The sequence below is a fragment of the Thermobia domestica genome, chromosome 16 (genome assembly GCF_964235325.1).
Source record: "Thermobia domestica chromosome 16, izTheDome1.hap1.1, whole genome shotgun sequence".
NCBI lineage: Eukaryota > Metazoa > Arthropoda > Insecta > Zygentoma > Lepismatidae > Thermobia > Thermobia domestica.
The window spans coordinates 5,804,605-5,939,742 of NC_137469.1; the positions used below are offsets into that span (position 1 = coordinate 5,804,605).

Below are 135,138 nucleotides of genomic sequence, written 5' to 3' on the forward strand. Positions count from 1 at the left end.
GTTCAGCCGATCGCTAGCAGATGGCGTTGGAGCAGGCTTAGGCTCACAAATGGGCTGCTATGCCAAGTGGCTTGGTTTTCTTATAATCTATTAGTAATCAAGAGGCTACTGTGGCCCAGTGGTAGAGCGCTTACCTCTGGTACATGAAGTCCCTGGTTCGATCTCCGACCAAGTAAGTTTATGGTGGAGAACATCCGTGTTCGTAGGTTTTCTACGGGAATTCCCGTTTCCTCTCCCTTTCTCATTCCATCAATTCCTTCATCATCATTCACTGGCCTTAATTATAGTCTCCCTTACCTCACAGGACATAATCGTGGGACGTTAAACTGAAAGATTTCATTTCTTTTTTCCATCGATTCTTCCATCATTATTCACTTGCCTTAAGAGGCCTTATCACAGCGAAATTAAAATATCGCTAATTTTATCATAATTATGTGATATCTTCAAATAGATAAACTATAATCGAAATGTGGAACAAGAGCGCCCTAGACACTATTATTTTACATGAGATACCGTTATCACGACTCACTTATCTTCTTTCGATTCTCAGCCATTTTGAAAATCGACATTCAAAATTTCGCGTTTCAAAATGGCTGCAAACAGAAAGCTACTAGGTGACTCGTGATAACGGTACCTCATGCAAAATAATATTGTCTAGGGCGTTCTTGTTTCACATTTTGATTATCTTTTATCTATTTGAAGGTATCACATAATTACTGTAAAATTAGCGGTATTTTAAATTCGCTGTGATAAGGCCTCTTAATCATCCGTTTCCCGTAGTCTAAAGAGCATCATCGGGAGACGCTAAACTAAAGGATTTTTGTATATACATTTTATTTTCCTCTACGAGGAAATGGTCCTTTCGTTTCTAGTATATACAATTTGTTGAATTCGGTAAAACTTCTGGAATCCTTTTGTTTTCCTTCTACTGACATAATCTGAAGAAACTCTCTCATTTCGTGTACGAAAATTCCGAAGATTTATGCGCTGTGTTGTACTCTACATAGTCCTATGAACTGGAACAAGAAGTCCCTTCTCGGTCGTGAAAGAAAACGCGCTACAGAACAAGTCATTCAAGAGACTCAAAGAAGACAATGGCCGTTTGCTTTTTTTATATTATACATATACATAAGCACCAATAAGAAGAGCAAACCGTAAAAGGAGGGGGGACATCCTCCATCTCCTTGTTTCCACCTTTTTGGCATTTTCCGGTCGTCTGATCTTCAAACGGCGGCTTCTTCTGAGCAGAGTGGGTCGTCCACCCAGCCGTCACTTGGAGTCTTCCAAGTCGCTGAAGACGCTAATGTGAAAATGTCATCTGCAAAGGGAGCTTTTGGATTTTGGAAGTCGTCGACGCATGGACCACTTAAGAGAACGTCTGCCAGAGACATCTTCCTACAACTTAGGACATAAAAGCTAAGGAGACTACGAAGAAGAAAAAATCTGTTGAACCTAAAAAAGAAATGGAGACACACAAGTGACAGATGTAACTGAAGAATGTCTTTTGTAAAGACTCAAGAGGCTACAAGAATTCCATTAACAGAAATTCCATTAGCTTTTGTTAACTATAATGTAATTATAGTATTGTAACTGAGATTTTCAAAAATTCCTAACATTCCTTAATTTCACAAAGTTTACCTAGAAAACTAGTTCTTGTTCAAAAAGTTGATGATATTTACACAAGTTCTTTTGGTCGTTTGTTACCTGGTATGCACAGCATTTCTTCTCGCGATGCTAATTTAAAACCAAACTTATATGGTTACGTGTAAGAAACGTTTGGCTCTGGTGGTCCAGAGTTCGAGTTGAGTTGAGTTGATTTTGAGTGTCCCTTTCAGCAGCGAGACTATGAGACGGGACCTACTGATTAACGTGGAATCCGAACCACATGAGCTCCTGCCGGGAATCGAACCCGGGGTCCAGAGCTCGAATGATGTATAGGAATTTCTATGCTTATTCAGCATCGTATAGCAGTTGAGAAGAGATATTTAAGTTTTACGTCCCACGATTATGCCCTTCTTAAGCTAAGGAAGATGGTGATTAAGGGTCTTCATTCCGGCGAAATTAAAATACCGCTAATTTTACAGTAATTATGTGATATCTTCAAATAGATAAAAGATAATTGAAATATGGAACAAGAGCGCCATAGACAATATTATTTTGCGTGAGGTACCGTTATCACAAGTCACCTAGTGGCTTTCCGTTTTCAACTATTTAGAAACGCGAAAATAAATGCCGAATTTCAAAATGGCTCGAAATCGAAAGCAGATAAATGAGTCGTGATAACTATATCTCATGTAAAATGATATTGTCTCGGGCGCTCTTGTTCCACATTTCGATTATCTTTTATCTATTTGAAGATATCACATAATTACTGTAAAATTAGCGGTATTTTAATTTCGCCTGATAAAGACTCTTAAGACAAGTGAATGATGAAGAAAAAAATTTGTGGAATGGGAAAGTGGAAAGGAAACGTGAGTACCTCAAGAAAACACGATGTTCTCCAGCAGGAGCTTACTTGATTGGGGATTGAACCGGGGACACCACGCGCCAGAGATAAGAACTCTACCACCGAGCCATCGTGCGCACAGCATATGAGAAGATGAGTCGATTAAAAATCAATAGTAGAACGATCACTTCTGATGCGAAGGGTTCCTGGTTTTATCCCAAAGCAAGCGAGTTTGTAGTGGGAAGCATTGTCCGTGGGTTTTCTCGAGATTCTTCCGTTTTCTCCCACTTCCCAATTATTTCAGAATCATTCATATTTATCATTTATCCGTCTTCTTTAGCTCACAGGGTATAATTAGTAAGAAAATTAACAAAGAACTGAAACTGAATATCAATTAAAAGATTCACGGGATATAACGACCAGCAGTTAAATTTAGTTTGGTATAAAGTATTTATTAGATGGGATGAAGCATTTATTAGATGGGATAAAGTATTTATTAGATGGGATAAAGTATTTATTAGATGGGATAAAGTATTTATTAGATGGCATAACGTTTTTTTGTCTGAATTTGATCCCAAATGAAACACCAAATTTTTCGGTATTGTTCCGGCATTTGGGAAGATGTTTGAAGTAAAAGATTCAGTGTATAAGAACAAAAATAATTGTTAAAAGCAGATCCAACGACTATGCATGGCCTACTTGGATATGCACCATCTTTCTAACTCATAGTACTTTGTATACTTACTGCAATGAAGTTTAGTGCGATGCGATTGTGCGACACATTAATATGGATAAGGTTATTTGAAACACCACCTTGAATATAATATAAAAGGGAAGAGCATCCAGGGTTTGCATACGAGACAAGAATTGAGGCAGTCTTTTCTTGAAAAGGTGCCCTGAAAGTAATGTCTCGTCTCGAAAAATATATTTGTTTCTATTGAACGAGTTCTGTCTCTATCTCATTACAAAAATTTTGTCTCGTCTCACTTCGTAGACAACTCCAATCCGAACTTAATAAGAGGGCTGTGTGTATTCAATCTCCGGGAAACAGTTAACCTCTTTCTGCATGATTTTTTTTCTTTTAGCGAAAAGGAATAATCAGTATTGCAAATCCTCTTATGGGTTTCTTGAAAAAAGAATTAAAACTTGAATATTAGGTTTTTCACTTAATTCCGACGAGAAATAAGTAAGTGCCATATATGACACACTTACAGCTCACAAAGAACATGCCAGATGACACCAAAATCTCTTATTCATACACGTCAATATCTCACACAGCAGACAAAACAGTCATTTGGTGCCTTTGATAAATCACCAAAAAGCTAAATAGAAAAAAAGGGTATGTGCCATATATGGCACGGCATGCGGTAAGTCACAGTCATATACACAAATGTTCTATGCACCGGTATATGGATTCAATGTATTTTGTTACATAGAATCCAAATTAAAAAAAAACAGGACAATTGACCGGGTCAATTCCTTTTTATGGGCGAAAAACTTGAGCGATTTTGGGTAGGGAGAATACACGTAACACAGCCATAGAAAAAATAAAATAAAAAACGAAAGTTCTGTTCAGCGGACCCTAAGATATGGATTCGATGTATTTTGTTACACAAAATCCAAATTTCGAAACCCCAGGATGATTGACTTCAGAATATGGACTCGATGTATTTTGTTACACAGAATCCAAATTTTGAAACCCCAGGATGATTGACCCCAGGATATGGATTCGATGTATTTGGTTACACAGAATCCAAATTTCGAAACCCCAGGATGATTGACTCCCGGATATGGGTTCGATGTATTTTGTTACAGAGAATCCAAATTTCGAAACCCCAGGATGATTGACCCCAGGATATGGATTCGATGTATTTGGTTACACAGAATCCAAATTTCGAAACCCCAGAATGATTGACCCCAGGATATGGATTCGATGTATTTTGTTACACAGAATCCAAATTTCGAAACTCCAGGATATGGATTCGATGTATTTTGTTACACAGAATCCAAATTTCGAAACCCCAGGATGATTGACCCCAGGATATGGATTCGATGTATTTTGTTACACAGAATCCAAATTTCGAAACTCCAGGATGATTGACCCCAGGATATGGATTCGATGTATTTGGTTACACAGAATCCAAATTTCGAAACCCCAGGATGATTGACCCAAGGATATGGATTCGATGTATTTTGTTACACAGAATCCAAATTTCGAAACTCCAGGATATGGATTCGATGTATTTTGTTACACAGAATCCAAATTTCGAAACCCCAGGATGATTGACCCCAGGATATGGATTCGATGTATTTGGTTACACAGAATCCAAATTTCGAAACCCCAGGATATGGATTCGATGTATTTTGTTACACAGAATCCAAATTTCGAAACCCCAGGATAATTGACTCCAGGATATGGATTCGATGTATTTTGTTACACAGAATCCAAATTTCGAAACTCCAGGATATGGATTCGATGTATTTTGTTACACAGAATCCAAATTTCGAAACCCCAGGATAATTGACTCCAGGATATGGATTCGATGTATTTTGTTACACAGAATCCAAATTTTGAAACCCCAGGATGATTGACCCCAGGATATGGATTCGATGTATTTGGTTACACAGAATCCAAATTTCGAAACCCCAGGATAATTGACTCCAGGATATGGATTCGATGTATTTTGTTACACAGAATCCAAATTTCGAAACTCCAGGATATGGATTCGATGTATTTTGTTACACAGAATCCAAATTTCGAAACCCCAGGATGATTGACCCCAGGATATGGATTCGATGTATTTGGTTACACAGAATCCAAATTTCGAAACCCCAGGATAATTGACTCCAGGATATGGATTCGATGTATTTTGTTACACAGAATCCAAATTTCGAAACTCCAGGATATGGATTCGATGTATTTTGTTACACAGAATCCAAATTTCGAAACCCCAGGATGATTGACCCCAGGATATGGATTCGATGTATTTTGTTACACAGATTCCAAATTTCGAAACCCCAGGATAATTGACTTCAGGATATGGATTCGATGTATTTTGTTACACAGAATCTAAATTTCGAAACCTCAGGATGATTGACTCCAGGATATCTATTCGATGTATTTTGTTACACAGAATCCAAATTTCGAAACCTCAGGATGATTGACCCCAGGATATGGATTCGATGTATTTGGTTACACAGAATCCAAAGTTGGAAACTCTAGGACGACAAACAATGTCAATTTTTTTTATGAGCAAAAAATTTGAGAGATTTTTGATAGGGGAGACACATGCTTTTCGCCCATAAAACAAAATTGAAACGGTCAATCTTCTTGTGGTGTCGAAATTTGGATTCTGTGTACTAAAATACATCGAGTCCATATCCTGGGGTCTGGTGGACGGAACTTTTATTTTTTGTGTGTATGTGGGTGTGTAATCTAACCAAAATGAGTTTCCATATCTACAATTTCCTGTTATTTTCTTTGATATCTCCATCATTTCCCATTTATTCTTTATTCTTAGTATTTTGATTATAAGTTATAACATAAAATTTTCTCTGTTAATAGGTGCACAGGTCGGGATGAGGATTAGATTTGGAAAAAAGGTTTGTAGCATTTTCGAATTTTCTTTAAAGGAATTAATTTTGAAAATAATAATAATAATAATAATAATAATAATAATAATAATAATAATAATAATAATAATAATAATAATAATAATAATAATAATAATAATAATAATAGCAATAGCAGAATAATTGAACCAATGTATAGTTTTCGTTTCAAAATACCTGGCCACATTTTGAAGGCCATGCTGTCCCAACCATGTAAGAAATATTAGTAATTTTCTAGAATCTGAAATCTTTGTTGGTTTAAGATTTAATTCCATGTACAGGTTACGGTTACAACAATTATCAAGGAGAAATGGTTGGCCTATTTTTTTTTAATAGGACTGTGCGTCTGATTCTGGGTTCAATTATCAGTTAAATAACAACTTTCAGTGTTGACAGCATATTGAGTCAACTGAAGAACTACAAAGATTGTTCTAAAACAACTTAGAAATAAGCGACAAATAGCTCAAAGTGTTTGATTTGCTTTTCTTTCATTCGCTACAAATCAAATTTTATAATAACTAAATAGCAACTAATACCACAAAGTACTTTGCTTTATTCACTTCCATCATTACTGATCAACTCTTCTTAATTGAATCCAAATAACAACAAATAGCGCAAAATGCTCAGTTTTATTTACTTCCATTTGCTACAACTCAAACCTTGATTGAAATCAAATAGTAGCAAATAGCACCAACTTTATTCATTTTCATTCACTAGTACTCAAACCTTGATTGAAATCAAATAGTAGCAAATAGCACCAACTTTATTCATTTTCATTCACTAGTACTCAAACCTTGATTGAAATCAAATAGTAGCAAATAGCACCAACTTTATTCATTTTCATGCACTAGTACTCAAACCTTGATTGAAATCAAATAGTAGCAAATAGCACCAACTTTATTCATTTTCATTCACTAGTACTCAAATCATGATTGAAATCAAATAGTAGCAAATAGCACCAACTTTATTCATTTTCATTCACTAGTACTCAAACCTTGATTGAAATCAAATAGTAGCAAATAGCACCAACTTTATTCATTTTCATGCACTAGTACTCAAACCTTGATTGAAATCAAATAGTACCAAATGGCACCAACTTTATTCATTTTCATTCACTAGTACTCAAACCTTGATTGAAATCAAATAGTAGCAAATAGCACCAACTTTATTCATTTTCATTCACTAGTACTCAAACCTTGATTGAAATCAAATAGTACCAAATGGCACCAACTTTATTCATTTTCATTCACTAGTACTCAAACCTTGATTGAAATCAAATAGTACCAAATGGCACCAACTTCATTCATTTTCATTCACTAGTACTCAAACCTTGATTGAAATCAAATAGTACGAAATGGCACCAACTTTATTCATTTTCATTCACTAGTACTCAAACCTTGATTGAAATCAAATAGTACCAAATGGCACCAACTTTATTCATTTTCATTCACTAGTACTCAAACCTTGATTGAAATCAAATAGTACCAAATTGCACCAACTTTATTCATTTTCGTTCACTAGTACTCAAACCTTGATTGAAATCAAATAGTACCAAATTGCACCAACTTTATTCATTTTCATTCCCTAGTACTCAAACCTTGATTGAAATCAAATAGTACCAAATGGCACCAACTTTATTCATTTTCATTCACTAGTACTCAAACCTTGATTGAAATCAAATAGTAGCAAATAGCACCAACTTTATTCATTTTCATGCACTAGTACTCAAACCTTGATTGAAATCAAATAGTACCAAATGGCACCAACTTTATTCATTTTCATTCACTAGTACTCAAACCTTGATTGAAATCAAATAGTACCAAATGGCACCAACTTTATTCATTTTCATTCACTAGTACTCAAACCTTGATTGAAATCAAATAGTACCAAATGGCACCAACTTTATTCATTTTCATTCACTAGTACTCAAACCTTGATTGAAATCAAATAGTACCAAATGGCACCAACTTTATTCATTTTCATTCACTAGTACTCAAACCTTGATTGAAATCAAATAGTACCAAATGGCACCAACTTTATTCATTTTCATTCCCTAGTACTCAAACCTTGATTGAAATCAAATAGTACCAAATGGCACCAACTTTATTCATTTTCATTCCCTAGTACTCAAACCTTGATTGAAATCAAATAGTACCAAATGGCACCAACTTTATTCATTTTCATTCCCTAGTACTCAAACCTTGATTGAAATCAAATAGTACCAAATGGCACCAACTTTATTCATTTTCATTCCCTAGTACTCAAACCTTGATTGAAATCAAATAGTACCAAATGGCACCAACTTTATTCATTTTCATTCACTAGTACTCAAACCTTGATTGAAATCAAATAGTAGCAAATAGCACCAACTTTATTCATTTTCATTCACTAGTACTCAAACCTTGATTGAAATCAAATAGTAGCAAATGGCACCAACTTTATTCATTTTCATTCACTAGTACTCAAACCTTGATTGAAATCAAATAGTAGCAAATGGCACCAACTTTATTCATTTTCATTCACTAGTACTCAAACCTTGATTGAAATCAAATAGTACCAAATGGCACCAACTTTATTCATTTTCATTCACTAGTACTCAAACCTTGATTGAAATCAAATAGTACCAAATGGCACCAACTTTATTCATTTTCATTCACTAGTACTCAAACCTTGATTGAAATCAAATAGTTGCAAATAGCACCAACTTTATTCATTTTCATTCACTAGTACTCAAACCTTGATTGAAATCAAATAGTACCAAATGGCACCAACTTTATTCATTTTCATTCACTAGTACTCAAACCTTGATTGAAATCAAATAGTAGCAAATAGCATCAACTTTATTCATTTTCATTCACTAGTACTCAAACCTTGATTGAAATCAAATAGTACCAAATATCACCAACTTTATTCATTTTCATTCACTAGTACTCAAACCTTGATTGAAATCAAACAGTAACGAATGGCACAAAGTGATCAGCTTTATTCACTTTCATTCACTACTACTTAAACCTTGATTAAATCAAATAGCAACAAATGGCACAAAGTTATGAGCTTTATTTACTTCCATCGCTACTGCTCAAACCGTAATTGAAGCCAAAAAGCTACTAATGACACAACGTGATCAGCTCTATTCATTTCCATTCACTATAGTATTGAAATCTTGAAAAAGAAATAATGTCAACAAATGGCACAAAGTGATCGGTTTTCTTCACTTATACTTGCTAATACTCAAATCTTTATTTAAACCAAATGGATCAAAGTGCTCGACTTTCTTCACTTCCATTCGCTAGTACTCAAACTTTGATTAAAATCTAATTGCAAGAAATAGCACTAAATGCTCGGCTTTATTCACTTCTATTCGCTACTGCTCAAACCTTAATTGAAAGCAAATAGCAACAAATGGCGTAAAGGGTTTGGCTTTGTTCACTACCATTCACTACTACGCAAACCTTGATTGAAGTTAAATATCAACAAATGGCACCAAGTAATCAGCTTCATTCGTTTCCATTCGTTACTGTTCAAACCTTGATTGAAATTAAATATCAACAAATGGCACCAAGTAATCAGCTTCATTCGTTTCCATTCGTTACTGTTCAAACCTTGATTGAAGGGAAATAGCGGCAAATAGCACAAAGTGCTTGGTTTTGTTTACTTGACATTCTGCCCGTGGCCTGTTAAAAATATATATAAGAATGAAAGTCAAGATCATGAAATGTTCATTCTAGATGGTTTTATAATCACGGCCTTTTTCAAGTGGTCCTGAAATAGGTTGTTGCGTTCATTGCAGTTAGCGCAAACAATTCATGAAAAATTTTGCAACAGATAAAGGTAGTAATTAAAACTTAATATACAATTAACACGCAAGACTCAGTCTACCCCGATGTTATTATACAAGTTTGTTGAGAACTGTACATTCTTTGAACTTTAAAATAGTTTGTTTCTGTCTCAGTGGATGCCACAACCATCAATATTATCACGTGGAAATATTTACATAAAGTCAATCAATAAAATATTGACAAATTACAGAATAATACAAAACTAACTAGCTATTGTGAATCTATACTTCACTCCACGCCGTACAACAATTGAACTTAGCTGAGAGCTTCCTTGAGCTAAGCGGTTAGCGTACGCGCCTTTGGCATGAGAGACCCGTGTTTGATTCCCGGCAGGAGCTCATGTGGTTCGGATCCCACGTTAAATTCTAGGTCCACGTCTCATATAACCTCGCTGCTGAACGGGACGCTAAACTCAAAATCAAATCGAATGAAATTGAAATTAACTGCTTGGTTGGTTTGGAATTTAACAACCCTTTCAACATAGGTTATCAAATATGTGAAGCTTTACCTTAATGTAGAATAGAAGCTACGTGAGGTTCCACACTGGGAATTGAACTGGGTATCCTGCGTCAAACGAAAGCACACTAACCATGCAGCCACTAAGGAGAGCAGTGCTGAAACTTTTCAATCGATTCAGAAGACATAAACAAAACAAGAAATATTGGGACATACATTTTCTGCTGTTGATAGTGCAATTAGCCTACTCAAAATTCATTTGTTGAAAAAAATTCCTCCCAAAAGAAAAAAAAGTAAAATTATTGTCCCCTGTACTAGTTACACCAGTAAATCATTTCCTCTCTTCAGAATTAATTAGTTGAAATAGTTGCTAAGCGCTTAATTGTAGCAACAGTCACTTGCTCTTTTTTTTTTTTTGTTCTTACCTCCATTTTTTAATCATCATCATCATTTATCAATATTGAAATATCCTATTTGGTTGCCTTTTTTTATTATTATTATTTCTCCCTTACCAGCTCACCTTTAGCGAGAGGCTCACAGAAACCGCATTCATTACACGTTCCCAAAACCTTTTGAGATGATGCTAATTTATGTTACGCTCCTTACTTATTGTTCAATATTAGTACCAACTGAACTACCGGACCCAACCTAATTTTTCATCTGCTGTGAAGGATGGAATTGTCTCACTCTCGTTGGGGCCTATTGAAAGCAAATCGCCAGTTCATTTAAAACAAGATGTATGGGCATACAAAAATATAATATATGTACCAACGCTGATTTACATATAGATGATCAGAAAGAAAAAGGGACCACGCGAGAAATACAGACATTGTTGTGTTGCAGTCTGATACATCTGTATATATATATGTATACTCTACTAATCGACTTTTGAAAGGAGTTTTTAAAATCGATCTTTATAACTTGTGATGGTTGCCATCTTTACGTACTGATAAGATGCTGTTTGATACGGGCGTTTAAATCTCCCATTGGCTTGTGTTGGAGAGCCTCAAACGTTTTTCACTGCTGGTAAAGTTTTCATTTTTTAGGAATATAATTAGTCTATTACGAGAAATATTTCAAAGATGAGAGACCTACCAATGTATAGATTCTATTCAGTGGCACAAAATTATACAGGGTGTCTCAAAAGTCCCCTGACACAAGGTAACTCTGTTATTAACAGAGTTACAACAAAATGTAAGAGGTGAAACCGTCTCTAAATATGATGTTTTCAATCTAAAGTGAAATAATGTTTTTAAATCGGACGAACCGTTTTGGCTGTACACTCTTTATGCGCCCAATGTTAAATCAAAATGAAACGTTGCCATTTACTAAGAGGTGAACAAATTTTGTAAGAGCATTGAGAATGGGGACATGTTTGAAATGGGGGCTGGCCATCGACGCGTTACCATAAAAGACAGTAACTTCATTAACTTATGTTGTGGGTCGAGGTAAATGGCAACGTTGCATTTTCATTTAACGTTTGGACACACAAAGAGCGTACAGCCCAAACGGTTCGTTCGATTTAAGAAATTCCTTCACTTTATATTGAAAACATCTTATTTGGAGACGATTTACCTTCTTACATTTTGTTGTAACTGATAATAACAGAGTTACCTTATATCAGAGGACTTCTGAGACACTTTGTATTGTATAATAGTTATATGAAAGGTTTTGTATAACGACGATTTGTAACAGAAGTCAATTAAATATTTTTATATTAGTCTATAGTGTTGCTTACAAGACGAGATATAAGATTCTAGATTCTCTTATGTCGTCTTGTATTTTTTTTAAAAAAAGAACTCTCGTCTAATTTCGATTCTCAAGCTTTTTCTTGTCTAATCTCCATTTTCGTGTATCTCGTTTTGAAAATTTAACTGTAAAATTTACGGTGTGATTTTTTTTAACAAAATAAAATCATCTAGAAGTTATCAGAATTCAACCACGCCACGACAGGACCACGAAGGGTATAATATAATAACATTTAAATCGTATTTATTATTAGAATATATTGTGTAATGAACTGTGTATCTTTAAATGTAGATAATGCTCTTCATTCTATTTCTACAATCACTTTATGACTTTTTAGTTTTTATACTACAGGGTGAGTCATAAGTCTCCATACAAATGATGATAGTACTACACTACAGTTATAAAATATGTTCCACATGTTTCCCTTGTATATTGAGACAAAATGACAGGCGCTCCAACCAATTCCGACGAACATTTATCAATGTTGCAGTTGTTACTTGTTTGCAAGCTGCACTGATTCTTTGTTTAAGATGATCCAAATCCCGAATTTTCTCCTAGTACACAATCGATTTCAGGTGCCCCCACAAATAAAAAAAAAATCCATGGGAGTGAGGTCTGGTGACCTTGGTGGCCACTCCACAAGACCAATCCACCAAAAATAAGCATTAGTCATCTTGTATGGAGACTTACTACCTGGAAAATATATATAAAAAAATAAATATTAGTCATCTTGTATGGAGACTTATGACTCACCCTGAATGATAATGCAATACTACAACTATGTTTTCAGATCTAAGACTTGGTTTAACTAATGTTCCTTATGAGACTCGTCTCGTCTCTCATTTGAAAATAAACTCGTATCGACTCTCGTATTGTTTTTCGAGAGACGAGAAATGTCTCGTCCCGTGGGCATCACTGATATTGTATTCATTATGCTAATCACAGAGGGGTATCAAACATACCTCTTATCGCTATTCTAATGGCTAGAGTACTTGAGCATGTGTCGTTTGTGAAAGTAAAAATATTTCAGTTTAACGTCCCACGATTACGCCGTTCAAGCTAAGGGAGACAATGCTAAAGTAAGGGAATGATGATGGAAAAATTGGTGGAATGAGAAAATGGGAGGAAACGGGAATACCTCGTGAAAATGTTCGCCACAAACTTACTTGAACCTTGGATCGAACCTGGGACCCCACGCACCAGAGGTAAGCGCTCTACCACTGAGCCACCGTGCCCTCCAATCGTTCATGTACGAGTTCCGAGTTCGATTCTCGGCAGAAGGTCTCCAAACGCACTAGAATAGTTAATATCTTATTTTTAACCATAGGTCTCGTTTTGCATAACTCTGTTGCTGACAATGCATATGGCGATTTTTTTTTTATTATTAATATTCTATTTTAGATGTCCAAATCATTCCTGTTCCTTGCGAGTTTAATTCCATGAAAAAAATAAAATGAAATATTTCAGTTTAACGCTCTATGCTTATACCATTTAGGCTAAGGGATTCGATAATCAAAGCAAGTGAACGATGATAAAAGACATGGTGGAATGACAAAGTGGGAAGAAACGGGAGAACCCCGAGAAAAATCCACGGACACGATGATCTCTACCACAAATTCACTTAGCCGGGTATCGAACCAGGGACCCTACGCACCAGAGGTAAGTGCTGTACCACTGACCCACCATACCCCCTACTAATTCAATGAAGAATCAGATAAATTTCATAAAACTTATGGAAATTGGAATTACTGTTATCTGCTTTATACAGGGTGTTTCAAAACAACACCGAGAAAGTTTGCGAGGTGATTCCTGACACCAAGATAAGACAAAAAATATAGACCAACCTGGGTGCACAAATGCTTCCTTTCGGAGCTATAGGCTTCCGAAATCATGGAAAAATGAACTTCAAAGGACCATACTGCCGTCCTAAGCGAAAAGACCTTAACTCCACATTTTTCGAAAATCGAGATATTGGTATGGGAATGTTCGTAGTACAATTCTGCATCTATCTAAAGTGAAATTAACGTGGTTTGACCAATAGGTAGGGGGTAATGACGTCATGAGTGTTAACTTTATATTCAAAACTGTAACTGAAATTAAGCAAAAAGACCTTAAGTGGCATTTCATAAGCAGAAATATTTAACTGTACTACCACACAAATTTTAGATCGTGAAAATATATTTAATAAAGTTTTACTGAAATACAACAAATTTGAACGTACAGTCTAAGCCAAAACGCGTTTTGTTTATTTTCTCGAAACTATGTGAAATGGAGATAAGGCCTTTCCACTTAGCACGACAGCATAGCTCCCAAACTATGGAATGTAGCGTAGTCGGGTCAAGACTTCACTTATTAACTAATATATGCGCTATCCAAAAATACATGTTTCAGAATCCTAAGGTACTCACTCAACAATTTTTATAGAGGGAGTTTGGCTACGGGCCTATAATTTGAAGTACTCACCAACTATGTCTATAAAAATTATTGCGGAAGTACCACATGGTTCTGAAACTTGAATATTTGGATACGGCACATAATAGTTTCTAAGTGAAGTCTGGATCCGACTACGGTAGATCCCATAGTTTTGGAGCTGTGGATCTTTAAAGTTCGTTTTTTCATGTTTCCGGCAGCCTTTAACTCCGAAAGGAAGCATTTGTGCACCAAGGTTGGCCTATATATATATATATAGAATATATATATATATATATATATATATATATATAGAGAGAGAGAGAGAGAGAGAGAGAGAGAGAGAGAGAAAGGCGGTAGTCCAGTCCTTAAGATGCCTACCTGCGTATTAAACTGCCTGGGTTCTATCCCCTGGAATGGGAAATTTTTCTCGTTGTACCCTGGTTGTAATGTGGTTCTGAGGTATACCCAGTCTCTTAAAAATGGGTACCTAGTGATCAGTAATGGTTTCAGGAGACTTACCTCAAGGGAATTTAGATGACCGTCAATACAAGGAGAGCAATTCACCCTTAGGTAACCCCTCAAATCATCACTCCCTGGAGAAATAGGGAGCTGAATCGTTGTAATGACTACAGAATATATATATATATATATATATATATATATATATATATATATATATATATATATACAGTATGGCGCTAAATTCGTTGTACAAAAGCAGAGGAGTGATTCTGAGAGTAAAACAAACAAAAAACTTCCTATAAACATAGGGCGAAAACTCCATCGTTTACGTGTTATAGGCTGCCGAAAACATGAAAATATGAATTCTAAAGGTCCATAGCTCCAAAACATGGGACCTACTGTAGTCGGGTCAAGACTTCACTTAGGAACTAGTATCTGCCCTATTCAAAAATACATGTTTTAGAATCCTAAGGTACTCATGCAACAATTTTTATGGAGGTAGTTGGAGAGTACTTTATATCATAGGCCCATAGTCAAAGTTTCTCTTTAAAAATTGTTGTGGAAGCACCTCAGGATTCTAAAACATGTATTTTTGGGTAAAGCACATACTAGTTCCTAAGTGAAGTCTTGATCTGACCAAGGTACGTCCCATAGTTTTGGAGTTATGAACTTTTAAAATTCATTTTTTCATGATTTCGGCAGCCTATAACACGCAAACGATGGAGTTTTCGCCCTATGTTTATAGGAATATCGAATGATCAACAAGTCAAGTTTGCGCAAAAGTTGCGCAAATACGTAATTATTTTTTTAACCTTTTGTTGCAGATGACAAGTCGTGACAATGAAATTAGGAATTTGTAGTACAGTAACACAGCATTGTGTATACACTGGAGGAGAGAAATTTTAGTTCTGGAGGATTGTATAAGGAGTTTGAAAGTTTGAGTTAATGAGCCCCCCGTAGTATGGTATGTAGAAGCACATCCCTGGAACGCAGATTTGAATAAATCAACCATTAAACGTCTGCATAATAAATTCAAGGAAACTGAGAGTGTGTCAGACACTCTACATTCCTTCTCGAAATAGCAGACCTGCAGTTCTATTTATTTAACAACAATCAGATACAACTCAGAGGCCATTTTATACTGGATATCTAACAACAATAACAATGGAAAACATATGGGAAATTAGTTATCGGCCAGGGCCTGTTTACTAGGTACCATTCTGGTATTTGCCTGGTAGGGCTAGGAGAATCCTGAAAAAACCAATTCAGGATGGTTAGCAGCGGTAATCGAACCCACGACATCCCGAATGCGAACCAATACTCTACCACTTGAGCTATATCCTTCTCACTGAGCACAAATTGACGGATATGAATGCAACATCTTCTGTTAGTACCTACATGGATTGCGTGATTCTTGTGATCAGCCTGTACACATTTCACCCACTTCTAGAGAACTTGTCAACACTAGTTACCTTTGCAATAACCTCTCTGTAATTCTATTAATTTTTCTCGATAGTTGGCTACTCTACATTTAACACTATTAGACAAAAATTTGGTTGGTGACATGAAGAAGGCCTTTTTGAGAGATTAACGATGTTGACGCTTCTTTTTTTATTTTTTTTTATTTTTAAAAATAATACATTTCTATTCTGCATATATTGGTTATGCATAAGCCCAGTGGCTTGTCGTCTCTTGTACAAGGTTCGAAAGAAATATTATTAAGGACAGAAGAAAGAGAAAACAAAAGAAATAAGCATTAATCACATGGTTTAACTAGTCGACAGTGTTGCTAACGGAGTAGGAAATTTTAGCACCAGATTATGACTATAAAACTACCAGTTTTAAAATAGCTGAAAATCAAAATGTTTATACCACAATCTTGTTAAGAGTCTTCATCCCGGCCAAATTAAAATACCGCTAATTTTACAGTAATTATGTGATATCTTCGAATAGATAAAAGATAATTGAAATGTGGAACAAGAGCGCCCTAAACAATATTATTTTGCGTGAGGTACCGTTATCATAAGTCATCTAGTGGCTTTCCGTTTTCAGCTGTTCAGAAACGCGAAAATAAATGCCGATTTTCAAAATGGCTCGAAATCGAAAGCAGATAAGTGAGTCGTGATAACGGTTTCTCATGTAAAATAATATTGTCTAGGGCGCTCTTGTTCCACATTTCGATTATCTTTTATCTATTTGAAGATATCATATAATTATTGTAAAATTAGCGGTATTTTAATTTCGCCGGGATGAAGACTCTTAACTAGAAGTATATTATTTTATTCACTGGCTCATCTGCTTTAATTAATTAATTTCAATTTAATTATTGATACTCAATTCTACAATATTATAGCGTCCGCGGTGGCTCAATGATAAAGCGCTCACCTCTGGTGCGTATGGTTCCTGGTTCGATCCCAGCCCGCGTAAAGTTAATTTTATGGTGGACAAACACCGTGTGCGTGGATTTTCTCGAGGTTCTCCCGTTTCCTCCTACTTTTTTCATTGAACCATTTCATTCATTTCTCATTATAACCGTCTCTTTTAGCCAAGCCGGTATAAACGTGGGACGTAAAACTCACAGATTTCATTTCATTTCATTTTCTACAGTATTAAAAGTTATTAAAAACAATCTTTCAAGTTAACGTCCCACGATTATGCCCTTTAGCCCCAGGGAGACGGGTAATAAAGGCACGTGAATGATGATGGATGAATTGGTGGAATGAGAATGCGGGAGGACACGGGTTTATCTTGAGATGATCCGCGGATACGATGTTATCTAGCACAAACTTTTCCACAAGGGGTTGAACAAGGGACCTCACCCGCCAGATGTAAGCGCTCTACCTCTGAGCCCTCGTGCCCCTCGCGTTTAAAAAAGGTCCAAAGCAGTGTTTCTTCCAGACATGTTTTTTTGGGGGCGGCAGTGCTCCCCAGAACTTTGAGAGTGCCCCCCGGAGGAGCCTAAAATGATACGTCTATAATATAATAATAAATAGAACCATCAATGCCCCCCGGAATACTAAGTGTGCCCCCCGGAACATTGAAAGAAGCGTCCAAAGATGATGCAACCACCAATCGATACATCATGTTAAACGGAAACAAAACGATATGGGTGAGTATAAACTCTCATGCGTAGTTTCCGAGAATATGAAGGAAAAAAACAGTTAAGTTTTAGATTTAAAAAAAAAAGGTGATGCTATAGGAGAACAATGCCACTTATAAGCTCTTCATTATGACACTAGTAATACAAGAGTAAACTGTATAGTTAATAAGATATAGGATAAAGTTATGAATAATTCTGAAACCTCAATTTTTATTTAAGTTAATATTGTTCACAGATGAGACTTATATCAATAGATATACAAAATTACAAAATGTTTGGAGAGAAATTCCGTTGAGTAATTTTCGAGAAAATCGAATTTTTATGGCGCTAAGAAGTACGTCCCCAGCATTAGTTAATACTTTTTTTTTTTAATTCTTACGGAACAGATTATATTTATTTATGCCCTGTATATTTAATAAATACACAGTATGTCGGAAAAATAACCTGACTTTTTTTAAACTAAAAAAAAGAATTACATATTTTACGAACTGTAGTTCTTTTTTATTCAAAATATATCCCTTTTGCATCAATTCACCGCTGGGTACGTTCAACAAATGGTAGCATAGAGTTTTGAATATCCTTTTTTTCGAAATCGCCTCAATGACCTTCGTCACAACAGACTGGACGTTTGTAACATTGTTATAAAATGTTCCTTTCATGATGAATTTTAATTTTGGGGCTGGGAAATAGTCAAACGACGATAAATAAGATGAATACGGAGGATGTGGAAGCACACAGATTTGTTTTTAGTTTTTTTAATCCAAAAAGCCACGAACTGCAAGGTTCTGGGACATTGTGCATTCTGTTTCTTTAAGTCCTTTGTCAAAATTTCGTGAATCATGTCTTTAGTCGTATTTAGTCCTTCCGCCATCCACCTCACAGTCGAATTCGCATCGTGGGCGATCATTTCACACACTTGTTCCACGAACTCATCGTCATCTTTATTTTTCGGCCTGCCTGGCTTTGGGTCGTCTTTCAAGGACTCTCAACCGTTCCGACATCGCGTATACCACTAGAACACACGTGCACGAAATAAGTACTCATCACCAGACACTTATTTCATCATTTTCATTGTTTGTGTAAATGTTTTACCTAGCTTGAATCAAAATTTAATATTAGCTCTTTGTTCCATTGTGTTTTTGTAACGAGGTGGCACTAGATACACTCACGTTTCTCGCTGTAACTTGACACTCTGGTAATCGGTTCTGATGATTGTGATCTCGTTTTGTTGAGCAGATATCCAGCTTTCCGAGTTGCTTCAATAGATGGCGCTAATGGTTATCTGTAAAGAAAAAAGTTCAGTTACTTTTCAGACATACTGTGTACATTGTTCAATAGAAGATTGTGTTTATTGTTGTTTTGATTTCTTCGAACGGTGACACATACTCGAAACAATTAAACTCAAGTAGACTGAACCAAATTAAATTGAAAGTGTCCGTGGTTTTTGCTGCTGGCAGGATATGTCAAAATAACAATGTTTTACTTGCAGACCTAGTGTTGGCCCCCTTTGTACCAAATGGAAAAAACCCTCGTTAGACAGCAAAAATAAATAAATAAACACCAGATTTAGTGACAAAAGCCACTGAACTGGCAACTCTGCTAGTCGACTGCCTTGAGGTTTCTTACATTCGTTGTCTCTTTTGCCATAACATGATGGAGACTTTTGGAAGTAGAAGCGGGAGAGGCTTTTCCATTCTGTTCGAGTACCCCCACCTACATATATATACATATATATATATATATATATATATATATATATATATATATATATATATATATATATATATATATATATATATATATATATATATATATATATATATATATATATATATATAAACACAGTATATCATAATTCTTATTGATTGGTTGTTCGATTCTTGCTTGAGTGGGAGGGGTTGGAACAAGAAAATGAAAACTGTTATAGGTAACGTAATTAGCTTTTGTCGTTCATCATTTCAGCTACTGGAATTCATTCACTCTCCTTTATATATGGGATTGCCTGACACGTCTTCTTATAAACAAGGCTTGTTCGATCCTAAACCTTCATATAAATTTCCATTTGTTCACTCTCTTAATTATTTTCCTCTTACTTTTATTTTTATGCATACCATATTCCTCACAACTATTTCTCGCCTTGTCTACACTAGAAGAATTTTTCATCGAATTAACAACGTGTCACTGGCAACGGTACTGTTATTTGTTGTCTATTCAAGTTTAGTGTCCCATTTCAGCAGCGAGGCTATATGAGATGTGGATGTTGGAGCTACAAATTAACCCTAAAATACTACTGAGTTGAGGGAGTCAATGCTGCCCTCGTACTTAAAGCTTTAGTTGCTTTTACAGGTTAAAATCTTATTTACGAAGGAGGACCCAAAAATAACCAGAATTTCTTGAGAAAAAGCGCGAACTTTATTTTTTTAAATGCAACTTTGTTCCAAACACAACTTTAACCACCTTCAAAGTACCCTCAATTTTTATGTTGATCTTCCCTGATGAGATCAGGGTGTTTGGCGACGTTATCGTCGGTTCGCGCATTTGAAGGACGACCAGAACGGGTGGATTTTCGATTGTCATTTCCTCCCTTTTAAACCGAATAAATCATTTGTACATTTGCATTTTACTGAGAGCATGTTTTCAAAGCTGTTTGCATCATCTGCATTCTTCCCGAATAAAGAAAGAGAAAATTTCACAGCCGTACGTTGTTCATGAGAATCTGCCACTTTTTTCATGTCACGAGTGCACTACAGACACACACAGGCAATTGCAAGAGAAACCACACGCGTTTTTGTCAGTTGAGGCCACTTGGCATATTGATTCAGGAGAAGTTCTCCCACATCGCCCCTAGCGGCGCAACCTCGTACTTCGATGCGCAGGAATACGATTTAGGTTATTTTGGGGTCCACCCTCGTATATAAGACGAACATGTCACAATACGTCACGATAATTCCTAATAGGAAATAGCTGTCGCTACCTGCGCCGTCTGCCTCAACTCAATGAATGTCGCTAACATGTAGACAATGTGACTAATGTAAAATTATTGTGACAATTGAAATTACAACATAAAAGCTGTATTGTTTCAATGTAATTATTCCCAAATTGGACCACCAGGGCCGTAGCCATATTTAGAAGTTTTAGGTATGATCAAATAGGGAAAGATAAACTTGTTGGGACATTGGCTAAGAAGGAATTGTGTGTGTGTGAGGGGGTATGGTTGCAGGAAAGAGAGGGAAGGGGCGAAGGAGAGTAGAATTTTGGGGTAGCGATATTGACTACAGGAGTGATGGAAAACGATTAAGGTAATGAAGCAAATGACAGGCTCTTAAAAGGTGAATCCAATGATAAAAGAGACAAAAATATTTAAATATGGATCACTCAGACAACACCGAAGTTCAGTTTGCAACATAACACATCCCCGTGATTTAATGATGTGAGCTACAATAGATGTAACGCAGAACTACTTCAGAAGTTTTTGTTATTTAGTTGAACTTTGTGGTAGACAAACACAGTGTGCGTGGGTTTCTTCAGTTTCCTTCTACTTTCTCCATTCCACTATTTTCATTCATTTCTCATCATCATCGTCTCCTGTAGCCTAGCCGGCATAATCGTGGGACGTAAAATTTCAAGATTTCTGTTATTTAGTTGAGTCAACTTCAATAGATATAATATAACCATCACTTGAATGTCACACAGTCAAATTTAATATCCCCTGTTGGTAATTTACATAGTCGATACGGGCCTAGTAATTCTAGATTAAGGAGGATTCCGAACCTTCCTAATATGTTCAATGCTGTCCCATCAGGAATCGAACCTGGGACCATGCTCCAAAGCTTTACTCTCTAGCCGCTAGACCAGCGAGGAGGCCCAGCCAAGGGCACAGTTATAACGCTGTTGATACACTACATGAAAGTATTATAGGAGGAATACAGTTGATACTGTTTCGGTCGGTTATGTGTTCTGTTTTGAAATACTTCATACAAGAAGAGATTAACGATACAACTGTTAATCAATACAACTGTTAGAGATTAACGAGATATTCTCATACAACTGTTGAATTCGATATCATACGAAAAGGAAGAGGAACCATCATATTTTTTTTTACTTACCTCATATTCTCTACTAAAGTACTATAAAACTTTTTTGCGTATCTCTAAAGATAAATTATCATTCAAATGGTACTCTCAGATTTAAGATACCGCCAATTCAAAGTATAGGATATTAAAAAAAAAAAGTGACCCAGTCTTATAAACATGAGAAATATGCTATAAATTTAAATGCTAAAATATTACTATTAGCATAGAATAGACAATATTTTCATAAGTAATAGACATTCTTAGAAATAGATACCAACAGAAATTCCCTCTGACAGAAATGGTTTTCATTATCATTTACGAAATATGAATTCTGCTTATTTTAAATTTTACGTACCCTCTCAGAATTTATCTCGTACCCCTGTGGAGGTTTTGTTTATTAGGCCTAATCCTTGTTTCGCTTAATCCTCATTTCGCCTAACTAATTATCTCATAGATAAAGATAAAATTGATATCTTCAATTTAAAAGAAATAAGGATCGTTCTTGGTTCTTCAGCTCCTTCGTGGCTAAGCGGTTACCGTACGCGCCTTTGGCATGATAGACCCGAGTTCGTTTCCCGGCGAGAGCTCATGTGGTTGGGATTCCACGTTAATCAGTAGGTCTCGTCTCATATAGCCTTGCTGCTGAAAGGACCGTTAAACTCAACATCAACTCAACAACTCAAGAATCGTTCTTTCGCTTAGTTATTGTTATATTTAAAGTTGCGGACAATAAAAAAATGTGGAAATAAAGGGAAATTACAATTTCCTTGATTTTTTCGATGCTCAGCTCTTAAAATAGGTTTTCTGGCTTTTATAAAGAAACAGGTTCGTGTTCATATTTGGAAGCTTCGTCATATTGTGTTTACCTAGATTAGATTAGTGATATGTTTAATTCTCTTGTCGAATTGCCTTGTTTACTCTTAATCTCTAACTATAATTTGATGTTCGTTATTTCATAATACATAAAGTTAGGGGAGGTAAAAATACCTTCGTTTTGAAGAAGAAAAAAGAGCTAATAGATTCCTCATTTTCCTTTGGTTTAGCAGTTAAAGGTTAAATTTCCACAAAATAAAAATATAATAATAAAAACATGTTGTACGAGTGTCAAATAATATTAATAATATACGTGTAATCAATAGCAGGAGTATCTTCCCTCCTGCCTGAGTGCTGTAATTCCATTACTTAGTGTCCAGATCATTTACAGCTTGTAAAACGCCTGAGCAAATGCAACCCAACTTACACGAAACATTTCCACATAAAGACAGTAGTTGGTAGCACTGAATCAGATCTCTATGCAAGTAAAATTACGAATAGATGACGCACGAAACAGTTCTCCATTCTGAGGTGAATCTCTATGGTTCAGATAGTGTTGTCCAATGAACATCATACACAAGGTGAGTCAAAAGCCTTGGAAAACCTTATAATTTAAAGCAGGGAGGAAACAAGTGAAAAGTGAGTATGGCAACCAAGGGCACCCATGTTGTGGTTTCCAAGGGGGGGGGGCAAGTATAAGCGACGTTTCAAAAATAGTTTCAAATTTTGCTGTAACTAATGTTAAAATTCTATTGGATTTTCGATATTCTGAAGTATAATTTCCTCTAGGGGGCGAGCGCCCCACCTTGCCCCCTGATGGGCGCCGTTGATGGCAACTGATATTGGATGGGGGCCGCAACTTTTGAGGTGTATGCTGACCATGGCCGCAATCTTGAAATCCACCATCTTGAATTCAAATCAAATTGAAATGTGACATAGTAAATAACATTGCAGTGGTGTAATAAAGAAAGATAATTGCCACGACGTGATTCGAACCAGGGTCTCTATGATAGAAGTCTCCCACTTTATAACTATGCCACAAATTCTTCATATAAACCTAAGAAAATAAACTAGTAGTTACGGAAGATAAACATAGCATTTTCTATTTCTACACTTTTTGATACAATTCAAATAATGCAAAAATAATGTCTGCCATCTTTTCTTCTTTGGAAATTAAAAGTTAAGGTGAATAGGAACTATAATGTAAATCGGAATTATCGTTAAAATCGATAAGGTAGCATGAATTTGAAAAACGTTTCGTGATACTTTCCTCATTGAGGAAGGTCTATATAACTTGTTTTTGAGTTAAAGAAGGAAATTTCAAGTAAGTCATTGTGACGCTCACAGAAGGAACGTGTCTTTATATAAGCATTAGTATCTTGTGTATAGTCTTACATGAAACGATTTAACTAGCTAACAGTCTCTGTGTAGACTAAAGTGATGATGTAGGTTAGTGGTTAGCACAATGAACTACTCTTTGGAAGACCCGGATTCGATTCTAGGAACGCTCATTTTTTAAAATGTTTCAATTTCAACTTCGATACATACTTAGTGTGACAAGCAACATCTTCAACTCTCCAAAAAGAAAAAAGTTGGAATGAGGAGAATTGGAGAAGGTCTGTCAATGGAGCCAATGTTTTACGAACTTATTTCCTGCAGTTGTTCTAGAGTTATTTTCATCTACTTTCAAGCATTTTTTTAAAAATCATCCGTGGTCACTGTTTTTATTTGAACATGAAGTATTTAATGAAATAAACATAACGTGCACAGCAATATTGAGATTAATATATGATGTTCATTGGACAACCATAGAGGTTCATCTTAGAATGGAGAACGGTTTCGTTCGTCACCTACTCCTCAATTTTACCTGCATGAGCATTCGGCTCACTGCTACCAAAAGCTGTTAGTGCCGAGAAAAGTTTCGTGTATGTTGGGTTGAATCTGTCCAGGCATTTTCACAACTGCAATTGTTTTGAGTTGAGTTGAGTTGATTTTGAGTTTAACGTCCCGTTCAGCAGCGAGGCTATATTGAGACGTGGACCTACTGATTAATGTGGAATCCGAATCACATGAGCTCGGAATCGAACCGGGCCTCCCACGCCTGCAAATGTTTTGGAGACTAAGGAATGGAATTAGAGCACTCAGGAGGGGGAGGGTAGATACTTCTGCTGGTGACTATACAAATGTATTTTCAATTCTTAACATGGTAAGGAATTTTCTTTCGTAGTTTTCCTACACTTTTATTTTCGCGATTTTTTTTTATTGTCTGCCATTTTCGGCGAAACTAGGATTAGAAAAAAATGAACCTTATTATGCCTAAAATGGTGGGCATAATTTATTTGTGCTAAATTATATGAGATAATTGGTTAGCCAAAATCATTATTGGGAAAAGCAATGCGACACGTGCTGTATGAGTCAATCTTTACGATAATGAGATCTGTTAAATTTGCAATGAAAGTACTGCGGCAAAAAGCATCAAAATCGAAAATTGGGAGACCCGGGTTCGATTCCCGGCGGGAGCTCATGTGGATCGGATTCCACGTTAATCAGTAGGTCCACGTCTCATATAGCCTCGCTGCTGAAAGGGACGTTAAACTCAAAAATCAATCAATCAATCAATCAAAATCGAAAATGATATGAAATTCAATCTTTGAGTTTAACGTACAACGTTTATGCCCTTTTAGGCTAAAAGAGATGATGATTAGGGCAAGGAATGATGTTAGAAGAATTGGTGGAATGAGAAATTGGGAGGAAATTGAAGTACCCCGAGGAAACTTATGGACACAATGTTGTTCACAACAAACTTATTTGACCGGGGATTGAACCAGGGACCCCACCAGAGGTGAGTGCTCTACCAGTGAGCTACCTTGCCCCGCAGCATCAAAATCGAGTTGTGGCAAATCTTACCTGTGGCAAAATGCCACTCTCACACACAGAATACATGGGGAAAGTAATGAAGGCCCTTAATTGATATATTTTTTTAAAAAAAAAATCTTTTTGTAAGCATTTTAATTGTCATCACCACCCACATTGCTTGAACACATAATCTGGATATCTCCCATGTATACCTCCGAAGTTGAACAAGTCTAACACCCACAGAATAACATCATCACCAACTCCCCTGCCCCCCCTGCCTCTTACAACCTGAGAGAGAGATCGTGGGAACTGTCAAATCCTCTTGTCCTCGTGGAGGATGTCAGTTGGCAGATGATGTGATCTGATAGATAACAAAAAGTATTTTTTTTTTCTAAACGTTCCCAACTTCTTGAAACTCACATAAGCCACATACACTTTTTGACGTATACACATCGCCTACGCATCCACACTTTTCTGCAGAAAGAAATACAAGGGGAAAAAATTATGGAATTATGTTATATGTGAACGCATGCATGATGATGCTAATTAGTCAAATGTATGCAAATAATAATTAGCACTAACATTAACACTTTATTGTGGTTTCCTTATTGTTCCGTATGACATACAATAACAATGATTTTTTTTTTTTTTTTGCTTAACAATTACACAAAGAAGAAAGACATGACAATCATTGTTACAGTTCACAATATGTATATATATTATTTCATTTTCTTTCTTAATTATTTCTTCCTAGTATGTAGGATGGTCTCTTTCTTGGTTTGCTATATTCATCAGAGGCGTAGCGTCCGGGGAAGCTGAGTAAACAATGCAATACTTTGAATTAGATATTTAAGAATAATACATGAAATATTCAGAATATACATTACAAATTATAACTTCTTTTTTTTTTCTTTTTTTTTTTTAATGCGAAGCCGGTAGCAGGGAAACTTTACCCCTTTCGTCGGGGTGTTTCTTTGATATATCTTTTGAAACAGTATAGTTTTCCGTTTAAATATTTCAAATAAATGGAAATTCGTGGGGGACAATATTTCCCTAAAGTATTACTCCCTGGTCTGTGTGTTTCTTTGATGTGTTTTTCGATATGGTTTGATTTTCCGTTCAAACATTTCAAATAAATGGGAATTCCAGGGGGTAATAATTATCAGGGAATAATTATTACTCCCCAGTAATAATTCCAGGGGGGTAAAGGTTCACTGCTACACTGGTTACACATACATAATAGATCTCCAAGCGGTGCCCACGGGCTCAACTTGGGGGATGCAAAACATATTTTCAGTTGTTAGTTGCTAATGTAAAATGTTTTTAAAAATAATTGTGCAAAGAGTATTTATTATCTTCAAATGTAATTGATGCTCTCTTGCCCAAACTGCGATTTCTGACATGATCATCAATATTGTGTGTGTGTTTTCTTTCAAATATCTTGTTTAGACAAAACTTATATATTATTATTTATGTATTCATCTAGATCAGGATTTCTTTTTACTTTTAACTAAATTTTGTTTTTTCTTTTCGTTTTCTTTCTTTTTTCTTTTCTTGATTCCTTTCTTTTTCTATTTAAATAAATATATTACATTCTTTTAGTTTTCTTTCTTTTTCTTTTTTTCCTTCCTTTTTTAAAATTATATTTCTCCCTTTATTTTGTTTTTCTCTTTTTCTTTTCTTCCTTCCATTATTTTTTCTATTTAACTAAGTTTGGTTCTTTATTTTGCTTTTCTTTCTTTTTTCTTCATTTCTTTCTTTTTTCTTTTTAACTAAATTTCGTTCTTTCTTTTTATTTTCTCCTTTCTTTTCCCTTTCTTTTTAACTAAACTTCTTTCTTTCTTTTCGTTTTATTTCTTTTATTTCTTCATTTCTTTTTATTTTTAACTAAATATCCTTTTTTAACTAAATTTCTTTCTTTCTTTTCGTTTTCTTTCTTTCTATTTTTTTCCTTCCATTTTTTTCTTTTTAACTAAATATCTTACATTCTTTTGGTTTTCTTTCTCTTTCTTTTTCCTTTCTCTTTTCTTTTAATTAAATTTCTTTCTTTCTTTTCATTTTCTTCCTTTATTTTTTTCTTTTAGCTAAATATCTTTCTTTTCGTTTTCTTTCTTTTTCTTGTCACTAAATATTTTTTCTTTTCTTCTCTTTCTTTTTTTTCTGTTTTCATGCAGCTATATATTCAAAAATCATTGGCTCTTTGAATCTACTCAATGAACTAATTATGAAAACATACCAATTTTTTGAAAATTAAGTTGACATTAAGTGGTCACAAGCATCGTTTTATAAAACGGTGGAACGCTGAAAGGAACGTTTTATTTTATTTATTTATTTATTTATTTATTTATTTTTATTTTTATTTTTTTATTTATTTATTTATTTATTTATTTATTTATTTATTTATTTATTTATTTTTTTTTACAAGAAAGGAACATCAGCAACACACAGCTTCTTTCTAAAGGGAACTTGCCAAACGCTGGTCGTAGTATAGTGAAACGGCTACAGTTTGTTTCTTAAAGTTTGTTCAACCTGAAGAAGTGGCCAATTTATACCTGTACATGGCATTTTCTACCCTATTCTGTACATACACATCAAATTAATTATATAGTTAGTTGTACCACATAACTTCCATTATACACAAGTAAAGGTAATGGAAAGACAGTAAGGTTTGTTTTTTAAATACTACACTTTTTCCTCCCTTAATATTTTTTTCTTTTAATGTCCACAAATCAGATACAACATCACATAATGTCAAGCGATGGTCCACCAGTCGTAGGGACACTTCCCTGATAATAGAATCGAGAGGAATGGGTTTGAACTGTGCCACGCAACAACATAAGTTTCAGCTGGATTCGTCCCGCTTATGAATATGCAAACTTCGTAGGCATATATAGAAAGACGAGGAGGAAAGAATCATATATGTACGAGCTACCACGTGTGTGTTCATACATATAGATATATATGCGCATATATACTATCTAACTTGCGGTCAGGCTTACATGCAGTCCGCACATTATATATATATATATATATATATATATATATATATATATATATATATATATATATATATATGCATATTCCCTCTTCTCTCTCTGAGGCACATATTTGACTATCAGATGTTAAAAATTAAATGCTCCATTGGGGGAATTTTTATAGGTGTACAAACAAAAAGTGTACCAGCTTAAAAATCCTCACAATGTACAACATGTATGTATTATTATTTTTGTTAGAAATTTCTCCTGCACTACTCTTAATTTGTTTTGTTTTTACTTGTATGTTATATTCTTTTTAGTATTTTTTTTTCGTTAGAAAACAAAATACAACCTCTAATTCTTCGTGTGCTATCATTTCACCCTCGCGCACCAACCTGATATATACACACACACAGAGAGATTCGAATTGCCTGTATGTTGTTGTATTTGTGTGGTGGGAATGCAAATGTTATCTCGTAGGACAAGAGAAGGCTCGTAAAACTAATGCAACCAAGAACCATTTTATGTCCTGTCTCCTTTGTTTAGCCCTCTGTGTGTACAAAGATTCTATTTAGATCAATACCAGTAACCATAAATTGAACCCCCGACAGATGATGTTGGTAGAGTGAAAGGGAGAAAGAATTAGCAAAAATTAACCCCTAAGGGACGTCGAGTTTCTAGGGGGGGAGTTGAGTAGGTAAATATATATATTGCAATGTATGGTATATAGGTTTACTTTTCCCTAACATTTTATTGTAGTTTTATACAAGTTTATACCAATATATACAATACTGCAAATAAGTAGGTGTCTTTATTAATAATCCTTTCTATGGGTTTGGATCTCCTGCCTAGATCAGCTCGGAGATCTGAAAGAAACTTCTTGCCCGTAGCAACACAGAGGTGGGAAAGGTATTTTCTGCCCAAAACAACGCGGAGATTGGTGGGGTATCTCCCATCCAGAGCAGCTTGGAGAAAAAGGTAGGAATTGATAGGGTATCTCCCACCCAGAGCAGCTTGGAGAGAAAGGTAGGAATTGATAGGGTATCTCCCACCCAGAGCAGTTTGGAGAGAAAGGTAGGAATTGATAGGGTATCTCCCACCCAGAGCAGCTTGGAGAAAAAGGTAGGAATTGATAGGGTATCTCTCACCCAGAGCAGCTTGGAGACAAAGATAGGAATTGATCAGCTTGAACTGGTGTCTTCTTTCTCTTGACACTCTTTTATAGCTGAATTTGGAGGCGGAGCCTTTGAAGGAGTTGTAGGGGTCTCTTGGTGACTCTCCGTGACCTCCTCGTGTTTTGTCGTGGGCGGCATCTGTCGGTTGCTTGTGATTCTTGTGGAGAACCATATGATGTTGATTACAAATATGAGGAGGCATTGCAAGATTCATTCCTAGTTCGATTCACGTTGCGGCACATTTTCGATGTAGACCGAGCATTGTGAGGGAAATGGATATGAACTTAAAATGATCTAAGAAGTAATGGACATCTATCGAGTCAAGAATAGTGGCTACGCAAAGCAATGTAGTGACCACACATCACACAAATTGTGATGTAACTCCAATTAGTTTTAAAGGAATTTTAGCTTACGAACCAAAACTCCTTTAAATAGTATTTACGACGTCTTTCCGTCGTTCCGAGTGACAAACAAAGATGTCAGAAACTGGTTGATAGATCACCATCAGGTTTCATCAGAATGTAGATAGTCAAGCATTAAGAATTGAGCTCATTGGTAGAAGTGATACATCCACCGGAAGTGGTAGAAATGAATTATTTCCGTTGTTAACATTGATCACTATAGAGGAAAACGGTGATAGATAATGAGAAGTTGTTTCTAGGAATCGATAAAGCATTCCAAGAATACACCTCCATCCTTAACTCTGTACTAAAACCGGAAGTGGTAGAAATCTACTAATACTTCCGGTTTAAATATTAATGGAGAAAATGTCACACCATGCTACCAGATTTGCTTCTCAGACCATACCTTAATCGATGGCCCGCATAGACCAGGCGATGCAGTGATTGGTATCAACTCAACTGCAGATGTCATAGTTGGTCAATGATATTTACTACTTGAGGTAGGATATTAATTTACTTGATTCCCGGTGTGGTATTTTAAAATTAAGGTACTCTGTTTTGGATATTTCGAATATAATATAACTTTTATTCATTGTTACATGCTGAAAAGTTATATACAGTATATATATATTCAAAGATTTAACGAAGCACTGAGTGGGTTCAGGGGCATCTCTTATATTCCACACAAGTTTTACTAGATCACTCGATTAAACTTTGATAATTCCTCGTAAGAAAAATACATAGTTTTACTTTTGTGTGGTTCCTACGCATTTATACTCTCATGGACCTTGTAGTTATCTTTTAGTGCAATGCTTTCACACACATATACACATTCAACAAAAGAAGAAAAAAATATAGATTTCGTGAGAAGAGAAAGAGGAAACGTTTTTTCTTTAATTATTACACTAGCAACCTCACACATAGTGTCGACACGTATGAGGATATTTCGTTGTCTCCTTGTCATATCGTATCTGTTCGGATCACAGATCACAGCTCTATCCTAGTCACTTCGAGTCACCGAGTCAGGTGAATTACGTGTGTAGCTGATTCCGGATAAGAACGGGATCACTGATTGGGATCACATAACTATTAGAGTAGGGAGTAGGGTGGTCAATTACTATCCTCCTTTGGCTTACGAAAATATACGAAAAACTGGAGATTATGGTGCTACGGTGGAACGATAGTTTGAGAGATTATTGGGGATTGTACAACAGTAAGGTTTCATTACACTTTCACAACCAGGTAAGTATCTTTCCACATAAAGACCCTCTGGTGTTTTACATTGTTATTTCCAGATCCTTAACACAAGAGATAATTTAGTCTTAGAATATCATAAAGAGTGTCTGAGAAGTCGTCGTACTGGTAAGTTTGAGTATCGCAGAAACTAATGCCAATGTAATTTTATTTGTGGTATTGGTAACACTAGTTTCATAGCCGCACTCAGAACAGTCTGGTATCTCTTGCGTTCAAGGTAGAGGGTGAAGCATTTCAATTGTGAAGCCATGGCTGATGTGAATGGTTGCAGTTACACCATTGAGGAACGATCAGTAGTACGTGTATGTGAGTGCGCCAAAGAGTGCCGTGACACAGATAATTACTGCATTTAGAGCCACATATATCTCGTTCGTCAGTGTAGGACAGATGGAAAATTGCACAAAAGTGTGGAGAAAGCCTTTTGCAAGATAGTAAGTCAGTTGCTCTGCAACATGTCGAGAATGACATGGGAACGCATGTATTCGTACCTGTAGCACGACGAAGCACTTACACATTCACTAGATACGTACCGTAGTTTGTATATGTAAAAGGTCAATTATAACAATGAAATCTTTCAGTGTAACGTCCTACGATTATGTCCTTTAGGCTAAGGGAGACGGATGATTAAGGCAAGTGAATGATAATGGAAGAATTAGCGGAATAAAGCTGTGGGAGGAAACGGGAGTATCCTGAGAAAAACCCACGGGCATGATATTGTCCACCACAAACTTACTTGGCCGGGGTCGATCCAGGGATTAGAGCTAAGCGCTCTAGAAACTCAGCTATACTATGTACTACATACATAAACTAACCTCTGTGACATTCAAACCTGTAGGAGTTTCCTCGTGGCTAAGCGGTTAGTGTACGCGCCTTTGGCGTGGAAGACCCGGGTTCGATTCCCGGCGAGAGCTCATGTGGTTCGCATTCCACGTTAAGTCGTATAGGTCTGCATAGCCTCGCTGCTGAAAAGGATGCGAAACTGAAAATCAATTCAAACCTATATTGTAAGGCATGAAGTGTCTCGGATACCCTATATAAACAGACTATTTGTTCAGTTAGAAAGTGCTTTTCGAAACCATTAACATCAATTTTTCAGTAGAGTAATTGATATTTCCCTAGCTCTAAATCCACAAATATAAGATCCCCCCCCCCCCCAAGAAAAAGTTAGAATCTCTTCAGACAGGAAGAAAAACGAAAGAAATCAGTAATGACATTTTATTAAATAGTTTCTTTTTGTCCCTAAAAAGAATTTTTGAGAAAGTTCCTTAATTTTCTATAATTACAATGGATTAACTTGCCTTTCCTTAGTCTATGTTGTTGGAAATATCTACTAATCCCAGTTGATGTTTCTGGCCTTCCTCTTCCGCTCCAGAGTCAGAAGAGAATCTCTCTGCGGAGTTCTTTTGCTATTAATGAGATGACTGACATCCTAATATCTCCTTATCTCCTTTCTTCAGAAGAAGTTTTATTTTCTCACCTCCTATTAAAAAAGTTTTCTTCCATCTTTTGGGAGTCAAGCGCTGGAGTTCATAGTCTTTAACAAATCAGCGAACAAAAACATTTTAATTTTAAGAAAACTGCATAACTACTGAGATTCAAGGATGGACTCAAACATACGAAATCCATAAACTCATATAACCTTTTTATTAACTTTTACTTTCAAATGACGATTGTCGGGAAGAAAGAGTTGTCATCGTGAATCCTAATTATCAAAAGGAGATTTCTGGTTTGATCCCCGACTAGGCGAGTTTGAGGTGGACAACATCGTGCCCAGTGGCGGCGTTTGGACGTTAAAAGTAGGAGGGCAAGACATGATCTGAATATTTGTATATCAATGTTAATATACAAATTTCCCTGGTTGAAACTATATACATTAATAAGCCATTTCAGAAAAGTAGGGAGGCAACTGCCCCCTTTGCCCCCCTAATCGCCGCCCATGATCGGGCCTGTGGGTTTTCTCCACAAATTGTCTCATAATCATTCATTTTTCATTAAGTCAATGATCCTCTTAAGCATAAAGGACCTAAGAATCATTAAATGGCCATTTTGCACTGAGCTCGCGCTTATTTCTCTCAATTGGGTTCATGCTCACTCGGGCTTGGGCTCATTTCTCTCAATTGGGCTCGCGCTCACTCGTGCTCAGGCTTAGTTCCCTAAGTTGGGCTCGCGCTCATTTCTTTCATTGGAGCTCGCGCTCACCTGCTCTAGAGCTCCCTCCCCTTAGTTGGGCTCGCGCTCGGGCTCACTGCCCTCAGTTGAGCTCGTACTCATTTGAACTCGAGCTGACTTATTTCATTGGGTCTCGGGCTCACTCATCTCAACTGTGCTCGTGCTCACTTGAGCTCAGGCTCAGTTCCCTCAGTTGGGCTCACTCAGTCTCGCACTCACTAATTGAGTCCGAACCCGATTGAGCGCGAATACCAAGCTCGCGAGCATCAGGCTTGCAAGTTTGGACATCTGTAATAAAAAATAGTACGTAAAACCATAAATTTCATTTAATTTTTCATTTTGAATTAAGGAAAGCCATAGTCCAACCTTGAAAAAAAAAAATAAGGAAAAAAATAAATCGATGTGCTGACCACACATTACTTAACTAAAAGCTATGTTGCTTACATATCGCTTTGTGGGGTGTATAATGGACGTTACGGTTCATTATTCATAAATGATTGCATTTGAGATATAAGCACAAGCTATATTTCGTAAAATCAGCAGAAAAGGTGAGTATGTTTTTAAGTTACAAAATTGAGTATCCCATTCATCTTTTTGTACTAAATGTATATCATACGGTTTGTGCTTCTGGGAAAGATACTAAGTCTAATAAAGAAAAACAGCCTAGTCGACAGAAGAAGAAGAAAAAGACAACTAATGTTCTCCAGGAGGGTGGATTAACCAAAACCACGTTCCGTCACACGAAATGTCGCCTAACGAATTACTTGTGTCCACCGTCTTAAAAAATGAACCCAAGAACTGAGGCGCCAAGAACTCTACCTCAGGAGGTCCCTGCGAGACAAGTAGGGGAGGCTCTCAGGTGACGTATTGTTGTTTATACAGAGTGGGAAAGGTAAAGCCCACTGGAATCTCAGGGATGACACAAGAGGGGTAGGGAGAGAGAAATGTAGGTGCGTGAGAAGGGAATTTGGAATGTTCTAAAATCAAAAGAAGGAGAAAAATAGATAACTTAAAATCTATCAGACACTGAGAGATAAGGAACTTGATAGAAATGAATTTTCTAGTTTTATGATTATGTCCTTTAGGCTACAGGAGAGGAATAATTAATAAAACTGAAGTATTATTATTATTAAATAATTGCTTGAACGAAAATGTGGGATAGCGTTAGAGACCGGGGTTCGATTCCCAGCGGGAGCTCATGTGCTTCGGTTCCCACGTTAAACTGTATATCCATGTCTCATATAGCCTCATGCTGAAAAGGGATGCTGAACTAAAAATAAAATAAAAAATGTGGGCGAGAACGAAATATTCCCGAGAAAACACACAGCCATTATACTATACACCACAAACTCGTGTGTCTGCAGATCGAAATAGAGGCCCCTTGCAGGAGAGGTGAACGCTCTATCATTTTTTGTTTCTGAAAAAACCGGAAATGTCCAAGCTGGAAGCATTTGAAAGGTGGTATTGACGCAGAATGCTCATGGGCCAAAAGGAAAAGGAATGAAGACGTACTAAAGAAAGCTGATGAAGGACTACAGATCATGAAGATAATAGGAAAAATAAAAAAAAAATAAAAACAACACGCTTGGCCTTCTTATTCGGCACTCCGATTGGATCACCGTGTTGATAGAGGGAAAGGCAGAAGGAAAACCAGGAAGAGGAAGACTAAGGATAGAATATCCAGATGCAGCTACGAAGAAGAGACCTTATCAAAGTATAAAACTGTGACAATTACGCTCACACACTTAATTAATTGTTCATATATTCAAATTAAAACATCTTTATATGTAAATTCAATTTATTTTAAAAAGTCAAGGAAAATTTTATTTTGTTTCATTTAGCAACCGAGCAACCTCTTTCATTTGTCCCAGGTAAAGAAGTTTCTCTGCTTTTCAGAAAGAAAAAAAAACATAAGACGGTAACCGCACTAATAGACCACCCACCGTTCTACCTCGCCAGTCGATGGTATTGTTACTCCAGCCAAACTGTCGCACTACCTAAGTACCTCGATATCGCAAATATCACGTCACAGACACACAGGAACCAAAATTTTTTATCTACAATCTTCGCAAGTGCTTATGAAACTCTTTAACATCACGTACGAGCCCAGAACAGACGCTAGAGACCCAAGCCAAATTATCAACCGATTTTTGGGAAATGGTGTCACGAACTTAAAGCGGCGAATCAGAATCCGAAATTCAAAATTCACAAAGAGAAGAATGAAGCGTCTATTTTTTTAAAAAAAATAAAGAAAGCTGGGAGAACGCCTACACGGAAGAAGGGTTACTCTAAGTCGACACTTCATCGTGAAAACATCACCAACACGCGATTCATAAGCGTACGTCAACTCATATGTACATATATATATATATATTTAAGTGTTTAAATTTCAGAAAAATGGCTAGCTAGACACCCGTTAGCAGCCAGTTACTTCAACCACGCGTTATCCACAGCAACTTCGTCGTTACAAGATTATTTATACAAATATTTAAAACATCGACAGATAATTCTTATCATCTTACGGTAACGCTACATAAATGGTGATGTTGAAGTGAGTCTGTGATTCTATATACGTTGATTTCCCGCATAAAGTGCAAAGACAGGAAAAGTAGTGCGATGTATGGCGGATATATATATAAACTGTGCGAGTGAAATTTAAGTGCAGATGGATTTGATAAGTGACGCATCGTTGCATTTCAACAACATGGAGATGAAGGACGGAGACACGGGTTCGATCCCCAATACTCGAGACAGATGCCTTGCCACAGGAAGACCCAGACGCTTCAGACAAACGAGGACCTCTTCTCCGGGAGTTGAATCCAGAGGACAGCGGGGTCTGAGAAGGGACATTAGGAAGCATTGTGACGGTCAGTTAAGTACAGTGCAGTTTTCTTCTGAAGTGTGGAAATATAAGCGGAAGGACTTATTAAGGTAGGACAAAGTATTCTGCTATTTTCTTTATTGAAGAAGGACTATGGCCAATATTTCCGTGATTCGTGATCTCCATACTCACCTTTTCCTAGAAACTTCGGGACATTGTTTATTCATACGGAACTGTCCGTAAACATTTAGAGCATTTTTTTTTCTTTCTTTTTAAAAGAAGTAAACAAATAGCCTAATGCCTTGGTTGCATTTCCAAAATTAATTCACTGATATAGGAACTGTTAATTTCATTCTTGAATAAGTACCATAAAATTTTTGATTATTTTACTAGTGAAATTTGTATACTTTGATTTGATCTTCAATCATGCATTTATTTGTAATCGTAATGTGTCAATATTTAGATCCTTGAAGCCGTCATTATAATCATTTATATGCAATCCAGTATTTATTTATATCAAGTATGAATTATTTCTCTTTTAAACATAAATCGCGTTTAAGATGTGTGAATGTAATGTAATTTCTGTTTTGAGTAAACTATGATTTAGCGTCAAAGTCTAGTTTTTCAAATTTTAACATTTGTATAGGTTGTGTTAGGGAAATATGTGTCAGAGCTGTAAACAGGCTTAATACTATTTTATTGTAACTTGCCAATTTTTATTATAATCATTCTTGAAAGAAACAATCAATATAAAGCTTACAAAGACGTGCTATGTTGAGTAAGTTTCAGACAAATAAGTGTAAATACTCTTATCTCGTAATATCGTTAGAGTCTCATAAATAAGGTAAACAACTTAAGATACTCGAGTAAATCCCTTCGGAGGTACCTATCTGAGCAACGAACGCAGATAGGGTCCATAGCTATGGAGAAACGTGTATTCGCAACATAAGGAATCAGTGAGAAAATCAGAAAGCGTCGACAATGTAATTATTTTGATCAATTGGCCAAATTATAATAATAGTAGTACTATATATATATATATATATATATATATATATATATTTCTGTGTAGTATATTTGAATATGAAATATTTGTGTAGTTAGTGTTGTGTAACGATTTTTATTGTGAATTGTATTATTTACCAACTGATATAGTATGTGTACAAAGCTATGTTTTGTTTATGCAAATCTTTTAATATTGAAAATTCATTAGCGTTCATTAGAAACAGTGCACTAAATTTTCTCAAAAGCATACTATCGCTTCTAAACTATTTCTCCAGTAAGTCTTGCAAGCAACCTAAATCATTAATTCTTTCATTCCGCAATCCGATTCTTAAACTTATTTCCATTTCTTTTATTAATAAAAAGAGGTAGTAACTGTGGGCGAATTACTTAATAGTCGTTTATGTCTATGGGGAAAACAATAAATCATTTTGCTAATTAATATTCAGTTTAATAGAAATTTTTGTTTGTATAACTACGTCATAGTAATTATAAAGAATCGAATATTGTCAGTTTAGTTGAGTAGAAATAGATTGTTGCTAAATTTTACAGTCAAGATTGAATAATTTGAATATTACGTTGTACAGTGAAGAATGTGTTAAGAGAAATCATATTATTTGGTCAAAACAGTCAAAAGTCTGATTCATTTTCAGTAAAGTCAATTAATTCATTTTTTTTGTAAATCCAAATTAACTTTCTTGTTGATTTTTGTAGATATCACCTTATTTCTCGTTAAATTTATTAAAAGTCTATTTGACGTTAGAACCAAAGCATTTATGTGGTTATTATTTCAAAGATATGCCTATTTCTTTAACCGGTATTAGCATACCTAGAAGAACTGAAAAAGTTGAAATACGGTTACATTGACCATCAGAAATTTTTTATCTAAATTAACTCATTTTTTTTTAACTTTAAATTAAACTTTCCTTGTTTGTTGCTTTTTAACTATTTTTGCTATCTCCACACACTTCGGTGACAGAGTGATAGTCAGTGTAGCCAACTGAACAAGCCATTAGCGAAAACTCTTTCTTTCAGCTTTGCAGCTTGTGAGATTTTTGCTCCGCATGTTTAAATCACTTAACCATTAACTACGCACCTGTTTTCCTAGCGCCTTGGAGACACCGTTATGGGGAAAACAGGATCGATTAGACTTAGGTCATCTTTCGTTATATATATCATTTTTTTTAATTCCTAACCATCTTAGCAAAACTGTATCTTTACCTTGGAGAACTGAAGTTCGAGCCCCGTGGAGTCAACTTCAATTCTCCAAACTCTCATTCATTTTTTTTTATTTGTGTAATAGGCAGATGAGTTGTCGCTCATCAATACCATTCACTTTTCAAGTACAAGGTCAGGTATTCATTTCTCTGATGCATATTAGGCTCATCCGTGAGTGCCTTAATTATTCATTCTAGTGCAGATTAAATATGCAAATTAGAGATAAGGAATCGAATTCCGAAAACAATACGTTTCATATTCTTCGTCGCTCAAATACGTAAGATCTGCTTATTCGTAATATCACGCAGTAATTCTATTTGGCAGCCCGAGCAGAAATTTTCCTTTAATTATTAGTTATTTTCAATCGTTGCAAAACTTAGCGCCCGAGACAATAACATTATCATTACAAAACTTGGCTTCCAATACCGGAACCCACAGTGTTACAAGAAATGGCGCAACCGAACTAGGACCAAAGTACAGCGTTACAAGAAATGGCGCCCGAACAGGGACCCGAATGCGTAGTTAATCTTATTTGAAGGACCAACATGCGTAGTTAATTTTATTTCAGGACCGAAAAGCGTAGTAAGCGTTAAAAAAAAAAAAAAGTAGGAAATTTAGTTTGGAGAAGCATACATAGTAAATTTCGAACAGCGAACGAAAACAGTAATCAAGTCTATTCCGTAATACTAAAATTAAGAATGGGAAGCGTGATATGAAATTAGGTAACTTTGTATTCAAAGAATCATTATTTCGAGATTACCCGTAGGGAACGATTAAGCGTTCTACTCCCCCTCGCATCCAATTTTATTTCATTTCAGCACATGCGTAAAAAATAATAATAATAATAATAATAATAATAATAATTGTTCTTACCTCATGTTTGTTTGTTGGTTTGTTTGATTGGAAGAGAAAGGAGATACACCATTTTGTTTGTTTAAATAAAAAAAAGAGAAGAAAAGAAGGAAAGAAGAAAACAAAAAGGTAATGCACCAGGTAAGCGACTAATATAAGTGAACATGCAAATTCTTGGCATATTGATGCATAAATTTAGCTAAGTGTGTTTCTAGTGAATAACATTAGTATTAACATAATTATATATTCATATATAGATATAGGTTTAGAATAGGTCAGATTTAATACTTTTATTTACACATGCATTTTATTACTTACATATTATTGTGTTTTAGACATGGTATCTGTTAATTAATACACTATTTGTATATACACATAAATATCCATATGAATATAGTTAAAAAAAAAAAAAAAAAAAAAAAAAAAAAAAAAACAAGAATGAACTAAGTTGTTGTGGAAAACGTGTGGTGCTAAAGTAGCTTGGCATGCTACATTGATGAAATAGTAATATTTTTGCGTATTAAGGTGAACTTAGAGTACGAAGTTTAGAGTGATTGACAGCATAGGTCAGATAATTAGAATTAATTTTAGACAAATTTTAATAAGAATCATTCTGACAATCCAGTTATTTAAGTCTACTTGCAGATGCCACAGTTGAGGCCATCTACCTTGAGGCAACGACCAAGAAACAGGATGTCTGCAATGGAAGAAGCACAACGTTGTCGCACGTGTGGACGTGACCTATGGGAACAGGATTTGGATCCCACGGATGAGGCTCAAAATTGTCCTGAATGTGGTGACCAGAGGAATACAAGTCCAGTTATGGAAAATGATGTCACTCAAGGAAGTAGAGACAACATTCAACAGCATCACAGGCCGAACAGCACTAATGGCGATTTTCAGGAATCTCTTCTATCAGCGTTACATGAGTTCATGAGACAACAAAAAGAAGAAAACAAGAAAAACGAAGAATTTAGAGAAGAACAGAGGAAGAAAAACGAAGAATTTAGAGAAGAACAGAGGAAGAATATAGAAGAACAGAGGAAGAATATAGAAGAACAGAACAAGAAAAACGAAGAATTTAGAGAAGAACAGAAGAAGAATAGAGAAGAACAAGATAGAAAACTTGACAAGCTCATGGAAAAACAAGACCATTTGGCAGAAGACCTCTCGAGGAAACTACAGGAGCAAGCCAGGAGGATGGACGAACACGAGAAGTCAAACAAGGAAGCGCTGGAAGACTTCAAGCGCACCATCTCCCAAAGTCTGGAGGAACAGAGAGAGCGGCAGCACAGGCAGTTGCAGGAGACAGAAGAACGTCTCACGGCACAAGCTGGCCAAATGGAAGAGAGGATGGTCAGGCAAATGGAGGAAAGGCAGGGACAGGTCCTAGAAGATATGCAGCGCATGCGGGTGGACTTGGAGACGCAGACCCAAGCACAAAGGATAGAGCTGCAGACAAGGATGGAGAATATTGAACATTCCATGACTGTACGACAAGAGGAGCTAATAGAGAGCCTCACTAATCAGAGCACCAGGATTGAGGAACTCCGGCAAATCCAAGATGTCGAACGGGAGAAAGCAGGAGCTATTCAGCAGACGGTGGACCAACTGACAGCATCCCTAACGGAGAAGATGTCCGAGTTGGTAGAAAGGAGAGTTGGGGAAGCAGTAAGAAACATACCTCAACCCGCTTTCTCAGGAATGGAACCACCTCGAAGGACTCCGACACCTCCGGTTTCAAATCCAATTTTAGAAGACCTCAGTCAAGGGAATCAGGAGAGTGGAAGATCTGTGGACTCTCACGCTAGCTGCAGAAGTTTTCTTCGAGCTCCTAAAATAGATGAATTGCCATCGTTTGACCCGGATACGGATGTGGGACTGCCATCAACCTTCCTTGAGCGGTTGTTGGATGACTGCAGGCTATACGGAATAGCGCAGGAAGAACTTCTCCACATAATTCCACGTATCCTACGTGGAGCAGCAAAGATGTGGATAGACAATCACATCCAACAGTTCAGAACTTTTGAAGACTTCCGTCGTGCCTTTCTGAGGAATTTCCAAAGCGAAGCCATTATTCAGCGAAAGCTCACTCGCCTCAGAAACACACGCTATAGGGCTGATTCACGTAAGTCCCTGCGTGAATTCTTTTGGGAGCAAGTCAAGGCGTTCCGGGAACTAAGTCCTTCTATGTCAGAAGCGGAAGTTCTCTCAAACGTGAAGAACATGTTACCGTTACGTATCCAAAGGCAGCTCATCGGAGTTCAGCTGGAGGATACGGAGCAACTGTCAATGATCCTCTGGGACAGCGAGGAGCTGGACAGGATAGAGAGTTTCCAGAGAGACCGAAATGCCCAAAGGAATAACAGTGGTACGACAGGCCAACGGAGAGTACAGAATGTGCGTAGGCAGTCAACGGAGGAAACTTACTCCAGAAATAGAAGACAACGGTACCATCCTTATCGAAGAGAGGACAATCGATTGCGCAACACTCACCAGCCATCACAGCGGACTGATGAAGACAGTTCCGGCAGCGAGAGAAGTACAGGAGCACCGACAAGAGGTCACGCGCAGCGCCGTTTCCGCCGCGATCAAAGAAACAGAGGAGACAGGCCAAGAAATGAAGAGAGACAAGTCCGACAAGTGACCACACATCGAGGGAACAGCTCGGAGCGAAGAGGTCACACCAGAGGAAACAATCGTGGGTCACGAGGGAGAGGTAGCAGTACACCAGACAGCATCAATGCTACCAACCCACTGGTCCTGCAGGCAGAGCAGCAGCAGGAAAACTAAAAATTGACCTGCAACGGTCCAGGTTCGAGTCGAGGCTACGTGACAGCTTGCTGGAAAACAGACTAAGACACACAATGGCATGAAAACTAATGGAAGCACAGAAATACAATGATTGTAGGCAACAAGTAAAGAAAAATTGCAAGAAGATACTGCAAGAAAAGTATAAGTCAAGAATAAAGTACTAGCGCGAAGAAAGAAAACTTAGCAGGAAACTGATGAAAGAAATATAAGAGAATTTTATCTATGGCACAACCCAGTTGAATGTACCTGCATCTCTTATCCAAGCGGCTAACCCTAGAAGTTAAACATAAAGAATAAGAATGTGTACTATATGGAAGCATAATGCCCAGAAATGAATTTGTTTACCAGCATTTGTTTTAACTTTATTTCAGATATCGGATGTGAGGCAATCAAAATTACAGAGGAAGATTGGAAAAAGATGTTCACCAATGTGCGCAACCCAGCATTGAAACCGGCCCAGGAGATGTAATTTTTGTTATGCACGAAGAAGTGCCTGTATACGGAGCAATCGGTAGAGATGGATTCCCGATTTGAGCTCTCTGAAGTGGAGTTTTGCGTTTAGAGCAGAGACTCAACGCACCCATTCCCCTTGGTGATGATACCTGCGAGAACGCGCCGAGCCTAAGAATAGTGAGCTACGAGCTGCGAGCAGATGACAATTCCACCAAGATGTTTGCAAGTTCCAACAATTGGATGTTCGCGACATGGAACTTTGCCTTAATAATTTTACTCTCCTTATATTTTAAAGTTATGGTACTGAAGATGAATCATGGCCGAAGAATAAAAGCAAAAGTGCGAGCAGTGGCTCTGCCCTCGCACATGGAGGAATTGAAGCTCCATGCCACCCTCTGTAACCAATGCTCTCTTTCCCGATGATACAAAAGACGCTGAAGATTATATAATATTGTTGTTTTGTTGTTTTGTTACCTAGGGCAGCCAGCACTTTGGAAGAAATATAAGAAGTCGTATACCGCGCAGAGAAAATAAAGAACAACTCCAAGAGATAATTAAGAATAAGGTCATATTATTTAAAACATGCCTGATAAGCTTGTGTCCAGCAGCTTGAACTGACCACCAACTCAATACCTGAGACCTCTCATCTAGATTGAGATTATCTCTCTCAGCGTGCACGAAATTTTAACATTAGGGTTCGGATTTTTTGTGAATATTGAAATTTTCTTCTTCAACATAGATTAGGGTTAGGATTTTCATGTATTTGTACTTTTTGTTAGAATTTGAACTTTTATATTTAGCAAATGTTACTTCTCCTTAGATGCAGCCGTGCCTCACTCTGTTGCAGCACTTGCTACATCTTGGGAGGGGGGTATTGTGACAATTACGCTCACACACTTAATTAATTGTTCATATATTCAAATTAAAACATCTTTATATGTAAATTCAATTTATTTTAAAAAGTCAAGGAAAATTTTATTTTGTTTCATTTAGCAACCGAGCAACCTCTTTCATTTGTCCCAGGTAAAGAAGTTTCTCTGCTTTTCAGAAAGAAAAAAAAACATAAGACGGTAACCGCACTAATAGACCACCCACCGTTCTACCTCGCCAGTCGATGGTATTGTTACTCCAGCCAAACTGTCGCACTACCTAAGTACCTCGATATCGCAAATATCACGTCACAGACACACAGGAACCAAAATTTTTTATCTACAATCTTCGCAAGTGCTTATGAAACTCTTTAACATCACGTACGAGCCCAGAACAGACGCTAGAGACCCAAGCCAAATTATCAACCGATTTTTGGGAAATGGTGTCACGAACTTAAAGCGGCGAATCAGAATCCGAAATTCAAAATTCACAAAGAGAAGAATGAAGCGTCTATTTTTTTAAAAAAAATAAAGAAAGCTGGGAGAACGCCTACACGGAAGAAGGGTTACTCTAAGTCGACACTTCATCGTGAAAACATCACCAACACGCGATTCATAAGCGTACGTCAACTCATATGTACATATATATATATATATTTAAGTGTTTAAATTTCAGAAAAATGGCTAGCTAGACACCCGTTAGCAGCCAGTTACTTCAACCACGCGTTATCCACAGCAACTTCGTCGTTACAAGATTATTTATACAAATATTTAAAACATCGACAGATAATTCTTATCATCTTACGGTAACGCTACATAAATGGTGATGTTGAAGTGAGTCTGTGATTCTATATACGTTGATTTCCCGCATAAAGTGCAAAGACAGGAAAAGTAGTGCGATGTATGGCGGATATATATATAAACTGTGCGAGTGAAATTTAAGTGCAGATGGATTTGATAAGTGACGCATCGTTGCATTTCAACAACATGGAGATGAAGGACGGAGACACGGGTTCGATCCCCAATACTCGAGACAGATGCCTTGCCACAGGAAGACCCAGACGCTTCAGACAAACGAGGACCTCTTCTCCGGGAGTTGAATCCAGAGGACAGCGGGGTCTGAGAAGGGACATTAGGAAGCATTGTGACGGTCAGTTAAGTACAGTGCAGTTTTCTTCTGAAGTGTGGAAATATAAGCGGAAGGACTTATTAAGGTAGGACAAAGTATTCTGCTATTTTCTTTATTGAAGAAGGACTATGGCCAATATTTCCGTGATTCGTGATCTCCATACTCACCTTTTCCTAGAAACTTCGGGACATTGTTTATTCATACGGAACTGTCCGTAAACATTTAGAGCATTTTTTTTTCTTTCTTTTTAAAAGAAGTAAACAAATAGCCTAATGCCTTGGTTGCATTTCCAAAATTAATTCACTGATATAGGAACTGTTAATTTCATTCTTGAATAAGTACCATAAAATTTTTGATTATTTTACTAGTGAAATTTGTATACTTTGATTTGATCTTCAATCATGCATTTATTTGTAATCGTAATGTGTCAATATTTAGATCCTTGAAGCCGTCATTATAATCATTTATATGCAATCCAGTATTTATTTATATCAAGTATGAATTATTTCTCTTTTAAACATAAATCGCGTTTAAGATGTGTGAATGTAATGTAATTTCTGTTTTGAGTAAACTATGATTTAGCGTCAAAGTCTAGTTTTTCAAATTTTAACATTTGTATAGGTTGTGTTAGGGAAATATGTGTCAGAGCTGTAAACAGGCTTAATACTATTTTATTGTAACTTGCCAATTTTTATTATAATCATTCTTGAAAGAAACAATCAATATAAAGCTTACAAAGACGTGCTATGTTGAGTAAGTTTCAGACAAATAAGTGTAAATACTCTTATCTCGTAATATCGTTAGAGTCTCATAAATAAGGTAAACAACTTAAGATACTCGAGTAAATCCCTTCGGAGGTACCTATCTGAGCAACGAACGCAGATAGGGTCCATAGCTATGGAGAAACGTGTATTCGCAACATAAGGAATCAGTGAGAAAATCAGAAAGCGTCGACAATGTAATTATTTTGATCAATTGGCCAAATTATAATAATAGTAGTACTATATATATATATATATATATATATATATTTCTGTGTAGTATATTTGAATATGAAATATTTGTGTAGTTAGTGTTGTGTAACGATTTTTATTGTGAATTGTATTATTTACCAACTGATATAGTATGTGTACAAAGCTATGTTTTGTTTATGCAAATCTTTTAATATTGAAAATTCATTAGCGTTCATTAGAAACAGTGCACTAAATTTTCTCAAAAGCATACTATCGCTTCTAAACTATTTCTCCAGTAAGTCTTGCAAGCAACCTAAATCATTAATTCTTTCATTCCGCAATCCGATTCTTAAACTTATTTCCATTTCTTTTATTAATAAAAAGAGGTAGTAACTGTGGGCGAATTACTTAATAGTCGTTTATGTCTATGGGGAAAACAATAAATCATTTTGCTAATTAATATTCAGTTTAATAGAAATTTTTGTTTGTATAACTACGTCATAGTAATTATAAAGAATCGAATATTGTCAGTTTAGTTGAGTAGAAATAGATTGTTGCTAAATTTTACAGTCAAGATTGAATAATTTGAATATTACGTTGTACAGTGAAGAATGTGTTAAGAGAAATCATATTATTTGGTCAAAACAGTCAAAAGTCTGATTCATTTTCAGTAAAGTCAATTAATTCATTTTTTTTGTAAATCCAAATTAACTTTCTTGTTGATTTTTGTAGATATCACCTTATTTCTCGTTAAATTTATTAAAAGTCTATTTGACGTTAGAACCAAAGCATTTATGTGGTTATTATTTCAAAGATATGCCTATTTCTTTAACCGGTATTAGCATACCTAGAAGAACTGAAAAAGTTGAAATACGGTTACATTGACCATCAGAAATTTTTTATCTAAATTAACTCATTTTTTTTTAACTTTAAATTAAACTTTCCTTGTTTGTTGCTTTTTAACTATTTTTGCTATCTCCACACACTTCGGTGACAGAGTGATAGTCAGTGTAGCCAACTGAACAAGCCATTAGCGAAAACTCTTTCTTTCAGCTTTGCAGCTTGTGAGATTTTTGCTCCGCATGTTTAAATCACTTAACCATTAACTACGCACCTGTTTTCCTAGCGCCTTGGAGACACCGTTATGGGGAAAACAGGATCGATTAGACTTAGGTCATCTTTCGTTATATATATCATTTTTTTTAATTCCTAACCATCTTAGCAAAACTGTATCTTTACCTTGGAGAACTGAAGTTCGAGCCCCGTGGAGTCAACTTCAATTCTCCAAACTCTCATTCATTTTTTTTTATTTGTGTAATAGGCAGATGAGTTGTCGCTCATCAATACCATTCACTTTTCAAGTACAAGGTCAGGTATTCATTTCTCTGATGCATATTAGGCTCATCCGTGAGTGCCTTAATTATTCATTCTAGTGCAGATTAAATATGCAAATTAGAGATAAGGAATCGAATTCCGAAAACAATACGTTTCATATTCTTCGTCGCTCAAATACGTAAGATCTGCTTATTCGTAATATCACGCAGTAATTCTATTTGGCAGCCCGAGCAGAAATTTTCCTTTAATTATTAGTTATTTTCAATCGTTGCAAAACTTAGCGCCCGAGACAATAACATTATCATTACAAAACTTGGCTTCCAATACCGGAACCCACAGTGTTACAAGAAATGGCGCAACCGAACTAGGACCAAAGTACAGCGTTACAAAACAGATCTTCCAAGGGAGAGAAAAGTTTTAAAATTTCCATGTTGTCCACCAATCTATGATTGAGGTGAACAAGAAGAGAAAAATTGACGACCCAACCAGGGCACTTGTTGTCCAATATTCTCAACACGACAGGGACACAAACACAGTTATAAATGCGAATATGTTCTTCAATGGGACACGATCCCATAATGGATTAGGCCTCATAGTCTGAAGTGAAATGCCCGGGATCACCTGGCTATGGAAAAGCCAAGTAATTTCACCAGTTCCGCTGTCAACCTAAGTGCAAGGTTCCAAAACTCATATGTTTTGGTTCCAAATAATAAGTCTGCTAGGTAAACAAAGTATAACCCGACATGTGTTCCATCTTATTTTCATGTAAATGCGTTTCCTTACATGTCTTATCCTTGGTCCATTTGCTTTCTTTCACAAATTTAAACGAAAATTGTAATTCGCCCTTTCATAACATTTATAAGCCAAATACAAAACATGATCATAGTATTCTGTATGTAGCTTACGTGTTTAGAACCCACTGGAAATAAATAATGCCGGAAGTATTGGTGAAAATACGTCATCCTTAAGACGTCCATTGCCACTGGTATCAATGAACCACTGTGCCACCTGCCAAGGAATATATTTTCATTTTTTCCACTATTACTCTTGTACTTACAAGGTACATTCGTCAAGTGTCCCTTTGGGATTCGTGTAAAATTGATTCAAATGCAAAGTTCTCCGCGGTCCAATTTGTATTGTATTGATTTTAGTGGTTAATACTGGTAATTTCCATATTTATGAGCCTTTAGGCCTATCCGAAACAAAACAATTACAAACTGCTATAACACTCCGACAGAAAATTACTTTTAGTTTCTTTAGATGTAACTGGACATGAATGTGAGCATATGTAAAACAAGTTGGATCAAGTGCTGCTTCTCTGACATATGTTATACACTCCGACTGCCATCTTGGATCTGCCATATTTGATTCAACTTTCAGTTGTTCAAATGGGAATAGGTGCAAGTGATACATCAAATTTATGTAAGATGTTCTTGAAAATTCACTAGTATAGTGAGTTTCACTTCATCTTGTATCGTTTGCAAGGTGTGGCTTGACGTAGTTCAGTGGATCGCTAAGAGATAATGTTGGAGCGTCTCAGGCCAACAAAGGACTGTTACGCCAATTTGTTTTTCATTCCTAATATCAATAAAAGTTTAAGCCCTCAACCCAATGTTTAATTTCTTCGTTTTATACCAGATATATTTAATTTGTAAAAGCTTTAGTTTTTAAGTTATTAACTTGTTTTTTTTTTTTTTTTTTTTACGTTATTAACTTTCTAATTAACTCGATACATATGAAAAATATTGCATAAATCCGTATGTAACCCATTTACACCGAGTTTCCCATCCCTTGTTTCACCGAATCTTATCCTTAAAGAGGAAGAGGAAGAAGAAGATAATATTATATGACAATATGTGCTCCTTTATACAAGTGGACAGGAGTTCCCACCTCTTGACGCTTTTTTTTATTTCCTTTTTTTTTTTTTTTTTTAAGGAATCTTGTGCTAGAAGATCCATATTTTATTTTACGACTCATGAAAAGAAAAGAGAAAAAAGAAAGAGAAAGAAAGAAAGAAAAAATGACGGTAAATGGGGGAGGGAGGCTAGAATAACAACGTACGTAATACTTAACCGAACGATCCTTTTTTCCTTGAAAATCCACTCAATAAATCTCGAAGAACTGAATTGGGCTCTGGGTTGGTGGGACTTCGAAAAGTCGTATGTCTTCTGATACTAGGCGACAAAGTTTCCACGCTGAAAAGAGGAAAAGAAAGACACAGAATAACTGAGAAATAAAACAAGATGAACTGCTGTAAGTCCCCACAAGAAAGAAAAAAAAATAAAGAAAAAAATATGTGTGTGACGGACGAAGAATCTATGCAATCATGGTACCCATTCAACTGTCTAGAAAGAAACATTTTCCTCAATTCAAAAACCACCTCGGTTTACACATGTTTAGATTGGGACAAAACGTCGTTTTTATACGCTACTGAATTGTGGGATCAAATACGAACGCATGCATATATATATTCGGAAGAGGGGGGAAGGGAAGAAATAAAATATATATGTCAAATTGTTAAAGTGCTCATTTGAAACCAACTAACACATCTTCGAGGACCTAAGTAAATAATACCCCAGGGGGTACCTTTTTTTACTTCTACGTCAACCTTTCTGGCTATTTAAAAAGAAAGGTCCAAACATTTCTTTATCCAGAAAATAATTCTCTTAAAAAGAGAAAAAATCTTGGTCTTCGTTCATAGTTATTTAAGGTCCAGACATACCAAAACGAAATTTAGTTGTCCAGTAGCTTAACTAACAAACGTGTTCCGTTGTGGCTGAATAGATAACACGCATGGACCCGGGTTCGATTCTTCCTGGGATATTGCCAACACTTAACGAGAAAAAGTGACTAAAATCAATAGCTAAAAATAGCCAGAGAAATAAAGCAAGCTTCCGTACTAAGACAAAGCCAAATAAATTGGGTTCTTATAATAACATAAATTTAAAGTAAAACTTCTGTAACAAAAAGAAATCCCATCATTATTTTCTTCTTCAGATTGAGACAAAGCTTTATTATTATTATTATTATTATTATTATTATTATTATTATTATTATTTTGTCTCAGTTGCTTGTATCGGCTGCTTTTGTTTCAACTAGTTACAAATCTGTGGCTGAAATTTCGTTTAGAAAATAATATCTTTGTACACTGCACAACTCAAGTCTCACTCTTAAAATTGAAGAATGCATTTTGTTTTCAACCTTATCCTGACGATATTTTTTTATTATATTCACCTAATTGAATATATATTTCGCTTTCATGTCCGAATATGAAAGCGTTAGTATGAATAAAACCAACAAAATTAATTCTGAAAAAGTCCAGGACCTGTGTCCTTTTTTTTTTTTTTTTTTTTTTTTTTTACTTCTTGCAAAAAATTTTCAGTTGAAGATTTATTTATCCATTTCATTAAATTTATGTTCGTTACTCATTCTCAATTTTATCGGTATCATCTTCAAATACCAAAGCTAAAGTTTGAGTTAAATCAGTAGAAGATTGTTTCTCTGGTTTCAAAGTTTATTCTGAATTTCTTTAACGGTTTTTGTTTTATTTATTTATTTTTTTTAATTAGAACTTACATCTCTTCTTAGAAGATTTTTCTCGACACCTACTGGCCACTTACAGTTCTCGAGCTCATTCTCTACTGTGTAACCAATATATTTTGGACGGATCAATATCACAATCAGCAGATCTTTTAGGGAATCGATTCTACGAATGGAGTTTAGAATGCTGCCACTTGGAGAACGAGACAAACTTCAGAAAACGGCGAAATGACGCAAGAATATATCAAAAAGTGGTAAAACTTAGAAAGTGGCTAGAAACGGTTGAAAGCAAAAAACAAATTGTTAGAAAAGCTACTAATGGCTTTTATGAAAATTTACAGCTAGCCAGGTTCTCAATATAGCCAGATCTAGCCGCAAAGTGGCTGAATTGGCAACTCTCGCTCGGAATACAAATTGTTTGCTGTTGCCTCTTCTAAAATGAGATTTTTAACTGGTGGTGTTAAATTTAAGCAAATAATTCATCACAAGAATTATTTTAACATTTATTCGTTAATGGAATAAATTTAGTTATTCCTACATTCATCACTCGAACATATTATTCCAATTTGTGTTATTAAATTAATTTCCATATCGGAATAATTGTTACAATATTCGTTAAAAAAATAATTATACCAATGTTTGTTATATGAATACAAATTTCATTGTTCATTATAACAATAAATAACATTTATTTATTTAAAAAAAAACTATTTTTGCTCTATATTGATCAACATAAATACCAGAGAAAGGTTCATTTCCATCGTTTCCGCTTTGAGTATCAGTTACACAACGACCTCTATTTCTAACCTTTGACCCCTCTACATCCAGACCAAAATTTGTTAGTGGTCCATTAGACAGTTCTTGAGATTTTTGTCTCCCGACCGGACAGTCGGACACACGGACAAGCTAAATATGTATATAAAAATGTTTTGATAAACCAAAGTCTGTAATTAATAAAATCATCTGTGGGACGGTGTCAAAAAGTTTTGTTTACAATTCTGTTATAAAGATTTCCAACAAATTCCTCATTGTGAGTAATCTGACAGTAAGTTATATACTTGTGACCTCAGATTCCCCATTCTGGGGAATTTGACTATAAGTTATGTAGTTATGACGTCAGATTTCTCATTGTGAGTAAGTTCTGTAGTTCTGACGCCAAATTCCTCATTGTGAGTAATCTAAGTTATGTAGTTGTGACGACATACTATCTGATGATACATTGTGTAGGAATAGAAGACTTCTTCTAAATAGTACTGATATTTTGCGTTCTAAATTCTTAGTATATTTTATTTTTCGGAGAAAAAAAAAACAATAGATATATTTTGTAATTTTTAAAAAACATTTTCGGTTACTTTTTGCACCGCTTTAAAAAAAAACTAAACATATAATTTCTAATTTTTCTAGTAGATTTAACAAGCCTTAATTGTTTCTCAAAAAGCGATAAAACGTTATTTTATAAAAAATATGTCGTATTTGTTTAAAGTTTAAAAAAGCTCACAAAATTTTAATAATCATACTTATTTTTTGAATGTTTAAAAAAATTAGAAAACATGCTGTTTTTTTAAAGTTTAACGTTACACGATTATATACCGTGGCTAAGGAAGACGATAATAATAAGATGGAATGAAGAAAGTAGAAGGAAATGAAAGAATCCGGAGTAAACTTACGCATTTTATGTTTAGCCATCACAGAGCTTTCTTGGCGCGGACTGGAATCGAACCAGGAACCCAACGCACCAGAGTTAAGAGCTGTATCACTCCGAATTTGTTTTTTATTGCAAGGAAATTACAACTCAAACAAAAATTTACCCCATCTCATATTCGATAATGCAGAGTATAATTACACCAGTCTTCCAGTAGAGTTAGGAATGATGGCCAACACAAGAGACATAATGTATCATATCCAGAGGCACATAAAATTATGGGAGCAGAATGTTTAAAAAATAGCTAAAATGACACTGTCCAGCCGCTGGCGTATACAGTTCTAGTGAGGAACGTTGAAGAAAATCAAATTATGTACTATCGCAATGATCGCCAAATCATCAATCGCGAGCTACTAGCAGCTCTCGGGGACATTTTCGGTAGAACGCGTTAACGCTCCGTTTGGCTCACCTTAATTCCTCCGCTGAGCTGACTTTAACGGGACAGCGGGTGCTGACAACAAATGCTTGTTTCTCCCGAGCAACTGTCATTATTAGCCTCATCTCACAGTTGATTGTATACGCGTGAGGTTGTGCACGTTATATTTTTCATGTGTATATTAGACATTTGCTAAACGTTATGTTTTTCGTGTGTATATTAGACATTTGCTAAACGTTATGTTTTTCGTGTGTATATTAGACATTTGCTAAACGTTATGTTTTTCGTGTGTATATTAGACATTTGCTAACTTGGATAGTTTGAATTCATATTTACTAGATACGTAAGTTTATAGGCAATAAACAAATGTAAGATTTTTTAAAAAAGAAAAAGGTTGGTAGTTCTTTTGGTTGGTACTTCACACTAGGATTTAAAAACAGTACGGTCAGTCGTTCTTCCAGAAAAAATGTTCCAGGGGGCACTCTTACTGTTCTGGGGTGGGGGGGCACTGCTGGTACTATTCTACTTATTATTATATTATAGACGTATTATTTTGGTCTCCTCCGGGGAGGCAATGTCTGGAACAAACACTGACTACGATAGTTCAGAAGCTTCATAAATTTGGCGACCATTGCACTAGCGTCTAGCAGAGGGAGGGTACTTGATTGTACCTGCGATCAAAAACAATACTGTCTTACGGATGAATACCTACTGAGCCACAACATATAGTGGAAAACTTAGTGAAACACTATAATTGGCTAAGTGAGTACCGTATTATTAACACGAAAATGTCGGACATGCATTTGTTTATTTGGTTCAGCTATGAGGAAAATAAACATGTATTGTAACCTGAGACCCAAACAACATAAACTGACCAAGAATCGAAGTGGAAATACACTTAACTTAGACCACGTTTCCACTTTACACGAATCTTGTAGCTGTCATAAAAAAATACCTTGCTACCCGATCTTTCTATCTACTGTTTAGATTTTACAACTTCTTGTAAGCAAGAAAGGTATCACCACCCATGCAGCACTGCAGTCTAGTGGACAAACAATTAACCTCCTCGTTAAAATCGTGTATTTTGGCGCACTTCCCCTCCCTGTTCAAAAGAATCCTTTTTTTCGGAAGCCGCGAAGCTGGTTTTTCTTTTATGTCAGCGGGAGGGCGATAGCAGGTAGCAAGCAAGACGTCCCAGAAAGTTGCACACTGTTCGACTCCTTGCAAGATGGAAAAAATGTCTTATGACCCTTTCAAGACTATGTGTACACGCTGAAATATGGTCGAGTTTTAAGATTTTTTTTTTAATGACAGCTACAAGTTCTTCTAATGTGGCAACCCATCTTTAGCCACAAGTGGTATCCTGTGGTGAGCAGAAAACTTTAATAATATGTAATAATAATTTTCCTGCATATTTTTTTAAATGTTCATTCTAGCTTTTTTAAAAAGGGGAAATAGATAGCTTCCCACTATTCCTGTTACAGAAACAATTATATAAATGCCACAAAACTGTAATAACTTTCATTCGAACAAAAACTCATCAATTTCGACCAAAGGTTTATATATATATAAAACTCGTACTATTACTGTCTACTTCGAACATTTCAATTTGTAAAACCATCTTAATACATTTGTGAAATTGGTAATAAATTTCTGATTATTGAATGCTAAAAATCCCTATTCCCCTTTTTTCCTCTGTACTCTATGTAATACATTTTATGCTATTACGATTCCCGTCTCATCCTATACTCCCCTGTACATGATCATGCTCTTTCTCCCTTTCTTTTTTTTTAAAAAAAAAAACAAAAAATATGGAAATCGTACGTGTTTCCTCTAACGTAGTGGACCTACAACTTTTGCCACTCCCACTCTATACAGCATATCTTGCACCGCACGATAAAAAAAGAGTGCAGTTTTTACGCCATGTAGTTCAAGCGGCAATGAAAGGCGTTTTCAGTTGTTTTATCATAACTATCAATCGAGCAATATAACTGTGCACCATGCATGATTAACTATTACGAGGAAGGCAGAGAATAGAGGCGGACAGGGAGGGGTGTACTGGTAACAGATTAATAGTTAAGACTCGCCGTAAAAAAGAGATTTTCGTCAACACAGAATCCGGTCGAGTATTTTTTTTTTAATATTTGGTAGAAATGCGGGAAGGGATACAAGAGAGAGGTCTGCCCCTTCTCCCGGAATAATGGTATTATTTTAGACAAGAATCACAACTCATGTTCCCATCATTATATGGATTTTAACGACGCCATTTGCTTTTAAAGTGTACAGCGATGGTGTAAATTGATATCAATTTTACAGGGTTTGCTGTTTCCACTGATAAAACCTATATCCATCGCTATCATTCCCACCCCATGTTTCCTCCCGAGCAGACAGAGAAATCCTGAAAAAAAAAATCACAATAACAACACTCGTATCACTATATATTTCGTCTACTCCTCACTCCACCCCGCTCTCCTCAACATTGCCAAAAACTTTTTTTTTTTTTGTTACTTTGCAAGTGTTAAGAGTGAAAAGCTCCACTAATAGAAATAGCATTCGAACACAAAACCAAAGTTGATGATGTCGCCATTGCCCGATTTCATAGTATATTAAAGCAAATGCGTATTTCATTCATTCAGCGGAATAGCACACTATTTACAGCAGTCTAAAACAGGTTATCTGTTTGAACATGGTATTGTTTTAGTGTACTTGAATACGACATCGGAATAATTTACTACCTGCATTCAAAAAGCACTTCGACACATACTCACACAATTTGTTCCTTTAGTATCTGCATGTACTATATATATTTTAAACCTTGTCTCTGTGATGGTTTTAGTTGTCAAAAACTCCTAGTGTCAATTACATATAAACACTATTAAAATAAGTATTAAGGGGATGTAAAAAGCATAATACGTTATAATTTTAACAATAGATGGCGACACGGTCAGCCATTTTGTTCTTTTCAATGCTATAGCCAAGTAGACTGTCCCCCTGTCTTTAACAATTAAATTGACCCAATAATTTTAAAAAATATATTTAACAAATGCAAAACAAGTTATTGTAAGACCACGTCAAAAGAATCCTGTTTACCTTTAAAATGATCTAAATTGGATTTGATTGATTGGAGATAAATATTACCAGAGGTGTAGCCAGCAAGTTTATCTAGGAGGGACTCGCCCTTTTTGAGGAGGGCCAGCTACAATGTACACTCATGTCCAAAATTATTGTCGCATGTCTATGAATATGTTGTTGTAGGAATATAATTTGATAACAAATTCGCCCGGTATTTCTTATAATGTTAGTATGTATATAATCGGCAAAGACATGTATGTGGCAAATTTCATGTCAAAAGAGCAGTAAATAAGAACAATAAAACGAAAATAAAACTTTCTTGTCCATTTAGCAACATTTTGTTTTACTCATTTTAATTTTCATGTTTATAATTCTTTTCCTATGAAATTTACCACAAATATACATTTCCCGATTATACACATAGTATCAGTATTAAAAGTACCCTGCAAAATCATTATCAAATTATATTCTTACAAGAAGATAGTTATAGATATGCGACAATCATTTAGGACATGAGCGTACAATGTCAAAAAATTGTGTTACAGCTAGTGATCTTGAGGCTTGAAAAAAAAAAAAAAAACGAAAAATTTTGGTTTCCGTCCGGAAAACTAAAAAGACTTTTTTTTAAAGCATTTTTTTCTTTTTATCCATAAATATTATGTACCAGGTAGTTTTTATTATGTTTAACCAAGAACTACTGTCCCGGATCAAACGTTATACCTTCGTGGATTCTGCAGGGATTGATGATATCCCACAATTTCTTTTGTGGAATTGATTTAGCCTGTATATACTTTCACAAATTTTTAAAGAGCATTGTATTGTTCCAAATATTGTATCTATTTTATATACTGACGAGTTCTATACCATTTTGTACAAATGTACATGTAATATAGTCTACAGAATGGTTAATAAATTTAAAAGCCCTTGTACACACAACTTATCTACGTAAGACTGATTTTGTTTGCCCACTTAAATTCTTTAAGACTTCCTAACAAAAATATTTATTTATTATTCAAGACTAACTATATGTAAACGTCGTTATTTTTAATGACTGAAGCGAGGTAATCTTAAGATGATGTTTTAAAAGCTGGTTATTTGGGGGGAAGGGTTCAGAAATCATTGGGGGCCCGGCCCCGATGGCCACGCCCGTGGCTACACCCCTGAATATTACTAATCAATATTGGGAATTAGGAATTTTCGCACGTGTTCTTTATTCATTAAGTGAAGCAAATATATAATAAATGCATGCTATAGTTGATAAAGTTACGCAATGTATCAGCACGTATGCAATAAGGTGTGTGCCTGTGTGTCAGTTTTTGTCCCCACTGAGAAATATCATGCGGCGCCACTGTCTCCACTGGGAAAAACGCGAGAAATAAAACGTTTGCGGTAATAGCCGAGCGAAGTAGCTCAAGTGGTAGAGCGTTGGCTTCGCATTCGGGAGGTCGTGGGTTCGATTCTCGCTGCCGATCATCCTGACTGGAGATTTCCAGGGTTTTACCTCAGTCCTACCAGGCAAATCCCGGTATGATACCTACTAAACAGGCCCTGGCCGATACCTTCCCAAATCCTTTCCATTGTTATTGTTGTTGTTGTTGTTGGATATCCAGTGTAAAATGGCCTCTGAGCTGTATCTGAAGATTGTTAAATAAATAAAAATAAAAAAATAGTTCATTGTTGACATCGAAACAAAGCCATCTACTGACGATTCATGAAGAAAATTAACTTGTAAGGTTAGGTTGAGTATTTATGAAAGTGAGAACTTAATAAGTATATATCTTAGAAGTTTTGCTTTTCTTTAAAAATTAAATTTATAACCTGACACAATGAGTTATTGTTCTATATATGTACAGTATATGAGAATGAGTTCACACATGTTATATGGGTTTTATATTGACATTTAGTTGGAAAAGGGAAAGGGGAAGAAGCCCCGAACAACACGAAATTCAGTCAAGTTGAATTCTCAATAAACTATTTTACTAATGAAGTTGCAAAACCACTTTTTTTTGTTTCGAATTAGTTATATACACTTTTGTATTTTTATTTTATAAAAAAAAGTTTGTATCCGCTTCTCCTGCCCCCGCGCGAAAAAAAAAATGCCTAGAAGTATCTAAAGAATTTTCTTGTTGGTTGAGTCTCAATTTCCAGCAATATACCAAAACTACAACCGGCTATATATATACAAAAAAAAAAAAAAAGTTCATACATATATTTCCAACTTCTAGGTATTCTTATAAAAGAGAGTGGAAGAGTGCTTATGTTGTTTTCCTCGTTTTTTTTTTCTGTATTTAATAAAAACATTTCCGAAGATAAAAATGATTGTGTCAGTCGCAAGCAACAATTCGAGACTGACTGTCTCCTTTACAAATAAAATATTTTAAGTAAAATGTCTATTCTCTCTCTCTCTCTCTCTGAGGTTTAGGGGGAGAGAGAAAAGCAACTGTGGCACGAGACATGTCGAAGCAAGCAGGTGGCTTGTGGTCTGTAGCTACCAAAACACGTAAATTACGGCAGGTGTAATCGTCAGATTACATCCCACAGAATCTAATCATAAATCAGTCTATACAAAGAAAAAAAAAAATCCTTATTTATTTGCTCATTTTTCCTTACCAAGGAGCTTGAATGGTAAAATTAAATGATAATCTTATTTTAACATATCTTGGTTATGAACTGAAGACAGATGGTAAATGTTCTATCAATAACAAGACAGGAATGTTTAGCAGAATGAAGAAAGTGTTAAGAAATGAGAAGAATTTGGTCAATGCGCTATTTAAAGGTACTTTCTCGCCGTTCGCCTTGAGAAGCTGAAGGAAATTGAAAAAGAAAAATACGGGAGTTGAAGGCAGTAGTGATTGACCGCGGACTGTTTCGTTAGCGAAGCGTAAACGAACGGAACCGCTAGCCTATGCCCGTATTGGGGATCCTATGGTACAATTTGTACCATACGGGTGTTTCATGGTACATTGCGTTATAACTCTTCTATTTGAGCTTTTTCGTCCGGGTTTTTTGTTGTTGTTGTTGTTTTTCAAGTAAAGAGGCATTGTAGAAGACCTTACGTATGGTTTCACACCTTCCTGCGTCAAGACATAGGAGATTCATTTATTAAGCTTATGTTCATTATTTTTTGGCGGGCTTATTTTTGCACGTAGAAGATTGAAATTTTGCGCAAACATTCAGTCCATGGAGTAGTATTTACCAGATTTTTTCAGTTCTCTGCGTTAAAACAGGGGGGGTCCAGAGGGATTAAAAGTTGAAAAAAGGGATATTTAGACCAAAAAATCCCTTTCTTCGGGATTTTCCCGCCTTAGATACATGATGGAGACACGTGAGTCATACCGTCGGAAAGGCAGTTCTATTCTGAAGAGAATGATGGGTGAAACATGACCCTAGGGTAATTAGGGATGTGTCAGGGAATTTTTACAAAATATCCCTCTGTATACGGGAATATTGTACATTGTCGGTATATATATTTTTGGGCGGGCTTACTTTTGTACCTAGAAGATTGAAATTGTGCATAAACATTCAGCCTACCTAGTAGTATTTATCAGACTTTTTTCAGATCTCTGCGTTAAAACAGGGGAGGGGGGTCCAGAGGGACTAAAATTTGAAAAAAGGGATATTTAGACCAAAAAATCCCTTTCTTCGGGATTTCTCCGCCTTAGATACATGATGGGGACACGTGAGTCATACCGTCTGAAAGGTAGTTGTATTCTGAAGAGAATGATGGGTGAAACATGACCCTAGGGTAATTAGGGATGTGTCAGGGAATTTTTATCAAAATATACTTCTGTATAGGGAAATATGGGGCATTGTCGGTATATATATATTTTTTTGGCGGGCTTATTTTTGCACCTAGAAGATTGAAATTGTGCACAAACATTCAGTCCACCGAGTAGTATTTAACAATTTTTTTAGATTTATGCGTTAAAACAGGGGGTACAGAGGGGTTAAAAGTTCAAAAAGGGATATTTCGACCAAAAAATCCCCTTTTCGGGAATTTCCCGCCTTAGATAGTACATGATGAAGACATGTGAATGGTACCGCCTGAAAGGCAGTTCTATTCTGAAGAGAATGATGGGCGAAACATGACCCTAGGGTAATTAGGGATGTCTCAGGAAATTTTTTACCTGAGATCATAGTGTTTTGCGGTAGTTTGGGGCATTGTGGGAATTCTTGATAAAATTTTTCCCGCCCTTAGTATTCAAGAGAGAAACTTGAAATTTGGCACACACATTCAGTATACCAAGTACTATTTATCAGATTTTTTTTAGATGTCTACGTTCACACAGGGCCGTTCCAGAGGGGCCCAAAGTGTGAAAAAAATTCCCTCCGAAATTTTCCCTTTGACATCATTTTTCGCGCTCCTGGTATATGGTATGAGCATGCAAGTGGTACCATTTCAAAGCCAGCTCAATTCTGAAGAGAATGAGGTATGTACCATGATACTAGGATAAATAGTGACGATGCAGTTGCTGCTTGACTGAAAGTCTAAAAAATACCCCAAAAACCCAGGATCCCGAAAGGGTTAAGCCTCCTTTCCCTTAGAAGAAGGTGATTTTCAATATTCCTCGTTCGCAGTTTGGTAAGTAACATACTTTCTATGAAATCAAAAACTTAGTAGAGATTTAACATCATTTACCAGATTATTTTTTTCTCGCAGAGTGTCATTATTGAGTGTAGGATAAGTGTGGTAGTGATGGACCTCCTGGGTGAGACAAACCAGGGCCATAATTCGTAAACTATCTACTAAAGTCCAACATGAACATGGTGTAGTGTCATGGGAGACGTATGCTAGACACTGCGTGTTTTCTTGAACCAGAAATCCACATGTTTCTTCAATAGACGAAATTTTTTATTTCTGGTGGGTCAAAAAAATTTTTTTTTTTTTACCACACTTGACAAAAAGAAATATTCAATATTCTTGATGTAGAATTCTTAGGTTTTGTTCTTTACTTTCAAATTTTGTTCTAAAAGAATGTATTAATAAAAACAATGAAAGTTCTCACTTTCAAAAACTACAAGTAAAGTATCCTTCTTACCTCTTCTTCTTGGGATAGATAAATCACGCCATTGTGGGAGAGATGGACCACAGAAGAAGGAGAATGCTTGTGACTTGCGTGGCAAAGTTTTCAAATATACAACAATTTTTATAGAGGTACCGGTAGTTGATGAGTACCGGTACTTCAAATTATATGCCCGTAGACAAATTCTCTCTATAAAAATTATTGCCTGAGTACCTTAGGATTCTGAAACATGGGTTTTTGGATAGAGCACATACTAGTTACTAAGTGAAGTCTTGAACCGACAACGGTAGATCCAATAGTTTTGGAGCTGTGGACCTTTAAAGTTCATTTTCTCACGTTTTTGGCAGCCTATGACTCCGAAATGAAGCATTTTTGCACCCAGTTTGGTCTATACTGTTTGACTTATCTTGATGTTAGGAATCACTTCCCAAATGTTATCGGTGTTGTTTTGAAACACCCTATATATATTGTAAGGTTCTTCATGTCTTTACATCATGCTGTAACCATGTGTGTACTACACGTGTTGGCAGTAAACAAATACAACGCAGACGACAGTACCGAAGAGGAGTCGCCCACAATCGCCAGCAGTCAGCAAGACGGAGATAACCGAAGGTAGCCGACATTTTAGGATAAAAGTCAGCAGCACGCCTCAACCTCAAAAGTCAATCAAAACACAATTCACATGGAAGGCAAGGGCTAAAGCCCGGAACTTCGGAACACTTAAACCCGACAATGCCTGCCTGCCTGCCTGCCAAGAAGCATCAATCTATCCAGGTTGATCAAACCACCAAAAGCCCTAAGGCTCCTGGACATTGGGAACACCTTACCCTCTCACGATGCTTGGTCGATTGAGAGATACCTTTCCTAAAAGACCTATGACGCTTGGTCATTGGGTTCCCTTTCTCTCTCACGACGCCCGGTCACCGAGAGACACCTAATCACACAAACTCATTCAATCTCACGACGCCTGGTCAAAGAGAGTTACCTCACCTACCTTAAGCCCTACGACGCTTGGTCATTGGGCTCCTTCCACTTTCTTACCTAAAATATTAGAGGAAACTACTTATTGAAATATATTTCTGTATTCAAGAGGATCTTTTATAATAAAAGGTGATGGGAAAGTCCAGTCTCCCGAGTACGATAATTGCTCTACCTTACATAAACTGAGAGAATTTTACAATTTTACAATATTACAATATTACAATATTACAACCGAGATTTTTCCGGTTCGTTCCATATTCTCATCGCACCATTAATAATCATTCACTTTCATTAATCACTCATTTTAGCCTTTTAAAAAAATTAACGAGTGAAAACCTTAAAGTTTAATTTTTCTTTTAACAATGCGTAAACATTTAAAAACTTCTGATGGAGTTCTGATTAATGTTTATTTCTATTTTGAAGTCTAATTTTTATTAAAACTTGGAAGTTTTAAATGAAAAAATGAAATGAAATCTTTAGTTTAACGTCCCACGATTATGCCCTTTAGGCTAAGCGAGACGATGGTAAAGACAAGTGAATGATGACGGAAGAAAATGCAAATGAAATTAAATGAAATCTTAATGACTTTTACGTACCACGATTATGCCGGCTAGGCTAAACGGGAGAACCCCAAGAAAACCCACGCACACGGTGTTTGTCCACCACAAAGTTCACTTGCTTTGAGCGGAAATCGAACCAGGAATCCCACGCTGTAGAGGTGAACGCTCTATCACTGAGCCACCGCGGTCCTGGAATGAGAAAGGGCGAGGAAACGGAAGTATTCCGAGAAAACAAATCGACACGTTGTTGTCCACCACAAACTTACTTGTCCGGGGATCGAACCACTGATAAACGCTCTACCACTAAGCCACCGTGTCCCGAACCACGCCACTAGTTCTGCCTTGAGTCAATGAAGATTGGACATACATTTTGGTAATTGAATTCCGGAGAATTGGAGCACCAAAGTACACATGCTTTATTATTATTATTATTATTATTATTATTATTATTATTATTATTATTATTATTATTATTATTATTACTAATCAACCGCTTCAGTATTAAAATATCATTCTCGAAAATTCTTGTTTACTGAATTAAGTCTAAGCGCACAAATTTAGAGAAGGGTTCACAGTGGCTAAGTGGTAGAGTGCTTATCTGTGGTGCGTGAGGTCCCTGGTTCCATACTGGAGCAAGTAAGTTTGTGGCAAACAACATCGTGTTAGTGGGTTTTCTCTGGGAACTCCCGTTTCCTCCCACTTTCTCATTCCACCAAATTCTTCCATCATCATTCACTTGAGAGCTTCTTCGTGGCTAAGCGGTTAGCGTACGCGCCTTTGACGCCTGAGACCCGGGTTCGATTCCCAGCGGGAGCTCATGTGGTTCGGATTCCACGTTAATCACTAGATCCACGTCTCACATAGCCTCGCTGCTGAACGGGACGTTAAACTTAATTCCACTCCACCCATTCACTTCATTTAATCATTGTCTCCCTTAGCCTAGAGGGTATAATCGTAGATCGTGAAACTCAAAGATTTTTTTTTCAAACTTAGAGAAATTATCAAGTAATGTTTCAAGTTCGTAGTAAATTGTTTATCTTTTACCACAGTGTTCATAAGCGTCCATTGACTCTCTGAGAAAAACTATAATTACATCTTTCCAAAAACAAGCATGGCACTGAAAACAAAGCAAACGAAAAGAAAAACTGCATGTTGTTTAATCACGTAGAATCAAAGGAATGATTTCCCCCTTTCCTGATACGGATACACATTCGGGTGTACGAGGGCTTAATGGTATATCGCTTACCTCTGGTGTGTGAGGTCCCTGGTTTGATTTCTCGCCAAGTAAGTTTGTGGTTGACAACATTGTTTCTCGGGATACTCCTGTTTCCTCCCCTATTTTCATTCCACCATTTCTTTCATCACCATTCATTTGACTTAATCATCGTCTCCCATAGTCTAAAGGGCGTAATCATGTTACGTTAAGGTTAGTGTAAAGGGACAAATTGTTTCGATAGATGTCACTACAGTCTTCGTATCTCTCGCATGTATTTTTTACCTTTCACGAAAATTTACAATTTCTCTTATAAGTTTCAACCTAGAGACTTCACATTTTTAGAGAAGGAACTTCATAACTTATCAAAGGGAACAATCCGTGCCGATTTTTTTTTATTTAGAATTTTCTTTATTGTTGAAACAGTTCCATTCTTAAAGGTTTGGATATCCATTTCAACAATGAAGAAAATTCTAAATAAAAAATCGGCACGGATTGTTCCCTTTAATAGGTTATGAAGTTCCTTCTCTAAAAATTTGAAGTCTCTAGGTTGAAATTTATAAAAAGAAATCGTGAATTCTCGTGAAAGATAAAAAATACATGGGAGAGATACGAAGACTGTAGTGGCATCTAGCGGCAAAACTTGTCCCTTTAAAAGAACCTTAAACTGAAAGGCTACAATTCACTTCATTTACGGACACACATAAATCGTGTTTGAGCAATGTTCATTCAGAAGGAGTCAAGAAAATCTCTCTTATACTTGAATTCTCCTTTTAATAGTTCTATTACTATTAAACACTAGTTTAATACAAGTACCCGGTCAACTTCCACTATTACTTACTCACCGTAAATTTCTGTTACCAATTTCATTGTGTGTCATTATTACAAAACTGAAAAATAAATTTTAGATTTTACAGCGAACAGTTCACGTTATATAGACATTAAAGGGCCTTTTCTAGTAAGATAGTGAAATCCAAATTGGGTCGTTATTGATCCAAAATGTTAGTTTTGATCTAAAACCAACCCAAAAAAAGTTTCGGTCCCCTTACCCGTTACCGAATTATAGTATTATACATGATCAAAATTTAATATTTTGAAATTCTGGTGGAGCTGTCCCAAACAATTTGAAAGTTTTACCAACTGTAGATATATACGTGTAAATGTGAACTTTTTTTTTTTTCAGAAAAATCGATGCGTATTTTCTTGTTTTTTTTCTAGTGATGCGCACGAGACAAGATTTGTGCCTGTCTCGTCTCGAAAATGTGCTGTAAAAGTGATGTCTCGACTCGAAAAATGTATATTTTTTCTATTGGAAGAGCCGTGTCTCGAATCGAATTTTGTCAGGAAAATCCTGTCTCGACTCGTTTCGTGCGCAGCCCTATTTTTTTTGTCTTGAAAATATCAAAAAATCTTTAAAAAAATTGAGCAGGACACATCGATATATATATATATATATATATATATATATATATATATATATATATATATATATATATATATATATATATTGCTGAAAATATTGTAATATCTTTAGGTACGATGTATATTTATTTTTACAAGGTTTGAAAGTGATGACAACATTGTCCAAAAAATTAAAACCGAAAAAAAAAATTGTTTCACTTCCACCAGAATTTCTTTAAAAAATACTAGATTTTGAGCATGTATGATACAATATGTAAGGGGTGAGAGAAGGGGATCGAAACTCTTTTGGGGTGGTTTTAGGTCAAAACTAACATTTTGGGTTAATAAGGACCCGATTTATATCAAGGGCCGATTTCACTATACTACTAGGAAAGGTCCTTTAACAATGTTCAGTTGAGTTGATTTTCAGTTTAGCGTCCGGTTCAGGAGCGAGGCTACTTATGACACGTCAACCTACGATTAATGTGGAATCCGAATCACATGAACTCCCACCGGGAATCGAACCCGGGACTCACTCCTTTACAGGCCCGTATCTACGGGGGGGTCTAGGGAGGCCGGCCCCCACTTAATTTTTGCTGGCCCACCTAAAATTTTCACTGTAGGCATGCAAATGAACTACCGGTATAATATGGTGATGAACTACAATATGATTGGATTGGGCCCCCCTAACTTCAGCCGCCCCCCCCTACATTTTGGGCTGGTTACGGGCCTATTCCTTTAACAATGTGTATCGTTAAGAATGGAGTTCTTCAATCATAATAATAATGAAGTTCATACATAGAGTAAAGATAAGATTTCCATATATTTCCTTATTTTCAGAAACAATATCATATAAATAATGTAGAAGTAAAATAAATTATTACGTGACAAATTAAAAAAAAATCAATCAAACGGTGTGACTTCGAAATGACACGAATTGAAAATTATTTTGTCATTTTGCTCTTTAGACTAAAAGATATGGACTTTTATGAGAAAAATGTTGGAATGAAAACGTGGAAGGAAACATGACAAACTTTAGAAAACATCCGATCATGATATTAACCATTACAGTTATGTAGCCTGGAATCGAACCGTGAAGCGAGCACATCGCACCAGAAGCGAGCATCCTACCACTGAGTCACCATGTTCCTCCTTAAAATGTTGCTTTATCACTGAATAATTTACTTAGTCGATCTCGAAACTGAGTATTTGCCTGTTAGGAAATGCAAAAATTTTTAGATTGTCTTCTGTTATTCCTAATAAAAAAAGAAAAAGAAAAATTAAAAAATGAGATGGAAATCTTTCAGTTTAACGTCCAACGATTATGTTCTTTAGGCCAAGGGAGACGAAAGTTAAAACAAATGAATGATGATGGAAGAATTTGGTGGAATGAGAAAGTGGAAGGAAACGAGAGTAATCCTATAAAACACACGGACACGATGATGTCCACCACAAACTTACTTAGCCAGGAATCGAACTAGGGACCCCCACTCGTCAGAGGTAAACGCTCTACCACTGACCCACCGTTGTTACATTGTACTTTGGTCCTAGTTCGGTTGCGCCATTTCTTGTAACACTGGGGGTTCCGGTATTGGAAGCCAAGTTTGGTAATGATAATGCTATTGTCTCGGGCGCTAAGTTTTGCAACGATAGAAAATTACTAATAATTAAAGGAAAATTTCTGCTCGGGCTGCCAAATAGAATTACTGCGTGATATTACGAATAAGCAGATCTTACGTATTTGGGCGACGAAGAATATGAAACGTATTGTTTTCGGAATTCGATTCCTTATCTCTAATTTGCATATTTAATCTGAACTAGAATGAATAATTAAGGCACTCACGGATGAGCCTAATATGCATCAGAAAAATGAATACCTGACCTTGTACTTGAAAAGTGAATGGTATTGATGAGCGACAACTCATCTGCCTATTACACAAATAAAAAAAATGAATGAGAGTTTGGAGAATTGAAGTTGACTCCACGGGGCTCGAACTTCAGTTCTCCAAGGTAAAAATACAGTTTTGCTAAGATGGTTTGGAATAAAAAAAAATGATATATATATAACGAAAGATGACCTAATGTCTAATCGATCCTGTTTTCCCCATAACGGTGTCTCCAAGGCGCTAGGAAAACAGGTGCGTAGTTAATAGTTAAGTGATTTAAACATGCGGAGCAAAAATCTCACAAGCTGCAAAGCTGAAAGAAAGATTTTTCGCTAATGGCTTGTTCAGTTGGCTACACTGACTATCACTCTGTCACCGAAGTGTGTAGAGATAGCAAAAATAGTTTAAAAGCAACCAATAAGGAAAGTTTAATTTAAAGTTAAAAAAAAATGAGTTAATTTAGATAAAAAATTTCTGATGGTCAATGTAACCGTATTTCAACTTTTTCAGTTCTTCTAGGTATGCTAATACCGGTTAAAGAAATAGGCATATCTTTGAAATAATAACCACATAAATGCTTTGGTTCTAACGTCAAATAGACTTTTAATAAATTTAACGAGAAATAAGGTGATATCTACAAAAATCAACAAGAAAGTTAATTTGGATTTACAAAAAAAAATGAATTAATTGACTTTACTGAAAATGAATCAGACTTTTGACTGTTTTGACCAAATAATATGATTTCTCTTAACACATTCTTCACTGTACAACGTAATATTCAAATTATTCAATCTTGACTGTAAAATTTAGCAACAATCTATTTCTACTCAACTAAACTGACAATATTCGATTCTTTATAATTACCATGACGTAGTTATACAAACAAAAATTTCTATTAAACTGAATATTAATTAGCAAAATGATTTATTGTTTTCCCCCTAGACATAAACGACTATTAAGTAATTCGCCCACAGTTACTACCTCTTTTTAATAATAAAAGAAATGGAAATAAGTTTAAGAATCGGATTGCGGAATGAAAGAATTAATGATTTAGGTTGCTTGCAAGACTTACTGGAGAAATAGTTTAGAAGCGATAGTATGCTTTTGAGAAAATTTAGTGCACTGTTTCTAATGAACTCTAATGAATTTTCAATATTAAAAGATTTGCATAAACAAAACATAGCTTTGTACACATACTATATCAGTTGGTAAATAATACAATTCACAATAAAAATCGTTACACAACACTAACTACACAAATATTTCATATTCAAATACACTACACAGAAATATATATATATATAGTACTACTATTATTATAATTTGGCCAATTGATCAAAATAATTACATTGTCGACGCTTTCTGATTTTCTCAGTGATTCCTTCTTTTGCAAATAAACGTTTCTCCATAGCTATGGACCCTATCTGCGTTCGTTGCTCAGATAGGTACCTCCGAAGGGATTTACTCGAGTATCTTAAATTTGTTTACCTTATTTACGAGACTCTAACGATATTACGGGATAAGAGTGTTTACACTTATTTGTCTGAAACTTACTCAACATAGCACGTCTTTGGAACCTTTATATTGATTGTTTCTTTTAAGAATGAGTATAATAAAAATTGACAAGTTACAATAAAATCATATTAAGCCTGTTTACCGCTCTGACACATATTTCCCTAACACAACCTATACAAATGTTAAAATTTGAAAAACTAGACTTTGACGCTAAATCATAGTTTACTCAAAACAGAAATTACATTACATTCACACATCTTAAACGCGATTTATGTTTAAAAGAGAAATAATTCATACTTGATATAAATAAATACTGGATTGCATATAAATGATTATAATGACGGCTTCAAGGATCTAAATATTGACACATTACGATTACAAATAAATGCATGATTGAAGATCAAATCAAAGTATACAAATTTCACTAGTAAAATAATCAAAAATTTTATGGTACTTATTCAAGAATGAAATTAACAGTTCCTATATCAGTGAATTAATTTTGGAAATGCAACCAAGGCATTAGGCTATATGTTTACTTCTTTTAAAAAGAATTTTTAAAAAAAATGCTCTAAATGTTTACGGACAGTTCCGTATGAATAACCAATGTCCCGAAGTTTCTAGGAAAAGGTGAGTATGGAGATCACGAATCACGGAAATATTGGCCATAGTCCTTCTTCAATAAAGAAAATAGCAGAATACTTTGTCCTACCTTAATAAGTCCTTCCGCTTATATTTCCACACTTCAAAAGAAAACTGCACTGTACTTAACTGACCGTCACAATGCTTCCTAATGTCCCTTCTCAGACCCCGCTGTCCTCTGGATTCAACTCCCAGAGAAGAGGTCCTCGTTTGTCTGAAGCGTCTGGGTCTTCCTGTGGCAAGGCATCTGTCTCGAGTATTGGGGATCGAACCCGTGTCTCCGTCCTTCATCTCCATGTTGTTGAAATGCAACGATGCGTCACTTATCAAATCCATCTGCACTTAAATTTCACTCGCACAGTTTATATATATATCCGCCATACATCGCACTACTTTTCCTGTCTTTGCACTTTATGCGGGAAATCAACGTATATAGAATCACAGACTCACTTCAACATCACCATTTATGTAGCGTTACCGTAAGATGATAAGAATTATCTGTCGATGTTTTAAATATTTGTATAAATAATCTTGTAACGACGAAGTTGCTGTGGATAACGCGTGGTTTAAGTAACTGGCTGCTAACGGGTGTCTAGCTAGCCATTTTTCTGAAATTTAAACACTTAAATATATATATATATATATGTACATATGAGTTGACGTACGCTTATGAATCGCGTGTTGGTGATGTTTTCACGATGAAGTGTCGACTTAGAGTAACCTCTCTTCCGTGTAGGCGTTCTCCCAGCTTTCTTTATTTTTTTTAAAAAAATAGACGCTTCATTCTTCTCTTTGTGAATTTTGAATTTCGGATTCTGATTCGCCGCTTTAAGTTCGTGACACCATTTCCCAAAAATCGGTTGATAATTTGGCTTGGGTTTCTAGCGTCTGTTCTGGGCTCGTACGTGATGTTAAAGAGTTTCATAAGCACTTGCGAAGATTGTAGATAAAAAATTTTGGTTCCTGTGTGTCTGTGACGTGATATTTGCGATATCGAGGTACTTAGGTAGTGCGACAGTATGGCTGGAGTAACAATACCATCGACTGGCGAGGTAGAACGGTGGGTGGTCTATTAGTGCGGTTACCGTCTTATGTTTTTTTTTCTTTCTGAAAAGCAGAGAAACTTCTTTACCTGGGACAAATGAAAGAGGTTGCTCGGTTGCTAAATGAAACAAAATAAAATTTTCCTTGACTTTTTAAAATAAATTGAATTTACATATAACGATGTTTTAATTTGAATGTATGAACAATTAATTAAGTGTGTGAGCGTAATTGTCACAATACCCCCCTCCCAAGATGTAGCAAGTGCTGCAACAGAGTGAAGCACGGCTGCATCTAAGGAGAAGTAACATTTGATAAATATAAAAGTTCAAATTCTGACAAAAAGTACAAATACATGAAAATCCTAACCCTAATCTATGTTGAAGAAGACAATTTATAAATTCACCAAAAATCCGAACCCTAATGTTAAAATTTCGTGCAAGCTGAGAGAGATAATCTCAATCTAGATGAGAGGTCTCAGGTATTGAGTTGGTGGCCAGTTCAAGCTGCTGGACACAAGCTTATGAGGCATGTTTTAAATAATATGACCTTATTCTTAATTGTCTCTTGGAGTTCTTCTTTAATTTTCTCTGCGCGGGATACAACTTCTTCTATTTCTTCCAAAGTGCTGGCTGCCCTAGGTAATAAAACAACAAAACAACAATATTATATAATCTTCAGCGTCTTGTATCATCGGGAAAGAGAGCATTGGTTACAGAGGGTGGCATGGAGCTTCAATTCTTCCATGTGCGAGGGCAAGGCCACTGCTCGCACTTTTGCTTTTATTCTTCGGCCATGATTCTTCTTCAGTAACATAACTTGAAAATATAAGGAGAGTAAAATGATAAAGGCAAAGTTCCATGTCGCGAACATCCAATTGTGGGAACTTGCAAACATCTTGGTGGAATTGTCATCTGCTCGCAGCTCGTAGCTCACTATTCTTTGGCTCGGCGCGTTTTCGCAGGTATCATCACCAAGGCGAAGGGGTGCGTTGAGTCTCTGCTCTAAACGCAAAACTCCACTTCAGAGAGCTCAAATCGGGAATCCATCTCTACCGATTGCTCCGTATACAGGCACTTCTTCGTGCATAACAAAAATTACATCTCCTGGGCCGGTTTCAATGCTGGGTTGCGCACATTGGTGAACATCTTTTTCCAATCTTCCTCTGTAATTTTGATTGCCTCACATCCGATATCTGAAATAAAGTTAAAACAAATGTTGGTAAACAAATTCATTTCTGGGCATTATGCATCCATATAGTTCATCTTCTTATTATTTGTATTTATCTTCTAGGGTTAGCCGCTTGGACAAGAGATGCAGGTACATTCAACTGAGCTATGCCATAAACAAAATTCTCTTATATTTCTTTCATCAGTTTCCTGCTAAGTTTTCTTTCTTCGCGCTAGTACTTTATCCTTGACTTATACTTTTCTTGCAGTATCTTCTTGCAATTTTTCTTTACTTCTTGCCTACAATCATTCTATTTCTGTGCTTCCATTAGTTTTCATGCCATTGTGTATCTTAGTCTGTTTTCCAGCAAGCTGTCACGTAACCTCGACTCGACCCTGGACCGTTGGAGTCAATTGTTAGTATGCAACTGTCATGGCCGGGTGAATGGTGACAATGCCGATACCATTCTTGTCATTTTCCAGGCTTTCCTTGGTACATTGTGAGTAATGCCAATTGTCATTGCTCATTTCCTGAGTGCTCACCACTTTTCTATCGGCAATCAATGTATCCTGTTGGCCACTTTTACATTCTGCTTCTGACTTGTGTTCTTCTCTGGTGCCTGCATCATGAAAATAACTTCTTGGCGGATTTGCTTCGTTCTGCCAGTTGTCGTCACTTATCTCCTGTGTCTCTACTGCTCTGGACTGACTGTGTATATGTTGCCGGTCACATGGACTTCTCTGGCCGTTGTAAGTTGTCCATGAATCTTGGTCCTCGAACTCAAGTACTCCTTTTCCTTCTACATTTCTGGAGTCTTCGGCCTGTTTTCTCCGTACCTTCAGGTGATTATTCCTCCTGCAGTAGTTATGGCTGCGTTGCCATCCTGTACGTTTGTCGTGGAAACCTTTCATTCTTGTATTTTTGTTTCGTCTTGGTTGTATTCTTGTCCTCCCAGGGATCATTCTTCCACGCAGTTTACGTTTGCTCTTGAATTTTGGAGCGTTCACAGCGTTGGAAACACTTGTGCTTATCTCTGCAGGTGTGGGGGTCTGTTTGACCTCCTGGTGTGTATCCTGCACAATTGCTTCTGATGGAAGTTCCTCCAGTACTTCCGTGTTTGACTTCTCATGTTCGTCCAGTCTCCTGGCTTGCTCCTGTCGTTTCCTCGAGAGGTATTCTGCCAAATGGTCTTGTTTTTCCATGAACTTGTCAAGTTTTCTATCTAGTTCTTCTATTTTCTTCCTCTGTGCTTCTCGAAATTCTTCGTTTTTCTTGTTCTGTTCTTCTATGTTCTTCCTCTGTTCTTCTATAAATTCTTCGTTTTTCTTCCTCTGTTCTTCTCTAAATTCTTCGTTTTTCTTGTTTTCTTCTTTTAGTTGTCTCATGAACTCATGTAACGCTGATAGAAGAGATTCCTGAAAATCGCCATTAGTGCTGTTCGGCCTGTGATGCTGTTGAATGTTGTCTCTACTTCCTTGAGTGACATCATTTTCCATAACTGGACTTGTATTCCTCTGGTCACCACATTCAGGACAATTTTGAGCCTCATCCGTGGGATCCAAATCCTGTTCCCATAGGTCACGTCCACACGTGCGACAACGTTGTGCTTCTTCCATGGCAGACATCCTGTTTCTTGGTCGTTGCCTCAAGGTAGATGGCCTCAACTGTGGCATCTGCAAGTAGACTTAAATAACTGGATTGTCAGAATGATTCTTATTAAAATTTGTCTAAAATGAATTCTAATTGTCTGACCTATGCTGTCAATCACTCTAAATTTCGTACTCTAAGTTCACCTTAATACGCAAAAATATTACTATTTCATCAATGTAGCATGCCAAGCTACTTTAGCACCACACGTTTTCCACAACAACTTAGTTCATTCTTGTTTCTTTTTTTTACTATATTCATATGGATATTCATGTGTATAAACAAATAGTGTATTAATTAACAGATAAAATATCTAAAACACAATAATATTTAAGTAATAAAATGCATGTGTAAATAAAAGTATCAAATCTAACCTATTCTAAACATATATCTATATATGACTATATAATTATATTAATACTAATGTTATTCACTAGAAACAAACTTAGCTAAATTTATGCTTCAATATGCCAAAAATTTGCATGTTCACTTATATTAGTCGCTTACCTGGTGCATTACCTTTTTGTTTTCTTCTTTCCTTCTTTTCTTCTTTTTTTTTTTAACACAAACAAAATATTGTATCTCCTTTCTCTTCCAATCACACAAACCAACAAACAAACGTGAGGTAAGAACTATTATTATTATTATTATTATTATTATTATTTTTTTTTTTTTGCTAACGTTTACTACGCTTTTCGGTCCTGAAATAAAATTAACTACGCATGTTGGTCCTTCAAATAAGATTAACTACGCATTCGGGTTCCTGAAATAAGATTAACTACGCATTCGGGTCCTTTAAATAAAATTAACTACGCATTCGGGTTCCTGAAATAAGATTAACTACGCATTCGGGTCCTTTAAATAAAATTAACTACGCATTCGGGTTCCTGTTCGGGAAGCCATTTCTTGTCACATAGTACTTTGGTCCTAGTTCGGTTGCGCCATTTCTTGTAACACTGGGGGTTCCGGTATTGGAAGCCAAGTTTGGTAATGATAATGCTATTGTCTCGGGCGCTAAGTTTTGCAACGATAGAAAATTACTAATAATTAAAGGAAAATTTCTGTTCGGGCTGCCAAATAGAATTACTGCGTGATATTACGAATAAGCAGATCTTACGTATTTGGGCGACGAAGAATATGAAACGTATTGTTTTCGGAATTCGATTCCTTATCTCTAATTTGCATATTTAATCTGAACTAGAATGAATAATTAAGGCACTCACGGATGAGCCTAATATGCATCAGAAAAATGAATACCTGACCTTGTACTTGAAAAGTGAATGGTATTGATGAGCGACAACTCATCTGCCTATTACACAAATAAAAAAAATGAATGAGAGTTTGGAGAATTGAAGTTGACTCCACGGGGCTCGAACTTCAGTTCTCCAAGGTAAAAATACAGTTTTGCTAAGATGGTTTGGAATAAAAAAAAATGATATATATATAACGAAAGATGACCTAATGTCTAATCGATCCTGTTTTCCCCATAACGGTGTCTCCAAGGCGCTAGGAAAACAGGTGCGTAGTTAATAGTTAAGTGAGTTAAACATGCGGAGCAAAAATCTCACAAGCTGCAAAGCTGAAAGAAAGATTTTTCGCTAATGGCTTGTTCAGTTGGCTACACTGACTATCACTCTGTCACCGAAGTGTGTAGAGATAGCAAAAATAGTTTAAAAGCAACCAATAAGGAAAGTTTAATTTAAAGTTAAAAAAAAATGAGTTAATTTAGATAAAAAATTTCTGATGGTCAATGTAACCGTATTTCAACTTTTTCAGTTCTTCTAGGTATGCTAATACCGGTTAAAGAAATAGGCATATCTTTGAAATAATAACCACATAAATGCTTTGGTTCTAACGTCAAATAGACTTTTAATAAATTTAACGAGAAATAAGGTGATATCTACAAAAATCAACAAGAAAGTTAATTTGGATTTACAAAAAAAAATGAATTAATTGACTTTACTGAAAATGAATCAGACTTTTGACTGTTTTGACCAAATAATATGATTTCTCTTAACACATTCTTCACTGTACAACGTAATATTCAAATTATTCAATCTTGACTGTAAAATTTAGCAACAATCTATTTCTACTCAACTAAACTGACAATATTCGATTCTTTATAATTACCATGACGTAGTTATACAAACAAAAATTTCTATTAAACTGAATATTAATTAGCAAAATGATTTATTGTTTTCCCCCTAGACATAAACGACTATTAAGTAATTCGCCCACAGTTACTACCTCTTTTTAATAATAAAAGAAATGGAAATAAGTTTAAGAATCGGATTGCGGAATGAAAGAATTAATGATTTAGGTTGCTTGCAAGACTTACTGGAGAAATAGTTTAGAAGCGATAGTATGCTTTTGAGAAAATTTAGTGCACTGTTTCTAATGAACTCTAATGAATTTTCAATATTAAAAGATTTGCATAAACAAAACATAGCTTTGTACACATACTATATCAGTTGGTAAATAATACAATTCACAATAAAAATCGTTACACAACACTAACTACACAAATATTTCATATTCAAATACACTACACAGAAATATATATATATATATAGTACTACTATTATTATAATTTGGCCAATTGATCAAAATAATTACATTGTCGACGCTTTCTGATTTTCTCAGTGATTCCTTCTTTTGCAAATAAACGTTTCTCCATAGCTATGGACCCTATCTGCGTTCGTTGCTCAGATAGGTACCTCCGAAGGGATTTACTCGAGTATCTTAAATTTGTTTACCTTATTTACGAGACTCTAACGATATTACGGGATAAGAGTGTTTACACTTATTTGTCTGAAACTTACTCAACATAGCACGTCTTTGGAACCTTTATATTGATTGTTTCTTTTAAGAATGAGTATAATAAAAATTGACAAGTTACAATAAAATCATATTAAGCCTGTTTACCGCTCTGACACATATTTCCCTAACACAACCTATACAAATGTTAAAATTTGAAAAACTAGACTTTGACGCTAAATCATAGTTTACTCAAAACAGAAATTACATTACATTCACACATCTTAAACGCGATTTATGTTTAAAAGAGAAATAATTCATACTTGATATAAATAAATACTGGATTGCATATAAATGATTATAATGACGGCTTCAAGGATCTAAATATTGACACATTACGATTACAAATAAATGCATGATTGAAGATCAAATCAAAGTATACAAATTTCACTAGTAAAATAATCAAAAATTTTATGGTACTTATTCAAGAATGAAATTAACAGTTCCTATATCAGTGAATTAATTTTGGAAATGCAACCAAGGCATTAGGCTATATGTTTACTTCTTTTAAAAAGAATTTTTAAAAAAAATGCTCTAAATGTTTACGGACAGTTCCGTATGAATAACCAATGTCCCGAAGTTTCTAGGAAAAGGTGAGTATGGAGATCACGAATCACGGAAATATTGGCCATAGTCCTTCTTCAATAAAGAAAATAGCAGAATACTTTGTCCTACCTTAATAAGTCCTTCCGCTTATATTTCCACACTTCAAAAGAAAACTGCACTGTACTTAACTGACCGTCACAATGCTTCCTAATGTCCCTTCTCAGACCCCGCTGTCCTCTGGATTCAACTCCCAGAGAAGAGGTCCTCGTTTGTCTGAAGCGTCTGGGTCTTCCTGTGGCAAGGCATCTGTCTCGAGTATTGGGGATCGAACCCGTGTCTCCGTCCTTCATCTCCATGTTGTTGAAATGCAACGATGCGTCACTTATCAAATCCATCTGCACTTAAATTTCACTCGCACAGTTTATATATATATCCGCCATACATCGCACTACTTTTCCTGTCTTTGCACTTTATGCGGGAAATCAACGTATATAGAATCACAGACTCACTTCAACATCACCATTTATGTAGCGTTACCGTAAGATGATAAGAATTATCTGTCGATGTTTTAAATATTTGTATAAATAATCTTGTAACGACGAAGTTGCTGTGGATAACGCGTGGTTTAAGTAACTGGCTGCTAACGGGTGTCTAGCTAGCCATTTTTCTGAAATTTAAACACTTAAATATATATATATATATATGTACATATGAGTTGACGTACGCTTATGAATCGCGTGTTGGTGATGTTTTCACGATGAAGTGTCGACTTAGAGTAACCTCTCTTCCGTGTAGGCGTTCTCCCAGCTTTCTTTATTTTTTTTAAAAAAATAGACGCTTCATTCTTCTCTTTGTGAATTTTGAATTTCGGATTCTGATTCGCCGCTTTAAGTTCGTGACACCATTTCCCAAAAATCGGTTGATAATTTGGCTTGGGTTTCTAGCGTCTGTTCTGGGCTCGTACGTGATGTTAAAGAGTTTCATAAGCACTTGCGAAGATTGTAGATAAAAAATTTTGGTTCCTGTGTGTCTGTGACGTGATATTTGCGATATCGAGGTACTTAGGTAGTGCGACAGTATGGCTGGAGTAACAATACCATCGACTGGCGAGGTAGAACGGTGGGTGGTCTATTAGTGCGGTTACCGTCTTATGTTTTTTTTTCTTTCTGAAAAGCAGAGAAACTTCTTTACCTGGGACAAATGAAAGAGGTTGCTCGGTTGCTAAATGAAACAAAATAAAATTTTCCTTGACTTTTTAAAATAAATTGAATTTACATATAACGATGTTTTAATTTGAATGTATGAACAATTAATTAAGTGTGTGAGCGTAATTGTCACACCGTGCCCCCTCGACAAAAATAGAAAGAACGGAAAAGAAAGAAAAAAGAAAACAAAAAATTCAAAATGACCTCCACTTAAGAATATTTTCATTGAAAACACATTAGTCACTTAAAAACATAATTAATTCATATTATTAAGACATTGAATGATGATTTTAGGAAGTGACTCGGGGAGGAAATTCTGCACACGACACATATTAACATGGATAATTATTTTCACAGTACTAATCACCACTGATGATCACTATCAATTTACACTTTATTTTTCATCAGGGAACACCATTTTAAAATAATTTCTTTAATCTTGATGATAAACTAAAAAATATTTGACAAAAGTTTGAAATATAGTAAATACACACAATGTGGCTTGAAATTTCAATGGCTTATCCAAGTTTGATAAGTTTAACACACACACACATCACAGATAAACATATTTTATTCGCTGTTGAAAAATAATTTTAAGCGACAACTTGTAACTTTTTTCTTTGACACAGAAATTTAAACCTGGGTAGGCAACACTGTTCTTTGTTTCACAATCAATATCACTGAACCACTATAGATGAAGTTTGAACACACGACCACACAATCCAACATCGTTTACGAAACATTTCATTTACGTATTATTGTCTGTAGAAATTTCGACCAACTGTATTTTGTTGTATGTTTGCATTCATACATATTTGAAGTGAACGATTTATGATGCACGTTATTCAATTGTTCGTTTGTTCGTGGTTTTAGGTTCGCTTTCTGAACACGGGACCTATTAACAAGACATTATTTTGGGTTAGCGTGTCATTCGAACTGCATATGATTCTACCGAGAGTCGAACCCGTATCCATAAGCACTGGAGTTTCACGAAAGCAAAGTTCAAAAAAAGTGACATAACAGTCGATAGGGGCGTGTTCCGAGAGGCAAAACGTAATGGTGGAATTCGTGTTTTCTCTACTGAAGTATTAAGACGACACCTCTTCACAGACAGGGCTTGGTGTTTGTGTAAGAGCGTTCGTCTTATTCCGAACTGCACCGCGGCGCAAGGAGTATCCCTGTATGTGACTTCTAGAACCACTTTTCCGGTTTATATAGTCCTTGTTTTATCAGTAACGAAACGTCGGCGGTCGGTCGTGTTATCAGAAGCCCTTCCTTTTCTTCGTGTTCCTGCAGGCCTGTTTTCTCTCTCTCTCTCTCTTTCTTTCTTTCTTTCTCTCTTGCAAGTAACATAGATGTAATTTCTCCCCCATCCCCCCCCCAAAAGCCCTTTCTCGAATTCAGGTTCCTTCTCTCTTAAGTGTTATCTCCCTCCGCCATATTTGTGTGACCAAGGCGAAACGGCTTTTTACTACAGGATTTTGTTTATCTCCTATGCTGTTGGTCCTGGTTTCTGTTTTATCTCCGGTCTCGTAATTGCGGATCTATAAGCACAATCTTACCCCCTTTCTCTCTCGCTAATTCTCCCCCCGCCTACATTTTCCAAAGCGCTGTAATCATCGCTCCTTTTAGTCCATAACACAAGGACTCCGTTTTTTGGCTGCCTAAAAAAATTTTGGTCTCTTGTTTGTGTGTGTCAACAATTACCAAAAAGAAAAAATATCTTCTTAGTTTTCTTTTTTGGTTTGTAGACAAGTGTCTAGCATGAAAAATCAGAGTAGAGAGGCGGGGGGTGAGTCTTTATATGTTAAGGTTTGCTGGTAGTGATCTGGGATCTCGAATTTATACGTGACTTGGGGCAATCGTTAGGATGAGTATGATGAAAATACAACCCACTAAATACATCATAAAAGAACTTTTTTTTTGTTACTTGTTATTTTTTTTAAGAAAAAGAGATGATGATGTCTTGATAATCATCGTCATCATCATAAATTTTCGATTATCAATGGGAGGTCACTTACATATACAGTAAACTATGGATTATCCGACCAATTGTTTGACGCGGCACCCACGGATAATCCATAGAATGGCCAGTAAAGGACACATACTAACACGAAAATGTTTTTGAAAAAATTTTCATTACCAGTAAGGACCTACACGTACAGTTGACTACAATTGTGAGTTATTAAATAGTACTTTTCTATATTTACAAGTTTGTTGGCTTACTTTTTCACACACACTCGAATCTGTCAACGGTTTTAACATTTTTGTATTAAAACATCTCTTTTCATTTGTGATTAAAGTTTATTAAACACCATTTTATTTAAAAAAGCAAGAAACAAAAAAGATGATAAGAGAAGGTCTTGTTACTGTAGAGGTCTGCATGGGCTCGGGCCTACAAAGCATATACAGATATCACCTCGGGCTGTGAATTTTTAATTATACAACCATATTTCTCGGGCCTTTTCGGGCCTAACTTTGTAAATATATTGCACCTCGTTCTTTCTGAAGAACTTTTAAAGCACAACTTTAAATTTAAACCTCTAATTGCTGTAAATAAAAATACAATTTTGCGTTAATTATTATGTTTCTGCAATTCGGGTTTATTTTAGGCTTATTTGATTATCCCACGAGCTCGGGCCGGGCTCGGGCCTAAATGTTAAAACATATTTCGGACTAGGGTCGGGCCTCACATTGTGAATTCACGGGTCAGGCCGGGCGCGGCTTAAAAATTACGGCCCGTGCAGACCTCTATCCTACTGGTCTTTATCTGATTACGTTTTCAATTGAAATTTTGAAAGCGTTCCTACTTTCTTCCATTCTCGCTATATAACTTGTCCATCTGAATCTCTAGACTAATGACCCTACCAATATATATTTGGTAAACGGTATAAACTATAGTGTTCCTCGTTATGAAGTTTCGACCATTCTCCATTCCGATCCCTGATGGATCCGAATATTCGTAGGGAAGCGCGGTGGCTCAATGGTAGAGCGTTCACCTCCGGTGCTTGGGGTCCCTGGTTCGATCCCAGCTCGCGCCGTGTGGACTTTGTGGTGGATAAACACCGTGCTCGTGGGTTTTCTCGGGGTTCTCCCGTTTCCTCCCACTTTCTTCATTCCACCATTTCATTCATCTCTCATCATCACCGTCTCCTTTAGCCTAACCGACATAATTGTGGAACGTAAAACTTAAAGATTTCATTTCGTTTCCCGAATATTCGTCTCAGGAATATTTTCAAATACTTTCTGTCTGCGTTCTTCCCTCAAAGTAAGCGACTATGTTTCGTAATCATGAGACACAGCAGGCAGAATTATCATTTTATATATTTTAAGGTGACACAGGAAGTCAGTGGAGAGCACTCAACTCTGGTGTGTGGGATCCCTGTTAGATCCCCAGTCAACTAAGCTTGGGTTTTCGTGTCCGTGGGTTTTCTCGGAGTACTCTCACTTTCTTATTCCACCAATTCTTCCATTATCACTCACTTGCCTTAATCATCCGTCTCCCTTAGCCTAAAGGACATAATAAAGGGTGGGACGTTAAACTGAAATATTTCATTTCATTTTTATATATTTTAAATTTCAAATTTTTCGCCATATTTCGCAAAGAGAAAAAAAAGAAGAAGAAGAAATTGAGTTGAGTTGAGTTGATTTTGAGTTTAACGTCCCGTTCAGCAGCGAGGCTATATGAGACGTGGACCTACTGATTAACGTGGAATCCGAATCACATGAACCCCCGCCGGGAATCGAACCCGGGTCTCCCACAAGAAGAAGAAGAAGAAGAAGAAGAGTGAATAACAACACGAATTCTCTGTTTTCAGTCGACATTTATTTCTTTGAGGATACATCTTTGGTTTGTTAATGTTGATCCTAATTATTTGAAAACGTTCACTTTGTCGAAAGTACTCGTATCAATTGTATCTTAACCTTTGATTTAGTTTAACGTCCCACGATTATGCCTGCTAGACTAAAAGAGACTTGGAGCTATTGATTATAGTGGAATCCGAACCACTTTGGTTGTTCAACTGTACCCTCACGGGGAATCGAACCCGAGTTTACGCGAACCGAAGTCAAGCGTATCTTAGCGTTATCCATAGTTTGCAGCATTACTGTCACGGCGAATTTCCATCATATATTCTCGAATCTAAGACGCACTTTTTCTGCCAAACTTTCAGGTATATAAACTTGGTGGTAGGCCCTACGTCTCGGAATCGCAATGGGGTTGACTAAAGTGTATGCCGCCGTTCATTTCCTGGAACGCACACAGCATGCCTGTTTGGTCATGTAAGATAGTGCCTTTGTTGTTTTTTAAATCTTTACATTTAAATGTAAACCCGTATGATTTAATTTGTACTATCAAATTCTGAGTTGCCTTCATTGAATATCCAGCATGCGTCTTAGAATTGAATACAAGAAATTGGCACAACTTTTGAAGTTTAGAAATGAGGGTGCGTGGTACGGTCGTACGGCCGTCGAGTAGACCCTATATACAGTACTATTTAGTTTTATCTGCATTTACTTGTAAACCCATTTCCCTCCAGACGTTTAATAAAATCTCTGCATTTCTTTCTATTGTTCTCATATTAAATTGACAGCATTCTTTGATACAGGACATCATATGACTCTGTGGGTTCTATGTTATTGTAATCATGAACCTGTGTGTTCATTAAATCGATAGAATTAGGCTTTTTTTTTTTTTTTTTTTTTCGTTGGTTAATAGGTCTCAGTCGTGTATCCTAATGCAAAGAAGTGTTTGTTGTGAATATATGAGAACACAGACAGACAGTCAAACATAGAAACACAAATAAATTAATCCTTCCTGTGTTGTTAATTTCTTTTAAAAAAATTAAAAGAAAAAAGTCTAACTGATAGGCATCAATGTCTTGAAAAGTAATTTACATTTTTGTCTGATGAAAGGCTGTGGTTGTGATGGCGAAACGTAAGCAAACACTAAAAAGCCCAGAGAGAGACAAGAAAGAAATATTTGTTTGTACACAGCGGCCTTTTGTAAAGAATTATCTGTAGTTGTTCCTTTTGAACGTACAGCCAATGGAGAGAAAGACTTCAAAGCAACATGGAAATTAAGCATTAAAACAACCAAAGCTAATCAGACATCCGCCAATCACATCACAACTTATCTGGGACTCTTAATTATTCAGACAGACAATCTCTGGGAACTATAATTTGTTATATTAAGTAATCGTTGCTTCTATGCTACTTTGTTTTTCAATGCCTCATGATTATGTCCTTTCTAGATGAAAGGAGATGAGTGGTTAATGAAAGGAAATCATTATAAAAGATTTGATGGAATGAAAATGTGGGAAAAAGCGAAACAACTCCGAGAAAATCCACTCACATAATGTTGTCCACCACAAAATTATATAGTGTGGGTTTACACTAGAGTCCCATTGCACCAGAAGTGAGCGCTATGACTCACTGTGCTGTGACAATAGTGATGTCAACCGGCTCGGCTCAGTTCAACTGAGCCAAGAGCTCGAGCCGGCTCGATTGAAATGAGCCATTAGTTCAGTTTGGCTCGAGCCGGCTCGGGTGAGATGAGATATCGGCTGAGCCATCAGCTCGGTTCGGTAAGTCATCGGCTCGAGCCGGATTGGTTGGGTGAGCTGTTGACTCAGCTCACTTCTCGATTCGGCTCGGTGGTGACTGAGCCGTCATTCGAGCCGCTCAAGCTGTTGACAACACTACCACCTAGTCTAAATAAAATAGCGTATAAGTATTTTATACAATTTTCATTCTCTATTTTCACGCAAACACGATATGCATGTGATAGTTCTTTAGCATATGAAAACAAAAAAACTTTTTTTCATAAAACACAACACCTATCTAAGTGCTAGGAGAAAAAATTTGAGTTTCTCAAAGTATTCTGATGTATATAGATACGACAAAAGTCTATTTTGTAGGACCTCGAATAAAGAGCTGAGAGAAAAAAATCATAAAATGCTTCGTGTGGAGTATTGTACTGTATGAGACAGAAGCTTCGACATTACACAAAAATGATGAAAAACGACCATAAGCTTTCAAAATGTGAGTGTGGAGAAGAATGGAGAGAATTAGATGGGTCGAGCAGAAAATGAATGAGAGAGTGTTTAAAATGGTGAGGGAGAAAAGAACAATTTTAGATATTAAGAAGAGGGAAAGAAGCTGGTTCGGAATTTGGCTAAAAAGGAACTGTATCATGAGGGACGTGCTAGAGAGTATGGTGGCAGGAAAGAGAGGGGGGGTTGAAGGAGACCATGATTAATGGACGATACGTGAAGACGAAGAGGTTAGTGGAAGAGTGGAGCATGGAAGCTTCTCATTCGCAGTAAGTGACCTGCCAGTAATGGCAGAATGCCTATGATGATGATGATGATTATGAGACAAGCAGAAAAATCTATTTATCTATTTTAGTGTTAAACATGACGTTTCATGTTCTGAATCAGTCACTCAAAGTTCTTTGGACGATTTTCTCCTCGACGACTAGATGTTCCAACCAGTGTTCGTAGTTTGAGGGAAATTTCCCTAATCTAGGGAAATTTCACACGTAAATTTAGCAAAAAAAGGACAATTTTACGATAAAAAGTAAAAAAATCCAGAGAAATTCTCTAGCTGACTGATTTATCAATATCAATGCTTCAATTTTTGTGTGCTCTTCAGAAATAAACCCACACAATTGCAATAGTTTGTATGTGCTGAAAGTAGCATAATTTGTACCCATTTGTTGACTGTATGGGGGCACGGTGGCTCAATGGTAGATCACTCACCTCTGGTGGGGTCCCTGGTTCGATCCCCAAGCCAAGTAAGTTTGTGGTGAACAACATTGTGTCAGTGGATTTCCCCGTGGTACTCCCGTTTCCTCCCACTTTCTCATTTCACCCATTCTTCCAGCATTATTCACTTGCTGTAATCATTGTCTCCCTTAGTCTAAAGAACATAATCGTGGGACGTTAAATTTAAAGATTTCGTTTCACTTCTTTTTGTTGGCTGGTGTAATGGTTGGCTGGTTGAGCTTATGACCTCAACTCTCATGAAAAGTACATACTCAATAACATCTTGTGAAATATTTTACAATATCTGCGTTCCTTTCTGCGTTGAATCAAATGTTAACAGAACTTTATTTCCACATAATTTTTGTTTTTATTATTCTGTTCCAAATGACTTAAAGGAGCAGTACAAAATGTTTAATACTACAAGGATGCGATGACGAAAAATTATGATAAAAAATGTCCACGCTGTTATAAAACGGCACTATGCTTCTGGATGCTTGAAATCTTCCTGACTAGCAGCAGAAATTCTGAGAATTCCGTAACTTTTCAAGAAATTTCAAATCCCCTGACTCTTCCAGATATCTCGCTTACCTCGTCACCATGTATTACAAGTAATACAAATTTCCTCATAAGAAAGAGTAACCCAAAGCTTCCTGTATTATTTTTAAATTTCTAACGCTGATCTTCCTTTTTCTCATTTTATTTTGTTTCATCCTTCCTTATTTTTTTCATTTCTGGTCTCGAAGGGGGGAATCCGGACCGCACTCCGGGAGTCTTCAAATGTGGTTGGCACTTCCCTTAAGAGTCTTCATCCCGGCGAAATTAAAATACCGCTAATTTTACAGTAATTATGTGATATCTTCAAATAGATAAAAGATAATCGAAATGTGGAACAAGAGCGCCCTAGACAATATTATTTTACATGAGAAACCGTTATCACGACTCACTTATCTGCTTTCGATTTCGAGCCATTTTGAAAATCGGCATTTATTTTCGCGTTTCTAAACAGCTGAAAACGGAAAGCCATTAGGTGACTTGTCATAACTGTACCTCACGCAAAATAATATTGTCTAGGCGCTCTTGTTCTATATTTCAATTATCTTTTATCTCTTTGAAGATATCACATAATTACTGTAAAATTAGCGGTATTTTAATTTCGCCGGGATGAAGACTCTTAATATAGCTAAATTAATCTTATCACGTAATTTCTGCCATAAGTATTGGGCACTCAACAAACTAGTGAAAATTTCATAAGAAAGTAAAAATTTTGTGACAGTCGAAGGAAATTTTCTTAAAGAAACCTATGAACACTGGTTTCAACGCGGAGGAAATTTTCAAAATGGACATCAGTTATCCAGGAAAAATTAACTATCATTATGATAACCTTAAAAAAAAAAAAAAAAAGTGAAGATAAGAGTGCATTCAAAAATCCATAGGAACCACTGATTTTATGAGCTTTCTGTTAAAAAAAAAAGTAAAGAAAGGAAAAAGAAGCTAAAACGTCCTGTCGTCAACTAACTAAACATTTTTTACCTCTCGAAACTTAAAAAAAGGTTGTTTTTGTTCACTTTGTATACATGAACTAGATATGAAGATTATTCTTGTATTAACAAACTGACAGGAAAAACACACATGGAATAACCCAAAAAAAGAAAAAGAAAAAAGAAACGAATATATTGTTTTGTGTTAGGGATGAGTCGAGAATAACATACCCGTTAATGATTACCACAGAAACCATTCTATATATACACACACTCCCTCTATATATTCGTCCCCTCAGTTCATTGTGCCATCCCCGAAAAAAAAATATCTTCTCTCGTCCCTATTTTATATTCTTTTTTCTAGCTTTTGTAAATAATAAAAATAAAAAAAAAGATAAAAGTGAAGCGACAGAAAAAGAGAGACGTTATTGTTTTATAACAATAGAGGAGAAGGCAAGCGAGGCCGCCATCTACCGAACAGAAACTGAATATCCATCCACTTTTGAATACCACCTAGAATTCGCACCATTGCGTCTTTTCAGTACGGGAAAATCGAGTTTTGTTATCAATGCGTCTACCGTCAGCCACACACAATTCCTCGCAAACGAACAAAACAAAAGAGTATCGAGACACAGAGTGAGGGCGTTCGTGTTTTTCTTTTCGTTTTTTCTTTTTGGTTTTTTAAATAAAAAGAATTCATGTGCATATTGCTTGAACGTATGATATAGGGGGAGAAAACTTCTAATTGGAGTAAAAGAAATTTCATTTTTTTAGCCACAGAGGGAAGCACTTTAGTTTTCCTCCATTTTTAATTCCTCTTCCCACGAAAGGTAACTTATTTTAGTTCTGTTGTGTTAACTTTTTTTTTTTTTTTTTTAACAAACTTCATTATTTTCTCTATAAGCAAAGAGATACAAATGAAGAAGTGTGTTCACAGTACATTTGATTTTTTTCTTCTTTTTCACTGTAAGATTTTGTTGAGTGAACCTGTGTTTATTCTATAGGCTCTACGAATGACACTTCTTGTTTTTTCTGTCATCAAACGAACCGAAGGGGAAAAATACAAGAAATTAAGGTTAGTTTAAAGGGACAAGATTTGCCGATAGATATCACTACAGTCTTCGTATCTCTCTCATGTATTTTTAACCTTTCACGATTTCTCTTACAAATTTCAACCTAGAGATTTCAAATTTTTAGAAAAGGAACTTCATAACTTATCGAAGGCAGCAATCCGTGCCGATTTTTTATTTAAAATTTTCTTCATTGCTGAACTGGCTTGTTTATTGAAAGGGATATCCAACCTTTAACAATATAACTCTTTCAATAATGATTTCACTCTGGCCATAGACACGGCATAACCGTCTGCGGCCCGCCCATCGTCTGATGGGAATGAAAGACTTGTGAAAAAAAATAATGAAAAAAATTCAAAATAAGAAGTCGGCACGGATTGTTGCCTTCGATGGGTTATGAAATTCCTTCTGCAAAAATTTGAAGTCTCTAGGTTGAAATTTGCAAGAGAAATTGTAAATTTTTGTGAAAGGTGTAAAATACATGAGAGATACGAAGACTGTAGTGACATCTATTAGCAAAACGTGTCTCTTTACACCAACCTTAAGAGAATATGTAGTGATGCCTATTTTTGGCTAAATCTTGCCTATTTGGAGAGGCATTTAGTCATAGAAATCTACGAAATACTTATGAAACTCTTTTGCCATTTTTGATTTTTTTGTTTTTTTAGTAGCCGTTAAATTAATTCTATAAACACCTTTTCATTGAAAACAGTTTTTTTTTAAATTGCCTTTTTGTCATTATATATTATCGTATTAATTGATTTCTCTAGACAGATGGTGTTTTATTACGCAACAAACACTTATTTTTCATTCTTCTTCTCTCTCTCTCTCTCTCTCTCTACGCACAGATTTACAACTACCTAACAATATTTATCGACACAAAAAAAATTCAATGTCACTTCCGTAACAGCCCTGTTTGCTACTTTTTAATTATTTTAATTTTCGCATTTGATTGCAAAAATGAAAGTTTTCTAATACAAATTTAGTTACTTCAAGCCACAGAGATTGTTTTACTTTATTAAAGGAAACAAATAGGATATCTAATTAGCTTGAAAACTCTCAATGCAATCATGATGATTCATGTCAGTGTACGGAAAAATAAGAAGTGTTTGTAAGGAATATAACCTGTAGAAAGACGTACCACTGAAAATTGGGACAATGGCACTGTACACAAACACATCCAATCCACAATCCAACGATGGTGCATCCAGTTCCAGCGCCTCGGCTTGCTGCAACGTTACGTTAGCGATGATAACTTATTTCAATGCAACTGATAATTATGGTTGTTGACTTTCACAAATCAGATAAGTTGTTGATGGATAAGCCTACCATACGTCCCGTAAGAAACGGAACAGTCCCGTTTTTGGATTCAAGTGTTCCGCACTGAGAAAAATCAGTTCTCCGGACAGCGCTGTATTGTACAAATATATGGAATCCTCTTGCTTACTACAGAAATCAGTATGGAGCATACGTTATCCATATGCTACATACGCCCGGCCCTTACATGTTACATCATGCCGTTGGAGGATGTCTGACATCTAACAGTTTTCTGCATATCACATGCATATAGACTACTTATGTTACATTCGTCAGCTATATGTTATATACGTCCATTTGTATGTGAGATTCTGACCGCCTATATTGTTTCATACGGAGAGTACGTACAGATGGAACACTTATACGGAAAGTATTATAAAACATGCGTTTTCAGTTATACGTCTGCTGTACGTTTTTTTTTTTTTAATTCCTCCACTACCCCTGCCTATGCCAATTCTTATGGTCTTATTGGCAGACGCATCTGCCCGTGACTCTTTTTAATCTCTCTCTTTAATTTATTATCTCTTCCTCTCTTTTCGTTCTTATTACCCAAAGCAAGGGGTGGGGCTTATTTATTAGCCTGATTCCTGATTATTATATCAGGCCCTGTTTTGCTTCTGTTTTTTTCTTCTTTATTTTCAAATCTAAAATTAAATAAAAAAAAAAAACTGAATATTACATTTACACAACAAAATTATACAAAACACAAAGCACACACAAACATACAGTAACAACTCCTTACTACTTAAAATTTCTTAAGAGTCTGCAAATATAAAACTAATTTTTTTTTCGTTTAAACCTAAAATAGTTTTGGATATGGTTTTCCCCTGTATAACCACGAAATTCTTCACTTAATTTTAACCAACATTTCATGGATTTTCACCTGTGCAGTAAAGTGCTGGTTTCTCACCTAGTTTTCATTCTTTCGTTTTTTTCATTTGTTTATTTTTATAATTATTTTTAACTTGGTTTTCACCTGTTTTGGTTTCCTCCAGTGTGATTGTGCGGTCCTCCGACACAGATTAATATTATCTACACTCTTACAAAATTAAAACTACCAATACGTCGTATTTTAAAATTCTTGAGAATATTGAGTCTGCGGTCCTCCACCAGACTCCATTATTTGACCCATATCCTTTTAATATCACAACACAAACAACACGTACAACACGATACACAACACAACACGAGATTAACTACATTTAAGGTGCTTTAAAAATCTTTTATAAAATTGTTATATAATATTAGTTATATTTTTTAAAATGAATTATAATGATATCGGGTGGAAAATCCTAGTTATTTCTTCTTCTTCTACTTAAGTCTATACTAATCTGTACCTTATTTATTTCTAGTATTTTCGTACATAATCTATTAAAGTTGCTAATTTTATCATCGTTACACAAAATATTTATCATGCCATGCTGATTCTTGGCCTGGCGTAGTCTTTGTCTTAATTCCAAATCTTGTTGGAGGTGAATATTCGGACAGTCAAACACTAAGTGGTCTGGCGTTTGGTCTTCTCCGCAGTCGCAGTAAGTATAATCTAGGAGGCCTATTTTATTAAAAGTGCTGCGAAAAGGGCCATGGCCACTTAAGAATTGAATGGCGTGTCTGTTTAAATTAAGTTGGCCCAATTCAAGTCTATGCCTAATGTTGGGAAATATTTCATAGACTCTTCTTGCTTTATTACTATTATTCCAGTTGTTTTGCCATTTCTCATGGAGCAAGATATCTATTTCATCCATTGATTGTATTCTTCTCTTAAAAAGTTTCACTAATTTTTGTTGGTCTCCTTTTTTAAGCCAATACTTACCAGTTTGTCGTAAAACTGATAGGTGTAGGGGTTCTATTCCTAGTAAAACTTGAAGAGCCTCTACTGATGTTGTGGCCATGGCTCCAGACATTCTCAGAAGTATTAGCCTCTGTGCACTGTCAATTTTATTTCTGAGTTTAATATTTTCATTATGTCTGTGGCCCCAAGCGCTTGAGCCATACGCTGCTATGGCTAGAAAAATTGCCTTATAATATGTTTGACAATGTCTGGGCGTCAGTCTGTATTCTTTTGCCATGACATAAAATATTTTATTAGCGAGGCCAATAATTTTCTCCTTTTGCTTAGATATATGCGTCTCGAATTTCAACGACTCATCTAACCATACGCCAAGATATTTGAAGACCTCTTCTCTTCTGATATTGTCGTTCTGTATTTTAATGATAGGATCTCTTTCCAGTTTTCCCTTAACGAGCACGTATTTGGTTTTAGTTGAAGAGATTTCTAGTTTAGCTGAATGTGTCCAATTTGCTAATTCTTGCATTACTCGGTTGGCTTTTTCTTCGAGTTTTGATCTGGATTTTGCGTTGACTACTAAGGCCAAATCATCCGCATAGGCTACAATTCCCGTAGTGTCTTCTAGGTTATTTAGTTTTCCTAGCCCAGGTTGCAATGTTACATCCCACAGAAGTGGCCCCAAAACTGAGCCCTGTGGGCACCCTTTAGAAATGTTTTTGGTGACAACATTGTCTTGATCTTTGTAAATAACAATCCTATTTGTGCAGTAATCTTTAATTAACATAAGAATCTCTTTATCCACCTTTAATTCTTGTAGTTCATGGAACATTTTCGGCCACCACAAATTATCAAAGGCGCCTGAAATGTCCACGAAAATGGCAATGGTATATTTCTCTCCCACATCTTTCGTCTTCTCAACGTGTTCCAAAAGTGTGTTAATTGCCTCATTTGTTCCTTTGCTTTTCCTGAAGCCGAATTGTAATTTGCAATTATCTAAATTTCCTCTTTTGTCTGAAATTCTTTTGGCTATTATTTTTTCAAATATTTTGCCTAAGATGTTCAAAAGGCAAATCGGTCTGTATCCCTTTGGAGAGCTCGGTATGCCTATTTTGTTCTTTTGTAATATTATAAGGCTGGCCTTTTTCCAACTCTTCGGAAATACTTTCAACTGGATACATTTATTATATAGTCTCGCAAGATACGGCGTCCAAAACTGAATATTGTTTTTAAAAATCTCGCCTTTTAATCCGTCTGGGCCAGTCGCCTTGTTATTTTTTAAACCTTTTAGTATAAGCTCAATTTCGTTATTTGTAGTGTATAATTCTTCATTTGTTTGATACTTGTCACAGTTAAAGCTGTTATAGTTATGCCTGAGTAGGGCATTCCTATCATTATCTGTGCTTGGGTCATCATCAGGAAGCAATCTTGAGATTATAAACTCAATAGTTTCACCGATATCCTTAGTAAATACCCCGGCTTGTTTTTCTAACGTCGTTAAGGTTAACGTCGCGTTCACTTTTTCCATAATGATTTTGTATGGCATTCCCCAAGGGTCTGTTCTTAATTTTTCGGTAACAAAGTCATTCCATATTTTTTTCTTCCTTTCTTCTAGTTTATTAGTATATTCTGATTTCATCTCTAGGTATTGCCTTAATCTTACAGCCCTTAAAAATGGGTCATGCGTCCTTTGAAACTGTCTTCTTTTGGCTCTTGTTCTTTTCCTTAACATATGTAGGGTATCGTTCCAAAATGGAGCACTTGGATTCATTATTTTCGGTTTCTTCGAACTTAATTTTTGAATTGCCTCAGTTACCGCTTCTTCAATGGCAATGACCGTATTATTTACTTCTTCTTCGGTTTTACAGTCTATTGACGGTAGCTTCACAATTTGATTAAAACGTTCCCAATTTATTTTGTTTACTCTATAATAGGTTTTGGGTTCCACTCCCGAACGATTAATTTGGTTGAATTGAGCTATCTTAAATTTTATGATCTGGTGGTCACTTGAGGTCTCATTATCTAGTACTGTCCAGTCACTAATTACATTAATAAAGTTATTGGATACTAGTGTTATGTCAATGTTTGACTCATGTCCATTCCTATTCCTGTAAGTTGGGGGATTGCCAGCCTGGTTTACGATGTGTAGGTTGTGTTCATTTATTACGTTCTCCAACATTTCTCCTCTTTCGTCCAATCTGCCTGAATGCCAAGCTGTACGTTACGTCCAAAAACTACAGGAATTACGAATGTAACCTACCCTTTTAAGTACAACACCTACATTTTTTTCTCAGCATATAAATGTCCCGTATTTTAGTCACGTTCCATTTCTGCTCTCAATTTCAGTTTTTCAATGATGAAGATTCAGGATTGGGGTTGTGATCAGGATTCGCGGACTTCTTTGTGCCTATTTCAAATAACGCAATGAAAATGTTTCTTAAAAAAATGTAATGTGTTGGAAAGTTCAGAGGATTAGATCGAAAGGTCCCGTATTCTTATGACAAAATTCTCTCAGTTTTTGTAAGGTAGAGCAATTACTGTACACGGCAATTTGGACTTTCCCTTCACTTTTTATTATAAAAAGATCCTCTTAAATATAAATGCATACAATAAGTAGTTCCTCTAATACTTTGGGTAAGATTATGGAAAGGAACCCAATGACCAAGCGTCTTAGGGCTTTTGTAGGTGAGGTTCCTCTCAGTGACCGGACGTTGTGAGAGAGAGAGAGGGAACCCAATGACTGTGCGTCTTAGGGCTTAAGGATAGGTATCTCTTAATTGACCAAGCGTCGTGAGAGGGTAAGGTAAACCCAATGGCCGAGCGCCTGAGGTCTTTAGGTGGTTCGATCAACCTGGATAGATTGATGCTTGTTGATGCGTGCTGCTCTCTTTTATCCTGGAGTGTCGGCTACCCTCGGTGATCTTCCTCTTGCCGACTGCTGGCGAATGTGGGCTACTCCTCTTCGGGTCCGTCGTCTGCGTTGTTTTGTTTACTATTGGCACGTGTAGTACACACATGGTTATCGCATGTTATGGAGACATGCGGAACCTTACACTGTGGAGGCTTATTGATGGATTTTATTGTAATTTAAAGTCATGTATGTTGCTTGTTAGTCTTCAGCGAATAAAATTCGACATTTCAAATTTTACTATAACTCACTTGTAATCCTACACACAAAAAAGGAATTAAAAATCTACAATGTGCGTTATAGGTTAGCAGTTCAAAATCTAGCTATTTTTTGCATTAAAAAAAACTCCTTTCTGAAGGGCATCTAGCCTATTTTCTTCAGAGCTTGTTGGCAACACTGAGAATATGTTTCAAAACATCTCGTCAACAAAACAATCACGTTAAAACAAATAAAACATTTGACAAGAATTGCTTTTTCTTCAAATTTGTCTCTCCGAGGGATTCTCTAGAGAAACGATTTCATTTGTTTTGACCCTCAGGTATAATCTCATGCCCACGTACTACTGCTGATGGCTATACACGACCATAGTATACTCGTATTATTTCTGCTTTCGTCTTTATATGAAAACGGTCTCTTAGCGTACTTTCTTTGTTTCTGTTACAACACAAAATAAATACTGAAGACATGCCTAAATTGCACTGTTATAGGGACGTAGACAGTGGTGGTAATTGGATGTTAAAAGTGTAGGGGGGGGGAAGACATGATCTGAATATTCGTATATCAATGTTAGTTTTCCTGGTTGTTTCTAACGCTTTGTTTCACGGAAGGTTGTATAACTAATAGGATACTATCTTTTTTCAGTTAAAATATCATCATGGTAAGTAAATTGACAAGAGCAACGCAAGTACAGCTCACAGATGACGAGAAGAACCCTAGCAGAAGTAGTGTGACGTAGGTATGGGCTCTTCCACTTTTCACACGGGGGTTTCAAATGACACCAAGGAATAGCACACAGATAACTACCCGGAGTAGCAGACGACATCTAAGTATAGACCACACCTCAAAAACCGAAAATGGACTTGACCGTGTCGTTGACCTTTCCCCGCTTCCCCTGTTTTAGGGTTCTTCTCGTCATCTGTGAACTGTAGATACTAGTCCTTTGTACTTTTAAACAACTAAGGCGTAAGAAGAGATTTGATTCCTTGCTCATGGACATCTTAAAATTCTGTCTGAGAAATTGTGTGATCAGATTATTTAATAACAAATTTGCAAAATAAATAAATAAATAGAAAGGATAATATTAATCATAGTAATGAATAAGTTTTGCAGAAATTATATTGAAACTGGGGATTAATGAGCAACTTATATTTTTAATTGCACATAGTATTAAATGTATGACAGTAAATACTAGAAGCATTATGTTAAGACATTTAAAGAAATACGCAATTGCATTATTAAATTGCTTTGAATTGCAATTAAAACGCAATTCCTGTAGCTTTCTTAACTCCGCGGGAAAGCAAATAACCAATACGCTCTCACACAACGGCAAATATTATATGGCACCATTTTTTAAATGAACCAGTAATAAATGCAAAAATTTTACGTCTCCAAATGTAACTATATACATTAAGGGGTCACTTCAAAAAATTTGGGGACACTTCAAAAATGGGGTCACTTCAAAAAAGTGCCCCCTCTTGCCCCCCTAATCACCGCCCCTGTATATTAGTATTATAAAGACACACCTCAAAAAATATGATCAATGTATAACCATTTAAACAAATCACTTGGCGTTACAGTTCAATTGTGGGCCTGAGCCTGCTCCAACGCCATCTGTCAGTGACCAGCTGAACTACGTCTTCTACCGACAAGCACGTGGTCAGGGCGCTGCGTCGCCGTCACCAACCGACGTATCGGGTGCTTCCTAGACCTAGTGACCGGCACGTCTTTCATTCACGTGATTCCCAGTTTACCTCACGACGCTGGGTGGACGCCGAAAATTGGGAAGCACTTGCCGGGAACCGAACTCGAGACCATGTGAACGTATAGCCATAGCGCTCTGTATAGCCATTTGACGAAATGAAATATTTCACATAAATCAATAATTAATACTTTTCTTACCAAAGTATGTAGACCCTACTTATTTATTGAAACTAAAGAAACAAGTGTAACAGTTTCAATAACTTAACGTAATCTTTATCAGAAGTTACTTGGAAGAGACAACTCTAATTGTTACATTTATAATTTTAAATTTTTAATATGGAACAATCCGGTATTGTTAAAATTATTGTTCCATTTTAATTTTTTAAATCTGTTTTGTTAAAGATTACCATTAGTGCAGTAAATGAAGCTCAAATTTTAATGAAGAAAAGAACAAATTAGTAACAAGCTGAAACTTGGTACAAATGTTGGGAATGATGTTCTAAACAACATACTAAAAGTCCCCTGAAATCCCACGTGACCTTCGCCACCATATTGGAAAATGGCTGCCGAAAATGTCAATTGATCAATACCCAGATAAAAATAGCAATATCTTCGTTATGGTTGAACATAGAGTGATAAACTTAGTGTTGTTTTATAGAACATAGATAACACAATATTTTTTATAGGGAAACAATTTTTCATAAAACTCATACTTTTAGAAATATTTAGCTTTAAATTTTAATATTCCGAAAACTACCGTCAAACTGATTAAAAATTTTATTGGACTTAGGAAGGAATTATTAACAAGTTAAAATTTAACATAGATGTTGGTAAAGATTATTTAAATGACATAATAAAATCCCACAACTTCTCCGTTTGCCATATTGGAAAATGTCCAAATGTACGAAGTAGTTGAAAGATGACATTTTGTTAAGTAAAATACAAAATCTGGATCGGGCTAAATATTTGAGAAACTATAAATGCAGTCCTTCTGGAACCAATTGGGATCAATGCTGGTGCGAGGGGAGAAACATTATGACATGTTTAAGGTTGTCGTCCACCAACTTGGTGGCCACCATCTTGGAATCAACTTGTTTATTTTAAATAGTAACATGGTCGTGTGACATATTAAACAACATCCTCATTCAAAGAGAAACCTAACGGTAAGGTTATTTTTCCAAACCCTGCAACGGTTTTGAAGTTGTGAATAGATTTAGGATATGCTATATGTAAAATGCTGTGAAATGTGCCGTGCGAAGTTTCGAATTGAAGGGTAAAGATAAAGTAAAAAAAAAAGCTTCGTAACACCTTACATTACTTATTCTTTAATACCAGGAAAAGAGATAGTTAATACACGTAAGATAAATACAATCACATGACATGTTCAACATGTCCACCGTTCTGTTCTATGCACATCCTTAACCGTGCAACCCAGTGCTTGTGCACTCTGCGAAGCATACTTAATGATATTTATTCACAGTCCATAATGATTCCCCTTTTCAGGTAGCCAATACCATTAATTTTACACTGGTAGACTATAGCTTTAAAGTGCCTCAAAGATAGAAATCTCACGGAGTTAGATCGAGGGACCTTGCTGGCCACTCAACTGGTCCATGCCGACCTATCCAGCGACGGGGAAAATGTTCATTGAGCCATCGATTACATTACGACCATAATGCGGCGGTGCCCCATCTTGTTACCAATGTTGATGAAATCACCCTTCCTCGTTCATCAAAAGTGGCATAACAATGTTTTCAAGCATATCTCCATGTTGTGCAGCATCCAAGGTCCTATCAGTGAAAATAGGTCCAATAAGTTTTTCGCTCCATATTCCATACCATACCATTACCTTACCTGCACCTTGTATCTTTTGATGCATCTATCTAATTAAGATTTGTGTTAGCCCAGTACTGATGTTAACCTGTTTCGACGAGTAGAAATGAAGAGAAGAAACTAGTGGTACTTGGAATCGTACTATGAAGCACTGTAGGTACTATGAAGCAGAATCTACTCCATGTTCAAAGTTACTGTTTCGATTATATTGTACTGATTATGATTGAAATCATTTTGATTAAATTCTTCATGTATTATCCAGAGTTATAACATAATGTTATGTAAATTGTATTTCACGGTTTACGAGTTATTCCCATAACTGATAGAATAATGAAGTTTCTATTTTCTGAGCCTTTGCTAAGTTCGTTTCGGAACCCTACTAATCCGTACGATGTGATTTTTTTTTTTTTAAATATTGTCTTTGTACACTCCTGTGCCCTCAATGAATTTGAAAATTGCGTTTTCTCTTCCGCAGAGATGTGTTGCAGTGGCGGCCGGAACGCGTTGGAGAGCTATCAACTATTACTATTAACTTGTTGCCGCAAAATTAACATAGAGCTGGATTGCCTCGCCGTTACCTGTAATGAGCTATGGTCGGAGCGTGGATTGGAGGACTGTAGGTGAGTCGTCCGAGTTGACGCGTCGGCTGCCAATGCACATACAGATGAGTACTTATTATCTAGGCAGGAGTACGGAGAGGGGCAGTGCAATTGCTATTCAACAGCCAAGTGACCTATACCACAACTTCTGCTACAACACCTAACTTTGATCCAGCGTTTACACCAGTTTTTACAGGGAATTTCTTCACTCTCGCAGTTCAGAGGCATTACGACATCACAGACAACTACAGTGGATAGTCCATAACTTTGCTGTTAGGTGAAAAACTTGCAATAATCTATCTGACACATCCTAGCAAATATTGTAAAGTCTTAAATGCGCTTTGCGGCAAATTCTCCAAACCGATCATGATATCATAAAATAAGGATAGAGAATAAATTAAAGTTTTAATAGATAACTGCTTAAATTATCATGTCAATATTTAAATGGAAACATTTACTTTTGAGAAACATATCAAATACGTTATAGATTCTAGGTATCAAATACGAATGAAATTAGATGTATCTATCCGTTTATATTTTATATATGATGTTACACTGAATATAAATGTTAAGTCATTTTTACAAAGTAAATACAAAATTGAATAGAATAAATCAATGACTGTCAAAAGAGGAAGACGTCCATGCAATATGAACTTCCTATATGTTGTTCTTTACATAATTAAATTAAGGTTTTACTTCCAGAAAAGATGTTGAATTTAATCAAGAGAAGACCACTATGAATTACAATCTAGCTGTCAACAACTTGACTGACTATAACAACGCTAATTAACGTGGCTTGACTGTTCTGACCATTCTGACGATTGTAACCGACCTTTCAAATTCTGACCCTTTGTTTATTTTATTTTATTTATTTATTTATTTATTTATTTTTGATTAGTTTATATATTTTTCTTTTGGCCTTTCACTCATATGAGTTCCTTGTTTACTTGTATTTCCAACATGATCACTTTCATTTTCCTGTTTTCATTTTCTTGAAAGTGAGTCTATTTGTTTATAGAAATTTGTCCCTTTTTACTTTTAATAACAAAATTTTAATATACATTAATATTTTTGGGAATTACATTACACTGCCTGCAGATACAATCCCAATTATCACACAAGACATCACTCAGATCGTTTTAAACAGACGTAATACAGTGCCCGGCTTCGATAATATAACGTATCGACATATTAAGGAATTTCCTGGCACTGTTAATCTTGCTTGCTCATTTACACCTTCAACTTCCGTACTGGATACTTTGCGATCTTTTGGAAGACATCTAAAATTCTAATGTTCCTCAAGCCTCATGAACCCCCACAGGATATTGCTTTGTACCGAACCATACAACTTACTTCTACATTCAGCAAAATTTTTGGAACGCATTTTAGTTAAAACGCCTACATCGTTACTGAATTCAGCAAGATTTTTGGAACGCATTTTAGTTAAAACGCCTACATCGTTACTGAATTCAGCAAGATTTTTGGAACGCATTTTAGTTAAAACGCCTACATCTTTACTACATTCAGTAGGATTTTTGGAATGCAGTTTAGTTAAAACGCCTACATCTTTACTACATTCAGTAAGATTTTTGGAACGCACTTTAGTTAAAACGCTTACATCTTTACAGCAAGATTTTTGGAACGCAGTTTAGTTAAAACGCCTACATCGTTACTGAATTCAGCAAGATTTTTGGAACGCAGTTTAGTTAAAACGCCTACATCTTTACTACATTCAGTAGGATTTTTGGAATGCAGTTTAGTTAAAACGCCTACATCTTTACTACATTCAGTAGGATTTTTGGAATGCAGTTTAGTTAAAACGCCTACATCTTTACTACATTCAGTAAGATTTTTGGAACGCACTTTAGTTAAAACGCTTACATCTTTACAGCAAGATTTTTGGAACGCAGTTTAGTTAAAACGCCTACATCGTTACTGAATTCAGCAAGATTTTTGGAACGCATTTTAGTTAAAACGCCTACATCTTTACTACATTCAGTAGGAATTTTGGAATGCAGTTTAGTTAAAACGCCTACATCTTTACTACATTCAGTAAGATTTTTGGAACGCACTTTAGTTAAAACGCTTACATCTTTACAGCAAGATTTTTGGAACGCAGTTTAGTTAAAACTCCTACATCTTTATTTGACCGATCGCAATCGTCTTCCTTTCACCCAAGCCAACTTCTGACCGTCATTCTCGATAAATGATCAGCTTCTTACACTTACATTTGTCGTTACTAGAGTGCAGGCCGATATGCACTAAAATTTGCCTCAATGTGCATTCAAATAAGCCCGAAAAAGCTTAGGATATGCACCTAAAATTTTAAAATATGGATTCAGGGATACAAAGGAACTAATCAAATAATAAAATAAAAGAAATGCACGTGTATTTGAACGTGTTAAACTCGTTGCACACAATATGTTTTACTTCTGCACATAATGAATGTTCGTGGTTGCATAGATTACGATGTATTTTTCAGTTTCCTAAGCATTTCTGCTACTGATGAATGATACATTAGAGAATATTTGGAATATTACTTTATCTGCAGGCAAGGGCGAAATTTGTGGGGGAGGGGGCATTCAGATGCAGTAAGACAAATTGCATTCAAGTTATGCCAAATATTGTATACTCATAAATGTAATAGTAGGACCACATGAACTTTGGAGGGGGCCCGGGATCCCTCGCCCAAGCAGGATCGGCGCTCTTGTTTGCAGAATGTTTTGCAAAAGTTTGAGGTGATATACCAGTTAGCATTTACACTCCGTAAGTCGCGTTGAAAAAATGCATAGTTACTGTTTTTCCCTTAAGGTTGCTTTATTACGCCATTGCTATCGCAGACTATTGCCATGTTTTATATATTTATTTTTTTCGCTACCAAAACGGGGAAGAGAACGAAAACTACAAATAATTTGAGGATGTTGATGACTAGTGGTGAGGCTTACCGTAAAATCATTGTCAATCATTAGATACTGACAGATATTGTTTAACTTTACTGTGTCAATGTACCATAGGGTTCAGGCTATTCAAGAATGCGTTTTTGATGCGTTATCCCCCGCAGCGAACGTGACCTAGGTGACTACTCGGTAATTTTACTTTCGCAAGAGTCATAAATCATACTGTGAGCCTGTCAGGGTTTCCAGGTCCAGGTCTATAATAGCAGTGTTCCAATACTCTGCACAAAACATCTTCCAAGCAGCTGTTTCTTGCTAAAAATCCACTTGCATGGCAACACGTCTTTCCTCTTTCCCCTTCCTTTAGACATCATTTAAACAAGAGGCAATCTATTATTCCGAAACGCACCAAATACGCTCGAGTCGATGTTCTCTGCGCGTTTTTTATTGCTTTTGCGTTTGCAGCGCATTTAGATACACGCCATCCACATCTAAATACGCGGTTAGCGTATTCCAAGCGTACGTATGAGCAATAAAAACGCCTTACGAACGCTTCAAATAGCCGCGCAGTAAGAATGGAGAACGAAAATAAGTCGAAAATGTTGACAATGTGAAGTTCTAAATTTTTCAGTTCATAACACTGGATGAAAAATCCAATTTTGATTTTTTTTTTTTTTTTTCAGAATGGATAGAGGTACTATTTAACTCTCTAGGGTCGTACAGGTGTGCTTATATCCCCGTATTAAACGGGTTCTCAAAATACAGATTAAATTTTTAGGGAATGCTTACATGTATAATCAAAGGTGCTTATATTAGAGTGAATACGGTAAGAGATGTGACAGTGGTCTATAACGATAGTGTAACTCACTGCTATGTACTACATTCAGTTGAAATGTACTGAATGTGTTCAGCAGTAGGGAATGCTGGACCAATAAACGTGGGTTTAAGTATTTTTAGCTAAGTTGTTGGTGTTTTTATTCATACTGTATTTTTATTACGTTGTACGCATACGGTGATGCCGTGTATATGGTAGGTTATCCATAAGATTTTTTAAATAAATAATTTGATAGCAGTGTTACACATGAGACTAGACATTTTTCGTCTCCTAATTTCTGTAAAAGTCTCGTCTCAACTAGTCTTGGATCAAAAGATTGTGATTTTGCTCAATAATTTTAGAAGTGATCCCCAAAAAATGAATCAAAACATTGCGATCTAGGCCAGTAGAATTAGTTTTTGGATCAGGGGCCACACAATTTTTGAACGGTCCCTAAATCGAGTTTTCGTATTTTCTACGGAATAAGAACATCATACTGAATTGTGATATTTTAGGTTTGGCTACATCATATGTAGTTCTTCAGATATAAGGCCTGCAAGATTTTTTTTTTTTTTTTGTTTAAATATATTGGATCTTTTGGGTCAATTGGATCAGGGGCCACAAAATTTTTGAATGGGCCCTAAATCGAGTTTTCGTGCTTTGTACGGAATAAGCACATCATACTGAGTTTAAATGATATTTTGGATTCGGCTACACCATATGTAGTTCTCCAGATATAAGGCCTGCAACAAAATTTTTGGCTGAAATATATTGGATTTGTTCATCCAATAACGGGGTGTGTGTTTCAGTGCTTTCGAAAATCCATGTCTATAGGGAAAAAAATTGGGATAATTTTTGTTAATATTCATATTCCCGTTTCTTTTTTGAGAAAAAATTTGCAATGCGAAGACCTGCTTAATTTGGAGGTGTGAAAATCGTTTTCCATTAGAAATCAGGGAATATGTGTTTGAGCGTTTTCGGATATTCCACTTTTACAGAAGGAAAGGGGGAACTTTTCTGTAACATACAAACAATTTTTACACTACTGAGCTTTCCAGTTTTGTGTTTGTTAAATCTTCCTCTTCTCGCATGATGAACAGGAACTTCAGTTGTGTAACACTGATTTATTATTTTTCCACCTACTCAATATTATAAATAAAGTTTTATTTCCTTTTGTCATTATATATATTGTAAAGTGATTAAGGTGGATCACTAGGTGTTCTCGGTGCTATGATAAAAACTGCTTGAAAAGTGCGGCGTTGCCAGGTAGTGTCGAGTGTTTACTGGTGCCAGATAATAAAGGAAGTAATCTTGGGATTCTGCTTAGATATTTACTGGAGAAATTAGTTTTTGACCCTTATCGCAATTCACAGCTAAGTTCTGCTTCTCGAACTACAACGCTGGAATACAGGAATTAAACGTACAAATTTGGCAACAACGCATTATGGCGTTCTGCGTAAGTTTCTTCTCAAAATCTATTTTCTTAAATGTAAATTAATATTTAAATAAAATGTGAAACATAACACGAAAAACAGTCAATCAATATATCTATTTTGTAATAAGATCGTTACTTAAAAGTAATTTACACATTCAAATAAATATTTCATAAAATTAAGCAGTTCTTGTAAGATCTAACATCAAGTGCCATCTTGTGTGCTCATTGTAAAACGAATCAAATATTTTTCTTTTATTTGTTATCTTTTTCGATATCAGAAGACACAACCAAATGAATCAGTGTCTTGTGTTATAGCTGAAACATAATTTTATCTTATAGTACAATATTTAAATTATGTAACGTTTCATTGCGCAGTAGTTAAGGGAACGAGCTGAAATATGTACTGACTTCCGGGTGGTGATCCACCTTAATTTATATCAAAACTAGTTCCGCTGTTTGCTCTTAGGTGTTCCACACTAGTAGAATACTAACAATAACTAACGTATTATCACCCTGGTATAGAAGATAAAAAGCAGTTATTCGAACTGTTTTATTGTTTCTTCGTTTATATAATTTTCGATATGATAAACCTATTGGTTACCAATCTGTATTAGTTCTATAGCTAGTATATAATTATTAGTACCCATGTTTACTGCAAGTTTTGTTGAGCGGAACACTTAATTAAAATAAAATTTCAATTTATTGAACCCCATAAAGCACACAAACTTTATTTTTTTCATATAAATATTATTATTAATGTTCGTGACATCTATCCCTTTAAATATTATCTATTTTTTTAACAATTCTTATTTTATAGTTGTTTTCTTTGTTTAGGAAGTGAAGCCTTGTGCTTGCTTATCTATCTAGGGCTACGAAAGGAGAGCATGGCAACATGGCGCTCGATTATGACGTCACCTTCTTGTGCCTCCCCTGCTATTGATCCAAGTATACTGAGAAAGAGAAGAGAATAAAAAGAAGGGGAGGGAGATAGTAGGTGGAGAAACTTCCAAAAAGGAGGGAGAAAATGATTCGTGTGTTCAGAAAGGATGAAGCAAAAGGGAAGAGAGAAATAACCCTTATAAACAAGAAGTGTCCAACTTTACTCTTACACGTTAACCAACAATTCTAGCGACATCTCAAATGGTATGAAAATAACTGTTATTTAACTAAAATTAGAGCCGCTTTATGTATATATATATATATATATATATATATATATATATATATATATATATATATATATATATATATATATATATATATATATATATATATATATATATATATATATATATATATATTAAATAACTAAAACTTAAAAGGTAAAAAATATCAAAATTTCACTCCTGAGCACATGAAATAATGAGAGCTTTAGACGTGTGATCTTTACCTAATATTTTAAATACAACATGATAAAATTATGTGGCATTAATACATAATTACCATGCAAAAACTTTTTCGTACAAACACACTTAATCCTTTTGGGATTTCCACTTTTTGTGGTAAATTTTAGACTTTCACTCAAACAGCTACTGCTTCCTTACTATTTATCGTAGGATCATGGTTATTACCTCGTTTTTTTCTTCACAATAGAGCAGACTTTAAAACGGCACCACTCTCTCGTATATATATATCCTGGTTCAAACTTTATTTTCTTCAGTATTACGCGTCCATTCCAACGGTACAACTCACATGTCTATATCAGACACCTTTAAACGGAAATTCGAGAAAAAAGGACTTTTTCTGAAAGTCACCCTCGGAATATTTGCACCCCTCGGGCCCGGGTCCGGATTCACGTAGGGATCTCAAAGAAATTGAGAAATACTTAAAGATGCCCACAATTCCTATGCAAAATTTCAACCTGATATCTTAAAAACTGGGAGCGGGATTTTTTTTTAAATTTAACTTAAGAAGAAGTAAGGACCCTCCCCCCCCACTTGGCGCCGCCAAGTTGACCATCTAGTTTCAAAACTCATCTGGAGTGTTCTTTGGTCCGTGCTTGACATGACCAATAAAAAAAAAAGGTTTAAACACTGACAAATATACTGTCAGAAAAATAGCCTAAAATTACAGTAAGTGCGCCGTTCAAGTACGGTGTGGATGGAGATGTTCACACTTCTTCAGGTTCGGTAAATATATGAAGTGATATAAGCACCATACTTCGGATGCCCTTAGTCCCCAGGTTTGTAAAGGTACCGTTTTCACATAGAATGGGTGAACCACTGAGCAACATTGCAAACGAGGGCATTGCGAAATAACATAAATTTCATCCTCGCCAAGAATCGAAGCTGGACTGTTCGATTGGCAGATACCTGAAGGACTATGCCACCACTGCTGATCCATGGAGTAACTAAAAGAGTAAGTAAATTTACAAATAAGAAAGAAAACCCAATAAAATTATTGCAACGACTTATTATTAGTAGTAGTAGATCAAATTAAATGAAATGAAATCTTTGAATTTTACGTCCTACGGTTATGCCGGAGAGGCTAAAGGAGATGGTGATGATGAGAAATGAATTAAATGGTGGAATGAAGAAAGTGGGAGGAAACGGGAGAACCCCGTGAAAACCAACACACATGGTGTTAGTTTACCACAAAGCTCAGTTGGCACGAGCTGGGATCGTACCAAGGACTCTATGGACCAGAGGTGAATGCTGTATCACCGCCACCGTAGATGATGTTAAAGCAGTAAAAGTAGGTAGTAGTGTCACGTGTACGGGATATTAGGGAATTGGTTTATAAGGTGTGACATTTTCTCAATTAAGTGGAACACCGGACGTAGTAGTAAAATTCTACTACTTCCGGTTTTAATAGAGAAATTAGAATGGAGATGGAATATATTCTTGCGATTCTTAATTGATTTTAGAAAACCGCTTCTTGCTATCTATTACAAGTTTTTTTTTTTTAATCTATAGTGATCAACGTCAAAGCCGGAAGTGGTTAATCTTGCCACTTCCGGCTCGAATAGAGAGTTAAGGGAGAATACGAGTATGTGTAACAGCCGTACATCTTATTGTATTTTTCTTTTATTTTCTTTTATTGAATATTATGTGATTCTTGTTGTTTGTTAATTATATTTAATTATGTTATGGGATGTTAAAAGGACGGCCGACGGATGATAAAAGGGTGCTTGGTGTGTCCCCAGTTCATTCTCACGTCTCACCAACTGGGCTTTGTGGTGGACAAACAGTGTGTGTAAGTTTTCTTGGAGTTCTTCCATTTCCTCACACCTTCTTCATTCCATACAATATCCTCCTCACTGCCTCAAAGGGGAGACCCTTATAGTGACCGCGATAACTTGCGAAGCCTAGGCTCTACATAAATCATAGAACTGTTTTGCCTCACGTGTGATGCATCGGGAAAATTCGGAATGATTCGTGGAGCTGCGTTCCGAACGTACACTTGAGAAAAAGTAAAACAGCAGATCTGCACCAACAATGTTTTCAAACTTAGAAGACATGACAAACGAGCAACAAAATGTAAGGTAAGTGCAGGTATATACGCCAGTGCAGCTAAATACGCCAAGTGCTCAGTACTGGGACGTTTCCGACGAAATCCACTAGAATCCGCCTCCAATATGTACCACTTACTTGGATAAATCCGATTTGATGAATGCTTTGGGAGACAGCGCTGAGACAGCCATGCCATGCAGTATTGCTTTTTCGGGAAGATTCCGTGGAAGAACGTTATTATTTCAATAGAGGTAAGAGTCCGTTATTAGTACCGTGCTAACTCAGAACATTGTCGATTGTTTACAGGAATGTAAGCCTTATTTCGTGTTCGTCTAGGAACACTTTGTTTTGTAAGTCTAACTTCAGTATTTGTGATTTCATGGCTACTAAATAAATACCAAACATGGTGCAGCGAAATACGCCAGATCTTGTGCAGGACTGACTGCAGAAGACAAAAGATGTTTTCATTTGTCCCACATGTTCCATTTAATATCGGTATAGTTTCTTTAAGTTACAGTACACTGACACTGTTTGTTTTTCTTCTTATGGACTAAAACTTTTCAGTTTGGAATTTTATTTCAACTTTAGAGATTATCTCTTTTACATTGTATTTTTTTATCTTCATCTTGCACTTTGATTATTCTATTTTTTGCTTCAGCCATGTTGTGTAGTAATATTTGAGTTCGTATAATACAGGCGGTGTAAGCAGTTGGAAGATTTATTACAAGTATCTAGTACACTGAGAAATAAAAATGTAGGTGGCGTACTTAAAAAGAAAGGTTACATGCGTAATTCCTGTAGTTTTTGGACAACGTACAGCAGACGTATAAATGAAAACGCGTGTTTTATAATACTTTCTGTATAAGTGTTTCATCTATAAGTACTTTCTGTATGAAACAATGTAGGCGGTCAGGATCTCACATACAAATGGACGTATATAACATATAGCTGACGACGGTAACGTAACTATATGCATGTGATATGCGGAAAACTGTTCGATGTCAGACATCCTGCAATGGCATGATGTAACATCTAAGGGCAGGACGTATGCATCATATGAATAACGTATGCTCCATACTGATTTCTGTAGTAAGCAAGAGAATTCCGTTTATTTGTACAATATACCGCTGTCCGGAGAACGATTTTTCTCAGTGTAGTATCCTAGACTTGGCGTGATTACCTGCACGTGTTGGTAGATACGCCACTTTGTAAACACTCTTTTTCTTTTATCTTGGATACAAAACAGAAATGTCTCTCATCATTGCCACATTTTTTCTACTTGCAGAAAAGGCTACTCTGCAACGCACATGTGTTGTTTTTTTGTGTTTCACAAAAATTAAGCCCATAAAAAATCGAACACCCTTAACATGGCGTATTTACCTGTACTTACCTTAGCACTTAAAGAACTATAACACGAACACTAAGAATTATCCGAATTAATGATAACAATAATAATAGCAAAGATGTAAAATCACTACAACAACAATAACAACAAAATGAAACTTAGCGGCAATTCGACAACACTGTACCCTGAGGAGATGTTCTCTTTTATAGCATCAGAAACAACACCGGCAAAAATTTCATGGTTACCATAGGGCTGTTCCGATAATCGAGTAATCGATAACAATTCGATAAAATTTCAAAACCGTTTCATCGATAAAGAATTTTAATTTTATCGAATTATCGAACTTTCGAGACTCCCGAAATTTTTAAGACTCTCGAAATGTTCGAGACTCTCGAAATGATCGAGACTCCCGAAATGTTCGGGACTCTCGAAGTGTTCGAGGCACTCGAAATATAAGAAACATTAGGCAACTTCGACACACTCGAACTGTTCGAGAATCTCGAATTGTTTGAAACAGCAAATACAGAAATATATCAATATGATCGCATTTGTCGAGTCGCTTGAATATTTAGAAAAGTTTGGGATTATCGGAGTGTTCGAAAGAAATGATGTATTCGAGGTTATCATAGTTGTATATAATATGTATTACATATATGCAGAGTGTTCATTTTAAAACTTCTCTTCTTAGCAATGTAGTGGAGGAAAAGTTCCCCCCCCCTTCCCCACAAATCTATACAAGGTTTAAGCAGTCTGTCAGAAGAGAGAAAGAGGAAGAGAAAACATGCATCACCCGAATGGAATTGGAATCCAAGACAACATTAGTGTACTAATAGTCACTTTGCCGATTGCGCCAATAACGGGACAGGCAGAAAAATAATTTTACATATGATTTCGACAAATACAACTTTGCAATAACTTATCAGATGAAAAAAGTTGTTGGACTAGTTTGGCTTCAAGAAGAAATCATTGGAGAGGTGAAGGAACCGAACTGTTCATCACTACTTTTGATAATACCTGAAACTTCGATAATACTCGAAATGTCGATAATACCCGAAACTTCGATAATACTCGAAATGTTGATAGTACCCGAAACTTCGATAATACTCGAAATGTCGATAATACCGGAAACTTTGATAATACTCGAAATTTCGATAATACCCGAAACTTCGATAATACTCGAAATTTCGATAATACCCGAAACTTCGATAATACTCGAAATTTCGATAATACCCGACACTTCGATAATTTCAAATACTCGAACGGTTTCGAGTAACCGATGACAACTCGATAAATTTTCACTCCCGAAGTTCGATAGATCTTCAGTCTTATCGAACATCCCTAGGTTACCATGGTTGACGACCGGGACACACCCTTGCGTTCTATTGGGTGGTACAATTGGTAAATCTAGGTTAAGCTTCACGAGTCCTCGCGATTATTATAGTCTCGGAGCATAATCGTGGCACGTTAAACAAAATAGAGTAAAGGCAGAGGACTTATGATGATCACTTACAAAGTCAAGAAAAATATAAGTACATAAAAATCCTGCCTTCAACCCTTTGGTTTTACTATTAACGAAACCGGTTTGTTTCCTGGATTGGCACCAGACAACACACAGTCTAACCATTTTACTTTTTAATCATATAGCAGAGACATCTGCAAGTGAAATTTTGGAAGAACTATATAAAACAAGGTGCCGATTCTACAATTTGCAAATACTTAATTGGTTAACGTTCAATTTATTCTTTTGTTTTATGATAACATTTTGTTTTACAAACATACCTTTGTTTCAGCTAAACATCATGCAATTACCTTTTTTTGTTTGTTTGTTTGTTTGTTTATTTTAAGAAACTGGTTTTCTAACACGAATGACAGGGTAACGTATCATTTGTACTTAATAATTTATTATGTTCAAATATCATGTTTTATTTCCTCATACTTATAATAGGCAGTATATTTCCTTGCTTTTATGATCAATAACGTTAACTTGCTGTATACCGTACATCCGTTGCAAACTTATGCACCTGTAACTTACTGATCGCTATAAAAGTAATTTTTGTTACTTTTCTGTTTTCTTATTATTCATTATGCAGCGAGAAGTTGATCCATGTATAATAATAATAATAATAATAATAAAAGTAATGAATGTAAATTTGTCGAAGTAAAACACTCAAATAAATTAATCTACTCTTCACCGTTTGACACTGTATGTCAAACTAAACACTCATGTAATTGGTTAATACATTTTTTTAAACTAGTGTAACAGGCTTCTGAACTATGATGCGTGTAAATAACGTAAGTCTTAAACAGTATGGCTATGTACACCTGTCTATTATACATACATCAGAGCAAAATGGGAAGATATATCGACAGGCGGACTTCTAGAATAGCTCAGAGTCCCAAGAATAACTTCGGCCTAGAACTCCCAAAAGTATTGAATTGTTCCCAACTGTCCCAACCAGGAATTCAACGTCTTCTTCCGGAGGAATTCTTCTTGTCCACTCCCGGAATTCGAGACTTGAAGGAATATTTGGAGAATCGAGACGAGACGAGAAAACCTTATATCTCGTCTCGTGAGTAACACTAGTCGGGACAAAAAAGTGTTAAAGCGGAAAACGGAACATTCTAGAGTCAAATTGGGATTATTTGTAATTCTGTTCTCCACCAATATTTGCCACTTCTGAATACAAATAAATCCCCAAATTGCTCTACAGTACTCGGTTTACACAGAGAATTCCATACCTTTATCGGAAAAATAAAACGTCAGTCATTTACTTACATCAAAGAAAACGTTATGCCTAGTTCTTAAGGCAGTAGACTACTAAATATTTTTCAAAAGTTAGCAATTTTTCTTTTACCCGTTTTTCGTAAATGAAAAGAGATGATGAAATGTAACTTACCACAATAATAGATAATGTTATTCTACACCCGAAAATATGAATCGGAAAAATTTTCAGTGTTGCCATCCATAGAAACTACAGTGTGACCAGAATTTGAATTACCCAAAAATCTAGGTTAAGGCAGCGACTAGAAAAATAAACTCTAAACTCAAAAATAAATAAATAAATAACTTATTGATTTTGTAATAATTTATGTAAGTTATTACCAAATTAATACAAATATTATTTAAAAAGTAGTTAACAAGGAACACAGACAGCACGATAAGTCATCAATTACTGTTGAATTCATTTTTTTTACTCGTTGCCTTAACCTAGATTTTTTGGTAATTCAAATTCTGGTCATACTGTAATTTCTATGGATGGCAACACTGAAAATTCTTCCGATTCGTATTTTCGGGTGTAGAATAATATTATATATTATTGTGGTAAGTTACATTTCATTATATATTTTTACTTACAAAAAGTGGGCAAAAGAAAAATTGCTAACTTTGAAAAATATTTAGTAGTTGCCCCCTTAACCACAAACCAAAGTATCCCAGTTCGTTGTACGTGTATTCGGTGTGTATATTTCGAAATCAAGGGTACCTTGACCCATCTCCTGTCCCGAAGCCAGTGGCGGATCGTCCTGAAGCGAAGATATAACTCTTTTTGTGTTATTTCAACTAGATAAGACTTTTTTTTTTTTTTGCCAATGTATTAGACCAATACTCTCAACATATTAATAGTATAAACTAGCTCATATCCCAAGTGTTACAGTGGGTAACATTTTTCCATCCTTCCATCCTTTAGCGCAAGAATGAAGAGATGTAAACCTTCCGTGGCCCATTAGTGGATCGAGAAAGTGGCACGCAGAACCTCAAGGAAAAGTATTACTTGTTCTGCGTTATTTCCACAGAAGACAGAATATTTTTTTTGAGAATATATCTGCTTTCAGTACATCGTTAATTCAAACTAGATAATATCCCCAAGTCTTGCATGGGCTAATATTTTGCGCCATCCCCGAATCTTCCATCCTTTTGCACACAAATGAGAAAATATTAACTCCGTGGCTCAGCGATGGATGCAGAAAGGAATGAGCCCCCTCTTCAAGGAAAAATAAATATATTTTTGTGTTATTTTAACAACATGAGGCGACAGGAGTATTTTTTCTGTCAAAATATTAGACAAATTATATGCTCTAAGTCTACCGTTAGTACAAACTAAAGTCTTTCTATTTCAAGCGTACCCATGCTGGTGCTGCTGTCGATGTGTGTTATCCCCGTACCTCCCTCAAAAGAAGAGGAATAAGTTGCTATAGCCGAGATCCTTCAATAGTTGGACGCAGACAACGATACCATTCCGATTTATTTCACGGACTTCGCTGTGCACTGTCTTGTTAGCTATTATAAGTAGCTTACAATCTTCACCCGCTAAGACCAAACGACTGAATGACAAATTGGCAACACAGCAGAGGTTATTTACTTCTTTTCCCTAAGCAAAGGGAGATTACCTCCGTCAGAGCGTGGCAGGGTTGGGTCCGCTGTCCTCTATCTTGTTAACCATTCTAAGTAGCCTACGATCTTCACTCGTCAAGAGCCAACGATTGAATAACAAATTGGCAACACAGCTGAGGTCATTCACTTCTTTTCCCTAAGCAAAGGGAGAATTACCTCCGTCAGAGCGTGGCAGGGGTGGGTCCGCTGTCCTCTATCTTGTTAACCATTCTAAGTAGCCTACGATCTTCACTCGTCAAGACCAAACGACTGAATGACAAATTGGCAACACAGCTGAGGTCATTCACTTCTTTTCCCTAAGCAAAGGCAGAATTACCTCCGTCAGAGCGTGGCAGGGGTGGGTCCGCTGTCCTCTATCTTGTTAACCATTCTAAGTAGCCTACGATCTTCACTCGTCAAGAGCCAACGATTGAATAACAAATTGGCAACACAGCTGAGGTCATTCACTTCTTTTCCCTAAGCAAAGGGAGAATTACCTCCGTCAGAGCGTGGCAGGGGTGGGTCCGCTGTCCTCTATCTTGTTAACCATTCTAAGTAGCCTACGATCTTCACTCGTCAAGACCAAACGATTGAATGACAAATTGGCAACACAGCTGAGGTCATTCACTTCTTTTCCCTAAGCAAAGGGAGAATTACCTCCGTCAGAGCGTGGCAGGGGTGGGTCCGCTGTCCTCTATCTTGTTAACCATTCTAAGTAGCCTACGATCTTCACTCGTCAAGAGCCAACGATTGAATAACAAATTGGCAACACAGCTGAGGTCATTCACTTCTTTTCCCTAAGCAAAGGGAGAATTACCTCCGTCAGAGCGTGGCAGGGGTGGGTCCGCTGTCCTCTATCTTGTTAACCATTCTAAGTAGCCTACGATCTTCACTCGTCAAGAGCCAACGATTGAATAACAAATTGGCAACACAGCTGAGGTCATTCACTTCTTTTCCCTAAGCAAAGGGAGAATTACCTCCGTCAGAGCGTGGCAGGGGTGGGTCCGCTGTCCTCTATCTTGTTAACCATTCTAAGTAGCCTACGATCTTCACTCGTCAAGACCAAACGACTGAATGACAAATTGGCAACACAGCTGAGGTCATTCACTTCTTTTCCCTAAGCAAAGGGAGAATTACCTCCGTCAGAGCGTGGCAGGGGTGGGTCCGCTGTCCTCTATCTTGTTAACCATTCTAAGTAGCCTACGATCTTCACTCGTCAAGAGCCAACGATTGAATAACAAATTGGCAACACAGCGGAGGTCATTCACTTCTTTTCCCTAAGCAAAGGGAGAATTACCTCCGTCAGAGCGTGGCAGGGGTGGGTCCGCTGTCCTCTATCTTGTTAACCATTCTAAGTAGCCTACGATCTTCACTCGTCAAGACCAAACGATTGAATGACAAATTGGCAACACAGCTGAGGTCATTCACTTCTTTTCCCTAAGCAAAGGGAGAATTACCTCCGTCAGAGCGTGGCAGGGGTGGGTCCGCTGTCCTCTATCTTGTTAACCATTCTAAGTAGCCTACGATCTTCACTCGTCAAGAGCCAACGATTGAATAACAAATTGGCAACACAGCTGAGGTCATTCACTTCTTTTCCCTAAGCAAAGGGAGAATTACCTCCGTCAGAGCGTGGCAGGGGTGGGTCCGCTGTCCTCTATCTTGTTAACCATTCTAAGTAGCCTACGATCTTCACTCGTCAAGAGCCAACGATTGAATAACAAATTGGCAACACAGCTGAGGTCATTCACTTCTTTTCCCTAAGCAAAGGGAGAATTACCTCCGTCAGAGCGTGGCAGGGGTGGGTCCGCTGTCCTCTATCTTGTTAACCATTCTAAGTAGCCTACGATCTTCACTCGTCAAGAGCCAACGATTGAATAACAAATTGGCAACACAGCTGAGGTCATTCACTTCTTTTCCCTAAGCAAAGGGAGAATTACCTCCGTCAGAGCGTGGCAGGGGTGGGTCCGCTGTCCTCTATCTTGTTAACCATTCTAAGTAGCCTACGATCTTCACTCGTCAAGAGCCAACGATTGAATAACAAATTGGCAACACAGCTGAGGTCATTCACTTCTTTTCCCTAAGCAAAGGGAGAATTACCTCCGTCAGAGCGTGGCAGGGGTGGGTCCGCTGTCCTCTATCTTGTTAACCATTCTAAGTAGCCTACGATCTTCACTCGTCAAGAGCCAACGATTGAATAACAAATTGGCAACACAGCTGAGGTCATTCACTTCTTTTCCCTAAGCAAAGGGAGAATTACCTCCGTCAGAGCGTGGCAGGGGTGGGTCCGCTGTCCTCTATCTTGTTAACCATTCTAAGTAGCCTACGATCTTCACTCGTCAAGAGCCAACGATTGAATAACAAATTGGCAACACAGCTGAGGTCATTCACTTCTTTTCCCTAAGCAAAGGGAGAATTACCTCCGTCAGAGCGTGGCAGGGGTGGGTCCGCTGTCCTCTATCTTGTTAACCATTCTAAGTAGCCTACGATCTTCACTCGTCAAGAGCCAACGATTGAATAACAAATTGGCAACACAGCTGAGGTCATTCACTTCTTTTCCCTAAGCAAAGGGAGAATTACCTCCGTCAGAGCGTGGCAGGGGTGGGTCCGCTGTCCTCTATCTTGTTAACCATTCTAAGTAGCCTACGATCTTCACTCGTCAAGAGCCAACGATTGAATAACAAATTGGCAACACAGCTGAGGTCATTCACTTCTTTTCCCTAAGCAAAGGGAGAATTACCTCCGTCAGAGCGTGGCAGGGGTGGGTCCGCTGTCCTCTATCTTGTTAACCATTCTAAGTAGCCTACGATCTTCACTCGTCAAGAGCCAACGATTGAATAACAAATTGGCAACACAGCTGAGGTCATTCACTTCTTTTCCCTAAGCAAAGGGAGAATTACCTCCGTCAGAGCGTGGCAGGGGTGGGTCCGCTGTCCTCTATCTTGTTAACCATTCTAAGTAGCCTACGATCTTCACTCGTCAAGAGCCAACGATTGAATAACAAATTGGCAACACAGCTGAGGTCATTCACTTCTTTTCCCTAAGCAAAGGGAGAATTACCTCCGTCAGAGCGTGGCAGGGGTGGGTCCGCTGTCCTCTATCTTGTTAACCATTCTAAGTAGCCTACGATCTTCACTCGTCAAGAGCCAACGATTGAATAACAAATTGGCAACACAGCTGAGGTCATTCACTTCTTTTCCCTAAGCAAAGGGAGAATTACCTCCGTCAGAGCGTGGCAGGGGTGGGTCCGCTGTCCTCTATCTTGTTAACCATTCTAAGTAGCCTACGATCTTCACTCGTCAAGAGCCAACGATTGAATAACAAATTGGCAACACAGCTGAGGTCATTCACTTCTTTTCCCTAAGCAAAGGGAGAATTACCTCCGTCAGAGCGTGGCAGGGGTGGGTCCGCTGTCCTCTATCTTGTTAACCATTCTAAGTAGCCTACGATCTTCACTCGTCAAGAGCCAACGATTGAATAACAAATTGGCAACACAGCTGAGGTCATTCACTTCTTTTCCCTAAGCAAAGGGAGAATTACCTCCGTCAGAGCGTGGCAGGGGTGGGTCCGCTGTCCTCTATCTTGTTAACCATTCTAAGTAGCCTACGATCTTCACTCGTCAAGAGCCAACGATTGAATAACAAATTGGCAACACAGCTGAGGTCATTCACTTCTTTTCCCTAAGCAAAGGGAGAATTACCTCCGTCAGAGCGTGGCAGGGGTGGGTCCGCTGTCCTCTATCTTGTTAACCATTCTAAGTAGCCTACGATCTTCACTCGTCAAGAGCCAACGATTGAATAACAAATTGGCAACACAGCTGAGGTCATTCACTTCTTTTCCCTAAGCAAAGGGAGAATTACCTCCGTCAGAGCGTGGCAGGGGTGGGTCCGCTGTCCTCTATCTTGTTAACCATTCTAAGTAGCCTACGATCTTCACTCGTCAAGAGCCAACGATTGAATAACAAATTGGCAACACAGCTGAGGTCATTCACTTCTTTTCCCTAAGCAAAGGGAGAATTACCTCCGTCAGAGCGTGGCAGGGGTGGGTCCGCTGTCCTCTATCTTGTTAACCATTCTAAGTAGCCTACGATCTTCACTCGTCAAGAGCCAACGATTGAATAACAAATTGGCAACACAGCTGAGGTCATTCACTTCTTTTCCCTAAGCAAAGGGAGAATTACCTCCGTCAGAGCGTGGCAGGGGTGGGTCCGCTGTCCTCTATCTTGTTAACCATTCTAAGTAGCCTACGATCTTCACTCGTCAAGACCAAACGATTGAATGACAAATTGGCAACACAGCAGAGGTTATTTACTTCTTTTCCCTAAGCAAAGGGAAGATTTCCTTCGCAAGAAGGCAGCGGAGGTGGGACAGAAGTATGTTTCACATATTTTCTGAGGGCACAGCTGAGATAGACAGTCTCTAGTTAATATCTCCAAGTGTTACATCAGGTAATATTTTGCGCTTCCTTCAAGAATACCATCCTTTTGTGCAAGACTAAAGAGGTATGGACTTTTAGGCTTGTCTTTAAATGAAGACCTAAACTTTCTGATTCCAAACTTACTGGAAAAAATATAAAAGTTATTCGAGACAGTTCTTTGTGATAATACGCCCTGTCATTCCTGGCATCAAAATGAACACAAACCTATGTAGACTGGCCAGAGATACATATTTAAAAAAATAAAAGCCAGCTATCTCAAATTGAACTGTGCAGATGATTTTAAATAAGCTGTAGAACGGAAGTAGTAAGTCAGGACCTTATGAAAAAAATAAATCAATATTAGTTACCTTCTTTTAAAATTTCTGGCGCCGTTCCTGTTTCAGCAAGACCATGTAACGAAAAAGAAAAATCTCTGCAAGCAGCTAAACAGATTTTCTTCCAGAAAACTTTGTCCGGGACAAAATCAGTGTGAGGGGACATGCACTGGGACACTAGCTGCTAAAGGACGTTTCCAGCATATAATCGCATATAATCGAAAAGAGTGGCATATAATAGCAGTTTGATTTACTTTAGTTCCAGCGAGTTGGGGACGGGAAGAAACTGGTCAACTCCAGGGATCTCCAGGTTCTGTGACTAAATCAAAAGCTGCAGCTGAATAATTTAATACTCGTCTTTTTCTTAATAAAAACATCCAATATATTTCAATCAAAAATTTTCTTGCACGCCTTATATCTGGAAAACTAAATATAGTGTAGCCAAACCAAAACTATCATTTAGCTCAGTATGATGTGCTTATTCCGTAAAAAAATACGAAAACTAGATTTAGGGGCCATTCAAAATTTTGTGGCTCCTGATATAAAAATTGGTTAATCGTCAAGATCGCAATCTTTTGATGCGATGATTTTTCCCTTAATTTTTTTGTTCTTAAAGTCGTTTAGAAATACAACTTATTTCAATTTATCTTAACTTTAATTTTGGAACGTGGAAAGCTACAATCCAGCAATTAGATTATGTAAACTTTACAATCAGTTAATTATGAAGGGTACAAAGATTGATTTTTCTATGTCATATGCTCAATATATATCTATAATTCGAAATTATTATAAGTAACAAATGTTCAAGGTAACAGTGTGCTTTAAACTTTATATATCAATAGTCACTCTTGTATTTCCATCATTAACTCATCACTTTTTTTTTCATTTTCTATGTATTTACACATATTTTGTATTATCCTTATTAGTTCTTTTCTACTTTTTTGTATTCATAGCATCATTTTCTTTGTATTGTATTCTTGTATTCACATATCTTTCTTATAATTAGTCTTGTATTTGTAGATTTTTCTTAGAATTTTGCATGCTTTCTTTTATTGTAATTTAGCTCATGTATTATTTTATTTGCCACTTGTTAAATCGAGCATATAGCTCTGTCAAGGGCATTGAAATAAATAAATAAATAAATAAACAGAATGTGTAGTGTATTCAATTTTTTTTCTTTCAAAGTATAACAAAACTAGGCGCGTTTTGTTAATAACCTATATATTACAAAAAACAGGACTAGACAAGTGGACTTGTTATAATATAGAAATGTCAAATGTAGGGATAGCGAATCTCTATTTCCAGAACCTGCCTGCTCAAGAAATGTTTGGATTCACCCCTGACCGGAGCTAAAATAAATTAACTGCAAATTATATGTCGCTCTTGTACACTGAACTTCCTTTAGCAAATAGCGTCCTTCATCAGACAAAATTTTCTAAAGGAAAAAAAATAAATAATAGTGTGATTGTAACCTAACTAAAATCAGGAAGCTTTAACCGTTGTAATATTAACAAGAATTATGTCCACACACAATAATAGTTACATTTTATACAACCACTATTTAACAACTCACCTCACAAAATAGCCGACGATGATGATGATGATGATGATGATTAAGACAAAGGTTTAAATGGTACCGTGGTACGATCTTTGCTTTTAATAGGACTCCCATTTTTCACTACAACTAAAAGCGAAAAAGCTTCTTGAATTTTTTTTCTGGCACTTGGACGCCCACGGAAGGAGCTTGATGCTTGGTGTACGCGGTAGCGTTTTAAAAGAAAAACGGGGATGAAATGTAAAGTATGTAATAAGTGAAGAGACGTTTTTCCGAACTTTTGCATAATGGATGTACACCTCTTTATGAAAACAAAACAAAAACGATAATCAGAGATAAGAAACCTTATATTAATTATGTGATTCTACATCCTTTCGTAATTATATACATTAAGCGTGCTTCGAGTGGCAGGTGCTAGATGTCTATCGCCCATCGAAGAAGCTTCTTTGGTTGGTTTCTTCTTGATATCAACTTCCTCCCTTTATACATCTACCAGCAAACGAAACCACTTTTAGTTTTGGGGCCAAGCGAGGAAATCATGTTCTCAGACCATGTACCGAATCGTGAATATAATAAGCTCAATCCTACAAACCTTTTCCCTTTGCCCCCTCCCTCTTCCTGCCCCCAAAATGATAGGGAAGTGGTCAGAACCTCTTTTTATTATTTATTTGCTCGCTTGTTATCTTAACAGTTGCTTCAGCAATCGGACAGGAAGCATTTGTTAAAAATGTTTCTTATCAGTTCTGAGAGCTACAATTCAGTGGTTGCCCAAACAGAAGACTTATTTACAGAACTAATGGGTGTAATGAATGCAGAAGTATCCCTAATATAGGGTTGTCTTCACAAAAAAGAAAAGAAACAATAATATGCAAACATTTATTCAAGTTCCATGAATAGTAGCTATATTGAGTCACTTCTGGTATTTTTTTAAGCTCACTACTAGAACCACCAGGTATTTAAGACATTGCATCTAACTAACTCTATGGCCTAAGGAACCTAGAGATCATTGGTGAATTCAACTGGATCTAGTTTCTACTTTGGATTTCTATTTCTGAGATATCCATCTCAATATTGTCCTCCTAGGTCTTCCTAATGGTCGTTCTCCGATTGGATTTCCAGTCAAAACTTTGAAAACGTTCCTACATTCTTCCATTCCTACATGACCTTCCCACCTGAGTCTCCTAGACTTGATGACCCTAATAAGGTTTGGCAAAGCGTATAAATTATGCAGGTACTCGTATTGAAGTTTCGACATGCTCGTTCCCCTTGGGTCAGAATATTCGTTTCAGGATCTTGTTGTCAAACACTTTCAGTCTACGTTCTTCGCTCAGAGTAAGCGACCATGCTTCAGAACAGAACAACAGACACGATTATCCTGTTATGTATTTTAAGCTTCGATAAAATTCAATAGAGCGACATTGCATCTTTAATAATAATAATAATAATAATAATAATAATAATAATAATAATAATAATAATAATAATAATAATAATAATAATAATAATAATAAAGATCTTTATCTAGTATTTACATATTACACAACCATCAGACACGAAACATACAATTCTGCCAGAGATGGGGACATTTTGGAAGGAAGTTCATCATGGAGGCCATATATTTGAGTTGTTCTGACTTTTGTCTGATAGGACTGAGGAAAATTTTGATATAACCTGACAGAATAACTGAGAGCGGAATTTCAACCTGAGGCTTCCATGTGTCCAGACTATTGAGATATTATTTCGCAATTGTTTCTTACAAGTTATCATTTGTAATTTATTAAATTATTAATGTAATGAGAGGAAATTACTCCACTTTCTGTGATCGGACCAAGACTTGAATTTAAATCAGTTCATTTCTTGGTTGCAGTGTTTGGAATGTCCTACTTGTTATTGAATAGGCCTATTCCAGTGTTTTAAGAGCCGTGTTCAAATAGTTCTGGTTTATAGTCGAAGAGAAGGCACGGTGGCTGAGTAAAGTCCCTGGTTCGATCCCCGATCAACTAAGTTTGTGGTGGACAACATCGTGTCCATGGGTTTTCTCGTTGTACCCCCGTTCCCTCCCACATTATCATTCCACCATTGTCCTCATCATCATTCACTTGCCTTAATCATCCGTCTCCCTTAGCTTAAAGGGCATAATTATAGGACGTTAAATGCAAAGATTCCATTTCATTTTATAATCACGGATGTATATAGGCCCTACTCGGAATTCGAATTAAAAGTCAACTATGAATTGTGTGATATTTTGTATTAGGTCATAACGGTCATTGATTATGCTTCTGCTATTCATTATGTATCATAGTTATTGGATGTTAGGTAGTATTAATTGAATTGCAAAACACCAGAATTACGAAGCTCTTTTAACTTAAGGTTGGTGTAAAGGGACAAGTTTTGCCAATATATGTCACTACAGTCTTCGTCTCTCTCTCATATATTTTTTTTACCTTTCACAAAAATTTACAATTTCTCTTTCAAATTTCAACCTAGAGACTTCAAATTTTTAGAGAAAGAATTTCATAACCTATCGAAGGATTTCCTATTTAGAATTTTCTTCCTTGTTGAAACAGTTATATTGTTAAAGGTTTGGATATCCCTTTCAACAATTAAGACATTTCAACAATGAAGAGAATTCTAAATTAAAAAATTGGCACGGATTGTTGTCTTCGATAGGTTATCAAGTTCCTTCTCCAAAAATTTGAAGTCTCTAGGTTGAAATTTGTAAGAGAAATCGTGAATTTTTTGAAAGGTAAAAAATGCACGAAGACTGTAATGACATCTATCGGTAAAACTTGTCTCTTTAAACTAACCTTAACCTGACTAACTGCAATCTTTAAGACAAATTTATACCTATAGCATTCCGATCTAACTAACCCTTCCATCGTGGTCTATGTTGGAATTTACAGTATATATATATATATATGAAAGTGACTACGTTTGTGACTCAATAACTCTTGAACCTTCCGAGAGATCTAGATCAAATTTTCAACATAGATGAAGTTCAGGACTAGGATGGCTTTTAACATTTCACTTTGATGGTGCAGCTTGGAGGAGGGGAAGACGGAAATATTTTAAGAAATGATCAAAAATGACCGATATTAGTGTCGAATCCATAGTTTTCGGGGTCGCTGAGGTGAATAGTGACACTTCTGGTGCCGTTTAAATTCAAATTTAACCCCCTGAACTTGGGGGAGGGGAAGGGAAAGATATATAAAAATGGTCAAAAATAACCCGATATCAAAGCGATTCAGTAATAGTAAAAACTGACTAACTTACTTAATATGTTACTATTTTTTCTTATTTTAACCCAATGTATTTAATGTACACCAACACACTCAGTCCGTTCTTCCCCAGTACAAGAAAACTCTCATGTGGTTACGCAGAGACTGTGTACCCATCAACAACTTTTTCTTGCCAGTTTTTCTGCTGTTATTATGAAATAGTTTTCCAACAACAAGTAGCTTATACGTAGAAAATAAATAAATAACTATTTTTTTCGTAAAACTACTATAAAATAAAATGTAGAACGTTTAAACAGAAATTGTGATATCATGTACGATATGAAAGTAACGTTCAAACTAATTACTGTTTTTTTCTAGGAATTTTTTCTAGTAAAGATATAAAATTGGTACGAAAATAACATTTATTTCATATTTGCAAAATAATTGATAAGAATAAAACCCCTTTTTTAAAAAAATATGAACCAATTTTTTTTAATGCACTAAAAGACATAAAAATAATAAAAGCACTAAAGAGCGTACCGTAATAATTAGAAATGGGATGTTAGGCAAAATCCCTATTCTTTAATATTAATCATATGATCAAAAATAACGTTTTAAAGTTTGCCTCTTTCGCCCCTCTTTGCCTAAATAATTGCTTTAGTGCCTAATGTTGCCTATTCTATGCATTTTCTTAAAAATAAGACTTTATTGAAAAAAAATATATACTTTAGCATTTCAAGGAAGGATTCTGCCTCTTCTGAGAAATAATACATAAGTGCTGTGTGTACTGATAATGTGCTGCAAAACTTTGGACTGATAAAGTGTATAAAATTCAGACTGTTATGTGTAGTGATAAAGTGCTGTATAGAATGTAGTTAACAAATCTACATGGAATACATGCAAGCTACGTTTCTATATTATACAGTAAAAGAAGATATTAACAAACAGGCATGTTTCTATATTCTTGGAACATTATCTATGAGTTGAATTTATTCTTGTTAATTGTATTGAGTATTTATCTTAATTATTTTGAGTTACATTTTAGTGCCAATTTTACTGCTTATTGTTTTAAATTTTAAGTGCCTATTTGCCTGCCTGTTTTCCAGGTTTTTAATGCCTAAACATCCGGTCTCTAATAATAATAGTATAATAAAAGACGTTTCACGCAGTAGACCACCAATCACAGAAAAAGTGGATGATATTGTGACAAAAGTTGACCAAGACTGGCTCTAAACAGCCATGATATCACCAATGATCTAAACACTCATTATCACTGTTAAATCATTCGGAGAAAACTGGATGAAAGTTGTTCTTACGCCTTGGTTGTATGCAACCCACTTTACGATGGGGTCCACTGTGTTATTGGGTTCGAAACCCAATCGTAGAGTTGGGTACATTCGTGGCTAAGCGGTTAGCAGCTCACGCGTCTTTGGCGTGGGAGACCCGGGTTCGATTCCGTCGGGAGCTCATATGGTTCGTATTCCACGTTAATCAGTAGGTCCCATCTCATATAGCTTCGTTGCTGAAAGGGACATTAAATTCAAGACCAACCCAACTCACCCTGCCCCCAATCGTAGGGTTGCAAACTTACAATGTTTCAACAAGAAATTGGAATTTGACAATTCATCAAGAATTTATAAATTTTGGTAAGGGGAAGGTCTTCCCTTTTTTTCCCCTTGTATCAGCGTAAAAGTTACAGTTGCATTTTCCAAGAAGCAAGAGAACATATCCAACAGCTATTTAACTAACAAAGGTTAACAATATTTGATTTATCCAATTGCTTCGTTTAGCACACTCCGTTTGGCGATTACTTCTTACCATTGTTTTATTCAAAAGTTCTTATATGAATAGACAAATGTCAGCTGCGAAGCCACCAACATCGCTATTAAAAGAGTGCGAGCGCTGAAAAACCGTGCTTTTTAAAACACAAGGCTATCGTTTATCAGAACACACCAGCACCTATCTGTGCGGTCTGCTGTCTTTTGTTGTTATTCGTTTCTCTTTGAAAGGCAAATAACTAGAACAGAAGGAATTGGGTGCTTCAGTGATAATAGGGGCCCACTAGGGTGGTCTCCCTTCACTAAGTTCTTTCTTTTTTAAAAATGTTATTTTAAACTGAAGTTATTCTATGTCGTACTTGGAACTAATACAAAAGAGTTTTGGAGTGTTTGAACGTGCTAGATTATAACTAAAGAATTACGAACAACACGTCGTGGAAGAACGCTTAAACATGCCCAAAAACCCTAAAGGAAGAACTGGAACTTCAAGCCAAGGGACATCAAATTGAGGTTTTATTTTACAGTTACTTTACTGTGCAACCCTAGAAGCGTACCACTTGGCGTACCAGTCCATTTGTGAGCCTAAGCCTGCTCCAGTGCCATCTGCTAGCGACTGGTTGCAGTACGTCCAGCCTAGCGGCGAGCCTGTATAACCCTAGGAAAGCCAAAATCAGGTCAAAGAACTCCATATGCCTATTTAAGTTGAGAAATTAAATATCTTTCTTAACCCAAAAAAGAAATTTAAAAGTTTTACAATATTTTTACTCGTAGTACTTAAGAGGCCTCATCCCAGCGAAATTAAAATACCGCTAATTTTACAGTAATTATGTGATATCTTCAAATAGATAAAAGATAATTGAAATGTGGAACAAGAGCGCCCTAGACAATATTATTTTGCGTGAGGTACCGTTATCACAAGTCACCTAGTGGCTTTCCGTTTTCAGCTGTTTAGAAACGCGAAAATAAATGCCGATTTTCAAAATGGCTCGAAATCGAAAGGAGATAAGTGAGTCGTGATAACGGTATCTCATGTAAAATGATATTGTCTAGGGCGCTCTTGCTCCAATTTTCGATTATCTTTTATCTATTTGAAGATATCACATAATTACTGTAAAATTAGCGGTATTTTAATTTCGCTGGGATGAGGCCTCTCAAGAAAAAAAGATAGAAGATAAAGCAGTCAGTGGATCTCACTAAGCTGAATCCTCATATGTACTCTTCGAGAAATGCTTTTTTTTGTTTGTTTGTTTGTTTGTTTTGGTAAATTTATGTTTACGATTCGTTGTAATATAATACGCGTATTTTGCTTGACATTATTTATTTTATTCTTTTCATAATACAGTAAATCATCGATTCATTCCGATTCTGCAAGCTATTATTATTGAGAAGTGTCTATGGGTATCCATATTCCATGCAACTTAAGGTTGGTGTAAAGGGACAAGTTTTGCCAATAGATGCCAGTACAGTCTTCGTATCTCTCTCATTTTTTTTTTTTTTTTAACCTTTCACGAAAATTTACAATCTCTTACAAATTTCAACCTAGAGACTTGAAATTTTTAGGGAAGGAACTTCATAACCTATCGAAGACAACAATCCGTGCCGATTTTTTATTTAGAATTTTCTTCATTGTTGAAACAGTTATATTGTTAAAGGTTTGGATATCCGTTTCAACAATCAAGCCATTTCAACAATGAAGAAAATCTGAATTTTAAAAACGGCACGGATTGTTGCCTTCGTTAGGTTATGAAGTTCCGTCTCTAAAAATTCCAAGTCTCTAGATTGAAATTTGTCAGAGAAATCGTGAGTTTTCGTGAAAGGTAAAAAATACATGATAGAAATACGAAGACTGTACTGACATCTATCGGCAATACTTGTCCCTTTAAACCAACCTTAGTATGAAAAATTGCATCGCAGACGTTAAGGGATATCAAATGCCTAGGATACTTCGGTAAAAAAAAAAAAAAATGGATAGAGATTGAAATTTTATCTCATATTAAACTTTCCTTTTAATAATTTTTTCCCCTTTAGAACATGTGACATGTGGTTGCCAACCTTGTTTTGTGGCGCCCCCTCCGTAAACCATGCATACTGCACGCCTCCTTCCTTCCCACCCATTGATCAAGTGCATTTTGTCTGCCCGCTTGTGCGATTTTAGACGCAGCATTGAATTTTCAAATCTTCGATAATAATAATAATAATAATAATAATAATAATAATAATAATAATAATAATAATAATAATAATAATAATAATAATAATAATAATTTGGATTTTGAATTTGAATTTATTAATAACAGTGACCAGAGCCTAAGCCATAATTGGTCACGAAGAAACAAACAATGTACACTAAAGGATTACATCATAGTTAACACAAAATAACCAAATTAAAAAATAGTATTTTAAATATATCAAAATAATTCAATCAGATACAATATTTAGTATTACCTGCCAAACAGTATGGGAACCAAGGTGTGTATGCGAGCTGTGGTTTCTTGGAAAATATCTCCGATCATGCTGAACGGGTAGCAATTCGAGGAGTCATGTATATTTGGAAGCTTTGTGAGGCCAGCAAAGCGAAACAGGAGGCACGTAGAACAGGCGAATAAGAAAGTAAAGAGACAGAGAGGAGTTTAAGCGTTCTTGATGTTAGCAAAATTGTAAATCATGAAAAATATATGTCATACATAAACTTTACATATAAATAATAAAAGCTTGATTTTAAAGTAAAACTCCAACATTTACCTCCATTTACACATGTAAATTGAAAACTGTGATATATGACAAGAGTAAGATATAATAAACACTAATAAAATTAAACAAAGATTACCTGAGAATATATATAACAAAAGAACATGATTAGATAAAAATAAACATACATCAAACAAAAGACAATTATAATGTCAATGTGATAGACAATATATTAGACAGGACAATGGCAAACTTATATATTTACTTGATAATATATTCTAAATATTGCTTTTCAAGTAAAGGAAAATTTTTATTAAATAGATCAATTCTTACCGATTTTTTGTTTATATTCTCTACACAATTAAATAATGGAGTACCAATTAATTTGTGATTATATAAGATAGATTGATAGTCGATAGGATTGTGAGAAGGTACTCTAATATACAGAAGTTGAATTAGGTCAACCTTGGCATGTATTGCATCATGAATAAGCCTTATTTGCCTGAAATTTCTCCTAACATCGAGAGAGGGCAAATCAAGGCTAATAGAATCTCCCCAATAGTCATCTCGTTCAGTTCAAATTTGAATCTAAGCCAGGCCAAGAAACAAATTTGAATTGACTCAAGAACTAGCAAGATTTTGGTTCCATATTAAAGTTGCATATTCCAGATAAGATCGAACAAAAGGACAATATAATTTTAAAAGTTACAATATCTTTAAGGTCTTTATCAATTCATTTAATAAGCCCAAGATTCTTTCTGGTTTTAGATAGCATAGTAGAAATATGTTGATCAAATAGCTTATTATCCATCATAACACCTAAATCTTTATTAATAGAAACAACTTGTATTGTACGATGATGGATTAAATATGAAAAGAAAAGACACATTCGATTTTTTTAGAAAACGATATAAGTTTAGTTTTACACATGTTCAAAGGTAGTACATTCAAAATGGATCATTGATAAACCGAATTAAATTCAACTTGTGATTTCAAGTGATCCTGACGGTTAATTATTTTAGAAAAGATCTTCAAATCGTCCGCATACAATAGAAAGGGACACTTGAAGGAGTTAAAAATATCATTTACATATATTGTAAACAAAAGAGGAACTAAATTGGATTCTTGAGGAACACCCGAAAGAATATTGTACACAAATGATTCGCAACTCATATATCTGAACACAAATCTACGACCAAGCAGGTGGAAGCAAACCAAAGTATCAAAGATTTAGGAATTTGAAAGGAATCAAGTTTCGTAAGAAGAATATAATGAGATATCTTATCGAATTCTTTAGCAAAATCAAAATAGACTGTATCGACTTGACCACGATTATGGACAACAGGAGAAACCAATGTCAAAAGCTTATTCAGGTTTAATTCAGTTGATTTACCTCTCATAAATCCATATTGTTCGAGAATAATATGAACTATAAAGTTAGTCATAAATAAATTGATAAAAAATTTTAGGTATTACATCAAGAATAGAAATAGGTCTATAGTCAGTTACAGTCCTTCCATCAGTTTTAGGAATTGGAATTACAGCAACAGTTTTCCATACATTTGGATAGTGATGAGATGATAAACTCGAATTAAACAATGAAGTCAAGATTGAAGTAATTATTTCAGGTAACTTTAATTATAAAAATCAGAATTTGATCAAGACCTATGGAAGCTTTAACATTCAGAGTTTTAATAACATTAAGTACCTGTTTAAAGATATTTGAAATAATAATAATAATAATAATGTTTATTAGGCAGCAAACAGCATAGGCTACATAGCCACAAGTGCAACCAGACAGCAGACATATGATACATGCAATCCTGCATATACAACAGTCTTAGATCACATTTAACAGAAGGCAAAATACACCAGCAATGCAAGGTATACATGCAGTCGATATCGTAAAATAATAATAATAACAATAATAAAATGAACATACAAAAATTTTTAAAAAGATTACATATGATATGTAAATAAAGACTCGTAGCTAAGACAAAAAAAGAAAAAGTGCAGTATCCGAAAAAAAATAATAAAAGCTTAAACCTAGAAGAAAAGAAAAGATAATAGGAAACTAAAAGATACATGACCAAAGTGGGAACTAATTAAATGTCACCTCGCTAACATTATAAGTCCTTTAGAAATTTAACAAGTTCTGAACGGACTGTAACGAAGTTAGTCTGGAAAATATCTAGAACAGAGCAATATTTGTTTGCAAGAAAAGGAACAAAATTTCTAATGTTACGGAAAGGAGTTCTTATGGAAAATAAATCATCAATAACGAAACCTCCATGAAGAATATGATGAAAAAAATTTTAGATTGAAAATATAACGCCTATCGGTTAAAGATAACAGGTGGAGTTCTTTAGATATAAAAAACAAACTCGTTTATTTGAAATCTTTAAACTTCCATCGAAACCAGGCCAGGAAGTTATTCTGAATAGACTCTATGACATTTACAAAGTACTTGGCTTCATTGTTCCAAATTACTGTGTTATACTCCAAATGAGAATGCATGTTACACATGTAAAGAATTTTACATATATTAATATCTGAAAACTTACAGCAAAGCCATTTTATTATTATTATTATTATTATTATTATTATTATTATTATTATTATTATTATTATTATTATTTTACCTCTTTATTTCCAGCGAGACTTCTGCATTCACTTCTAGTGCAGTATTATTTTTCTCCAGTATTGTTCTAAGGGAAAGTAGAACTGTGACGCAATGGCTATTTGGTGTTTTAATTTAATCATTACAATATTTTTAATAATTATAGTTACGTATTTCTGCCAGTAGTTTACATCCGTGTGCTCGCTTATCACGCTCCCAGGCTGTGAACCCTTGCAGCATGTTTTCAAGGGGGAAATGAAACGCTGTAGTATGCACACACGCCTCGGTTTTGAAGAGCAATCATGTTTCTTATTGCTGAGTTCTACTCTAATATCATTTATCCATTTTCCTTTTTGTGGTTTCAGCTAGCGATAGGCTATACATGGATTGTTGTTAGAAAGGAAGACCATGAGAGTGTGTAACCACCCACAGCGACTATCATGTGGGTATAATATGAGAACAATAGCAACGACACACGATGAAGACGTGACACTTCATAGCTGATCCCTGCTCCCTCTTCCCTTCCCCTCTATTTCAAACAGCTCCCTTTCTACGCTATTTCTTTTAAAATCATTCCCTCTTCCAATTGAACACAAGTATTGCAAACAACTTGTATACGGTTTTGTTAAATTAGTGGAGACGATCAGAAGTAAGGTTTTTCTTTCTTTAGTTAGACCTTGTCATAATCTTGACCTGAACCGATTTCCACCGCATCCAATAAAAATTCTACACAATTAGTAGCGAAATACATATTGAGTCTGACAACATAATATGGGTGAAGCTAAAACGTTTCATTTTATTTTCATTCTCCCCCCTTGCTACTATCAGAATGAAAAGTTTGACGAGGTTATATTTCAGAGTCAGTACCATCTTCATATGCTATGCTTTTCGAACAGAAGAAATTTGTACATTTATAAAATAATTACCTTTGGACGATTTTTTATAAATATACATAGCAAAACATGAGGTGCTGCAACAACACAAAATTACTACCACTTTAGCGTGTTACTTGTGTGTCAATTGAACACCAGCCACATCGCCTTCAGAGAATATCAGAAATACCTCGTTACTGACTGTGAGTATTTGCATTGTTTTTTATCGTTTGGTATGAGCAAAGCTTTGCCAGGGGTGCCCACAAGGGGGGGCTATGACGCAGAATGCGTCATTGAAATATTTGGGGGGGGTTAAAATCTATATAAATATGTTTGATGAGGGGGGGTAAAATTAATCGAAAAGAAGATTTTTTCATGGAAGAACACCTACGGATAGACAATTGGGGGGGTGCGTCATAGACATAAGGGGGGATGGGCACCACTGGCTTTGCTAAATATAATTCTCATTTATGGCAAGCAGGGGCGGATCCAAGACCGACTTCTGGGGGGAAGGGGTAAAAATATATTTGTTTTTTACTTTTTATTACATTTATGAAAATTTCATGATGAATTTTACAATGTAGCAACTTAACTGATTACACAATATGAAGTAAGAATATATACAAAGGTAATACAGAAGATATATGTATTTCTGTAACAACTCCTTGATCAAGTAGTTTAGTTGTTACATCTATTTCAATCCTTATTGTCTATGGACGTCATAAATTTGATGCAGACATGATTCATAATTTGTATGTTCAGTGTTAGTGCAGAGAACAATCCACGTTCTACATAAAACAGCCGATAACATTTTTAAAAGTTTATTTATGTTGCAGGAATGTAAGTGTATTAATTATGTTTTATATTAAATAAATCTCAAATACTTATAGTTTCAATAACCTTATAGAGCAATTTCCCAACCTTTTCTATATAGCAGACAGTGTAAAACGTACACATGAAACTTCAAATAAAAATTCGTTCATGAATATCACTTTGAATCATGAATTATAATAAAGTTTAATTTATTTTTTGCTTCTTAATACGATTTACGTAATTTTGTTTGTTAAATTATTTCTAAAGAAAACATGTTTTCACAAAATGTTTTTATTATATGTTTCTTTTTCTTATCAGATGTGTTATGACAAATTGTGAAAATTTGCCCTTTTATTTGAGCTTGTGAATCGTATCCCCTATGAACTAGATAATCCTGCGTTACAGAAGAGTAAAGCAAGTTGCATACAAAAAGGCCGATATAGATTCTTTTAAAAAAATAGGAGATCTAACTTTAGGAAATATAAATGTATAACAAGAATTTTAGGAATTTTTTAGGAATTACAATCTTAGGAATCATCAAGAAATTGTTATCTTCACCATAGTTTTTGGATCAGGGGTCACAAAATTTTTGAACAGCCCCTAAATCGAGTAGACTCTATTTGTATTTTTTACGATATGCAGTTCTCCAGATATAAGGCTACAAGAAAATTTTTGATTGAAATATATTGGATTCTTTGATCCAAAAATAAGTTATATAAAATTAAGAATGTAATACTGTATTATCACTCTACTTATGTGCAAAATTTCATGATTATATGACGTCGGGAAATGAATTTAATTAGGACTGGAAGATTTGAGAAAGAGGGTTGAATCATTGCGAGTTAAAGAAAAACACGGAAAGGAGAATGAATGCAGTTATTGAATTGTGTCATGATGATGATGATGATGATGATCTGTACGTAAGCAATACGTAATGAATCCAGTTATAGACTCCTTAATAAACTCAGATGTTCATCTAATAGCCTAGGCCATGCGTTTCAATTAGCCTCTTAATTACATAATTAATTTTATCACAATTACACTGAGAGTGCGTAAACAGACGTTATCACATGGCGGTAAGCTTCATAAATATACCGATCCACTTACAGAACATGAAACGCAGGCATGTGTCGTTAAAGATACACAGGACTGTCTCGGCAATTCCCGAGGCCTGGCGTGATGGTAAATTACACAGCCAGTAATGTACATTAGAATTCTATATTTAGCACGAATAACTTACTTAGCGCCAAATTACACTTTTTCATATCAATGATAGCGATACCTTACTAAATATTTAAAATTTGATTGAATAATAGATCTAATAATAATACAAGCAACATCATAATACAGAGACTTACAATACGATACTTTATTCTAGTTTTAATCTTGTTATAACTGATATTAAAATAACAGTCAATCATTTTTATGATAATATTAAACGTAATATAATAAAATTGATTTTGAAGTAATGGTCAATTATTGGTTATAGTAATATTAACCGTATAATAATTGAAGTTAAGAAAATGGCCAATTGTACTTTATTCTGGTTTTAATCGTGTTATAACTGATATTAAAATAAGTCAATCATTTAATATGTTAACATTAAACGTACAATATTTGATATTAAGGTAACGCTCAATCATTGTTTTTTTTAATATTAAGTGCTTAATAACTACAATTAAAACAAGGATTAATCGTTTTATGTTAATTTAATCGTGTAATAATTAAAACTAATACAATTGATAATTATTGTTTATACTAACATTAACTGTGTAATGATATCGAAATTAATCATGCTAATAGCTGATATTAAAGTAATAATTAATCAGTTGAGAACGATCTTAAAAAGAATTAATTTTTCTATAACGACTCTATAGAAAAGCGTCGTCAACCTGGTTCGTCTTGTAATATATAAGTTACGAAGCGATAATTACTTTTCTTTATGCAAGAATCAACTCAGATATTCAAAGATCATTAGTCTCACCTTTATTGCTTGATATGTCTTAAATATTCCTTTTTAAAACCGTGAAATACATAAATTCACTTGACTAGGTCAACACATAACATGTACATAGCCACAACTATCCCATAATAATCTCTTACATATATTAAAAACATTCTTCTTTTCTGTTAATTTAAAATGAACATTCTACTAAGTATATTACATATTTATGAGCACTTTTTGCCCACGGTACAGGTAAATATTATACAAACTAAAGTATTTCGTTATAGAAAATGTCGCCCGATAAAGGGACTGAATATAAAAGTCATGAGTGGGCTTGGCTTTTATATTCAAGAACCACTGGTCTGATTAGATTAATGTTCGTACATTACATATGTTCTTTATATTTTGATCACACCTCGTATATATCTTCATTACTTTTTGGTTAACCCTCATATATATCTAAAATATTAGTTATTATCATTCACATAAATACATTTACAATAAATCTTTGATTTCATTAATATTTCTCTTTTATTACATTATTATTTATTCTTTATCATTAAAAACATCGTCGCTTATAAATATAATTAACGAGGGTGAAACACAAATTATGAAGATTAATAGTGTCGATCATCATTACAAACGGTGATATGACAAATAATATTTGTTCTTTTCGGGCGCATTGTATAACAAATAAGTTAGATGTTGCAATTGTAATGTATACATAGTAGCACTAAGATGTCCAAAATAAAGAAGAATTTCACTCAAGGTAGTCATTGAATAATTGATTTTATAGAATGGATCTTATTCTTAACATAATCTTTGATAATTAAACACAAATCAATCTGATATAAAATAATTTTTGCCTTTAACTAATTATAAATTGAATTATGATTCTTCACATTAATAAGAAAGAATAAAAATTAAACATAACCTACGTTTGAATAATCAAATGGAAGTAAATAAATTTATTTTACAGAAACAAAAGACACCTTTTTGTTATTAAATAAACACATTTTTCATTATTATTGTTATTTTTCATTCTTATTTATTTGATCAAGAATGTTGGGTGCTACTAACTCTTTAACTAGATGCATTTCAAATATTTATAACCATCGTTTTCATTATTAATATTAACACAAACTTTAAAACGAAAATTCACAAGAATCTATAACCAACATGGGTTTAACCTAATCTCGTTAACGGTAATCATGTTACATTCGCACTGGCATATGAATCTAATAAAGTGCATTGTACCGCACAATCTTGGTTAGGTTCTACATTAGGTTGTACATGTCTTTCATCGTGATTTGAATTTGGATACGAAGTACCATCTCGTGAACAATGATTATGTCTATACATAGGATTGGTAGCATCTCTAGGATTTCGACATGTATTTCTATTATTTTTGTGTCTACTTCGGTTGATTGGGTTAGGCGGATTCCCTACATAACCTTGTCTATTTTGTTCATTTTGATTGCTAGAGTATACTCGTCTTAGGTTCGGTTCATTATTATTCACACTTCGGATATTCAAATTCCGAACAGGGACCAAATGATCTGAATTATTCTTATTTTTACCCATTCCTGGTTGTGTTAGATTCATAGCATGATATTGAGTTTCGTAGCATTGTACAAGCATTAATAAATGACTGAAACTCATACACTGTGTGGAAAATAAGATCTGCTGTAATTTAAATGGAAGCAAATTGCGAATCGATGCAATTATTCTTGATTCCGATTGCAAGGGATTAACAACCTTTAATTCATTATAGACATTTACAACAAACTCTACAATAGATTTGTGCAATCGAGGATTGAAATGTTGATTTCTAAGAGTGGCATCTCTGTTTGCCAGCAAAAAGTCATTTTCGTAATTCGCGATCAATGCCGCTTTAAATCCTTCATACTGCTTGCTAGCTTCGTTGAATTTAAGTTCTATCTTCTGTTCCATAGTCTGGCTAACTTCGTTAAATTTCAGTTCTATCTTCTTTTCCATGGTCTGGTTAGATTCGTTTAACTTCTGTTCCATGGTCTGGTTAGATTCGTTTAACTTCTGTTCCATGGTCTTGTTAGCTTCGTTGAATTTCAATTCTATCTTCTGTTCCATGGCCTGGTTAGCTTCATAGAACTTCTGTTCCATGATCTGGTTATATTCGTTGAACTTCTGTTCTATGGTTTGTTTTATCTCAGTCGTCATTTGCATAATTTGTCGCTGCACCGCTAACAAAAGTCGATCCTCAAATGACAAACTTGGTGTTGCACTAATTTCACCTGGATTACTGGTATTAGATTCCTGTTGCACTATTTCACTATCCATTTTTCTTTTGATGACCTTACCGCTTCGTAATACGGTTAAGTTCGTATTCATAAATGGTAATATCCAAGTAAATTCAGCCCTACTTTCCTTCTTCGGGAACTGAATTTTCAAAAGTCCCGGGTTTGGTAAACCAAATTTTTATAACGACTCTATAGAAAAGCGTCGTCAACCTGGTTCGTCTTGTAATATATAAGTTACGAAGCGATAATTACTTTTCTTTATGCAAGAATCAACTCAGATATTCAAAGATCATTAGTCTCACCTTTATTGCTTGATATGTCTTAAATATTCCTTTTTAAAACCGTGAAATACATAAATTCACTTGACTAGGTCAACACATAACATGTACATAGCCACAACTATCCCATAATAATCTCTTACATATATTAAAAACATTCTTCTTTTCTGTTAATTTAAAATGAACATTCTACTAAGTATATTACATATTTATGAGCACTTTTTGCCCACGGTACAGGTAAATATTATACAAACTAAAGTATTTCGTTATATTTCTTATTAACTTCTACAGGTTTTATACCAATTGTTCTATGCACTTTATTATTATACTCATTAAACAATTCTTGTAATATGTCTATCCATTTATAATTTCCTTGAGTACGAAATTTTTTCCACATGTTTTGTTTAAGAGTTCTGTTAAAACGCTCTACGATATGTTGTTTTACGAAGACACATGCTCAAAATCAAGGGCTCAAAATTGAAAAATTCGTAAAATATAATCTCTCTATGATTTACTGTCTCCAAGATATGTCTCCTTAAATCTCTCGAAATCCGAACTCTTTTGGCCAAATATCTGGGGAACGGAGGCCAGTTGGCCAGTGACCACCGGTTACAATTTGCTGGTAAAATGTTTACCATCCTCTTATGTATTGATCAACACCAATATGATATCTCTATGACCTACGTTTCCCGAGATATGGCTCTTTAAATCTTTCGAAAGCGGAACTTGTTTGGCCAATATCTTGGGAACGGTAAGAGTGACTCGAGAAATTCCATCACTTCCA

General features: G+C 35.8%; 1 long non-coding RNA gene across 1 annotated transcript; it reads right to left on the minus strand.

The window, feature by feature from the left end:
- Positions 1–26,136: 26,136 nt before the first annotated feature.
- LOC145672893 (uncharacterized) lies at positions 26,137–118,065 on the minus strand. Its single transcript, XR_014128693.1, has 3 exons — positions 117,882–118,065; positions 49,300–49,433; positions 26,137–26,633 (listed from the first exon to the last, which is right to left on the minus strand). It is a non-coding gene; the product is annotated as an uncharacterized LOC145672893 (long non-coding RNA).
- Between the last annotated feature and the right edge of the window lie 17,073 nt (positions 118,066–135,138).